The sequence below is a fragment of the Cornus florida genome, unplaced genomic scaffold, assembly GCF_030987335.1.
Source record: "Cornus florida cultivar Cherokee Brave unplaced genomic scaffold, ASM3098733v1 CherokeeBrave_3.0.0_Hap2_Chr01, whole genome shotgun sequence".
Taxonomy (NCBI): Eukaryota; Viridiplantae; Streptophyta; class Magnoliopsida; order Cornales; family Cornaceae; genus Cornus; species Cornus florida.
Genome location: NW_026775571.1, coordinates 96,019,316 through 96,161,909, shown reverse-complemented (window position 1 = coordinate 96,161,909; position 142,594 = coordinate 96,019,316). Strand labels below are relative to the sequence as shown.

Below are 142,594 nucleotides of genomic sequence, written 5' to 3'. Positions count from 1 at the left end.
ATGGAGTGATTTTGTCATTCACCTACCACGCCCAAGGAATCACTATTTTCTAGAAGTGTCATATAATGTAAAATATATTGTTTTGTGTTTTTACTATGTCCAAAAGGTTAAAGTTGTATAACCAAATAGCCAGTACAGAAGGTGACAATTGGACGTGTAAAAGCAAGGGAATCATAACACAGAGCAAGGGGATCATTTAAATAAATCCATTATCTAAAAATTAGACAGTGTTTGAATTTTTTTTTTCCCTCCTATTAATTACACCATGCCCCTTAAAAGACAATCTTGGCTCCACTCCTGACTTACACAAAAGTATTTCATATGGAACTTAATTTTTTTTTCTTTGATATATAATTTGATCGGGACCGATATTGATACCGTAAGCAAAACTTAACCTTTATTTCAATACAATTTGAAATTGTGTAATGATCTCTCTTGACAAGACTTTTCTTCGATGTTCCTTTGGTGGGTTCCATGACTTTTCCTCAGGTGCGGTTTGGTGGATTGAATAGCAGTTTAGTGGTTAAGTTCGTTGTATGGACATTAAGTTCACCCATTATGGCTTCTTCTATCTTCTTGGAAAGTCTTTATAAACCAACCACGTTCTCCACCGAAGATTTTTGTTTCGCTAACAACATGATGATAGATACCCAAGAGAAGTGATTGACAAGGGCATGAATGGTTTGGAAATATATGTATATATATATATAATGGTTTAGAAAGAATATATATATATAGTTATACTATTACAAAAGTGCAAACATTTTCTCTAATTCTGTATATTTTTTCACTTATTTTTAAAATGATAATATGATATTTAAAAAGTATTTAATTAGAATTAATATATTTTAAAGTTAAATTATCGTACATGTCTTTTTTCTTTTCTCAACTGATGCTATAAAAGTATATAAAAAAACAATATGAAAAGTTGAATTTTAAAAAGTGTAGTTAAAGAAAAAAAAAATTGTCTTTTTTTTCTTTTCTCAACCGATACTATAAAAGTATATACAAAACAACATTAAGAGTTGAATTTTAAAAAGTATATACAAAATAATACAAAACACTTTCATTGGCTTCCATCACCGTCGCCTACACCACTATCTTCTTCCATCACTACCAACACTCTTGCCACCGCTTTCAACCACTGCTGTCTTTCACCCACACCGCCACCTTCCACCATTGCCACTACCGCCGTCTTCCAACACTACCACCTACACCACTACCGCTTTCCATTTCCGCCACCATCCACCACCGCCACTATCACTATTTATGTTTAAAAAATTATAAAAGAATGTCATTTTGTTAATTTAATTTATTTTTTACTAACAATAATATTTTGGAGAACTCAATTTGAAATTTATTCCATTCTAAATTTAAAATTGGTCCAACCAAACACTAGAATGGTCATTATCATTTTATTCCTACACATTTTATATTTACAACCAAACAATAGAAAGAGAATGGCTATTCTATTCCATTCTATTCCCACTTGCATTTCATTCCGTTACTGCACACCAAACACAACATTAATGTAAATCTTTTAACAATAATATTTTTGTATATGTATACATTTAAAAAATATATATATCTATGCACTTATATATGGAAAAAGCCATATATACAAAAGAATATGAATGATCAAATTAAAAAAAGACAGAAAGTGTAATTAATGAAAAAAAAATGGAATTCCTTGGTTATTATTATTTTATTTATTTTACAACTCTACTTATAAACAAAGAGTTTTATTAAACACCAACTCTTCATTTTTTAAATTTTCTATTAACATATTATTTATGAAAAATGATGTTTACACGGATAAATTTGACAGATTATTCTGGCAGAATCTATATGACACTTTAGTTGTCAAAAAAAATTGCCATTTGTGTTAGTATTTCTATAAGCAAAGTAGGCATTAAAGGCACAAATATTTCTAGACGAAAGTACCTTTTCAAAATATGGGGACACTGGTGGGCAAAATTACTCTTCTTTCACCTCTTTGATCTTTCTATTTCATTATATATATATATATATACACACACACACACACATATATAAACGACTATCATCCTGCCCAATTCACTGACAACTTCTTGGTGTTTAAGCATATGTGAGGACAACAATGGAGGGGTCGATATTTTTTTTTTCTTCTTGGAGGGGTCGATATTGGCACAGTATGAATCGTATGGATCTCTACCTTTGAAACCTGCCATGAGCAACACATTGTTACCCAATCTGGAACCAACCTGCTTGAACGCGTCTGTATGTATACATATTCAATTCAATTATTTCAAGTGACTTTATTTATAAAAAAAAAAAATTCATATAAAGTACATAGTTATAGACGAGTATACTGCTTAAGACAAGCTATTCTATTAAAAAAGATGAATTACATAACCACTAGAGTAAAACAAGAAGCCACCGCCCCATAGGCTAAAAGTCCCCACTACCAGATTGAGTTCAGGGCTTGATTTGGTTGTTAAAGTCGTCGGCCGGAGCTTCTGGTGCTTCTTTTATGTAGGTTTTGGGAATAGGTAATGATGATACAATGCTGAAAATCTAAGGATAATTTTGTCTAAAAATTTGTGTATTCCCAAATGTCCTTTAAAGTATACCTTTAAAGTATACATTAATAGAGTCCACTTATTCACATTCTGTTAGGGAAATATGCCATTTGTTTCAGTCCAAGTATCATCCATAATCAATGTTGTGGACCTAATTGAAATTTTATAAATGCTTTGTATATATTTTAATTATTTTTATTTTAACTACTTGATACTTATTTTTTACAATTTTATATGATTTTTAATTACATGCATAAACATTATTATTATTATTATTATTATTATTATAGTTTTACATGATGTTTAATTATTATGATTATTATTATTTATATTTTTTAATAATTAATTCATTACGTGTATTGCACTGAATTTTATTAATATATATGCATGTATAAAACTATGTATGTATAAATTTTGTTTTTGGACTTTTTTTGGGTATTCCAGTAACTAGAAAAAGGAACGTCAAAATCAAAGATATTTTTTAATTTTGAACCATCACCAATAAAAATACAAGAGAATTGGAGTATGTGAATTTGTCAAGTCAATTTTTATATTGACTCGTAACTCTTTAAAGAAACCAAAAATCCTTTTCAATTCTAAAAGTTTCCTTTTAGATTCGATTTATCAGAAGCATGCATTCTTACTTTACACACAAGCACCTGACATCATCGCATTCATTGATGATTTGCAAAATCATTGATTATCTGGATTTAAAATAAAAAAAATAAAAAAAATAAAAAAAAAACCGACTCCCGCCAAAGTTAGAACTATTACCACGGTGAACGTCTATTATGAGTAGGAAAATATCTTTGATTTTGATAAAGAGACTCGTTACATAAGACTAATTCTTTTCATAATTATTTATCCTTAAGTCAAACAAACAATTATATATATATATATATATATATATAGATACACGCGGGCGTCAGTACGTATTATCAAAAGGATAATGCTTAATTACTCACCGGTGAGTAGTTTCACCCTACTCACCTTTTGTGTGTTCCAATAACAAAATAACACACCAGATTTAACAAAAAAATCAGCAAATAATAAAAAAAATCAGAAATAAATTGGATTGACCTGTTTTAATTGGGTAATCACCCTTTTTCTTTTCTCTCTCTTGCTCTCCTCTTTTCACTGTTCTTTTTCTTCTTCTTCACCATTTCTCTTTTATTTCTCTTTTTCATCGCTTCCCAAACCCACGCCCTCCTCTTTCTCCACTCTTCTTCTTCTTCTTCTCACCTCCATAGGACATCATCAATCAATGAGCGAGCATGTCTGAATCGTGTTTGGATTATTTTTCTTTTTCCTCTCGTGCTCCATTGAACATCATCACTCAACAAGCAAGCAAGAACTGTGAGTTCAACTAGGTCTTATAGTGGAGGTATGATTTAATTCTTTACTTTGCACATTTTGGGTTTAATTTTTAGAAAGGGGTCCCTTTTTTTTCTTTTCTGTTTTTATCTAAATGGAGGAAAGTTTTTTATAAAATGAAACAATAAGATATAGGGAGATCCGAGGGCATACCCTCACACGAAAACAACAAAAGGCAGAGGGAGAAACCAACATGATGGTTACCCTCACCAAAAGGCAACAAATAACTAAACCTTTAAAAACAAGAAGCAGAGCAATGAATCATGTCCACGGTCCTCAAAATCCACATACACACACAGAGAAGCAGAGTACAGAGAAGACCTAAAGCCACGGCCCTCACAAGCATGGCCCTCACAGGTCACACACAACAATATACAGAGAAGACAACATAATCCACAAAATTAAAATAGAGAAGCGGCAGCAGCTGAGCCTGTGATCATCCCATCCTTAAAAAATAAATCACTTCTTGAAGGCAGGATCCCAAGAAAAACATGACTTCCCAAAGAATTGAACCAACTCAAAAACCCATAGCCCTCACATAGCGCAAGCATACACAGAGAAACAGTTTACTCACAGGCATCATTTTTCAAAGAAGTGTACAACAAATCGATGAAAGAGAGAAGGGGTGGGTTTAGAAATCGATGAAAGAGAGAGAGAGAAAAGAAAAAATGGTGATTACCCAATTAAAATGGGTCGATCCGATTTCTTTTTTCTTCTTCTTCTTCTTTTTTATTTTATTTTATTGTTTTGCTAATTTTTTTATTATTATTAAAACTGATGTATTATTTTGTTATTGAAACATATGAGGGGTGAGTAGGGTGAAGCTACTCACCGGTGAGTAGCTAAGCATTGTCTTATCAAAATATTTGAATAGAGTATTAATACCACCCTACCATATAAGGTGTGTGTGTGTGTGTGTGTTTTTTTTTTTTATTTTTTTGGTTTTTTCGTATAATACCACCCTAATCATATACTGTAATTTTTTTTCAGTGGATTACTAGAATGATAAAGGGTATGATTTCGATGGCAGCGCAGAAATCATATCTCGGGTGTTGAAGATCTGAATGGGCATTAGGTGGAGGATGATTCACAAATTCAGGATACTTTCTTACATTATTTCCAAGGTTGTTCTAAACTCAACGTCCGATTGGTATTGAACAGTCCATCTATCATGTTTCTTCACGCATTTCTGACAAGATGAACCAGAGTTTGCTCCGACTGCCTACCGAAGAGGAAATCCGATGTGCTGTCTTTGCTATGCAACCCTGTAAAGCTCCTGGCCCTGATGGCATGACTCCCCTGTTCTACCAACAGTACTGGCATTTGGTTAAACATAAGGTAATTTCAGCGGTAAGTAGCTTTTTGCATTTAGGGTACTTTCTTATTAGTATGAATTATACTAATATTGTGTTAATTCCTAAGACTGATACCCCCACCCAAGTTTCACACTACCGGCTTATTTCTTTATGCAATGTCTCGTATAAGATTGTTGCTAAAGTGCTCACTAATCTCTTCAAGGGATTTATTCACTCTCTTGTTATCGAATCTTAGAGTGTTTTTGTTATAGGGCGTCACATTACTGATAATATTTTAATTTCACATGAAATTCTTCATTATTTAAAAAATAAGCACAAAGGAAAAAATGTTTTTCTTGCTTTGAAGCTGAATATGAGCAAGTCTTATGATAGGATTGAATGGTCATTTTTATTGACAATGCTTGCTAAATTGGGTTTTCACTCTCATTGGATTAAAATTATTAAAGCTTGTATTTCTACGGTTTCTTATTCTGTGATGATTAATGGTTGCTTTATGGGGTTATTTAGGCCTACCCGTGGCTTACGCCAAGGGGATCCTTTATCCTCATATTTATTTATTTTGTGTGCAAAAGCTCTTTCTCTCTCTTTGCAGAGGGCCCTCCACCACAAAGTCTTTTCCAGTATTCGAATTTGTCCGCACGCTCCAGCCGTTTCACATTTATTTTTTTACAGACGATTCTATTATTTTTTGCGGGGCTGATACTTCAGAAGTTACATTTCTTAAGACTCTTCTTCAAAAATATGAAAAAGCATCTGGGCAACAAATTAATTTTGCTAAATCCTCTATTTTTTTCTCCAAAAATACTCTGGAGGAGGTTAAGTCCAGGATAAGCCAGTTATTAGAGATTAAAGAGGAAAAACTTTGTGCTAAGTACCTGGGTATGCCGGAAATTATTGGTCGATCCAAATGGGATGTTTTCATTACATTGTTCAACGGGTTGCTGATAGATTAGCGTCTTGGAAATCCCTCTTACTAAATCTGTAATACCCCTAATTTTAAAAGGATAGTCCTGGTATTTATTTAATTGTTTAATTGAATTTTTAATTTATTTAATTGATTATTGGTTTGTTTGGTTGTTTGAATTCGTTGTGAGTTTTATTTAATTGTTATTAGTTGTGAGTTTATTTTTTGTTATTTAATTGGATTTTGTTTTACTTTAAGTGATTAATTAATTTACTTGTACATGAGAATTAATTGTGTTCAGTGTAGTTAACTATTTTATTGAATTTATTTAATTAAATTTAGTTAATTATTTAATTGAATTTGATGTTTCCTTCTTAACGTGGTTATATATATGATTGCACACGTATGGCTATAAATTAGGTTTACAATTCTTATATGTAGCCGACAATTATATATCATAGGTTAGTTTATGGGCCGGGTAAGTCAGTTAGGGTTTAATGGAACCTAAGACTAGTGGCCTATAAATATACGGGTAAAATTATGTCTAGGGTTTTAGAACCCTATTCATGGTGGTGGAGGCAGAGAGAGAAACCAGAGGAGCAAACAGATAGTCACCAGAGAATTTAGAACGACGTCGGAGTAAGGTAAGTTTTAATCCTAACTCTATTCCTTAGGCTTGTGTTCTTTGCATCTCTAACACAATTCTAGAAATCTATAAAGATTAAAAGTGGATTTGTTTGCATGCCTCTATTGTTTTGTTTAAACTGAACGTAGCATGGGTTGCACTGCTTGTTTATAATCTTTCGTATGTAACTCGTAAATTAATTCACATAACTAGATGTTTAATTCATGTAAACTGATATATCAAGAGTGAAATTAGTTTTTAACACTTAGAGAAGCATTAACATTACATCGGTTCACATGGTTGAGTTTTTCAGAACAGTGTGTGTTCTTGAAGGGAAAACTGCTCGTTCTAATTTCTTGTTGCATAAATCTTGTTCCGATTGTTGTCAAGGAGTGACTAAGGCCTTAAACTATTTCTGGATCACATTGGGATATAATTGTAACCAGTAGTAGCCTTAGAATTTAAGACGGATGCACCAAACGTTGCCGGAGAGGACACAATTGGAAAAGATGAGCAGATTGGGAGTAAAGGGCCAAAGAGACGGCTCCCCACAAAGGGGAGCCGGCTCCATCAATGGTGGAGGTGGCTCCACATGGTGTGGAGCATGCTCCACTTAAAGGGGAGGCTGCTCCCCTTGTGGGGAGATGTCTCATTCTTCCTCTGTTGTGTTTTTGACCCTCTGTGTTGATTCCAGACTGATTTATGATGCTACGGGTGTGTTTAGGAGCTGTAACTGGGAGTGTTGGTTGGGATCTAGGATCAAATTAAGTAGTCAGAGGGCTTGATAATGTATGATAAATCCAGTCTGTTTGCTGATAAAACAGTATATGATATTTAAGTAACTTAGCAGACTGTCTGTGGACTGAGGGTTTAAATTGCACAACCTTATGCATAGCAATTTGTAATACCCCTAATTTTCAAAAGGATAGTCTCGGTATTTTGTTTAATTGTTTTATGTTCATTAATTGTTTTTGGTTCATTCATTGTTTTGAATTATGTTTTAATTGACTTTTTAATTATTTGATTTACTTGACTTATTTGCGTTATTTGAATTAATTAGTTGGTTTATTTATTTTCTTTGGTTTAACTAATTATTTGACTTATTTACATTAATTGTGATTATTTAAGTTAATTGTTTTAATTATTTATTTGGCTTTAATTTTCTGTAAATTGTATGTTATTTTCTGTTTTACGTTAACTTGGAATTTTATTGTTTCTTTAATTGAATTAGTAATTACATGTTTTAATTTATGACTAGGTATAAAAGTGTGGTTGGGGTTTTAGTTCTGTTTAGGTTTAATTTAATGCGCCGACAGGGTTTATAAACTAGGTTGTGTTTATGGGCCGCGTTTCAGACTTTAGATGTAATTGGACTTAGGGTTTTGGTTGCCTATAAATATATAAGATAAGTCTGCTTAGGGGAAAAAATAATAAAACCAAAACACGTCTGTGGAATTAGAAACGAGGAACAGAGGAAGTTGTAGGAGGAATCGCCGGAGATCGTAGAAGACAACGGAGAGATTTTTCACAAAAATCTCAAAAGGCAAGTTCTAACCTTACTCTCTCCCTTATACTCGTGTTCTTTGCATACTCAATGGTTCCAGGATGAATTACATGTTTAAAAATAAAAACGTTATTTGTTTCATGTTTAGAGTGTAACTGAAACTGAATTTGGTTTAAAAATTGTAAACTGTTTAACTTTGAACTTTCTTGGTTAATTCTTGGTTTAATCCATATTAGTAGCATAACAAGGACTGAGTTAAGGATTGGAATCTTCTGGGATTAGGTTAAACTCTCTGAAAACCTATACTGTGAAGTGTCGGAGGCGTAAACGGCGACCGGAGAGGAGAACACGAAGAAGAGGAGGGAGAGAGCCGGCTCCTATTGGATTAGAGCCGGCTCTCCTTGGACTGGAGGCGGCTCCAATGGTCTAGGAGCCGGCTCCAGGGCCATTGGAGGCGGCTCCAATATTCTGGAGCCTGCTCCAGGTTGTTTATTCGTGGGTTTTTTGGTTCTGTTGGTTGTTTTTCCAATTTTCCGTGATTAGGCTTCCTAATGATTGTTTTAATGTGTTTTAGTGGAGAATAAATACTGTAATGGATGGTTTAGGAGTGGTCTAGAGTAAACATAAATATGCAAAGATTGGATTAACATAGAATTGGACACAAAGCATTAATTGTTAGGATTACATGGAGTTAATTACGAATGTCTTGCAGACTTGTGTGGGTTTGGAGTTTCTAACTTCCAGATTATAATGTAAAATTTCTTGTGAGAGTTTGGGCACTGCTAATTGCAAATTCTTAGAGTATACCTACATACAAGGAATCTGTATTTTTGCTAAAGATTAATTGATGATTAAACTTAACATTTAATTCGTCAATTTTGTTGAATATGAGCCTAACAGTATGATAAATTGTCTGGATTTATTATGCATGCCATGGAAATAAATATTATAACATTTGTTTAAGCTCTGTTAATTATGGATACCGGGAATAAACTTATATTTACAGACACAGTCCTGTGGGTGATCAGGTAATGGCTTATTGCTGGATTAATTAAGCATGTTTTCCTAATATATTTTAATGTGCTTAGTTTGGAACTGTGGGTTTTGACACTGATACTGTTAGTACTTAATCAGTGGTTGGATTTATTAAAGCATGATGGTTAATCTATTCTAACATGGTTGGGTTGGAATTGTTGGTTTTGGCATTTATAAATTATTTAAATGCGTGGAATAGAGTAATTAATATTGATATTTATGTTTCCAATGTTAATCAATTTGTTGGGACTATTCAAGAACGGTTGTTACTACATTCTGATATGCTTGATATGGACTCGTTGATATTGTTATGTACTTGTATATGCTTTATCAACTATCGGATGGATTGGATTGTATGTACCGGTATGGGACGGTGACATACTAGGTTTGGATTAGCTCAAATTGCTAAGTCCTACCTATTTTGGAGTAAGGGCACGGGTTATAAAATACAATCCTCCTTATATATATAAGTCGGTACGGTTGAATACGCCGAGTGACTTACTGGATTTCTTGTGGATGGTTAGAAACGGAGTTTAGATAGATTTTTATGTTACCGTGTCATGAGCTTGAGTCTCAGTGTCGACGGTTAGGGTGCGTATATGCAGTTGGATGTGTAGCTGACTGTGAAGGTTGAGGTATACCCTGTTTAGGTTTAGGTACTCATGCCCACTCAGGTGCGTATTGTGTGATGCCTTCTATCCAGGTTGAGACCCCCTTCATGGCCTAGCGAGAGTCCAGTAGTGTGGATATATTTATGTACGGATTATTAGTTATTGTTGAACTATTTAGTATGTACATGCGTATCGAGTCTCTGCTTGGATTGTAGTAGGATAGAACTTGTTCGTGGGCCTGACCCACTACTATTTTTCAGGTGTACGTCAGTTCCAGGCTTGAGCTTGTTCGTGCTGAGCAGAGACGATCTTCCATTCTACCGACGATGTAGGGTTTCTTTCCAGATCTTGGATTTGGATTTTATCTTTCATTTGCTTCCATTCAGTGTGAGATTTTTATTAGGGGTCCACTAGAGATGGATTCCTGAGTTGTTCAAATTATGGATATTTGGTTTATCAAATTTAAGTATTTAATTATTTAAGGATTATCTTTTAGTTCTCTTTTCAGCTTTAAACTTTCATTTCTTAATTCATTTTGTTTTCTGTGTTCGTTATAAAATATTAATTGTTTGATATTCCCTCGGGTTTGGGCCTGGGCCTGATCAACCAGTGTCTCGGATCCGAGGGGTATCACACAATTTGTCTGGGAATGGAGTTATGGGTTGTTCGTGTTTCTATAGTAAATTGTAAGCATGTTATATTACAAGACGATTGTATGCTTATAATGGATAAATAATGAAAACATACATTAGTTGTGTTATTAGTTCCTGAACAATTGTGTAGTATTATAAGGTGAGAATGTAAATCTGTATATTCTGTTATGCTTACTTGGATTTAATTAAAAGTTGCATATATGATGTGTATTTATTGTTGGTCCTTTATATTGTAGGTCGTAGTGACCACAAGCTTGGAGAAGCGTGCAATTTAGGCGAGGGCCAAGTTTTACATTTGTAAAAGCCACTACTACCTTTCACTATAAATATAGCTAGGGCGAGTAGGGATCGTCCCAAGGGATTAGAGTCGGAGTTGATTGTGGAATCGCTATTAGGGTTAGTAGGTTGAGTGATCAAACAATTGATTAGTTGGTTGATTAGATTAGAGAGTAACTAAATTAAACTAAGTAATTGAATGTAATGGAGAGTAAGTAAGAGAGAAAGATCTTGGGGTTTAGAGATCACCACCAAGCAATGCATTTCTATATCATTAACAAGTGACCAATGAGGGCAATTAGTGTGTTGCAATACTAATGTGTGTATGTTGGCTAATTCAAATAACAAAGGTGACTAATTAAGCATACATTGTCTAACCAACATCTGAAAAGCACAATATATCTAGCAATTAAGTATATATTGTCTAAATAGCATGTGAAAAGTACAACATATCTAGCAAATCATTAATCCTTTTCATTAGGCTCACAATCCAAATACAACACAAGATTAGAGACATATGCTACTTGCATTCAAAAGTATGGAGCATCAAACAACTAGCATGGATTGTCTTCCCATATAATATTATACAATCACTAAACTACAATTAAGCCATTGAAATTAAACTAATTTAGGGACACCCAAAGGAGGCACAATCCATCAAGATATGAGCATGAACCATCTAGAGGATCACAAGAATATTCCTTTAAGCACTATGTTTTGACAAATTCTAAATTTATGGCATCAATACACATAGACATGCATCAACAACACAAAATCTAGAAATAAGCACATGAATATCTATTCTAACATACATAGACATATGGATAGAATGAAATGATCAATTGGAAGCATTAAACCACATAAATCATTGATTAAACAAGATCTATATATATTAAAGTGTCAAAACATTAATTACAACACTAATCCCTCAATAATACACAAGATTAAGATATAGAAAGCATTCTTGGGGCTAACTCTAGCCCCAAGAGGATGTCTAGCGACTCATGGTGAGGATGCTCCAACCCTCAAGGGCTAACTCCATGGTTGAAATCTGCTCCTTGTTGATGAAGAGTCTCAAATGGTGTCTCTAGCCTCCTCCTCCTCTTAGCTTCCTCTCCAAGAGATGATATGACAATAATGTTGGCTCCCCTTTGAAAAAACAATCCTTATCCTTATATAGGTAGGTCAAAATGACACCCAAAATGAGTTGGGGTCATGCACACAATATTCCCTAATGATTGGATAAATGTCAACTTTCAATGAGATGGAATTTTAACTTTTTCGCACTTAAGGAAGTTCGATCGATCGAAAGTAAGTGAGATCGATTGAACTTAGGTTGGATCGATCCAACTGGCTGAGCTTTTTGGAAAAAGACAAATTTGAGATATTTATGGGAGATATTTATGGGAAAAGGACAAAAGTGGTTAGTGGGTGGTACAGCTGTGGATAGGATCAATCATTTGGATAAGGATAAAGGTGTTCGATCGATCGAAGAATGATATTGGATCGATCGAACTTTTGGACTTAAGTGCTTTGGGTCAAGGCTTGGATCTATCTTGAAATGCTGAGATCGATCAATGTTCGATCGATCGAACCTTGGACTTGGATCGATCGAACTTGCTGCTTTGCTTCATTTTGCTTCTTTCTTTCTCCACTTTGCTCCTTTCTTTGTTTAATCTCAGAATTGCTTCAATTAAGCTCTTATTTGGCTGAGTTAGCTTATTTTCGGGATAAGTGCCTAAAAATGGAAATAATACGAAATCAATCTAAAATGGTAAAGTAAGATAGATAAAGGTACTAGAATGCCTAAGCTTAAGGGGTTTAAATACGCACTTTTTAGTGCTCATCATTTATCAATCATGGAACTAGGTGGAGCAGTGTTAAATAGGCTTGTTAAATAACAAAGTGATAACATGCTTAATGTGAAGTAGTTGATGGTTACAATTAAATGATTGACTGTCGATTGTTGGATTTGTTATATAGTTGATAATTACACTTATAAATTGTTTTATCAACTACTGGTTATTGGATTACATGCACCGGTATGGGACGGTGACATGTCTAGGTTTGGATTAGTTTCAAAATACTACATACTACCTACACGGAATAAGGGAATGGATTTCAAAATAAATCCTACTTATGCTTAAGTCAAAGAAGATGCACAAGCTGAATGACTAACTGGATTACTTGTTATATATGTTAAGTCAAAGAAGCTGCACAAGCTGAATGACTAACTGGATTCTTGATGGATAGTTAGGATCAGACTTTAAATATACTTTTATGATACCGCGATATGAGCTTGAGTCTCAGAGTTATCGGTTATGGAGCGTATATGCAGTAGGATGCGTAGCTGGATATGAGAGGTTGAGGTGTACCTTGTTAGGTCTAGGTACTCATGCTTACCTATGGGTGCGTTTTTGCATGTTGCCTTCTATTCAGGTTGAGACCCTCTCCATAGTCCAGTGAGAGTCCTGTAATGTGAATATACATATGTACGGACTATTAGCTATTGTTGAGTTGGTTAGAATTTATATGCGTATCGAGTCTCTGCTTGGATAGTAGTATGATAGAACTTGTTTGTGGGCCTGACCCACTTCTATTTTTCAGGTGTTCGACCATTCCAGTCGTTGGCTTGATCGTGCTGAGCAGAGACCATCACTCACTCTTCCGACGACGTAGGCCTTCTCTCCATGGTTGACTATGGATGTTCTTTTAGTAGTTTTCTTTTCAATTTGGATTATTATTAGGGGTCCACTAGAGATGGATTCCCGAGTTGTATTCATGGAGGTTTCGGAAGTTGGATTTATTTAATTTTTATCAGTTGAGGATTTTATATTAGTATTCGTTTCAGCTTTATTATTTTACCTTCTTAAATCTATTTTGTAATCTGTGTTCGTTTTAAAATATTAATTGTTTGATATTCCCTCGGGTTTGGGCCTGGGCCTGATCAACCCGTGTCTCGGATCCGAGGGGTATCACAGTTGGTATCAGAGCACTCCAGGTTCAAGTTTCTCTAGGATTATATCGTGTAAGACTTCCGCGTAACGTACTCTATTGTTTAGAGCTTCAGTTTAGGATTCGTTGTATTATGTTATGGTCCGTTTAAAATCGTATTGATGTCTGTCTTCTGTGTTAACAGAATAGTTAACGCTAGAACTAGACGGAACCGTAGGCAGTGAAGGGAAACGGCACGTAGGAAGCAAGAACTCCTACCGGGTCAGCAAATGGGGAAAGAACAACTACTGCCTAGGTTTCAAGAGGAGGAGCAGGAGGAAGGTGGTCAGTTATATATCGAGCAGGAGGATGAACAACTAACTCGGGAGTCCCAGGACCAGGGTTACAATCAAGGCAGGAAACCAAAGTATACTCCTCAGTTAGTTTACACTATTGTTCAAGCTGTAGCAGCGGGGGTAGCAACTGCACTTTAGAATCAGCTACACGTTCAGCAGACACTAAAAACAGTACCAGTGGTGCAGAATGTGTTTAAAGGACATTGTTATGCCTGTGGCAATTATGGGCATACAGCCAGACAATGTCCTAGGTTCGCTCAGCGACAGCATAATGAGGGACCACAGGCAGGATGGGATCAGTCTGAGGCTAACCAACAGAGGAGACCGTTTGGTACTTTTTGGGGTATTTGCTATACTTGTGCAGAGATGGGTCACACTTTCAGGTAGTGTCCCAAATAAGGAGATACCGGGCAGTCCAGGTAGGAGGTACCGACTCACAGGGAGGATGGTTCTATTAGGAGTTTTTTTAGTTATTTATAGTAGTGGAGGTATTAGTAGAAGTGTGGTACAGATTTAATCAGGCACACTAGTAGCATGTTAAAGAATATTTTATTATTTTCTTTTGACAGGTTATGGTTTAAAGTATGTTGAGGTTTCTTTTATAAATGGTTTATGAAACTATTTTGTTTTTGTTTATTATTCTTGTTGCAATAATAAGGATTATCACAGTGGAGTGATTGGTTTTAGACAAACAAACAAATATTTGTTTATATGTATGTTGTGTTGAGGTAGGACGATTACCAAGGAGTTTATAAACGAACTTGTGTAAGTCGATATGGTAGTTTTGTTACCGAATGATGAAGTCCCAGGATAGTACAATAATCTAAAAGGGTGTAGCTTCGGAGTATTTTAGTTACCTTACGTGTTTTACTCTACGGAGTATTCAGCATTCTAGTTTGGATAGTTTAGTTGGTGACACTAGATGGTGCAGGCTTAGATTTTTAGCCAATCTAGTGGTTCTGGATATGCACACTCATGCTGTGCTACTTGGGATGGGCTGGTTATCCTATTACTATACCCAAGTTAATTATTATTATAGGTCTGCGATTTTTTTTTACCGTACCTGGTCAGGACATGTACGTAGTCACTAGGTCTCGATATAACGGGGTATCTAGCACTTTTCCGTTTTATGAGGAGGAGGAAACAGAAGAGGAGATTACTGTATCATTGGATAGCATATCAATTATGCAGGAATCTTCGATGTTTTTGGATTCTAGGATTTCTACCTCGTTAGGGAATTTACTTTGGGATTGACTTGGCTCCAGGTATTACGCCTATTGCTAGAGCACTGTACTGGATGGCACTAATGGAGATGCGAGAGCTGAGGGATCAGATTCAGCAGAGTTCCGAGGACAGCATTTCTCACTAGATGTGGATCTTATGAGTTTCGGGTGATGTCGTTCAGGTTAACTAATGCACTAGCGATTTTCATGGATTTAATGAACAGAGTCTTTAGGGCTTACTTGGATCAGTTTGTCATTGTCTTCATAGATGACATTTTGATTTACTCGGGGTCAGAGGACGATCATGCTAGACATCTTCGGATAGTCTTGCAGATGCTTTGTGAGCACCAGTTGTATGCCAAGTTCGAGAAATGTGAATTTTGGTAACGGGAGGTGAAATTTCTGGGTCACGTGGTGTCAGAAAGGGGAATAATGGTGGATCCGGCCATGGTTTCAACGGTAGTTGAGTGGGGATAGCCTACATCCCCTACAGAGATTCATAGTTTTCTTAGTTTGGCAGGATATTACAGAAGGTTCATCCAGGGGTTCTCCAAGATAGCGGGACCACTCACTTATTTGACTAAGAAGGGTGTACGTTTCGTGTGGGATGAACATTGTCAGAAAGCTTTTGAGGAGCTGAAGACTAAGTTGACTTCTGCACCAGTTTTGTCTACCCCACAGAGCGAGATAGAGTATCTGGTCTACACGGATGCTTCTTTGCAGGGTCTTGGATGTGTTTTAATACAGGAGGAGCTTCCAATCCTAGGCCAACAAATGGGTGAATCTCTACTCTCCATGTGTTACAAGATTATGCTTCCAAGTCTTTCCACCCCAATGCCAACAAGTGGCACCATGAGAATGTGACACTTGTACCATTTTTTGAAAAGTGCAAAAAGGCCCTTTTTGAAAATATCTTCCAAATTAAGTTACAAAATGATCCCTAAGACGAAAAATAATTACTTATAGTAATTACTCAAAAACCCTACAAGTTAAGAATATTACAAAAGGTTATGCATCCATACCCTTTACAAGAAAAGTAAACACTTAGCATACTTTTCTAAGAAAGTAAAAATACACACGCCATGGAATTTAAATATCGTGGATGCATGTAAAAACAGGGATCAAATCCGAATACGAAAAGTGAGGTTGTGCCAACAAAGTGACAACGGGAAAAAGACGAAATGTGAATAATGCCAAAAAAATGAAAATGAGGAAATGACTCGGTCTTCACAAGGAAGTTGTCAATCCAAAGGAAAGAGTCTCGGAAACCATTCCCGAGAACTCGAGACGACACTAAGTGACGGGAAACTGAACTCAGAAAAGAAAAGATCAACGGGAAAAAAAATATTCGTGAAAATCTGAGAAAAGGAAAGGAAGGAAAATGACCGGGTCATTACAGGGAGCTTTACCAACATATGTGATGTCGTGCTTTAAGTTCCCACGAAATCTATGTAATTCCATTCTGAAGCATGTTCGGCGATTCTGGTGGGGTAAACCGGATGGTTCTCCCAGTATTAATTGGGTTGCTTGGGAGTCTTTATGTGCGTCAAAAATGGAAGGGGAGCTGGGATTTCGTAGGTTTGAAGCATTTAATACGGTATTGTTGGCTAAACAAGATTGGAACTTTCAGGTTCATCAGCATGGATTGGCTTTTAAGTTATTTAAAGCTAAATATTTTCGCCATTATTCCTTTTTGGATGTTTGGTTGGGATCTAATCCTTCGTGGATCTAGCGGAGTATATGGTCTACTCAATCTCTCATTGCGGCCGGTTCTCGATGGATTGTGGCCGACTGGAGGTCTATTCATATATAGGAGGACTGTTTGGTTCCTGGTCTGTCTCATACGCTTCTGTTACCAGCTACTTCTGTGGCTCCCCAGTTTTTGGCTGAATTGTTGACTTTATTCTTCAATGCAGCTTTAGTTTATTCTCTAAAGAGGATGTGTTGGGTTGGAATTTCGAGACTAATGGTATGTTCTCTGTGACATCTGCGTATCATTTGGCTTATTGTTTGTTGTGTAGTGGAGGTAGGTTTCTAGAGATCTCCACTTCGGATCCTGTTGCTCAGTTGTTGCAGGATAGTCTTTGGTCTTGCAAAATTCAGCTTAAGATTAAGCATTTCCTATGGAGGTGTTGTAAGTTGGCTCTTCCAGTTCGAAAATGTCTCCTTGGCCATGGCCTTGTTGTTGAGGTTGCGTTCCCCCCGTTATGGCTTAGTTGAGAAATCTATTAAGCATTTGTTTTTTGTGTGCCCTAAGTCTGTTCAGGTTTGGAAGCTTTCCCCGCTTCGGTTTGATTTGGTTGTTGATTGCCCTTCTTCCTTTGCCAATTAATGGTTGGGTTTGGTTTGTCAGTAGGGGCAAAAGGAGGGGGGCGGATGTGTTGGGGTTTGTTGCTTGTTGCTGCTGGTTTATTTGGAAGGCTCCTAATAAGCTTGTTTTTAATGGTGAGGGTTGGACTACACAAAGTGTTGTTAATTTGGCATATTCCTATTTTTGGGAATTCAAGGATGCCTCAGGTTCCTTCCAATTGCGTTTGCCAAACAATTTGTGTGGTGACAAATCCAGGTCGCCCTCTTCCCTGTCACGCTGGTTTCTTCCTTCTTCAGGTATTATAAAATGTAATGTGGATGCTTCCTTTTCTTTTTCAGCCCATGTAGGGGGTGGTAGAGAGGTTTTTTGCGACTCTTCGAGTCAGATTTTGCAGGCGGTGGTTTTCAGTCCTTTCCTTGCATCTAGTGCGACATTAGCTGAGGCTTTCTGTCTCCGTAAAGCAGTTTTATGGGCTTTGTCTTCTTCTTTTGATCATGTTTGGTATGAATGCGACTTTCCTATTGTGGCCAAGGCTGTGTCTGGTGTTGATCCTGGGCTTATTGAAATTCACGCGATCTCTTTTGATGTTCAAGTGGCGCTTCAGAGCTTTTTTTCATCTTTTCTTAGCCATGTTTATAGGCATGACAATGAGGTTGCCCATACTCTTGCAGCGCTGTATCGAAGTCATATACCAAAGGATGTGGCTCTTATTCATATTTCTTTTGATATTTGTCGCTTAGGAGCTACGGATTGTATGTCTTGATGTGCTTTTGCTTCTCTTTGTGTTTGTCAGGTTAAATATATATATAAAGAAAGGGTATTATCACCTGAAAGATACGACATGAATTTGCCAAAACATCGGAGTAGTTTTTTTATTTTTAATTTATTATTATTTTTTTTTGGCAAAGACAAACAAGAAAGAAAGCAAAAACAACACAAAGCAACCAACACGCCACATCCGCCACAGCAAAAGGCACAATGAAAGGAGGAAGAGCAGGCAAAAACTGATCCGAGTGAAACCCAAAATATCGGAGTTAATTCATAACTAATACAGAAAGAAAGACATGTGATAATTACTTTCGTACACTGAATGACGCAATTAAGAGAAAGACACATTCTTATTTTACAATGTTCACACCTCTTAATTCTGTGAGCGGATAAGATAAAAAGTTTTGGCGAAATAATATTCACTCTCTCTTAATTATACGTATTCACGCACCATTCTGGGCTGCAACACAATTTCTAATATTTTCATTAAATATAAATATTTTACCACCATTCAAGAAAAAAAAAATAATAAATATTTTACTGATGAATATTGAGATTCTAACACAGCAAAATGTTTAAACTTTCATGTGTCTATATATATATATATTCACACACACTTTTCTTCCTAATTAACGATTAAGATGCATTATAATTAAATTACTATTTTTGATATTTGAATAGTCTTAAAACTGTTCAATTTTTAAAAAAATTCTATGCTGTACAAATCTTTATAAGTTCTTTAATATCATAGATTCTTTCATGTTGATGCTATCGAATTCTTTGTTTTTTGAAATTAGCTCTACATATGTGTCATTTTGACCCTTTTCAACACTCAAGGTGCAGCCTCCATGCAAATTAAGGGCGTGAAATTTTTTTTCGAGTAATGATATTTAGATTTATTTATTTTTTTACCATACGGGCTATGTCACGACTCCTCATGCACGCCGACTCTGCACTGCCTTTCCTTCTGCACACCCTCCTCCTCTTCTGAAATTGCATAATAATCTTTTGTTGACTCCATAAATGTCAAGATTACAAATGAAAATCTCACTCTATGTAAAGGAATCCTCCTCCTTAATGGATAATTAGGATACATTATAATTAATGATTATAATTTAGTCTTTAAACTAACTTTCACTTGTGATAAATCGGGATTCGAAAAGTCGCTGACATGAAAGCGCAATAAGTCATTGAAGGCACGACGCAGCTTGAGAGGAGGCCCTATGGCGAGCTGGTGGCAGAGGAGTGAGGGCCAGGTCAGGGAGTGGCGCCCACATAGTGTGACGTCTGGGTTGCCTCAGATACTGCCACGTATGCTTAGTGCCGACATGGACTCTGATGCAATTAAAATATGAATTAAAATCGTTTATTTTTGCAGTGTATTAAAAAGAATTAAAATTAATTCAACATTGAGCTTCGCATGTTAGGTGACTTGTATTTTGAGATATAGTAGAAAAAAAAAAAAAAATTGAATTAATTTTTTTTCCAAGTGAATCGGATAGTAAGCTACACGTGCTGAATTGAAATAGATTTTTGTTAAAAAGTTTCAATAATTGTAAGTTTTTCAAAAAATAAAGAAAAAACAATAATACTAATAAAGAAAAACTGGTCTATATTCATCCAGGTCTACCTCGACATGATTAAAACATTTTCATTGACACCCATTTCGTTTGGCTCTCATTCTTCCAAGTCTCTGCCTCCTTTATCTTTCTCTCTCCTCCTCCTCTCTGAGGCTAAAAAAGGAAGCAAATAAGGAAAGAAAAAAATCAATCACATATATATCTATGCCTTAAAGAAGCAAGATATGTACCTTCTTGTTTGTCCGATTGCATTGCGAGAGGCGTGTTCTTCTCTTAAGCATAAACTCTCCATCCTCCACTATCTTCACACTAAAAAAATATCTCTCCTCTCAAATCTTCTCTCACACCTCTCCCTCTTTCTCTCTCTCTCTCTCTCTCTCTCTCTCTCTCTCACACACACACACACACACACTCTCTCTCTCTCTCTCTCCATAGCAATATTCTTCTATATTTGTAAGTAGTCCATTTATAGACCTTCATTTTCTTTTAGTTGGTTCTTTTCTAAATTTGTATGTGTTGTTAGTTCTCTTTTTTTTGTTAGTTCTCTGTCTTTTTTTTTTTTTTTTTTTTCAAAATCATTAATTATAAATATGTCTTTCGTTTTCATTTCTGAAAGATTAATAAATCATTTTCTGTCACATGTTAATTTGTTCTCATTCACTTGTTTCTTTCTGCCATTGCTTTCAACAAGGTTGATAATGTGGCGTCTGGAAATTAAATATATTTCGGATTCTTTCCTACCGATTTGAAAATAAAATAAAATCAGATTCTTTCCTACCCGTTTGAAAAATACTAATAAAACATCAACAACACTGACCTCTCCGTGCATTGTCATGCAAGTAATTAACCTTAAATCTTAATAGTTATCTTTAATCTCCATGTGTTACTGATTTAAAGTGATGTGTGTGTCCAGTTGAGTCCATAAATGAGCAGAAAAATGCAGGATCAATATGTGCCCCTAAAGCTCCACTATTTGTGTTCATTGAAGGAAGCGATGTCACTCAAGTCTGATAAATTTTCGGCGCATCTAAACCAGGTAGGGGTAATTAAAATGTTTAATTCTGCTTCTAAGTTTTGTGTTATTTGTCAAGTGAATGCATCACATTTTGATGGACTAATTGTGGCTCTGCTCATTTTTGTCTCCTCTCTAATATATTATGTACTCTTTTCATTTTTAGTTGTCCCAAAATTATTGAAATCGTTTACTTATCAGAGTATCCTCGACTTTTTAAAGACTTACCACTAACAATTACTTTAAATAGATAATTTTATAATTTAAAAATCGATTAAAAATGTGGATTTTTTTTGGTTAAGGAGATCGATACGACAAATAGTCATAGGATTAATTTAGATATGCTTTTATTAAGAAAATCACAGTAGTTCAAAAGTATGTTTAATATATTTTGATCCCCAAAAACATGGTACTGGGATCCTCTGCAATACTGTTTTCGATTTCCCTGATCACTTTGAAGGGATCAAGATTGTCCATAGTACTGTTATCGATTGCCCTGATCACTTTGAAGGGATCAGGATTGTCCATATAACCTGTACATGGATCCAAGGCATACATATTTTCTTTAAATATGTATTTTTTTATTAAGAAGATTATCAAGTAACTTAGTAGTATTTTGTAGACATTAATTTAATGATACTTTTTCACTTTTTAAAATTAAAGAATGAGGTTTAAATTTCTGTAGTGAAACTTTAAGGATATCCTTGATTGGTTTTTTTTTTTTTTTTTTGAAAGTTTTTCAAACTACTTTTAGAAATTTGGGTTACAATAATTTTTAATTTTTATTTCATAGAATTGTCTTTTTAAAACTTTTCTCAGAGTTCCATTGTCCCAATGTTAGCTTAGGTTTTTTTTTATTTTATTTTTTATTTTTTTTAACCAGAAGCTTTAATCTGAGTCCTGCATGTGACCTGATTTTTGTCTTTATGTATGCAAAACTTTTGACCAATTTATTCCAAGTATTAAAGGCAGCTGGACAGTAAAGAAATTCCAGCTTCCAATAGAAACAGAGACATGACAACATATAATCTTAGGACTATCCTTTGTCAAAGTTTCAACAAGTTTAGAGGCATTTAAACTTGATCACAACTCAGCTGATGCGATGATTCTTCATCTCTTGTTATAGTGGAACATAAGTCCACATCACATAGAGTTGTTTTTTGGGAAGACACCTAGCCCTATTTTGATTTTAGAGTTGGGAACCTCCCTAATATTGCATCAAACGAATTTTATCACTTGAACACTTTTGTGAGTTTGTAATGCACTGTGTCTTATTCAATTTCGTCCGATTCATTGTTGTATTGCAAAAAATCCATATTCTTAATTTTTTGGACGAGTTTTATGGCTCTCATGATTTTGTAATATCTATATGCACTATGTCTCATCTAATTATGTCCGATCTAATATTGTACCGCAGAGAATTTTGACTTTTAGTTTTGACCACATGCCAATAATTAATTCATCTTTTGCATGTGTGTATGATAATAGTACCAGTGAAACAACCCATATAAGCCTATTCAAATTAAGCAAGTCTCGTCCTCAACTCAGATTTTATATTATCTATACGAACTCTGACTCATCCTCATTCCATTTTTATCTATTTGAGTATTTCAGTAACTTTCGAATTAGAATGTAAAAGTTACTACGGATTTAGAGGCATTCAGAGCTATAATTCATCTTTTGATTGTGTGTGATAATAGTACTAGTGAAACAACCCCATCTAAGCCTATTCAAATTAAGCAAGTCTCGACCTTAACTCAGATTTTATATTATCTATACGAACTCTGACTCATCCTCATTTCATTTTTATCTATTTGAATATTTCAATGACTTTCGAATTAGAATGTAAAAGTTATTACTGATTTAGAGGCATTCATAGCTATACTCTTAGTGTGTGACAATAGTACCAGTGGGGCTCCCATCCAAGCCTAAGCCAGTATCGTCAGCAACTTTGATTTTGTAATATCTATACACACTCTGTCTCATCTTCATTCCATTTTTATTCATTTGAGTATTTCAAGAACTTTCAAATCAGAGCTATCATTTATAAAAGTTACTACAAATTTAGATGCATTTGAACTTTGTCACAATTTAAATGATGCAATGACTCCCTGTGCCTCCTCCTCCTCCTCCTTTTTTTTTTGGGGGGGGGGGGGGGGGGGTAAGTCATGCCTTGTTATAATGGTACATAAGTCTCACATAGGTGGTTTCTTATGGGATGACACAATCAAACCTTTTTTTTTTTTTTTTTCTCAATTAAATGTTATATTTGGTGCTTTCAATTTTTACAATGTACATGCGAGTAATTAATTTTATTTTTGTGTGTGATAGTAGTAATAATACGACAACTATATTCAAGTCTAAGCAAATCTCATTCTCAACTCAAATTTTATAATATTTATATGTATATTCGAATATAAAAAAGTGTCATCCTTAACTCTGATTTTGTAATATTTACGTGCACTCTATCTCATCTTTTTATTTTTAATTTGTCAAAAATTTTAAAATAAAATAATGAAGAATAATTTAATAATTTTAAAACTATGGCGGTGCTAAATAGATAGACCTAAATTCTAGACCCCACCCAAACCAAAATCAGATTCTACTTGGATGTCACGTACAAGTCCTCTATATTTTGCTGTTCTTTACTCCTTTCTATGGCCGAGGAAAGAGTTGGATCACTCCAAAAAAAACCAAGTACATCACACCGCCTTCATATATTGGATATGTGGGCCGTGGGCCACCATTTAAATCCTAGAAAATATTCCTAAATTATTAACAAATTTGGACATTAATCATTTTCATTGTTCAACATTTGCAAATATGGTACAAAATTCTAGTCCCCCCCCTTTTTTTTTTTTAGATAAATTATTTTTTGATAATTACACGTTAAGTTTTTAAAAATTTCCTAACTTGATAATATATATATATATATATATATATATATATATATATATAAATCATCTTAATAATTCTAAAAAGGAACACTGCATTTATTGCATATATCCTTTAAAAAGTTTTTTATTATCATAATTTGTGTCTTAATCCCAAATAAATTTATGTAGTTTTATGGGATGAATCTAAAAGGACGATTTTAAAATTTATAAAAAGTGTCCCCACTTTAATCCATTATTATTATTGTAGGGCATATCTCTAAAATGACCTATTAATACCCTCACTCGTCACGCCTAAAGCCCAAGTCTGTCTCTGTTTCTCTCTCCACATCCGTTTATACCTCACCTCACCTCACCTGTCACGCCTACAACCCCAACCCTCTCTTTTTCTCAACCTCTACCTCCCCATAAAAGACATGCAATCGTCTTTATCTCCAAAGTAAAACACATGGACAAAAGGTGACACAATAACGTTTTCATCGACGACGAAAAAACAAGAACAAGAATCATAACAACCAACCTCAACTCTTTCGTTTCTTCTTCTTGCTATTAATATATTGTAAGTCTAACTAGTCATTTAATTTGTACCATGCAATTTATTATTTTCAATATATATAATGCTTCCCTTGCTAATTTTTTCAGTCTATAAATATGGGTTCTTCGGAGCCACCGTTGCTGGAGTTCTACGAGAGTCTCACCGGAGCAACCATACCGGAGGACTTCGTGGTGGTGGAAGAATGCGAACTGCCAATCATTGACCTGAGTAGATTGAAAGGTGGGGAGTTGGATGTGGAAGAGTGCAAGAGAGAAATAGTGAAGGCATCGGAAGAATGGGGTTTCTTTCAGGTAATGAACCACGGTATACCTGGGAAGATTCTAGAGAGAATGAGAAGAGAGCAGCTTAGGGTTTTCGAGAAGCCATTTAAAGTGAAGGAAAATGAAGAAGGTTTGCCTTTCAAGGCCGGTAGTTACCGTTGGGGAACCAAAACGGCTACTTTTCCCAGTCAGCTCAACTGGTCGGAGGCGTTTCATGTCCCAATGACCAGTATCGAGGAGTCCGGTGGTCACACCAATCTCAGGTACCTCTCTTCTATGTGTATATATATATGTATATGTCTGTATATGTGTGTTGTTTTCTATGTGTTGAATGAGATTATGATAAGAAGATACCTATATATGTGTTTTTAGTTAATCTAATGCTGTCTTTGGAGCCCTGAAATTAGAGTGGATGAAAAATTAGTCTAAAGTTTAAACTCATAAGTTTAGTCCAATTTTGCCATATGGGAAGACAGTTTAAGAACATATTTTACTAGAGATTATAAAAATGAACTTTCTTAAAACAAAATACTAATTTTTACTGGAAAACCTACGTTCATCTGATTAAGCTAGGCCAGTTTAATTTAGTTTTACCTAATTTAACATTTATTTATCTTTTTAATTGTGCTAAATAAATGAGAATTAATGCATGTGTGTAGCTAGGAGAAGGCCCTAATTCCTAATTAGGGCATATCAGGCCTTGTCTTATTTCTATATGCTCCTCTATGTATCGAAAACTTAGTTCGAGTGTGAAAGTACTCACTCATTTGAAAAACCACAACATTAGCTATGGTGTGTGGGCCACTTTACTGGCTTAGGGTACACAAAATTATCAACCAATTTGTACTTATAAATGGAGTGAAACTAGTAGTACTACCTCTAGAAATCAGACCAAAAGAAAACAGTGATTCAGTGAAGCATAAAACGTAGTAACTGTGAAAGCAATTCCAATGGAATACGATATATATCACTTACTGTCAAACTTTAATTTGCTGATTCACCTTTACCTACAATTTTTCAAAAGTAAAAAGTAATCCAAATACCCACTTGCTGATTTGATGTTTTCAGCATTTTAGGAGAGTGAAATGACTATGGTAATTAGCATTCTTGACGGATTATATTAAAAAATTGAACCGAAAGGGGTTAACATATCCAATATTACTACTCAATTGAGGGTTCAAAACCACTTGATTGTGACTGATAAACCACTTGAATCTAATGATTCTCCCCCAATATGGAATGAGTGATTACCATACAATATGTGAAATGAGTGATTAGCTAATAAAGTACAACACCGTTCAATTTAAGTATAGAATCTTTCTATGCACTAAGTAGATAATTAAAGTTGAATTAGAAGCAATGCCGACATTTACTGTGCTTAAATCATCATGTCTTTGTCAATTCAATTGTTGGAAAAGTCCGAGCTTTCAAGAAAGATCTTGAATCCCACTCAGCATGAGAATCCATCAAGACATGAATCTTGTGAAGAACACAGCATTTTGTGGTTTTTACATCACATAATGTTAGAGAAATAGTTTAGTGTTTCAAAAGTGATAACAATCTTGTGATATTGTATTTGATATATTTATTTCATTAATTTATGTGGGGGTTCATTTTCGTAATACATATAAAATACATATAAATGGTGATATCATACACAAATCTGAGTGATCCAGACAACATGATAGAATCCGAGGTGGACTGAGAGAGATGAAAGCCCAAACAAACTTGAGAGAGAGAGAGAAAGAAGATGGTAGTATACTAAACACCATTGACTCCCTTGGTAAATGTTTAAGGGTCGTGAAGACAATCTATAAGAGAGGCTCTCAATGTCTAGGAGGTGTTTTCCTCCCTGTTTGCTCTACCTCTCTTGGCCTTGGAATACTTCCTTATATAAGCCAGGTGAGAGGTTGGATGATATCATTAGATGACGTCACATAATAAGAGAAATATCTCAAATAATTATAAAGCTATATTAAAATGAGGTTGATAATCTCGGAGTCAAAATAGTATTTTTCTCTCTGCAAGTCAGGTCGAGGGTCAACTCGACGAGCCCTGGACTTCAGCCACCAAACCAAGTACTTCTCGGATCCCAGGCAATCCCGAATCATGCTCCCAATTCAGGTCTTTAAGTCTTTGCTCTTTTGTTCAGGTATAATAATAACGTGGTAAATGACACGTATCTTTGACCGTTGACCGTTTGATTTGTGGGCCATTGTTGCTGATGTGGCGTAGTCTGTTGATTATTTGACCCAACTATGTGGTCATTGTTGATGATGTGGCATAATTCTTTAACTATTTGACCAAGCTATGTGGGCTAACATATTTTGGACACCTACAATTTCTATGTGCCATTCTATGTAATTTCTACTGCAAGTCTTTTCAACTGCTGGCAGAGTAACATTACTGCTGTCTAAGTCGTGGTAGAATAGTAAAAAAGTGTTGCATTATCTGAACAAAGATGTGGGGTTTAAGGGTTAAATTCTTATCAGCTCAAAGTAAAAATATTAGTATGTACCTAAGATGTCAAAACAAACCTCTGTTGCTTGTTACATGCTGGATTAGATGGAAATCTGGCAATACAGCTTGACATAGGACTTGATGTGCCCACCAATGGGGTCCTGCCTCGCGATGATTGGTACCAATTCAAATGAAGTCGATTGACATTATGCTGTTATGGTCCCACTACACTAGGGCCCTGGGGAGGAAGGACTCGAGATAGACCTAATTTTTGGCATTTCATATATAAATAGGAGAATATAATTGGAATTGTTTTATTGATATTATCTAAGTCATAATTAATGTATGTCAGCAATATAATTCGAATTGTTTTATTGATATTATCTAAGTCATAATTAATGTATGTCAGCATAAACCGTTGTGTTAGAAGAGTCAAAGAGTAAGAGATTTCAATACAAGTTTAAGAAATTAAGTAATCATGTACTAACTTTTGTCTTGAATTATTTTTTCCTTACATTTATTCAGCTCAGCAATGCTACAATTTGCTACAACAGTCTCTGATCTTGCGCAAAAGTTGGCTGAAATTTTGGCAAAGAATATGGGTCACGAATCGACATTCTTTAAAGAAAAATGTTTACCAAGCACTTGCTATGTTCGGATGAACAGATACCCACCATGTCCGGTATCTCCTGAGGTGTTTGGTTTGGTTCCACACACTGATAGCGACTTCCTCACTATACTATATCAAGATCAGGTCGGAGGATTGCAGCTAGTGAAAGATGGGCAATTGGTAGCAGTTAAACCTAATCCAGACTCTCTGATTATCAACATCGGTGACTTATTTGAGGTACAATTATGAGTGTTACATATCTTTTTTTAAAATTAATTCCTCAACAAATAGTCTATTCATTTAACTTGTTTTTCTCATTGAATCTTTGTGATGCAGGCATGGAGCAATGGTGTTTATAAGAGTGTTGAACATAGGGTTGTCACCAACAAGCTAGTGCAGAGGTTCTCTACTGCGTACTTCTTCTGCCCATCCTATGAGACTGTGATACAGAGTTGCGTTGAGCCTTCCATGTATAGAAAATTTAGCTTTGGAGAATTCAGAGAGCAGGTTACTGCGGATGTCAAAAAATTGGGTAAAAAAATAGGGCTTCCTAGGTTTCTTGCATGTGGCTAATAGACTTTGAATATTACTATTTATCTACTAAGGTTAGGTTATATGAAAAAGAAAAAAAAGGTACATTAGCATATAGTTGGCATATATGGTGATTTGCATATATAGTTGGCATATATGGTGATTTGTGTAGTAAGACATTTTAAATAGGGCTTCCTAGGTTTCATTTTTATGCTTAGAAGTGGTGATTTGTGTAGTGTACGTATCATATAAAACAACCCTCATCAACCAAGAAAGTAAGATCTGCCAAGCATCAAAGACACCAAAAGCTGTAATTCATATATATCTTCAGGCGAATGCTATGACTCGTAGAGGGGGTGTGTAGTTTGAGAATGTAATTTATGCACTTTTAGGCTAGTGAATAGTGATATATATATATATATATATATATATATATTTCAATGTAGTTGTGCAAATAAGTATCAGAGTTGTGTAATTGTACTTCATGAATGCATATTTTGATAAGAACTGGTTTCAAGACTTTACTAGATGGTGTGATCTATCGAAGTAATTGAAAGATTTAACCAAAAGCAGAGTGTATGTATATATATACATATATATATATAGATATAGATATACACACTAATACCAAGCTCATGAACGAGAGAGGCTTTATCATGACCAGAAGTTGGGAGTGATTATATTCTAACAGATACAAAGATCAAATCTGCCCCATTTCTACGCCTGATTGATGCCCATTTTTAGTCTTCGATTCAAATAATTTGATATCTATATATGCAATCAAATCCATATAGGCCAGTTGATAGTTGATACACTTTCTCTATCTTTGCACTGCATATATATTATTTGACAACAAGATTTTGCAAGTTGTAAAAATTCTATATAGTTCTCAAAATGGAGTTGGGCTACTTAGTTCGTCTTCACTGCCACAAATGCTTCTGAGTTATGGAGCTCAGTGTTACGGTTTGGCCTTAAGAATTCTAAAATCTTTTAGATTCCAATACAAGCCAAGAGGGCTTGGTGAAGCCACTTGGCTTCACTTGACCTATTTCTAAGAGCCCACTTGCTCAGAGCATTGGGCTGTACCATTGCATATTTTTGGGCTGTTCCTGGACTGTGGATTATTGGGTTTTGTGTATGATCTCTTAGAATCAAACCACCACCACCACCCTCCTTGCTTAACTTGGTCTTGTAAAGGAGGGAAAATGTCAATGGCAACATGACTTTGATTTATAGCAGCAGGTTACAGTTGTGGAATTCTTAGTTATATAAACATAGATCTATCCATAATGTCTTGAGAAACGAGGGGGCCAAACAATTTATTTTTTATTTTTTTATTTTACTGATTAGGTAAATAGTCACACACACTCACAAATGCTTGTTATAAAACTCGAACCCTTCACCTCCCAGTGGCCGAGGGGGCCAAACAATCAGGGACGGACCACCTTGATTTTTTTTTTTTTTTTGTCAATATATACCCATAAAATATTGCTAGTGCTCCTCCTGAAATTATTACAAAATTTCAATCTTACGCCTTTTACCTAAAGTTCTAGGTCAGCCCATGCAAACATTATTTTTTATTTATTTTTCCGCTTAGGTAAATAGACACACGCACCCACACCCACAAATGCTTGGTATAAAAATCGAACCCCGCACCTCCGAAGGAGAAGTTATACTAATTGGCCTAATGGCCAGGGCTGAACCTTCTGGTTGAAAGATCCCAAACTCAAGGATCTGTTGCGTCATATTTGAAGAAATTGAGTCCACCTTGTTTTTCAATCTATTTTCATAAAACCGAATTTCATTCAGTGTTAGGAGTAGGGCACTCACGCAACAAATGCCTATGGATTCAGTTGTCTCACCACGTAGCGCGCGCACACAATGATTCCTACAAGACTGTGTGAATGATATATATTCATATGCGCACACACAATGCATGATTATATATTTTATATTTTTCCGTTAAGGTAAGATACTAGTTATCATCTGCAGATAAGGTATTAGGATTTAGGAACCCAAAACATACATAAAAATAGTCATCACATAATTTTACTAATATTCATGTTTTCAATTTATCAACTTTGATTTCATAAAGACATGCTTAGGGTGGATTTAAGGCCATAATTAGAAATTGTTTTTGAGAAACATACAAGTGTTTTGTCAACACATTCTTGATTTCTACCATGATGAAATACAACAAAAAATAATCATGAGAAATTCATTTTCTGATATTATAATCCCTTTTTTGTTTGTGGAACTTGTTAATCATATATACCAGCTAATAATTCCTCACACAAATTGAATAAGAATATTCAGAACTCTATTCTCTGTGTTGGCTTACATTATTATTGCAGCTATATAATTATTTATTTATTTATATATTTGTAATCCTATTGCTTGTTTCACTTCCACATACAAAATTAATGTCAGCTCTTTTTTATTTATTTATTTTTTTACAACAATTTAAAATGCCTAATCTCATTCAGTTGTAGAAAGCTTAGTGGAAGGGTAGAGGGGTAAATTTGTCCGTGCATCTTGCTTAAATAGAATAAAAATATACCTTTTAATTACCACATATATGAGAAGTAGCCTCATGAATTATTAGCTACAGACATGGTCTGCATGCCAGTGCATAAACATTGTATCTATAAGACTATAACCAAGTGACCTAACTATTCAATGAATTAGTAATGCTATGAAGTTGCTTTTTATATCTCACCTTACAAAAGCATTCTCTGTCTACCAAAGTATCCATAACCCCACATTAATTCAGAGAGATGAAGTGCTTTAAGTGACATAGACATTTATATCCCATTGCTGCATTTGTTTCTTTGCCTACTCACATGAAAGCCACATACAACAAAAGAGGACAGTTGGGCATTACCCAGTCGCTTAGTTGGTAGAGCGCCCAACTTTCCGAACAGGTGTGCCCGTATTCGAGTCCCCTCTCTCCCTAATTTGCCAGGATAAAAAGAAAAAGAAAAAAAGGGGCAGTTGGGGTTGGATTGCAGAGGGACTGAATATATGAAAAGAAAATAAATAACTAAAATTGTTCCTCCATTAGACTTGTGCAGAGATGCAAAAAAAGTAAGCACATCATGTGTTTTGATCTATACTATACATGTGTATATAAAAATCAAGATTCTCAACCATTGTCATAGTGCTCTCTGTCCTTGTTTCCACCTAGAAGATTTCATAGAAAAAAAAAAAAAACCAGTATAAAAAGTGAAAAGGTGCCAAGTTTGAAGCCATGGCCTTTTTCTGTTTTAACATTCCATGGTCTTTTTTTCCTTGCTTTTGTTCAATCATCTTGTCACAAGTCTGTCATTGCAAGAATTAGTTCAAGAACATGGCGTCGTCCCAGCATGATCAAGCGCGAACTATGATATAATCTTTGTTCTTTTTGTTTATGTTGCTGTTACCAATTGAGAGCGTCGCCATCCCCATTGAGCTTGCCCATGGAAAGTGTGAAATAAATCAGTAATATGGTTCCCATACTTGACCTGCGACAAAAAAAATAAATAAATTGAGGGCGAATCTTGGATCAGCGGTAAAGTTGCTTTATCGTGACCTTGAGGTCGGGAGTTTACCCCCTTTAACCTAATTGTGGTAGATAGTGAACTTACAATGTAGCAAAGAAGAAAAGTATCTTCCTGGGGTCAATGGCGCAAGAGGGCGAAGAGCGCCTGAAACTGAATCTCTTGCCTCCACATTTGCTTTCGGTGGTGGTGGTGGTGCTGCTGCTGCTGCTAATGTTGCCGCCGGTTATGATAGTGATCTGGTGGTGGACTTGTGGGCTGATAGGATGATCAGTGGCCCCCACTGTCACCACCATGGACTTTTCTGGCACGCTGGCTCCACCTAGAGCAGCTGCATTTTTTAGTCATAAAATTCAGCTGATAAATGAAAATGCAAATGCACATAACTCAAAGCATTGAATTGGTAGTAGTAATGGAATGAACATTCTGTAATATGTCTTATGTATTGTATATATGGATAATAAAGTTCAATAAATGTTCAAACCCTTTTTGTAGTCTAGGACCATTTTTCCACAGTCCCAAATTTTCGGACTACATTACGTCTACCAATATATATATATGATACCATGTTTTATATATATTGCATTGTATATATCTACTTCAGGTCCCTCTCCTACCTAATCTTCTATTAACTTATATAACCTACCAAGCTTTGCGTACAATAATAATAATGATAATGATGATGATGATGACAATACTATATCTAAAGTTCTAAACCACTACGTAAAGATAACCCCATTTAATTTCATTCTAAATTTGCTGTACTTTCTCAAAATTTTAATTGCATTAAGTCATATATCACTATGCTGGAAAAAAAAAAAATTAAAGGTCGGTGTTTCTGCACATAAACTAAGGGGTTTAATTAATTCACAAATGTTAATCACATCCATACAAACAACAAAAAAAAGAAAAAGAAGAAAAAAGTGAACTAACATATTGATTAGTATATTAATGATCATAGAGTCAGGTGTCATAACTAACAAATGAGTCACCAACCTTGAGGTGAAGTAGGTACAAGTGATAAGTAATGCAATATTGTATGATTTCATTAGGTATAACCAATCTAAACATATTGGTATTATTTGTAATGATGCATTGGATAAGATAATGCATCCAAGGAATAGAAATCCGTCAATTAGCATTTTTGGTTATTTAGCATTTTCGATTAGTGAAGCGTTCATATTGTCTGGGGAGATCACATCTCATACATGGGGTGATCTCCACTGTTCACCGAACAATAACGTATAATTTATATTATTAAAGGATAATGCACATCTATGAATATATAACCACTCAAAAATGTAGACAAAGCAAGTCTAATTCATAGAAGAATCGGATTCTTTCTTTTGTGGAAGCTAGGTTTGAAAGAGAGAAAGAAACAGAGACCCTTTGTCCCTTTGCCCTGTTCTTTCATGTGTGTCCAATATAATGAAATTAAAATACAAAGTTGACATGACATTACTTTTGTTTTTTAGTTCCAAATTCCGATTTTACCTCTTGGTGTAGAGGTACCAAGAAAAACGTCTCTCTCATTGCCAGAACTTTCCTTGATCTTCTTCTCCCCACCTCTCTGAGACCCTATTCTTGAAAGGCTCCTCTGCATCTTTTAATCAAAATAAAAACATATTCTATAAATATATAAACTCATACATATTTAATGTGTGTGTATAAAATATAAAGGCACAGCATGGACTGAAAATATAAAAATTTGAGGTTATAAAATGACAAGTATAAATATTATTGTTACAAGATTTTTAAAGGAAATTATTGGACAGACAGAAAAAAAGGAGATATGATTGAAAATGCTTGAAAAAGACACTCATTTTGTAGGGGCATCAATGTTCAATGAATGGTTGACAGCGTGATATGTTGGGAACGTTATTGTTCATTCTTTATATACGTAATTAATTAATAAATCAATTAAAAATCAAAAGACAATTGAAAATGATTTCTTTACCAAAAATAACATTAAATGAGGTTATTAAAATTAACTTTTAAATTTTAAATTTGATAATTGAAATGGCAATAGAAAAGATTGGAGGGAGAATTCTTGTGTCCACCCCTTCATATGAGCAAGATGAGGTTGAAAATAAATTATTTCGAAACTGGAAAACGAAAACGAAATTCCGAAACTTTGAAAGAAAACAGAGGAAGGGTGATAAAAAATCATCAAGACAATGATGATGAAAATGAATTATTTCAAAACTGGAAAAAAGAAAACGAAATTCCGAAACTTGGAAGGAAAACAGAGGAAGGGTGATAAAAAATCATCAAGACAGAGCATAGGGAGAAGATAAAGGGAATACTCACAGTTATTCTTGAATTTGCATTTAGGTCTTTATGAGTCTGCTGAGGGAAGCGTTCCATGTCAACTATGAAGCTATCATGTTTCATATTTGTGTATTGCAAGCTGTTTGTTTGATCGGAAACTGAAATTTTCTGGGAACCCGTTTCTTCTAATTCCCAAGATGAATTAAGAGTATCAGAATCCACATTTTCCTGGGACAAACATTTGGAGAAAGAGAGAGTTAATAGTTCAGTTGCAATACAATATGACATGGAAATCAAACGTGAAGATAACAGAAGAGAAACAAGACCCAAAAAATGATTCTCACCAACTCTGGATTTTCTGCCATTTTCTAGCACGTTCAAGCAGAGAGAGAAAATGATGGAAAGTGGAAGGAGGAGTAGGAGGAGGAGGAAGACAATTGGTTTGGGAGAGAGATAAGTCGTTTAAACAGAGCGTCTCCCGTTTGCGTACCGAATGGGACACTAACTATCACACTACCTGACTCATTGACATAAAAACAAGTAGACCCAATTAGTCAATTTTATCGACGAATAAACAATTATATATATATATATATCTCCATTTATTGTACATGAAATTCATGAATATAACAAACAAATATAGAAGACTTGAGTCTTCTTTTTTTCTACAATATATATATATATATATATCTCCATTTATTGTACATGAAATTCATGAATATAACAACCAAATATAGAAGACTTGAGTCTTTTTTTCTACAACTGTTCGGTTGAAAAGACTTATAAACCCCACCACACGGAATAATGTCTTCTTCAACAGCTGCTAACCATTCTCTTCTTTCACTACAAAATTGGATGATGCAAATAAATATACACACATATATATGTGTGTGTGTTTGTGTGTGTGTGTGTGTGTGTGTGTGAGAGAGAGAGAGAGAGAGAGAGAGAGGTAACGTATGAGTTGAGGACAATTACTAAGGCGTGGCTGGTTTTTCATGTTTTGATTTGTTACACTAATTAAATATAAATAACTCTTTACTTGAACTCAAATAAGAAAGGGAAAGAAAAATGAGGAGTGATAGGTGATTTTGATGTTTTGTAGGAAATTTGTTTATATTAATTTATAAGCTTAGCTTAATCTCCTGCCTTGCTTAACTTAATTAATCAATAGAGTTTAAAGTTTAGGCCACAAGTAGTGCTGCATATTGTGGCAGTGGACAACCGACCTTCTCTCAGAGTCCGTTGTGGACTTTCAGCAGCAACAGAAGATTATTAAGAAATTATTGGGTGCACCTTTCAAAAAAAAAAAAAATTATTGGGCGTCTAGGTATTATTATGTCTTGGTGCAAAATCGATGTCTTAAATTCGGAATCACAAGAAAATTTTAGGTTAAAGTTTAAACTTTTCTTTTTTATTCTAATTACTCTCAAACTAATTGTAAGTTTAAGTTATTACATTGTGCTATATGGTTCTGTCCGATCACAATTATACAAATAACTAAAAATCTAAATAAAAGTGACAAATTTATTTATGCATCAAGTTATGATTAGACAAGACTATGTAGTGTAAAAATTTATCCAAAGGGACTTTCAAGTGGATCATAATGACTTTTTTGTGATTGGAGTTGCCCTTTTGACACAATGTAAGAGTGATGGCGTCCACTATTAGAGTGACCAATAATTTCTCCAAGGCTATTATTGTTGGAGGTTATTAGAAATTCTCAATTTAATCGCATTTACATCTACATTTGACTAGTGTATCCAAAACAAATAAAGAAATTAGGCGTTTTTGGGATTGTGACATCATTTTTAAAGATAGAGAGGGGTTTAATTAGGAGTTTCGGTGAGGGGTAATTTGAACCCAAATATATAAATTCTTGTCAAAGGGGTAATTACTTGTGTATAAATTGTCCAATACATAATTACATTGTGTTAAGTGAATTTGTAAACTAATTTTTTTAGTATTTGTTGTATTTGTAATATTATTTTGAAAACTAAGTCAAAAATTAAAATTTTACAATTTTTTTTTTTGGTGAATAAAGTATTCTCTTCGTCTTTCCCCTAAGATGACAAATTAACATTATTAACTGACCCAAAATTAACATTATTAACTGACCCTGGAACCAAAAACAATGAGTCAACGCAGCTTTTAATCTCTGAAATTGAAATCCATCATGAGTAACCGCGTAGGCCAGCAACATAACACACATGAAATATGCGGGCTTGAGTCTAGTAATGGCCCATTAATGAATGGAGTTCAACCCTTCTTCCAAATTGACATTTTATCTTGATTCGAATCTATATAACGCCAATATATATATATATATAATAGAAATATATAAATGAATATATAAAAAAGTACAAAGATTATTGACGATCTTTTAAACATAATAATTGGCCCATTTTCAACTTGATGTGTGTGTGTGTGAAGGCCAGGTGCAATGCATGACATGGATGGAGCGACTTTCTTCCCCTTTAAGTCCGGAGATTGTGATCTCCCAATGTATTTATCATTAAAAAAAAATTAAATAATAATGCAAGAATTCGTTTTTCCTAATATATAAAAATAAGGTATGTCACATGTTTAATTACAACTTAATTGATAATCTTCACGTAAGGTTTTTGACCATCTTTTTAACACAATTTGTACCTGTGGATTGAGACTTGATTCTAAGTTGAGCTAAATAAAGGCTTGTGCTTTTATGTTAATTAGTTCTAAGATATGTCCGTACAAGAGAATTAAGTATTAGAACGATTTAATAAAATGTTATAATTTAATGATATTTTTTTATTTTTGTGAAAGATCAAAAGTTTATATCTTCATACAATTAAATAAGTGAATGTGTATATTATTTGCTGGTAAAAAAAAAAAAAAAAAATCATAACGATGAAAAAACAATGGTTTTGTCGTCAATTTCTAACAAAATGGATACCCTAAAATATCAGATTAAAAAAAAAATGGAAATGAAATTGACACCCTACAATTTGAGTTCCAGATATGACAAGATCTTGTAAAAGACAAAGAACAACTGATCAGAACATGACATTAATTATTACTGTTGGAATATTTTGATGTTGATGAATCAATTTTATTATATGGGTCACGCATGAAAATCATATCACTAATTAGTGACCATACAAATTGATTGGACATTTATCTTTTAATTGCAACTAAATTTCTAATTTCTAATTTAAATTTTTTTCTTCATTTTTGCTCTCTATCGGGTGAATTTTTTCCCGACTGTCACATACAACACATTGTTAAGATACTTGAAGGAATCATGCTACATCAACGTTTGGTGTGTAGAATTAAAATAAAATATTCAATCCAATCATTCTTTTGTTTGACGTGCATTTTAAAGTGTGAATGACCATTCTATTAGAATAAAAATTTATTTATGAAAATAAAAATTCATTTCACTACTAAATATATGGAATGACCATTTCAATTCTAAGTAATATATTTTAAAAAATCAAGTTCCTAAAAAACCCTCATACTTCAAGTCCAAAATCCACCACCACCATTGTTGCCACCTTTAACAAGCACAATGCCGCCACCTTCACTACTTTTAGCCACCGCCATCTCCATTGTTGCCTCCACCATTGTCGCCGCCTTCACCATCACTGCCACCTTCCACCACCGTCATTGCTATCGCCACCACCGTAGCTTCCTTCCACCACCATCACAACACCGCCACCTCTACCATTACCGCCACCAACTTCCATTACCACCATCACCGCCGCCGCCACCCTCACCACTACCGACACCTCCATCGCCATGCACCAACTTCCATCACCACCACCTTCCATATATGCACCACCGTCGCCGCCATCTCCACCTCCGCCTCCACCTCTGTTGACTTCCATCAGCACCACTACCTTCTGCCTTTGCCGACGCCACTTCTGTAACGACCCTAGCTGATGCCAAGAATTTTACAAAAATATTCGGCATAACCTCCCCTAAAAATAGGCCTATCACAACCTGTTTAATTGCATTTTTAACCTGTCACGGCTCAAATTCCGAATTCACGGCAATAGTAGATGATCATACACAATCAAATAACACCGATAATTACTTTAACTAAAATTATCCTTCCCATTCATCAACAAGGTTACATGCTATCAAATTCCCATCCGAAATACCATCAAATACCTTAGTTACATTACATGACAAAGTTTTGCAAAATATAGATATACACCTTTATACTTTTAGTGCTTTGCAAAAATAATGAGAAATATACAAAAGACACAAAAGTGAGCTTCTAGTATCGCTCAAGCTTGAGGTGGGTTGTCGTCCACCGATTCTTTTCCAAGACTTGAAAAAAAAATGTAAAAATAGTAGGGTGAGCTATATGCTCAGTAGGTGACACTTAAGACACAAATCTTGTGTCCTTGTGAATTCAAGCAAAACATAAGCCAATGGGAGATAGGGATCATACAACGTAGGGGATCAAATACAACATACAAGTCAATTCCAAGTATAAACAATGCAATGCAATGAAATGACATGCAATGCATGTCAATGACACTCCCCATTTTCATTCTCAAAATCATCACTTTCAAACGTTAATACAGCCCGCCCTTTGGTAACCCCGCCGCGACACGAAAGGAGGATTGGCTAGTGTCCCTGACCCTTGGTAACCCCGCGGCGTCATTATGGGGCCCACCTAGCTCAACCACGCTAGGGCGACTCCCTAGTCCCCTCTAGGCTATATTAACCTCCGGCCCGTTGGTAACCCCGCAGCGACCGGGTTTCGCATAAAACCATTTTATCAAAAACACTTCCCTGAAATTCCCCATATTAATTTCAAGAACAATTTCTCCCATTTCATGCAAACCCAGTGGTATGTGCATGTATATATGTTCCATACATTCAATGTCATGGCATTTAAAATTTTCCATCATAAAATTAAACATTCAACATGTTCAACATCTCCCAAGTAATTATTAACACATTAAGATACAACAGAATACATTTAAGCATGTGCATGTATAGATATATATGAGCTCAACATCATGAATTGGGAAATTTGGCGCAATTTAAATAAGCATACTCTCATACATCAATTTCAGCATGCTAGCACATAGTAAACATAGGAAATCAACAACTAAATATAATTTGCACATGAACCAACCATATTTAAGATCGTGAAAACCCTCTAGACATCATTAATATCATCATAAATATAATTAACTCTAAATTAAGCATATTTAATACAACATGGAGGTAAAATTCACAATAGAACAAGACTAGAGTGGATTAAGATGCCCCTACCTCAAAAATGAGCAAACCCTAGAAAATGGGTCCTAAATTTCGAAGTTCAAAGGGTGCACCAAATCTGGAATTGTTGGTATGTATGCGTAGAGCTCGACACAAGCTTTGTTTTACCTCAAACGGCACCTCAATCCGACAAAAGATGAAGGAGCAATCAATAATGGAAGCTTAAAGTGAAAAAAAAAAAAAAGAAAAAAAAAAAAGAAAAGAAGGAGAAACAGAGAGCGTCTGTCGGGAGAGAGAGAGAAAGGCAGAGACCAATTTTGGTCTCACAATTCACTTAAAAAGTGTTGTGGGTCCCACTTCTTTTATAATTTCTTTTTCTCATTTTCTTTTTCATTTAAATCACACACCACACAATTATATACAGACATCAACGCTGGATACTTGGAGCGAACCTCCTGTTCAAGCTCCCAAATAGCCTCCTCAACTCCGTGGTGTCTCCAAAGAACTTTCACCATTGGTATTGTCTTATTCCTCAACACCTTCTGCTGTGTGTCAAGAATCTGAACTGGTCCTTCCTCGTAGGAAACATCCTCATCAATGTCCACATCAACCCAACTCAAAAAGTGAGATGGATCTGGCTCGTACTTCCGTAATATCGATACATGGAAAACATTGTGGACCTAATCCAACTGTGGTGGCAAAGCAAGCCTGTAGGCAACCTCTCCTACTCGGTCCAAAATCTCAAACGGTCCAATAAATCGTGGCGACAACTTGCCACTTTTCCCGAATCTCATCAATCCCTTCCGTGGAGAAACCCGTAGAAAAACATGGTCTCCCACCTCAAAGGATAACGGTCGTCTCCGCTTATCCGCATAGCTCTTCTGTCGGCTCTGAGCTGTAAGTAACCTCTGTCTTATCAACTTAATCTTCTCAGTAGTCTCGAGTACAATGTCGGGTCCTAAGGCGGCTGTCTCACCTACCTCAATCCAACAAACAGGAGACCTATAAGGTCTACCATACAACGCCTCAAATGGAGCCATCTGGATGCTCGCCCGATAACTGTTGTTGTAGGCAAACTCAATAAGTGGAAGGTGATCCTCCCAACTACCTCCCAAATCAAGCACACATGCCCGAAGCATATCCTCCAAAATCTGGATAGTACGCTCCGACTGACCGTCTGTCTGTGGATGGAATGCCGTACTAAGATGCAACGCTAAACCAAACGCTGCTTGAAGTCTTTCCCAGAACTTCAAAGTGAACTTAGCATCCCTATCTGACACAATGGTTACAGGAACTCCATGCAACCTTACAATCTCCTTCACATAAAGAACACCAAGCTTCTCTGCATCATCTGTTGCCTTAATAGGCTAAAAGTGAGCCGTCTTGGTCAATCTGTCAATGATGACCCATACGGCCTCATTGCCCCTCCGTGACCTTGGAAAACCTGTCACAAAATCCATAGCAATATGCTCCCATTTCCATTGCGCTACAGGTAATAGTTGTAACAAACCAGCTGGCCTCTGATGCTCGGCCTTGACCTGCTGACAGGTAAAGTATCTAGCCACAAACTGTGCAACATCATTCTTCATCCCGCTCCACCAATATTAACGTCTCAAATTGTGATACATTTTAGTACCACCTGGATGAACTGCAAAACGCGAAGTGTGAAACTCCCGTAGGACATCCTCACGACAAACTGTGGGAACCACCAACAAACCCCTGAACCGTAGACCCCCATCTGCATGCAAGGCCCAATCTTTCACTGTCTCACCACTAGAGATCAAAGCGTGGATGGCATCTAAGTCCGGGTCCTGTCTCTGTGACTCAATCACTCGTACAACAAGAGTAGGCTGAGCCACAAGACTAAATAAGAATGCCGACTCACTGCGACCATCATCATCACAACACTGTAATCCTATCTCTGTCAGATCTTCAAGCATCTTCCACTTCCGAATAGCTAAACTGGCCAAAGTTCCACGAGATTTTCGGCTTAAGGCATCAGCTACAACATTTGCCTTGCCCGGATGATACTGCAAATCAAAGTTGTAATCTTCCAAGTACTCAACCCATCGTCTCTGTCTGTTGTTCAAGTCCTTTTGGGAGAAAAGGTACTTGAGACTTTTGTGATTTGAAAATACCTCGAATCTCTCACCATACAAGTAGTGTCTCTAACACTTCAAGGCAAACACAACTGCCGCTAACTGTCGAGATCATGAGTAGGGTAGTTAAGCTCGTGAGTCTTCAACTGTCGAGACCCATAAGCCACTACTCTACCGCCCTGCATCAACACACATCCCAACCCGTCACGTGAAGCATCACAATAGATCACATAACTCAAGCCACGCTCAGGTATCACCAACACTGGAGCTGTAGTCAATCTCGTCTTCAACTCCTGAAAAGATGAATCACAGGCCTCATTCCAGACAAACTTGACCCCTTTCCGGGTCAAACGGGTCATAGGAGCTGCCAAACGGGAGAAATCCTTCACAAATCTCCGATAGTAACCCGCTAAACCAAGAAAACTGCGAATCTCAAACACATTCTTGGGTCGCTCCCAAGTCAAAACTGCTTCAACCTTTGATGGATCAACTGATACTCCACCTTCTGAAACAACATGCCCCAAAAACTCCTGTAGCCAAAACTCACATTTCTCGTATTTGGCATACAATCGGTGTTCCCGCAAAATCTGTAAAACAATACTCAAATGGACCTCGTGATCTTCCCGAGTCCGTGAGTACACAAGAATGTCATCCACGAAAACTACCACAAACTGGTCCAAGTAATCGTGAAAGACGCGGTTCATCAAGTCCATGAATGCCGCTGGCGCATTAGTCATGCCAAAAGGCATAACAAGGAACTCATAGTGTCCATACCGTGTATGGAATGCTGTCTTCGGGATATCCTCATCCCTAACCCGCAACTGATAATAGCCAGACCTCAAGTCAATCTTCGAGAAACAACTGGCTCCCCTCAACTGATCAAATAAATCATCTATCCTTGGCAAAGGATACTTGTTCTTGATGGTGGCATGATTCAACTTCCGATAATCAATGCACAACCTCAACGAACCATCTTTCTTCTTAGCAAACAAGACCGGTGCGCCCCACGGTGACACACTCGGTCGGATGAAACCTTTCATCCTCAAATCATCAAGCTGCCTCTTCAATTCTTCCAGTTCAACTGGTGCCATACGATACAGTGCCATAGAAATCGGCGCGGTACCTGGCATTAACTCAATAGAGAACTCCACTTCTCAGTGTGGAGGCAACTCTGTCAAATCTTCTGGAAAAACATCCAAGAAGTCACAAACAATCGCCGGATAAACTTCTCCCACGACATCATCTTCTTCGGCTAGAAGACTAGCTAAGAAATAATCACTATGACTTCGTCCACGAACTCCATAAAACGATGAAATGTGGGAATCACTCCGATCTCCCACGAAAAAGAAACAGTCTTCCTCGGGAGTGCAAACTGTAACCCTTCCTCTGAAACAGTCAATCGTGGCATGGAAGAAAGCTAACCAATCCATCCCGAGGATGATATCAAAGCTAGTCATCTCCAGGAGGATAAGGTCAAACACGAAAGTCCGCCCGACTATCACAATGGAGCAATCCCGCACAACTCGGCTCAATGACACTGAAACCCTAACTGGCGTATCAACACATAACGCCCGATCCATGAAACTAACCTCTAACCCCGATGCAAGTGCAAATGATGATGAAATGAAAGAATGAGATGCACCAGAGTCAAACAAAACACGGGCCCAACAACCAAACACTGGAAATATACCTCAAAGAACTGACGGTCCAAAAGATGCATCGGTCTGTGCCAGTGCAAAAACACGTCCCTGTGGTACCTGTGCCTGAGGACTGCCAACCTGAACACCTGACTGTTGCACTGACATAGTAAGAGTATCCCTCCTAACTGATCGTGAACACTGTGAAGACATAGTAGGCTGTGGTGGTGGTGGTCTGAAACCTGACTGAACTGTAGCCGACTGAGACGACCTCTGCTGTGACCCTCTGCCACTAATGGTGCCTGCTCTCTGACTCGGACAATCACAAATCAAGTGACCCTGCTGGCCACACCCATAACAAGCCTTCGGAGCTGACGAAACTGAAGACGATCTCATCGGACAACTGGACTTGTAATGTCCGGGCTGCTGACACTGATAACAAACAACTGCACTCTTATTTGACCCAGCCGGCATAGGAGTGGTAGGAGCGGATCGTGCAGTCTGCTGCCCTTGAAACTGAGATGGACCGCCCCTATTCCTTTTCCAAGAATGTCCCTCTGAGGATGGCCCTGCACCCCTCTTTTGCTTCAATTGCTCTCTTCTTGCATCCTTCTCTCTATTATCAGCCTCCAGCATCAAAGCCCTTTCCACTGCTTCAGAGTAAACCTTAATAAACTGTGCCGTGATCAACGGCCTCATTCTATCATTAAGACCCGAGACAAACTTCCGAGTCTTGTTAGCTTCATCTCTCACTACTTCTGGAGCAAAACGGGAGAGTGAGGTGAACTTGTTCTCATACTCCGCCACTGACATGTTCCCTTGAATAAGATTATGAAACTGGTCTTGTAACTCCCATTTTTTGGAAAGCGGAAAGTACTTCTCATAAAATAGTTCCTTGAACCTGTCCCAACTCATTTCTTCAATCTTGTACTGGTTGGTGACTGACTTCCACCAAACCTTAGCATCCTTAGCAAACTTATACGTAGCTAGGATGATCTTTAGATGATCCTCTGTCACATCCATTGAAGTTAGTTGGGTTTCAACTTGATCCAGGTAGTCATCTGCTACCATTGGATCCGCACTGCCTTCAAACATTACCGGCATCAACTGAGAAAACCCCTTTATGATTTTGAGACGCTTTTGAGCTGGCGTCTCCTCAACTTGAACTGTAGGTTGTGGTGCCGACTGCGACTGAGCAGCAATCGTTGCCTTCATAACATTCTGCAACAAATGATTAAACTCCAGTGCCACAGAACATTCACCCACTTCTACGGGTACAGGTGTTTCAACATTCTCTCTTCTTGGGGGAACAACTCTTGGGGGAATCAAGTCCCTAAGAAGCATGTTCTCATCAACTGGCTCCGCCAAATTGGAGCTAGAGCTCTCACCAACATCGCCCCTTGTTGGCCTAGGGCCAACTTCTCTAGGTTCCTCACGCCGTGACATCGTGCTATAAAACGAGAAAACGATTTAGAAACATGACACTAAGGTCCACTGTGGACGACTCAACAAGAATTAATACCGTACAACACTTAGCATGCAAGACTATGCAAGAAACATTTTAACATAAACAAGTAAGCAAGTAAGCACATAGGCAGTTAAGCATGCTCATTTAAATAAGATACCACGTAGCAAGTAGTCAAGTAAGCAACACAAACAACATTCCATGCGACTCTATGTAGGCCTCTACCCGTTGTCTTAAAGGTTTTCGAACCTTTGCTCTGATTCCAAATTTTGTAACGACCCTAGCTGATGCCAAGAATTTTACAAAAATATTCGGCATAACCTCCCCTAAAAATAGGCCTATCACAACCTGTTTAATTGCATTTTTAACCTGTCACGGCTCAAATTCCGAATTCACGGCAATAGTAGATGATCATACACAATCAAATAACACCGATAATTACTTTAACTAAAATTATCCTTCCCATTCATCAACAAGGTTACATGCTATCAAATTCCCATCCAAAATACCATCAAATACCTTAGTTACATTACATGACAAAGTTTTGCAAAATATACATATACACCTTTATACTTTTAGTGCTTTTCAAAAATAATGAGAAATATACAAAAGACACAAAAGTGAGCTTCTAGTATCGCTCAAGCTTGAGGTGGGTTGTCGTCCATCGATTCTTTTCCAAGACCTGAAAAAAAAATGTAAAAATAGTAGGGTAAGCTATATGCTCAGTAGGTGACACTTAAGACACAAATCTTGTGTCCTTATGTATTCAAGCAAAGCATAGGCCAATGGGAGATAGGGATCATACAACGTAGGGGATCAAATACAACATACAAGTCAATTCCAAGTATAAACAATGCAATGCAATGAAATGACATGCAATGAATGTCAATGACACTCCCCATTTTCATTCTCAAAATCATCACTTTCAAACGTTAATACAGCCCGCCCTTTGGTAACCCCGCCGCGACACGAAAGGAGGATTGGCTAGTGTCCCTGACCCTTGGTAACCCCGCGGCGTCATTATGGGGCCCACCTAGCTCAACCACGCTAGGGCGACTCCTTAGTCCCCTCTAGGCTATATTAACCTCCGGCCCGTTGGTAACCCCGCAGCGACCGGGTTTCGCATAAAACCATTTTATCAAAAACACTTCCCTGAAATTCCCCATATTAATTTCAAGAACAATTTCTCCCATTTCATGCAAACCCAATGGTATGTGCATGTATATATGTTCCATACATTCAATGTCATGGCATTTAAAATTTTCCATCATAAAATTAAACATTCAACATGTTCAACATCTCCCAAGTAATTATTAACACATTAAGATACAACAGAATACATTTAAGCATGTGCATGTATATATATATATGAGCTCAACATCATGAATTGGGAAATTTGGCGCAATTTAAATAAGCATACTCTCATACATCAATTTCAGCATGCTAGCACATAGTAAACATAGGAAATCAACAACTAAATATAATTTGCACATGAACCAACCATATTCAAGATCGTGAAAACCCTCTAGACATCATTAATACCATCATAAATATAATTAACTTTAAATTAAGCATATTTAATACAACATGGAAGTAAAATTCACAATAGAACAAGACTAGAGTGGATTAAGATGCCCCTACCTCAAAAATGAGCAAATCCTAGAAAATGGGTCCTAAATTTCGAAGTTCAAACAAATCTGGAATTGTTGGTATGTATGCGTAGAGCTCGACACAAGCTTCGTTTTGCCTCAAACGGCACCTCAATCCGACAAAAGATGAAGGAGCAATCAACAATGGAAGCTTAAAGTGAAAAAAAAAAAAAAAAAAAAAAAAAAAAAAAAAAAAAAAAGAGCGTCAGTCGGGAGAGAGAGAGAAAGGCAGAGACCAATTTGGTCTCACAATTCACTTAAAAAGTGATGTGGGTCCCACTTCTTTTATAATTTCTTTTTCTCATTTTCTTTTTCATTTAAATCACACACCACACAATTATATACAGACATCACAACTTCCACATCCACCTCTACCACTAATGTCACATCTACTGCCATCGCCATTGACTTCCATCACCACCACTATCGCCACATCCACCTGTACTGCCATTGACTTCCATAACCACCACCAATACCACCTCCACCACCACCAACTTGCACCACCACCACCTTCCACCACCGTCATCGCCACCCACCTCTATCGCCATCAACCTCCACCACTGCCACATTGTCTTCCACCACCACCGGCACCTCCATTGCCTTCCACTACTACCACTAACGTCTTCCACCACCACTAACGTCTTCCACTACCACTGCCACCGTCGCTATCTTCTACCATGCACCATCACCTACACCACTGACGTCTTCCACCATTACCACCATCGCCACTGCCACTACCTTCTACCAATACCCTACTACTTTCCGCCGCCACCACCGCCTTCCAACACCACACCTACACCACTACCGCTTTCCGATCCACATCCACCACCATCAACCATTGTCACAATTTCTTAATATTATTTTGTCAATTAAAATTATTTGTCACTAGTAGGGGTATTTTGAAAATTCAATTTAAAATTCATTATTTTCTAAATTTTACATTATTTCATTCCTATAGATTTCATATTTGTAACCAAACAAAAGAATCCATTCCATTTTCATTCTCATTCCATTTTCATTCTCATTCCATTCTTACTTGTATTCTATTCCAGCACACCAAACGTAGCATTAGGGTTTAATTGTAAGAAAAAAAAATATAAGAAATGCCAACTTTTTTTATGAAAGAATAATATTGCACATAGTCAAATTATGTGGAAGAGAACTATGGGATTGATGCATATAAATATCAACTAGTTTAGCTTGTAAGACACAGTATTTAATCTTTAATCCTCTTTTCGGCTTGTCTATTAACTCCAATTATCACCCGATGGTCTTTTTGACTGTCTTTGAGTAAAATTGTAATTTAATTTTTATTTTTTATTTTTTGTCCAACACTATTCAAATTTGGGAAGTTAATTAGGTGGTTGTGGCTATATCCATAATATGAACCTTTTCCTGGTTTAGTCTGCTTTTCTTTTGGCAAACTTGCAGGTTTTTTAATATCTTTAGTCAATGAAGAACAGTTTGCAAGTTTTATACTATATATATATATATATATATATATATATATATATATGATATCGCTGTAGTTCTCTCTTGTCTAATTTAGTTACGTACATTTACTTTTGGGCAATAATTTTATACTCTCGACTTTAATTAAGACTAGTTAGTTTAGAGTGTGATAGGGTTATTTAAGTTTCAAGTCCTTATTGTCTAGGCAATAAATAGCTCGCAAGAGAGCCAAACCTGCTCTCTCTACGAAGTAAAAAAATTCTACAATCGTCTCTAAATATGTTTGGACGTTACTGGCTTGGGCATTCCAACACTAAAAATCTATTTGGATTGATTAATGGAATTAATTCCACGTATGGCAATGACACCATGTATTAATTGAATATCTAATTCTCATGTTTAAACTTGTTCATTCATTGTAATGAAAACGGTGTTAAAAGAAGTAACAAACACTGATATGTAATTGTTTTTTTAATCTCAGAATTCTGTTTTTAATTATAACATGGAATCATGGTAAAATCTGACTCTTTTTTTTTCTTTTCTTTTTTTTTTTTTCCTTTTTTTTTCACATTGTGCAAGGATTTAAATCCGTGCATTTTTTTTGTTTAACAAGAATGATGGTGAACGATAAATCCACAAGAGTGTTCAGTGTATAAGGAAATTCTTGAGACGAACTACAAATTCAGACATCTTGAGTTGAATTCTCACAAAATTTATAAAATACTACTAAACGTAATTTGCGAGTAATTAATTATACATATACGAAGTTTGAAATCATTCAAGGGTTCAACGTTGCTAAGAATAAGGATGGAATTGATAGTTGTGCGTATGTTAGCCAACTCAATCATTTAAATCGAGACCAATTTCTATGAATACTAGGCAAGCACGTTCGAAGACTGATCTCTATATATGGATATAATTTAATCCATGCAAAGTCACTATTTTGTAGTTTCAGTTCACGCGGTTTCTAACTAGTTCGCCTAACCACGTGAAATACAAACTACTTGGAATAAATTTGTGATCGACGGCCCCAAAATTCATATGCTTTGCACATTCCTCCACATAAATACAAACTACTTGGAATAAATTTGTGATCGTTCTCTCTTCGGTGCAAGAAAGCTGTAATTTGTCCTCCTCATAGTCTTTCTCACTTTTATTCTGTGTAAATGGAGTCCGCTACATGAAAATATTAAACTCTCAATTTATACATGCATGATATATATATATATATATATATATATATATATATATATATGTATATATATATATTACTAATACTACTTCTTGTAATATTTGCTACTATAAAGTCAACATGGAACATGGCGTGGATCACGGTCAGCAGGTGTTTAGAGAGAGGATTGAATGACAGTGCACAAAGACAGTTGGATCAAACTTAATTTGATGTGTGTGTGTGTGTGTGTGTGTGTGTATAATTATATATATGGTGTTAAACAAGATCATTTCTAGCTGTATTGTATGAAGCAGGGACTTCAATTCCTAGCATTAGCGTACAAGTATCTATCATAGTACTACAAACATAAATTCATTTGGTAGAAGAAATAAATTGGCTATTTGATGTTGCTTAATCTTCTTTTAAGTGTCAACAATATACAATCCTTTTATTGACAATTTGATGTTTAATCTTTGTCAAGTGTCTACAATGTCTAATCCATTTATTTAAATTGAGATTGAAACATAATTTTCAACATTTGTTGTCCAACATGCTTAACCTTAGAGCTCATCTTTTTCAAGTGTCAACTAAATTTTTTTTTTTTTTTTTAAAAAAAGAAAAAAAGAAGAAAAAAAGAAAAGAAAAGAAGAATAGCCGAGTGCACGAGGCAAGGTCTGCTCTCATTTTTTATAATCGGTTTATTTTCAAGGAGTACTGAAATAATATTTCCAACATTTGTTGTTGAATATGCATAATTTTGGAGCTGATAAAATGATGTTTCATCTTTTTTAAGTGTGTACCATGGATAATTCATTTATTTAAATTAAGGATGGCACAAAATAATTTCCACCATAAATATGCACAATCTTTGGGCTGATAAACCAAACAGTCCAGTTTACTTTCTCTAATTTCGTGTGAAAGATATTGAGCCCTGACTTGGATGGGTTCGCAGGTATACCCAACCTTTAAAATTGAAAAGTTTGTATCAAAAGACTCTGCACGAATAGCCCCCACTTGCTTTGGAAATCTAGGTTTGGACCGTTTGGTCACCAGGTTTACTTCAGCATGGGCCCAGTATAACTTCTTGGGCCCAGTATATAGTCTCACTAAAAAAGGCTTTTTAGTGCAACGTATTGGACCATAACTTCTTGGGACTAAAAAAGGTTTTAAATCTAACACATTGGGCCATAAAACTTATTGGCCCACATTAGGCGAATACTTCTTGGGCCTAGTATATACTATAGTTTTTTCATACTCTTTTTTGACTTTTAAGCGTAACACATTGGGGCCACTACTTCTTGGGCCCAGTATATAGTTTTGCCTCCACTTAAAAAGGGTTTAAAAGAGTTTTTTAAGTATAACTATTGGCCCCAGTATGTATTTTTTGCCTCCAATTAAAAAGGCTTTAAGCGTACCTCATTGGGGTATAACTTTTTTGGGCACATTATTTAGTTTTTCGTCCCAAGAAATAAAACATTGTTCCACAACCTTTTGGGTCCTGTATATAGTTTTACCTCCGCTAAAAAAAAGGCTTGAAGTGTTGTAACACATTGGGCCACTAGAGTTCACCTCCAGTCTCACTACATTCTTGAATAATCGTCATTTTCATATTTAATTAAATGACTATACATTTACCTCCTTTCATGATTTTAAAAATTTGTGCTAGTGTTATAACTTATACTATAAGAGTATGCAGTCCTTAATGAGAAAAATTGAAAAATAAAATAAAATTCTGTACCAAGAGAAAAAGGGGCATTCAATTTAACATTATTTTATTTTATTTTACAGAACCATTTCCACCATATTATTCGAAGGTATGATCCAGAGAAAGTCATCAATCTATTATTGTGCTAAATTTTGTGTGTTGCAATTGTAAAAACGTATGAGAGGTAATACTCACACCGAACACTTACAGTGAATTGCCTAACCGAATAATTTTTAATTAATTATTTATACCAAATACAATAAAGTAGAGGGCTTTACTTCCTTATTTGTTGCATAATTGGCCAATAAATCTAACAATTGACTACAACTATTCGATGCAAGAGTCATTTCCAAAAACTTATACAAGGAGCAATTACTTAGTGGTATTACCAAATCCACCCCTCCCAATACTCTTAATTAATAGAGATTATCTCGAGTTATGACAACTCAATATTGTTTACAATTTCACAATAATTATGAAAAAAAAAAAAAAAAAAAATTGCTGCTAAGAAATTGAAAAATAAATTCTGTTGATTACCATATGCATTTGCTACCTCCCTCCATACTTCACTGACTAGTTGGGTTGTTAACTCTTCTGCAATTTAGTCTAATTTCTCCTTCTTGACCTGTTAAAACACCCACATTACCCAACTTAATCATGGCCTCAGCAAATTTCCTCCTGAACATCTTTGGCCTGTTCACATAATCCGATGCAATCTTCCGAGTAATGTCGGTGAAGGCAAGGTCTTGATCCAACTGAAGCACAGCCTCCTCTTCCAGCAATCCGCTGTAGAAAGCAGTGTCTAGCTTAAATGGTGTACTTGTTTTTGCAGTCATGAACACCTTAGGATCGGCGCTTATATTAGTGTTCTGTTCAACTGGTTTTGGACAACTTTTCCTGAGAAAATCAAGAAAATTCGAGTCCATACTCGGATCAGATAAGCCAGAACCTCTGAAGTTGTATAGCCGCTGCACGAAAAAGCCACAGTGACAGAAGCCAATTGCATGAGCACCTACAAGAGTAAAACAAGAAACACCAACATCAAATTAGTCCTCGAATAACAAATAAGCTTGGTTCAGTTTTCTGAGAACAGTTTTCTAAAAACTCGGTTAAAAAAAGGTCTACAGAACTGTTTTCTGAATGACGAACCAAACAGGTCTAGGAAACCAAACAAAGTCTTTTAACTAGTTATGAAGTTTACCTAGCAAAGTAGTGAGGTCTGTTAAATCAAGATTGATGGTTTGGAAAGCTTTTGAAGCATCAGCAATGGAAAAAGAAGGGCCGGGAATGTGAACATCACTGAAAATGGAAATCGTCCCATCTCGCCGCCCTGTTGGCAGAGCATAAGCTGATCCTCCGGCAAAGGCAACACCGTCCCGGGTTGCCAATGCCAGTATGTCTGCACAAGAAACAATCCCTTTGCATTGCTTCTCCAACTCGGATTTAATCTCGTCGATAACCTCAAATCCTCTCAAAGTTAAATTAGGGGGAGCCTCTTTCTCTGCCACATTCTCATCTGTGCTGTCTATAAGAACAGAAGCATCACAACCCTGCAATGAGACCAATGCCCAAAAATTACGATCTCTAACAAACCGGAAGTTATGAACGTTCACAAATGATCCACAAAGTATAGGCAAAGAAAACTCTAAAAATATACCAAATGGACAATAGCCCAGCTGGTACAAAAGACAGAATTTTGCTGAAAAACAGTGCATTTCATCGGGAATGGGTATTTTTGGGTCAAAATATGCTCGTAGAAACTGCTCCGAAAAATTGTGTCAATCAGTATACCATTTTGGAATTTTGACTGTCCAAATGGACCATACAGGATTTGACAATTAGTTCTACATCAATAAAGGACTTCAAGTAAATTGACACGAGTTTCACATCTAAAATTCTAAACACAAGAACAGAAAGTGGTACTAGCTAAGGCAAGTAATTAAACTAAAAAATTAACACATTTTAACAGTTTCATACTAAAACATGATAGTTACTGTGTGTATGTGTGTGGAAATTATGGACTTACTCTAATGAAACAGTCGTGAAAATGCAATCGAAGAAAGCCAGCAGGTAGCGACGGATCGTTGCTAAAATGCTTCTGTGCTATTCTCTTCACCACCAGTTCTGCTTGAGGGCATGAATTTCTGTAAAAATGCAACTCTAGAGATAGAGCTTTGTTTACTTGCAAAGCCACCACGAGTACTACTAGACAAGCCAAGACCAAACCTGCCATTTGAGAAGCTTCTGCTCTCATCTCAATACAACTACATGATTCCTAGGGTTTTATATCACACATTGGATTCTTTAGAAAGTTGTTTATATGATTCCTAGGTTTTTTATATCTATGTTTATTTCTCCAACTTACACGATCCAGAATTTAGTATTCTACGTGCACATGGGTTGCATGGATCGATCGGCATGAATTGCGTTAAGGGATGTGTGACAATTACAAAACAGTCCTCAATATTTGATCTTTTGTTTCTAGTTTCAAGGTCTCTCATGAAATTTTTAAAATTAACTAAGGGTGGATTTGGAAATGGCTTAAGTCACTAATTCTGTATTAAATATCATAATACAGGTCAACCCACTAGAGCCCTACACCAGATTAAACAACTAAGCTCTGGTCTGAAGAGGCAGGAACTTAGGTCAGTGTAACCAGGAACCAACTTTTTAAAACCATAAAATTATGAAAACTACATGTCTATATATATAGCTGATTCAATTTGTCATTTTAATGTAGATTATTTTACTAATTAGGAACAATCTTGTGCTAATTTGTTGAATCACTAGACTTTGTAAAGCATTTTTTTATATATTTAATTTTAAAATACATATATGATAATATGCTTTAATATTATAAACGGGGCTAGTCCAGTGCATTAAGCTCCAGCTATCTTGTCATGTCGGAGAGAGTCAGATATACGTAATATGGTCTCATATCATAATATGACTAAAGAATCAATGAATCACCCATCCAATACATATATATATATACACGACTTGTGGAGAATTAAATTATTTTCGTTTGCTTATGATCTGCTTTTCCTTTAGATGCCAAAAAAGATTGGAGAACAGGGTTAAAAGGTATGAGTACATTTTTTATAAAGTTTACAGAACCATATATGCATACTTTCCACACACTGTAGGGAACCTATATACCTCTCGTGTACAAATAAAACTAGCATCATATATATTATTTTAAAATTTTCATTAATGTGACAGTTCACAATTTTATATCATACACTATATATCATCTTGATTTTTGAGGCATCAAACACCCATGTGATACACGATAATGTACTCATTTTTGGTGCACTTGCATTGTTTTATCATTAGGCATTAGATGACCTACTCATGAAACAACTACACATGACCTTATTCTTTTCTTTCCCATGCAAAAAACCTATAACTACTCCTACATGTATATATATATAACACCTCCAAAAGTCCCCTGTTTATTGTCAAAACTGTACCCTAAAACTTCTCTGAATTCTCGCCGGAGAATGTACTCCCAACACCAAAACCCGGTCCAATCCACCACCCCTCCCTTAAGGCGGCACCACTCGGCTCGCTACTACGTGCACCGGGTGCAAGAGAGTCTCACCACCAGGGTCGCCAAGCTAGTATGTGCCATCTTTTTAAGCCTTTTTTTAATTATAGGAGTGACCATATTCATATTGTCGCTCAGTTTACGCCCGCACCGACCCAGGTTCCATATCCGGGAGTTTTCGATCCCGGGTTTGGGTCAAGAAAACGGGTTTGAGAATGCCCAGGTTGTTTTTAACGTGACGGTCCGTAACTCGAACCAAAATATTGGGATTTACTACGATGCTACCCAGGCCACGGTTTATTATGAAGATCAGAGTATTGGTGGGACCACATTGCTGTTTCCATTCTATCAGGAGCCGAAGAATACTACAGTGCTCCATGATGTGTTGAGTGGGGCCGCCTTGACCGTGAATAGCGACCGTTGGATGCATTTCTTGGCTGATCGTGCGAAAGGAACGGTGAAGTTTCGTCTTGAGATAACGTCGACCATTCGATTTAAGGTGTCCACTTGGGATAGTAAGCACCATAAGATGCATGCTAATTGTGAAATTGGCGTGGGCCCAGACGGCTTGATCTTACCAATTTATAAAGATCAAAGATGCCCAACTTATTTCAACTGATGTAGCATATATACTAGAGATATCTCCTGTTTTATATATTTCAAATTTTTTATTTATTTTTTTTCGATTCCCATTTTTAATTTTCGATTCCCATTTATTTTATTTTGGATTAGCGGTTCAGTTTTATTGTAAGAATATGTAATTGTTCAAATATATCAATTAATTATGAGAACGTTCTCACTGTAATCTGTCTCCATGAATTATCAAAAGCCCGAAATGATTAGTTTTTATGTTTAGTCTCATTAATTTGGGTCTCCATGGATTTGTACAAAGTAGTGTTACACTGCAGTGTTAATTAAGTAAAGAAACTTGAAAATATGGCGTAAATAAAAAATAAATTACCAACTAGCATCTATGTCTAATGGTATACCATCTTAATCTTCCAAGAGGGAAGGGATTCGAGTCGGGAAATGGACCAAAAGTGTGTGAAGTGCGTGTGTGTTTCTAAATAAAAAAATAAAAAAAATCAAGAATAATGAATTAAAAAAAAAAAAAAAAAAAAACTTTAGCAAGTGTTCATTCCAAGTAAAGCAACGCACCAATCTTTTTCCCACATTAAGCTCCGAGGAAGCAAGTTTATCAAAGTTTTGAATAACTTTTTCATAATAAAGGAGCAAAAAAAAAAAAAAAAAAAAAGGAAGGAGTATGTTCATGCTAAGAAATTGAATTTTTAGATAATTGATACTTTCTAAGTGCCTGTTTAGTTGAACTTTTAGCTTTAAATTAAATCGTTTCCCTATAAAATTGGAAAAAAGAATGACAATGATTCGAAAATCAAATGGTGTTTAGGGATGCAATACCTAGAACACTTTCCGTATAAAAAAAAATACTTCCATAGATGGATATATTCTTTAATTTTTACTGAAGCAAACGCGTTTCAAAAAGTTCAAATGCAAAAGTCATATACAAGAGGCTTTCAACTGTTACTTTCCAGTTTCCACCAAAGACCCAATAGTGTTCCAGAATTTGTATAAATTTGGAAAGAATTCCAGCCGCAATATTTACTGTCAAAACCCGCCCCACGCACTGTATAGATATTGTCTGCTTTACATCGTCTCCATGTTTACGGTTTTCAAAAAGTGTCTACACAGGTAGAAGACGGTCTTCCTTATAAGTGTGAGCAATTTCTCACCCAAGTGATGTGGTACGTCACACTTACTATTGATGTAATTCATGCGTTCCTACTAAATTTTGTAAACCCTACTTGATCAGCCACCTCTCTCGATGTCACTGCTGAGACATCACCGGATCATGCGCACTCACCTCCACCAGTCATTATATTACAGCAAAGGCGCAAAGCATACACAGTAATATTCTCTCTCTATTAATTCTCTGTGTTTTTTTTCCCCTCCTAAAAGAAGCCTTTTAAGTATATTTAAACTAAAAATTACCTCATCATGTCAAATATTTATATGTACCTCCACTATGATCTTGCTTTTTTTCTATAAGTAGGAAGTTGCTTACTGACTGCTAAGGCACATCATATAAATAAAAAACAAGAGCATAATAAAAAACAAGAGCAGACAAAATAGTAGTACCCCAGAAGAAAAGCATAATAAGATTGATATGCTTTACAACTTCCTGCAAAAAGCATAATAAGATTGATATTTACAACTTCCTGCAAAAAGCATCACCTATGATGTTAACTTCCTTCAATCCAAAGATTCCAGCATTTCTCATAAATTCTAACTCGAGCGCAGATTGCCGAACCCTATTTTACTTCAGAAAGACCTATGTGTGCCTTTCAAAACCTCCTCTCCACTTATTCTCAAGAAAAACATGTGTGAATCCAAAAGCTTGACTCAATGGCTTCTCCAAGTTGTGGCTCTATTAGGCCTCATGGCCTTCTTTCTATGGCTTGGCTTGCATCCCAGATCCCCAACCTACACCATTGTGGGATTCTCCGTTCCGGTCTCCAACAATGGCAGTAACACTGCTACGGTTGGCAAAGGCAATGACCGGAATAGAACTCTCACATTCTACCTGGAGATTGAAAATCCCAACAAAGACTCTAGTGTCTACTACGATGACATATTGTTGAAATTTTATTATAATCGAGTTACTGTGGGGAAGAAAGCACTGCCTTCTTTTCGTCAGGGACAAGATAAGACCAGTCAATTTATAGACAGAGTGGATGCCAATGCAATCGTATGGAAAAAACTTCGCAATGCAATAGCAAATAAAACTGCAGAAGTGAAGGTGGATTTAGTAACCAAGTTTCGGTATAAAATGTGGGGTCGTATGAGTAAGCATCACGGGATGAACTTGCAGGGTCGTGTACCCATTGGATCAGACGGAAACATTTCTGGTAAGAAGAAGATTAAGCTAAAACGAGATTCCAAGAAATGAAGATTGAAGGTTACTTGATTATTAGGAACAGCTATAATGTAATTCATTTGTTCCTAATAAACTTTGTAAACCCTACTTGATCACCACATCATGCACACTCGCATCCACCAGTCACTATCTTACAGCATAGTATTATATCTCTGTATTCTTTCTCATTCAACCCCCCCTCTTCTTTTCTTAAAGGAGCGTTTTAAGTATTTTTAATCTTAAAATTACGTTACCATGTCCATTAAATATATTTAGATGCACCTCCACTATGATAATCTTGCTTTTTTTTTTCTCAGATACAAGGTTGCTTAATGCTACGGCAAATCATAAATCATATCGCGCATAACCACAAGGCCTTCAAGCTATGAAACAAAAAAAAAAAGGAAAAAATAAAAGAGAGAACATAGAATGTTAGCACCAAAGAAGAAAAGCATAAGAATGCTATGCTTTATGCTATGCTTTATAACTTCCTGCAAAAGGAATCACTTATCGTGTTAACTTCCTTCAATCCGAAGACTTCACCATTTCTCATACATTCTAACTCAAAACTCTGATTGCCAAAACATATTTTACTTCTACGAGAGCCTTTGGAAACCTCCTCTCCACCTATCCCCAAGAAAAAACATGTGTGAATCCAAAAGCTTCACTCTGTGGCTTCTCCAAGTTGTGGTCCTCCTTGGCCTCCTCGCCTTCTTTCTATGGTTAATGTTGCATCCCAAAGCCCCCACCTACACCATTGTGGGGTTCTCCGTTCCGGTCCCCAACAATGGCAGTAACACTACTACAGCTGGGCAAGGCTATGATCAGAATGGATCTCTCACATTCTACCTTGAGATTAAAAATCCCAACAAGGACTCTAGTGTCTACTATGATGACATATTGTTAACATTTTATTACAATCAAGATACTGTGGGGGAGAGAACATTGCCTTCTTTTCATCAGGATAAAGATAAGACCTCTCAATTTATAGACAAGGTGGATGCCAATGCAAGAGTGTGGAAAACACTTGGCAAAGCAATCGCAAATAAAACTGCAGAAGTGAAGGTGGATTTAGTAACCAAGTTTCGGTATAACATGTGGGGTCGTACAAGTAAGCATCATGGGATGAACTTGCAGGGTCGTGTACCCATTGGATCAGACGGAAAGATTTCTGGTAAGAAGAAGATTAAGCTAAGAAAAGGTTTCAAGAAATTAAGATTGAAGGTTACTTGATTATTAGGAACAGCTAATATATTTATTTTCCAGTGTTCAAATCTATACATAATTACTTTCAATATTCAAATTCTTGTGTCACTGAGAATGTGATAAAATGTAAATCTTTTAGGTTCTGTGTATCATGCTGTTACAGGATTTAAGTATGAATTGTTATATCTACAATTTCAAGTAGTGCACAATCCATGGAAAAAATTGCAAAGACGCTTATGATCAATTAAGAACCATCTAAAGCCCAACAACAAAATCTTTTCCTTCTCTTTTCACATTCCACTAATGAATGCTCAGAGAACAAATACCAAGATGCTTATTTCTACAATTTCATTTGTCATATTGTGTATCTTGGTGCTTGTACAGTTATTTCTTGTGGGCTTCAACTGCATAGATAGATCATATGAATTGAAAATTTTACTGTTTTTATATATATATATATATATCGAGAGACAGAGAGAGAGAGAGAGAGAGAGAGAGAGAGAGAGAGAGAGAGAGGACTAGTCCAGTGCAGGAGACTCCTGCCAAAGGCAGGGTCTTGGGAGGGTCAGATATATGCGACTTGCCTCTGCATACGGAGGTTGTTTCCCACTTCAAACGTGTGACCTCTATGTCACAATAAAACAATTTTACCATTGCACCAAACCCCATCCTCAATTTATGATTGATGCAACTGATTTATGCATAATGCATTAAAGAATACATATATGATATATGGGTATGAATAATGGGTATCATGAGCTTCATAAAAGTGATCCAGCCATTGATGTAGAGTTTTTCAAAATCTTTGTACGTGCTTGAACTAATGCTATTACTTAAGAGGATAGAATTGTAAACTGAATAGTTTTCAGACTCTCAAGTTATTTATTCTTTTTAAAGAGTTTTAATATATTTGGTATTCAAATTTTGGACAGGGTTTTAGATTTGCATATTCGGCACTTAAAACTTCACTATTACAATTTTCAAGACCTTGTTTTCAATTTTATCAAACAGCACCCAAGTATCATTAGACTGGAAGGGTGAAAAATGACACGACGAAAGTGAAGAGGAATTGAAGTAATAAAATGGTACGAAGGGCAGAGATAACATGAGAAAAAGGACACACAAGCACAAAGGTAGGACAAAAAACTAAGCTTAAAGGTCAAAAAACACAACAGAAAGAAAAGAATAGAGAAAAAATAGGTTTAAAAATCATAATTACCTGCCAACTCTACCTTATATCTGGATAATGCTTTACCATACTATATTGAAGATCCTGCAGTAAGCATGTAACAGATATCTCAGGGTCATAGGTTTGAAACTTGCATTTCAGTGCGACTAGTACATTTATGAAACCTGGAATACCTGCCAGATGCCATTCCCTTTGGAAAGGGGAAGAATTATATAACTCTAATGCCCTAAACAAAATATACCCCAACTAGAATTAGTAAGACTTCAGAGTTTAACTTACTAGAATGCATTTTGCTGATAAATAGGTGATGCTCTTGAAGCAGATAGTCTGCATATGCATTAAATTCAGTGAACCAAAAGGATGAAAAACGTCATAGTTGGCTCCTCAATAGATTGATTCCAACAAATTACAGGAGTGAACCACAACTTGAAAGGTATCTTGTTAATTTTACAGTTGAAAAATTTCATAGAACATATGTTACACTAAGATTGGCAAACAAAAAGTGCTTAGTAAGTAGACATATTGTGTAATCTCAATTGCGTCAGACAGATGGAAGAAAGAACCTGGTGTCGTCACTGAACCAGGGCACCAAATGCGGTTGTTTGAATTTCCTAAGCATGTTACTGTGTAATGTTCAACATACACATTAAAATTCCTTTGATAAACTTCTTGCCTACTTGGACCAAACCTAGAACCTCCTGTCTTCGTCAGTCTAAGACTCCAAGGAATTTCTTAGTTCAAACTTCGGCGGTGGGTAGCAACTTGTCTTCGCCATTCATGAATTGGAATCTGCAGAACAGCCCATGAAAAATTATATATGCATAAATTTGATATTAGCATAACACTCAATTAATTTTTGCAAGACAAAATATCATATGAACATTAAAGAACACAACCAAAAAAATCCTTACAGCAGGGAAACCGCCATAGTCCCCAGGCTCGTTGATGTTCTTGGTGACAGAGCTATTAGCTGCTAGGCGGACCTGCAGCCCCAATGTCGTCAACTATGATGGTTATCAAATGCAAACTTTGGCCGATAAAAGTGGTAAAAGATTTATTCACATCTACATCTGAGCTATTCCTATATGATCGTAAGTCCATATGCATTAAAATGAAATGAGATAGTCCAACACTTGGATACATTTAGAGTCAGTTGGTAAACGAAGGAAAATGTTTTATGACTCAATACATCCTATTGACCCTGGTAAGGAAAACATTTAGACTATTTTTTTTTTTTTTTGATAAGTAAAAACATTTAGACTATTTGAAAATTCACTGACCATTGTTTCTAGGTCGCTGAGTCAAAAATAATATAAAAAAATCAAATTGTGGCATAAACCCAGCCTACCAAGATGTTCTAACCAAACAAAAATTGACTGAGCAGGCATAACAGCTTCCAACATTTTCTGATTCAGAAAAAAATAAATAAATAAAATGGAAGGACATTATAATAACAAAACCACATAAACAGTTGCACAATTAAAAAGACCAATGACAATAACCATGGAGTTCTACGCCTAATGTCCGAAGGGTTTGGTTAATTCAATACAGACCAATCATTAATTTTGGAACTCCATGATAATAAATGGACCAAGAACTCTACAAACCTGGTCATGAGCTCATGAGTTTCAGTTGAACTGGAAAACTTAAAGAACCAAAGTCCATCTACAACATACATTTAACACATCGAGGACTTATTTCAGTCAAGTGATTATCAACATTCAACACCTATCTTAGTCCAACAAAAGATTTTTAAGACTGTGTTTGATTCCCAGATTTAGTCAGGGAAAGAAGGGAAAGGAAAAATGAAAATATAAGTAAAGGAAAAAAAGGAAGGAAAGAATAAACAATTTTCCTCAGATTAAAAGGTAAAATAAAATTAAAGGAAATAAGGAAAGACGAGTAACCTAATGTAAAATTAAATACTTTCTTTGTACTTCCTATTTTCCATGATAACTGAACACCCCACCATTAGATTCACAAAGCAAACAAAGGTACTGTTTGATAAAACTAAAAGCTCAATGAAAATTTTAATAGCTGAATTTTAAGCGTTGAAGTTTTAAGTAGTAATTACAAATTGCGCAATTTTTTTTTTTTTTTCTACCCCTTATTTTTTCTGTTTGGTTTTTACGACTGAAGTAACTGTCACTTTAAATAATACCTCATTTAAAGTTCCAGTTATTTTTTATGAGACATCAAAATGCTTAATGAAACACATTTTCTTGGATAAGCACTTAATCCATTCAGAATTAAGTGCTGAATTGTGTTATTAAACAACATCAAAGTGTTGGAACCTAAGTACATTCTTTAAGAATTATATGACAGTTCCAATTGCCATCTCAAACAAATTACGCAACAAAGATCCCTAAGAGATTCAAACTATTTTGTGAAATAACATTAAATAAATTTAAAAAGCTTCACAAAAAACACAAGTTAGGATAAAGCCACAAAGGCAGACATATTCAAGCAATTAAATACCTTTGATACAATGGAGACATGATCACGAACTGCCACCCTTCCACCTAAAGTTACATAGTCACCCATTCTAAAGAGAACAAAACCACGTTTTCAGTCTCAGGAAAATTGAAAGCTTACTAAATCCTAAAACTGGAAGTTAAATCAGATAAAGGTAAATTTGATGAGAAAAAAAGAAGGCATGATATCAACATACGTTACTGAACCTGCAATCCCAACTTGTCCACAAAGCATGCAACTCTTCCCAATCACTACATTGTGACCTATCTGTAAAGTGTGGCACACCGTTAGTCTTAAATCCAAGCACAAGTTAGCCAACAATGTGGTAAAGCCAAAACACACCTGAACTAGATTATCTATCTTCGAATGATCCCCTATTATAGTGTCTCTCCAGCTGCATAAGCAAGAATCTTGTATTGTTAATTTTCAGCAAAGAAACGTTCCAAGTGCTTGTTAATCCAGAAACCACTCATGACAACCATATGAAAAGTATTAAAAAACAATAAAATTAACACCTGCCCCTGTCAATGCATGTATTTGCACCTATCTCCACATGGTTTCCAATTTTTGCTTTCAGGATCTGGAGATGACAGAACAAGGAAAAAATAGGATACTTGAATTGAAATTCCAAAATGAACTACATATATGAAACAGCACCAGTTCTCTCTACTAAATAATTTAGCAACGTAAATATTCTAATAAATGATTAATTTTTGAGCACCAGCTTTGTTCCATGGTGGTAATTAATTATGCCATTACTAGGTTACTTTCAGTTTTTCGAGGAAACCTTTTGTTTTATTGATTATTAAAATTAAAATGTGCATAAAAATACAAAAAAAACTTGCATGGAAGATAGTGTGAATCACTAGAAGTTGAAATTATTATTAGTAGTATTAAAGTGGCCGGTTATATCAATATATATATTTCAGCCCCATGCAGTTGATAAGCTATGCAACAATTTGGATTTTTCAAGTTTATAAGATGAGCTGCTTCAAAGTAAATGTTAAAATCTTAACATGAAAAAGAATATGACGCAATAGAATTGCAATATAACAAAAGTGAGTTGGAAATAAAATTCATTCAAACATCACTAACTTGAGGCTTCTTCACCATGTCCCCACGCTCATCCACGAAGAAACCAAATCCTGTGAAGAAACACTGATTCCAATTTTAGAAGATAACAATGGAACACTTGTGGCAAAATATTTCAGACTCATCCACAAAAACCATCACATAAGTAAAAAATGAAGTTTTGTAGGCTCATTGTGAAATATATAATGTTAATAATAGTATCATCTACAGAGTCTAATTCTTTGTTTAACTCTTACCCACCGGGCCACCACCATGAGAAAAAAGGAAGAGGGGTGAAAAAAGAAGAAGATTTTTTTTGATGCAATCCAAACCTTACCATCTTGACCAATGCAGACTCCATTGTGGACAATGCATGATTCGCCAATTGTGCAATTACTAAGTGCAACATTATACCTGGAAAAAAATATAGCAGTTCAGTCAAAACCCAAAAAGAAAAACATGAAATGTCATTATACATTGTTTAAGTTATACAAACATTTATAATTTGAGCACTACAACCAAGACCGTCATACTTCTATATATATCAGTCCCAATGCAATTTGTATTAATCCACCATAGTTTCCATCTACTTCCAATCCAGGAAACTTGATATTCTATGACAGACAAGCATGTAAAGGCATAAGGAACAGCCTAGCCAAAGAACAACTTCATCCTCAGATCAATATGCGTCAATATTTGTTTTTCATGTGTGCCAGGCCATGTCAGTCTTTGAGTGTTTTACAGTCTACAGCTGTTAGAAAGGCATTAGCGAAGGAAAAAAAAAAAAAAAAAAGAGGAGAATAAGGATATACAGAAGGAAAAATATGGATACAACTCCTAGACCTGTTCCTGAGTGCTTTTAACAACAGATTCCTATTCACGTTTTAGGAATCACGTTCCAAGAATTAGAAAGAATGACCTTTTACTTACAAATGTACAAAGAGTGGTGGGTGAGTTCTTTTCCTTCTTTTATTTTTTGTGTGTGTGAAAGTGAGTGTGCGTGTGCTTGAGACTTGAGAGAGAGAGAGAGTCTCAATGATTTGATTTTAGAATTTAGGTAAATCTTTTATTGCACGAATCCTTAAAAAAAAGAAAAAAAAAATATCACTCATGGAAATCATAAATATTACATACATGGAAGCGCCGACTCTTTCCAAATAAACAAGTTTATACCCTATTTTTGTGGATGGACCAATAGTAACAGCAGGTCCAATAATAGCTCCAGATCCAATATGAACATTTGCACCCACAACAGACTTTGAATGAACTATGGCACCAATTCCTATGAGTGCCGTTGCATCAATACAAGCTGACTTGTGAAAAGTCCCACCTCCATTTTGCCACTGCAGAAAGTCTTTGTGATCCATTTCAGCATCATCCTCTAATCTTCAATCAAAGTATATCAAATACCAGTTAGTGCCAGATCAAAACTATAAAACTTCCTGCTGTAAGTTTTGCTTAAGAAGATGCAGAAACGGTTGAAATGCTGACAAATAAACCCTGAACTCTATATCAACACATTAAATCCAACTTACATGTAACAACACACAAAACAACTACAAAGCCCATGACAGAGAAAGCATTCAAACATTACAAAAACTTCCTAGATGAAACAGTAGTATTTATGTACCTCTTAATACAATAGTGATTTTCTATCAGTATTGATTGAATATAAATGCACAAGTTTTATATCTATTTTGGAATTAATGTTATGGTAGAAATATAAGATAGAAGAAAGAGAAGAGAAATATGTAGGCTTGAATGAGATCACTCATTCATTGCTTTAGTATTTATAGATAAAAAGAGCACATGCTCATATTACAAGAAAGGAAATTAAATCAAATCACAGCATATATATATATATATATATATATATATATATATATATTTTTAAACAGAAATCACAGTATATTCTATAGCATAATCAAATCTATGCTAATATTTTTAAGTCATTCCATAAATCGTGGCTATCATATCTGCTAACTCCCCCTCAAGTTGGTGCGTGGATATCTGGGACGCCCAACTTGGACAATGCATCTTCAAACACTGTCTTGCTAGCACCCTTCTTCAGAATCTACAAGTTGCAAGTACAAATCTGAATAGAGATGATTTTCTCTCAAATGAAGTGTTGATCAATAAATCAAAAATGTATCCTCAAACCATAAATAATCAACAATGTCTCCTCAAACCATAAACAACCAATCATGTCTCATCAGACTGTAAACAACCAACAATGTCTCCTCAGACCATTTCCCTTCATATACATGTTTAAAACATGTATATGGAAGAATCAACAATGTCTCGTCAGACCATTCTCCTTCATACATATGTTTAAACAATGTAAATGAAAGAATCAACAATGTCTCTTCAGACCATAAAAAAGAAACAACTATGTCTCTTCAGACCATTTCTGAATGGGTGGTGCCGAACTCACAACGCACTCATTCAGGTTGGACCACCTTGCATACCCGACACCTCCCAGATGGGAGATGTCACCTTAGACCATTTCCGAATGGGTGGTGCTGAACTCGCAATGCCCTCATTACAGTCGGACCACCGTGGCTCTGATACCAGGTAAAAATATAAGTAGAGGAAAGAGAGGAGAAATTTGTTGAAGGATCAATCACTCATTTATAACTTCAGTATTTATAGATAAAAAGAGCACATACTCATAATACAAGAAAGGAATTTAAATTAAATCTAAATCAAATCACAACATATTATAGAGCATAATCAAATCTCTACTAATATATTAAGTCATTCCATAAATCGTGGCTATCATATCTGCTAACAGTTATATTAAAATTATTTAAATAAAAAGTTAAAAGCAAAAAACTGTTGTATCACACATATAATTTCAGTTTTTAAAAGGCTATTATTATTAAACCTTCTTTTAGGAAATTTCTTATTTACTCATGTTTCTTCTCTCAAAGAAGAAAACTAAGCAAGGATCAGGAATTAAATTTTTGGATCACCATATTCAGCAATTTGGGAAAGAAGGACGATGTGATATATGTGTTCTGAAACACGGATCACTGGGGACTAGAATCTGCAGTAATTTTAAGCTACGCAAATATATAATTTTATGCAACTAGTAGCTAATTCTAGGAAAGGTATCAAACATAGTAACTATACAAGTGGATTCGAGCTAGCATAATTACACCACATACTTTTAGAGATGAAAAGGTCTCATGGCAATGGCCCCAAATGTATGGCTGATTGCTAACAAAGGATGGGCAATTGGACACCAAGACATATTAGATTAGGCTCTCAATGTTTGAGGTCAACTTCTCTGTGCTACTGCCAAGAAATTCGAAGAATAAGGATAATGACTTACCAATTGATTCATACAGGGAAGCATTTCGGATTTATGACAAAAATCAGTAGTTCCTTTTTCATTCTTTTTTTCTCCCTTTGTGTGTGTGTGCGAATTTGCATATAATGTAACTTTATAATTTAATGACATGGGTGGTGTTGACACCTTTTGATATAATTTACTCATGGACAACTGAAATTGTTTGTGATATGTGACGCAGATTCTAATCGCTCCATTACTTACTTGGATAGAATATCATATATTTGTCACTCAAAGATGATATTATAAAACCTCCTGTTAGACTCGAATTCTTTGTTTTTCTTCTTTTATTGCCATTGTAGTGAAAAGTAGACACTATGCTAGCCTTCATAGGCAATCTTCTATATCCATTGTTGATGTATCAGCACTTGTTGGTAAGAAAACTTTGTTATTAAGTTCTATCAACATATTCACTACATAATCTAACACTTAAGAAAGGAAAAGCATTACAACTGACAATCAATTCACTAGCAACACCACCTCTCATTATTCATGTATTGTTACTATTGTATAACAGGGCATATATGTCATACACTTCGCCTGACCACTTCTACGCCTGACCACTTCTAGAAACACCTACAACACTGTATAAACAGTTAAATGAAATGGGTTATGGTCATTGTCATCCTTTCTTTTTCTCCATTTTATTCTATTATATATCTCGTCTCCTCTAATATTGAATGCCTTAAAGTCATTTCAAACTACTCTTTCCTTTCTAATAGGCGCATAAATGGGTTTAATTTGTATGCGTCGATACCACCTTCATCTATTTTCTCTTACTTTGTCACTCATAGGTGCCATTCCTAGAAAATGGGTATGCATCATTATATTCATAAGATGTGTTAAATATTTTTAGAAAATAATAAGGGGCACTTATTTAAGAGGCATTTTAACAAACAATGGCAATGCATATTAAAATATAGTAGTCAAGCGCATGATTTGCAGAATCATAAAAGCTAGTGAGTAATGCAAAAGTTTTGGACTAACCAAAGCCATCCGAGCACGTCGAGAAATGGTAGCGGCCATAACTGTGCAAAGCTCGACATTGTTGTTTGTATGTCCTGTTAGAGATTAGGTTTAAAATAGGGGAGGTAGAGCCATTAGCGGCCAAGCGTCTAACAGGGAGTGCCATACAGTATGAAAAACTGCTGGATTTTGAAATGGGTCAATATGGATTTATGAGGGAAGCTTGAATAGAAAACCCTGGAGGGTTGAATGAGATGACCCCTCTAAACCGTGTAAGATGCATCCCAAATGCCTGCATTTAATATTTGGCTCGTTTAAGTAAATATGTTAGATCAAATCGTTATTTACTACTGTATTTGTTATATTACAATTTATATTTAAAAATACATGTTATTAAATGAATTGATTATAAAATAAACGCATAATAACCTTCAAATGTCAAATTAAAATTTTAGTGCCATAAATATTCACATAAAAATTAGGGTAAATTTGGACAAATCTCTATGGGTTTATTATTTTGACTTCTTATGAATATAAAATATCATTTATACCCTTAATAATATTTTAATAAAAAAATTCTGAGATGCAAAAAGACCACACTACCCCACTAATAACCCTACCCAAATTTATAAACAAAAAAACCCACATCCAAATTTCTGATACCCTATTCTCTTTCCTCCCTCTTTCTGCGTTCTCTCTCTCCTTCACTACTGCCGTGCCCGACCATTTCCTCTACTGCCACCATCTCTTGTCCTCGTACGCTGGAGTATGATCAGCGATGAAGGTGGTGAAGCAACATTAGAGATGTTTAGACATCAAGTCAATGTTGGGTAATTTAGTTAATTTAAGGTTTAAATTTATCAAATGGACCTATTTGCACCAATGTGATATCCTTCGATTCTAAAGTCACGGGTGATCAAATCCGAGCACAAATCCAAAGGATACTAAATAATCAATATGTAAACAAGCTGGAATAAAACTGAATTAAAAATAAAATAATAATGTGCTGAAAGAATTCTAAAACTTTAAATAATAAATTAATATTATCTAAATCTTTCAAATCCGTACAACTAGGGAATCCATCAAATAGACCCCTAATAATTCCAAATGAGCAATACATACGAATACCAAATCCAAAACTAAAATAAGAAAGGAAATCTTATGCAGTCGAAAAAGTGAGTGTCTGTATCTGCATCAACACGATCAGGTCTAAGTCTGGTACTGACGAACACCTGAAAAATAAGAGTGGGTTAGGCCCACATGCAAGTTCCAACCTACTACAATCCATACATAAACCCGATACGCAGATACATCCTAGATACCTCAGCAATATCTAAAAAGTCCGTAAATATAAATATATTCACACTACAGGACTTTCCCTGGACTACAGGCCTGTCTCAACCTGACTAGCAGACCTAGCAGGGCACACATCAAACCATCATAGCCAGTTATGCATCCCAATGCATATACGTTCCTTAACTATCGATCCTGAGACTCAAACTCATATCGTGGTAACATAAATATATATATAAATTCCATCCAAAACCAATAAAGTGCTGCTCAACTGTTCATTGCCATGACACGACATTTACTTAGGATTTAAATGTTTCAATTAAATCCTTATCCTTCCTACTGCAGAAAAATATAGAGCAAACATCTGTTATGTCGCTTAACTGTTTTAGTTGACAGGACATGCATCAATGTAGGATATAACTGTTTTAGTTAATCCATTCCTTACGTATGAAAGGGTAGGACTTAACTTTTTGATCTAATCCATCTCTGATATGCCACCGTCCCATACCGGTGCATATAATGCATATGATCCACAAATGATGCACACTCAAATGAACATCAAGTATATCTAGAAACCAACATAATAGAAATCATATATAGATAAGATCCTATCATGCATCCAGTATATAATTATAATAATAGATCCTCCTTTTAAATTATTAAAATAATAATAAACAATTTAAACCATCCATTTCCATATAATTGACATAACAGAAACTTTAACAGTTCAACAATTAATATTCATAGCATGATATAATGATTATCAGAGTTATAAACTGAGCAACATTATATTAGAATTCCTAACCAATTCTTCCATACTGGTTCATTCGCATTGATAAAACGAAGACTAGCATTTAAAATCTTCTCAATCATTGACGGCATGTAAATTAATCTTTAAATCCCATTTAAAATCTTCTCAATCATTGACGGCATGTAAATTAATCTTTAAATCCCATGACGTCCATTTAATCCCCAATTATAAAACCTGTGTAGGGTATAATGACACTCAGAATAAACTGCACATTATATGAAATCCCAATAATGTTTTAAACCTATCCAAATAAACTGGTTAAAACACAACCAGCGAGGGAAATTTCCTCAACTCCTGACATCACGCAATTTAATACCTAAAGTTCATGATGTCTATAACCACATCTTAAACCAACCTTTCTGGTATTCATTAAATTATATATATTATTTATATAACATCCCAGAAATAATTTAACACCAGTCCGTTTAAGTTGCTAAAACAAACTAGCGATTTACACCTTTCTCCTTCATTCCTTGACAATATGCCTATTATTTGTTTATGTTTCATATTTATACATGCTTTCATGAAATTAGTAGCTTGGTTGAGGTATTTGGTCGATGAGATGACGGACAAACTAAAAGAATAGAAAATGAATTCAACAGAATAGGGTATAAAAACAAAATCAAACTATATATTATGTACTGAAAAATTAAGTTGCTAGATGAAACGTCACAGCACGATCAATCTCCTAGTTCTGTATATATACAAATGTATATATAATTATGGGTAAAATGCAAAAAAAAACCCTCTGAATTATATTTTGTGCATAAATACTTCCTGAACTATCACATTTTGTTGCGAAATGTTCCAATGCCTAGAGTATATTTAATTAAATGACCATAATGCCATTTCTTATTGAATTATACTTAATTATTTTTCTTATTGAAATAAATTATGAAAAAAAAAAATCATACTAATATGATGACTCATTCTCCATTAAATTAGCATACAATTATCTTTAATTTTTGAAATTAATTGTTTAAATAAAAAAATCTTAAGTACAAATTTTTTAAAAAATTTAATTAATTTCTTAAATTTTAATGATTATATTACATGAAAATAAAGGTATTTTTATTTAAGTAATTTATTAATTTTTTATTAATATATTATAAGAAATTTAAGGTGCAAAGTATTTTTCTTCCGTAAAAAATTTTAAACTGACTATAATAAGTTATATTATAAATAATAAAATTTTAATAATAATTTAATTATTTAAAAAAATGGTAGTTATAAATTTATTTATTTATTTATTTTTATGGTAAATTGATATTAATAATAAAATTAAGATAAATAGTATAATTAATATTTAGATAAGATAAAAGATAATAAAAATAATTTAATAACAAATAACAAATAATAAATTAAATGAGAAAGAGTAAAATAGCCTTTTGTTATAAGTTTGTCCTTAATCGTAACAAATTAGTAGTTTAGAAAGATAATTTTTAGTTCAAGAAGTTATTTACAAAAGAACAATAGTTTAATTAGATTTTTTTACACTTTATCCTATAATTGTCTATTGAGTGAGTACTCCATACATGTGTATAGAGAGAGGAGTGATGATATCCATAAGAAATGGAATAGTTACAGAGAAGAAGGTCGTGTTGGAGAAGATAGGGGATAATGTCCGGAGGAAGCTTAGACACCCAAATAAAAAGTTGAATAAATATGAGATATTTGACCAATCCAGTGAATGAGATGGAGCGTATTCACTCACTGCGTGGTCCACTGATTATTGAGATGGTGATTGACTCGTCAAACTTTGATCCAGTCAGTCAATGCGTGGTCCACTGATTGCATTACTATTCCATGCAATAATTCATTTCACCAGAGGCAAGGGCTAAACATGTCAATCAGAACAACCTTCCCAGAAACTCCAATAGAACTGTGAACTTGGATTGCTATGCGATCTACAACACACACTCTCTGTGCTCTAAAACCGTGACCTCAAAAATCCTAAAATGTTGACTATAAAGTCTTCTTGGGTCACCTCTCAAGTCACAATACTCTTCTCTCTCTCTGTCTCTCTCTCTCTCTCTCACACACACACACACACACACACAATGAATAAACACCTACAGACCCTTCTCCTCCTGCATCTTCTTCACCTCATCCTCTGCTTCCAAACCACATTCTCCACCCATTTCGTCTTCAATGGCTTTGATCGCTCTGACATATCCTTATACGGCAACGCCACAGTTGATTCTGGCATTCTCACTCTCACCAATGCCTCAGCCTTCTCAATAGGCCGAGCTCTCTACCCATCAAAAATCCTCACAAAAGACCCAAACCAGCCAAACTACCCCACACAGGTAGTTCCCTTCAACACCTCTTTCGTCTTCTCCATAGCTCCTGATCTCAAAAGCTTCCTCCCCGGCCACGGATTCGTCTTCCTCTTCGTACCCTTCACCGGCATCCAAGGAGCAAGCCCGGACCATTTCCTGGGCTTCCTCAATGGCACCAACAATGGCGATCCCAACAACCATGTGTTCGGGATTGAATTTGATGTTTTCAAGAACCAAGAGTTCGGTGACATTAGTGACAACCATGTGGGCATCAATGTGAACTCACTCACATCCACAAGCGCACACCAGGCAGGTTATTGGCCTGACAATGACAAGTCTTTTAAGGAGTTGAAGCTCAACAATGGTAAAAAATATCAAGTTTGGATGGAGTATACTGGATTTAGCTTGAGGGTCACTATGGCTCCTGTGTCTATGAAGAGGCCTAAGAGACCACTTCTGCATGTTCCACTTCATTTACCTCATGTTTGTAAGGATGAAATGTATGTTGGGTTCACTGCATCCACAGGACACTTAGCTGAGAGTCACAAGATTTTTAGTTGGAGTTTTAGCACTTTTCGAATTTTTTCCAAGCTATAGCGTTGGTTGGTTTTAAGAGAAGAGAGAGTTCACAAAGAGTGTTTGTTGGACTCTATTTATCAGATTCCCCCATTGTAGCATTAATTTTTCTTGTATGTTTACACTCTACATGAGTGTATGTGCGTGTGTGAGAGAGTTGACAAAGAGTACGTACGTGTTTCTGGTATGTTTAGGCTTTGTGAATAAAAAATTGTCCATTCTTGATTCCATTGCTCTTTGTTTGGTGATTGAACCATGGATTTGTGGATGGATTTGGTCGGAGTTGAGGATATATCTGTGATTTTATATGCATATACTTGCCAAGAGTCTCATGTTTTGATTTTTTGAGTTAATATATTTCTTTCCATGATTAAATATGCATTGTATGCATTTTGTGAGATTCCTGTGAAATGGAAGAATTCAACTATGTATATAGCCATATAGGTGGTATTTTTATCATTGTTTAACTCACACATATGAGATAAACGGGTTAGTAGTTTAGCGGTATCGAACTCTTATTTTTTAAAAGGAGGTCGGTGTGTATGTGCGAATACCAATTAAAAAAAAAAAAATTGATACATATGCATTGTAATTTTTTTTTCAAAGGCAATCATGTGGTCCATGTCCTATGTCACCTTTCGATGTCAACCACTCGTTCGTTGACTGATAACAGAACTTTAAAATTAGTTGAGGGGAACATTAAGTGCCTCGATCTCTTTCTATTGAGAGTTTGAATATGATAATACATATCCTTGACGATGAACAACTACCTCAACACGAGTAAAAATTGAGAGAAAGATTGAAAAATTCAAAAGATTAATAAGAATTGTTCAACATGTTATCTAATTCAAATTCTTTCCGGTTAGATGAATGGTAAAGAGAGAAAATCAAATTTTCAGATGGAGAGAAAAAATTCAAAATAGTATAAAAAATATATAAAAGGTAAAAGTTGTTTATTATATTTCTAATAGTAGTATAGATATTTGAAAATGATATATCATATATTCTCAATCTCCACTGGAGATGCATGAGGTTCAAAAAAATTTTAAAAATTAATAAGAATTGTTCAACATGTTATTCTATTTAAATTCTTTCTGGTTAGATGAACGGTAAAGAAAGAGAAAATCAAATTTTCAAATGGAGAGAAAAAATTCAAAATAGTATAAAAAATATATAAAAAGTAAAAATTATTTATTATATTTTTAATAGTAGTATAGATATTTGAACATGATATATCATCATATATCCTCAAGCTCCACTGGAGATGGATTAAGTATATGAATAATAATTATTCGTGAGAGGCCTAATTAAATCAACACCTTTTGACGTAAAAATATTTTTTTTTTTTAGGAAGGTGACGTAAAAATATTTTGCAAAGATAATAAAGTTGGTCCAGTTATCTTTATGCTGACTTGAAATTAATTATTTTGTAATCAATGACCTAATCATTATTTATGATGTTTTTTAATTATTAAATGATGCTAAGACCCACCTAGCAATTTCTCAGTGGACCCCACCAAACTCTGGTCCCAGTGTGGTCCACGATTACTACCATTCCATGTCCATAGGTTCATTTCCCCATAGGTAAGGGCTAAACATGTCAATTCACAATCACCTTCCAAGAAACTGCAATAGAACCAACTTGTCTTAGGTCAGTGTCAAAAAGTCGTTATTTGTCTTTCATCACTAAAAATTTAAAAATCCATAGCCAGTTTATTCTTATATGTTCGATTCAACAAATTTTCTTTTGGCCTTTGGTCTAAAGCTAGCATTTCCAAGAAATAGCCTTAAAATGCATAGTTTTGGCAACAACCCTAAAGCTAATTGATGTTTGATTATCAGTTTTGCAAGTTATGTTTGTTTCTCATAGTCTTACAAAAACCATGAAATTGCTTTTGCTTTATTGTTTCTTTTCCATGCTTCATGATCTTGCTCACGGTGATCCTCCCTATAACCTATGTCCAAACACCACTACTTTTACACATAATAGTCCATTTCAATTGAATCTCAATAGTCTCTTTGTTGCTTTATCCTCAAATGCTTCTGTCAAGAACTACTACAATACCTCTATTGGGAATGATCCAAATGGTGTTTATGGTCTCTTTCTCTGCTATAAATATGTTTCGAGAAACGATTGTGAGAACTGCATAGCCACTGCATCACAAGACATCCAAAAGCTTTGTTCAAACACAGCTGATGCAGTTGTGTGGGAAGATGTGTGCCAATTGCGCTACTCTAACCAAAAGTTCTTTGGCCATTTGGATGTTTCAGGTAACATCCCTAAAGACAACACACAGAATGTTTCTGAACCTGACTGGTTCAGGTCTGTCGTGAATGACAGATTACATAAGCTCACTAAGATGGCAGCTTTTGATCCCTCAACCGGTATGTCTGTTACCGGATCAGTAAATTATACAGACGCGGACACCATATATGCACTTGTGCAGTGCACTACAGACTTGGCTCCAGATGACTGTAATACATGCCTTGAAACTGCGATAATAAATGTTTCAAGTTGCTGCTATTTTTCTCGAGGGGCAAGACTTCTTAGCCGGAGTTGCTATTTGAGGTATGAGTTCTATGCTTTTTATGAAGGCGCGACTGATAATCCTAATTCAACTCAAATTCAGGGTTCAGTGTCAAGTAAGTATTTATAAAATTTGTTTTTCCAGTTCAAGAAAGGGTTAATTGTATAGTAAGCTGCAAATTGAGTTATATATTTTTGAGCAGGTGGTGGAAGGGAGAAATGGATGATTGTGATCCTTGCAATTGGATCAGCAATTTTAGTGGTTGCACTTTTGGGGTTCTGTATCTACTGTCTTGCAGTGAGGAACAAAACTAAAAGAAGTAAAGGTGCCAACTTTTCCAAGTTAATTCTCTAATTTTAGTCTTTTTATTCTTTTATTCAAATTACTAATTTCAAGAAATTCAATTATGTGATACTGTTACACTCTATAAAATAGATTTGAACCACAAAAATTTGCAAGGAAGGGATGATTTCAACCCTCAGGAATCTCCATTCATTGAATTGAGAACTCTAGATGTTGCTACTGATGGTTTCTCTGATTCAAACAAGCTTGGACAAGGTGGTTTTGGCCCTGTTTACAAGGTATAGTATTTCTCCAACAAAAAAGGCCAAATGGGACTTTCTTGATGTCTAATCAATGGCTACATATTGTCAATTGGACTAGGGACATTTTAGAAAGTGTTATATCATTTTTGTTAGGGTATACTACCAGATGGGAAGGAAATAGCAGTGAAGAGGCTCTCGAGCAATTCTGAGCAAGGGTCAGATGAATTCACAAACGAAGTTCTACTAATACTGAAACTTCAACACAAAAATCTTGTCAGGCTTTTGGGATTTTGTGTAGACGGAGAGGAGAAGCTGCTCATTTATGAATACATGCCGAACAGCAGCTTGGATGTCTTCCTCTTTGGTTAGTGTTCTTCTGTTGACTTCTATCCCATTTTTTCAACTCAGCGAAACTCCATATGAAGTTTAAGTAATGAATTCATTTATACTCTGTATGGTTAGATTCCAGAAAACGCGCGCAACTTAACTGGAGTAGACGCCTAAATATTATTAATGGAATTGCCAGGGGAATGCTATATCTTCATGAGGATTCTCGACTTAGAATCATTCATAGAGACCTTAAAGCTAGCAACGTTTTACTAGATGTTGACATGAATCCAAAGATCTCAGACTTTGGAATGGCAAGGATCTTTGGAGGAAGTGATGGTGAAGCTAATACTGCTAAGATTGTTGGGACCTAGTAAGTGCATGCTCAAATATATGTATAAATTAATTTGTACCATTACCTTAAAACTTTTTTTCTTCTATGGACAGTGGATATATGGCTCCAGAGTTTGCCATGGAAGGACTATATTCCGTAAAGTCTGATGTCTTTAGCTTTGGGGTTCTCTTGCTAGAGATCATTACTGGAAGAAGGAATGCCGGATTCCATCTCTCCAAACGTGGCCCTAGCCTTCTAGCATATGTATATCTATTGTGCTCAAGTTTCAAAACCATTTTCAAATGATTTTTTTTTTTTTTTTTTTTTTGTTTGGTACAATTTTTGCTTAAATGATCTAATTCCAACATTTTGATGGTGCAGGCATGGCAATTATGGAATGAAGGAAGAGGGTTGGAATTGATCGATCCTTTACTGATGGATTCATACTGCCCTGATGAATTTTTGAGATGCATGCATATTGGACTATTGTGTGTTCAAGAATATGCATATGAAAGGCCTACCATGTCATCTGTTGTTGTCATGATTAAAAGTGAAACTGTAACTCTTGGCCCCCCTGAACGACCTGCCTTCTCTGTGGGGAGGTTCACTGATCACTACGAAGCAAATGATAACAATGTTTGTTCTTTTAACGGTTTAACAATTTCAAATATCACACCTAGGTGATGATGAAGCCCTTGACTGGGTGGAACTTCACCGTGCCTTAATGTCAGAGCTTGAGTGTTGGATATGTGTAATTTGTAACTGTTATTCTTGCCTGTGAGAAACTTATTTATAATTATCTTGGATTTCTATAAGTTAAAGTCATCTTCATCACTAAAGATGGTTCTAAACCTTTAATGGCGCGTTATGTAATAGAAATCAGAGCTTGTGACAAGAGTCTATGCCATATCAATGAGATTCATCAATTTTCCCTTCAATGCCATCCTATTAATTTCAAAGAGGTCCTATTACTTTTAACTTAGGAATTAGTTTGGAAAGACAAGCCTTTTCTTTTCAATATTAGATACAAGTTTTCTTTCATTTTCTTCTTTCTCCCATTGAAGATAAACCCTCTGATTAATCTTTGCAGTATATAAAATTAAATCATAAAAGCAGAAGATAAATTAGATAACATGGGGAATAATTAAGACAAATGGCTTGTTTGCATCATCAACCATATCAAACTCTAATACACTCATAATTACCAAGGAAGAGAATGTAATTGTATTTGTGAATTTAATGTTGTAAATGGAGTTTAGTCTTACACTAATATGAATCATATCAGAAAATGTTGGCCACATCAATATTAGAGGGTGCAGTTTATCGTACTACAACCCACTGTTTATGGAAATTTTATAACATTTAAAATGGAAGTTATATGAAAGCATATTTTGATTAGGCAATAAATGGTTTGAAGTAGGATAATCAATCTCTTAAGATAATCAACGGTTAGTTTAGTCAAGGAAGGTCAGGTATATTCTCAAGTCTTAATAAACTGCCTTTTACTTTTCTTTTCTATCCAACTAGATGCTACCAAGACACTGGAAATGCCATTTAAATAGCTAATTCGCATTCTTATTAGTTTTAATTAATATATACTTCAAATTTAATCACATACTCCACCAACTCTGTGTCACACAACACCTTTTATGACGCATTCTTTGTTATTGAAAGTCCGCTGCCATTACCAGGAATCTCTTGACTTCTCTCTTCAAGTAGAATAGTCATACACAATGGTTAGGTGATGCATGCAGTGGTTGGATAACTACCATCAAGTGTTTCTTTCAAACCCAAAAGCCAATCAATGAGCCTCTTCTTGTTTGGTGACTTTCCTTGAGAGGCAGAAGGAAGACTGCTTATTTTTTAAGTACAAAGCATACATAGTTTAAGAACTCTCAAACACAATATATGAGATAAACTTAAAAACATCATACTTAAACTATTCATGAATTTAAAAAACAATGTGATTAATGATTATTGACTCCATGCCATGGACCAATTGAGCATCCAGTGGAAAATCTTGCGCCGCCTGCCATGGCTTTTCAAAATTTCATAATAATAACAAAAATGTAACTATTCTTTCCAATCACTATCAATATATTGCATTCGTGGTTACTATTCTTTCCAATCACTATCACTATACAAGATTCATGGTCCCCCTAGCATTTTAGTCTTCTCCGACCAGTTCAAAGAACCAGTATGGAAGTTAAATTTCATAATAATAACAAAATGTAACTATTCTTTCCAATCACTATCAATATATTGCATTCGTTTTGTGGTTACCATTCTTTCCAATCACTATCACTATACAAGATTCATGGTCCCCCTAGCATTTTAGTCTTCTCCAACCAGTTCAAAGAACCAGTATGGAAGTTTCTGAGTAATTTTCTATTGATTTTACTGAACGAAAACTTGTTGGCAAACTTCAAATTGTGTGTCAAATTGAATCAAGACTACATCTCCTCCAGTTGTTGAAGCATTATTGCTTTTGGGGAAAAGTTGGGAACCAAAACCCTCAAACTAGGAATGTTGACAAAAATAGATACACTTGTAGCTCTGCTTTTCCTAATGCTACTCCTCTTGGCACTCTCTACCCCTGTTAGTGCAGAACCTCACTTTACATTCTGTCATGATACTATGACAAATTATTCTCTCAATAGCCCATTTGAAGACAACCTCAAGAACCTTCTTGATAACATATCTTATAGTACTCCTCACAATAAAGGCTTTTATAACACCTCAATTGGAAATGACACTAACCAAGTCTATGGGCAAGCGCTTTGTAGAGGGGATGTCACTCCCAGAGTTTGCCAGAACTGTGTTGAGAATGTAAGCCTAGAGATCATGGAGGAGTGCAAAAGTCAAGCTGCAGTTATATGGTATGAAAAATGTCAAATTCAATACTCGTACCGTATGTTCTTTAACACCCTGCAGCCTTACACCTTTAAGTTTCCAGACTGGAATAATCAGATGAGAAATGTGTCGGATCCAGTTCCTTTCAGTGCGGCTCTTACGAGTTTCATGAAAAACCTTTCAACTAAGGCTGAAATTGATCCTTCTAAGCTCATGTTTGCAACTGGAAACATCAAATTTTCAAGGATAGAAACGATATATGGGCTTGTGCAGTGTACGAGGGATATCTCTCCTACTGACTGCAGTGGTTGTTTGAATTCTGCCTTAACAGAACTTGAAGGATGCTGCAATTATCGTCAAGGTGAAACTATTTTTAGCAGGAATTGTAATGTGAGGTTTGAGCTGTACCGCTTTTTTGATGACTCAACCGGCAATGGTAAGAAAATCAAAACAACTTCCTTGTCAATCATATCTTGCTATACACTTCCAAGAGAAATAACAATATGTGAAAACTGATTCTGAGTAAACATACAGATGATTTCTTGCCTTTTCTAAGCATACATCTGCTTGAACTTTATATGTGATTTCTCTGTTTTGTTTTGGTTTTCTTTTTGTTTTTGTTTTCTTCTTTTGATTTGATATGCTTTGAATTAGGCTAAGATATTCTGAATGTGCTATTCTTTTTTTTGCTTATAGATTATGACACACATATGATCTGGCCTATTTATAGTTGGCCATATCGAATCAATGGACTAACTCTTGCAGGTGGCCTAGAACAGTTATATAAGGGCCAACCTCCCAATAAAAAGTTGGGAATATCCCATATGTCAAATAGTGAAACTGGCAAAACAACTAATTTGGTCCATCATAACCCTACTAAATTTTGAAGGATAGAAGAATTTCAGTTACAAAACATTGTTGCCACTCGTGACCAGCATCGCTCTCTCTCTCCCTTTTTTATTTTTTTTAAATAAAGCAGAATACATATGGTGAACTTGAATTGAAGGCAGAGCATTTTTGCCTTGAAAAACAAGGGACAAATGGAGGATTTGGGTTGCTGTAGCAGTAGGCTGCGTATCAACATTTGTGCTAGCAGTATTAATTTGGTACCATGCCATTCATCCCAGAAAGAGGAGGAAGAGAACACAGATAGGTATATTTACTATTTATCAAAATGAGCCTTTTCCAAACAATTCTATATCGATGGCAGAACTACCATAACTAAAATTCTAGTCTCTCCCAGATGAGGAAAAGAGCAAAAATGCATTTTTACATGACTTGGCAACTCCAACTGGTGTTACAATTACACAGGAGGGTGACTTGGTTCTCAGGAATTGCCATTCATGGAGTTGTCAACAATAGTGGCAGCTACAGATAACTTCTCTGATTCAAATAAGCTTGGACAAGGTGGTTTTGGCAGTGTTTACAAGGTATAAAACCTTCTTTTCTAGTTCAACGAGATTCAAGTATACTGTTTCATAGGCCTTGATTCTAATCTGGTTAGTAAATATTTAAGTGGTGTCTCTTCAGGGTGTGATATCATGTGGGAATGAAATAGCAGTTAAAAGACTGTCAAGGAAGTCATGGCAAGGATTAGAGGAGTTCAAGAATGAGGTCATATTGATTGCTAAACTTCAACACAAAAACCTCGTGAGACTCGTGGGATGTGGCATAGAGGGAGAAGAAAAGCTGCTTGTATATGAGTACATGCCCAACAAAAGTCTTGATATGTTCATATTTGGTTTGTTTGTTTGCTCCCCTAATCTATTGACTTACTTATGGTCCTCTGTAGATTAAAAGCAAAATAAAACCTTTAAGCATGACTTCTCCAATATCTCACATTGTATTGATTTTCAGATTCAGAAAAACGCTCACAGCTTGATTGGGAGATTTGTCATAACATTATCAATGGAATTGCCCGAGGACTACTTTATCTTCATGAGGAATCGAGGCTAAAAATCATTCATGGGGACCTAAAGCCTAGTAATGTTCTCTTGGACAGTGAAATGGTTGCAAAGATTTCAGATTTTGTAATGGCGAGGATTTTCTGTGAAAACCAAAATACAGCCAACACCAGAAGGGTTGTAGGAACATAGTAAGTCTGCTCTTTTTGTATCATCCACTATACTATGCAATTTAACAAAAAATAAGGCATAGTAATTAGTAAAGCTACTACTTAATTGATACAGTGGATATATGGCTCCGGAGTATGCAATGGAGGGACTATTCTCAGTCAAATCTGATGTGTTCAGTTTTGAAGTGATTTTGCTTGAGATCATAAGTGGGAAAAAGAATAGTGGTTTCTATTTAACCGGACAAGCTCAGACTCTTCTTGCATATGTATGTTTTTCAATCTGTTTGAATGGTAATATGTTTCATCTAAATCATCAAATCTTGGAAACTAATGATGTTTCTCAATGACAGGCTTGGCGACTATGGAATGAAGATAGAGAATTGGAACTTACAGATCCATTGTTGACTATATCATGCCCCATGGTGGAGGTTGTAAGATGCATTCATATTGCGCTTTTGTGTGTCCAGGAAGATCCAGCAGACAGGCCAACCATGTCATCTTTAGTTGTTCTGTTGGGAAGAGAATCATTAGCACTTCCAGAACCAAGACAACCTGCATTTTCTGTGGGGAGAGTTGTTCAAATTGACCAACCTTCATCTACAGATGCTTCTGTAAATCAGCTTACGATTTCTAGTATATCCCCGCGTTAAGTGCTGCCACATAAAATTATGAAATTGAACTAAACTCTAACTTAATGTGGCAAATTATATGGCAAGGTGCAATGACATTTTGCAGTTGTAACAATGTGTTTATCATAAGACATTCAATTTTACTCTCTCCCCTAAAAAGAATATAGCATAGTCAAAATAAGTTGCCACAAGAGCTCTACTTTCTACCCACATCAAGATGAAAAAATAAAAAATAAAAAATCCAAAATCCAGTTAATTTGTGGCCCACTGATTGGATTATTGTTCCATGTCTATAATTCATTTTGTCATAGGTAAGGGCCAAACATGTCAAGCACAACCACCTTCCAAGAAACTGCAATGGAACTAATTGTCTATGATCTTGTCTTTTACCAAAAAGTCGTTATTTGTCTCTTCTATTTTTAAAATTCCATAGCCAGTTTCTTCTTATCTTCTCTGTAAGTAAGGCTGACCAATAACATCCCATAATATGCTAATCAATGCAACAAAATAAAGATCAAGAACCTGCCAATTGAATTGATTAAAATTCCAAAGTTGAAAGAAGAAAAAAGAAAAGAAAACCATTAAATGTCAGAGTCACATATCATATTATTCTCGCAAAGTTGTTCATTTATCAAACTATTCAATAATTTTTCATTTGGCCCTGGTCTAAAGCTAGCCTTTCCAAGAAATATCCTTTCAACCCAAAATCAAATCTATCCAGTTAAGCTTTAAAATGCATAGTTTTGGCAGCAAACCTAAAGCTATGGTATTTGATTATCACTATTGCAATTAAGTTATGTTTCTTTCTCAGAGTGTTAGAAAAACCATGCAATTGCTTTTGCTTTATTTTTGTTTTTCTGTCCATCATCATCTTGCTTATGCCGACCCTCCCGAAAAACTATGTCCAAACACAACTAATATTGCACATAACAGTCCATTTCAATTGAACCTCAATAATCTACTTGGTTCTTTATCCTCAAATGCTTCTGTCAAGAACTACTACAATACCTCTATTGGGAATGACACAGATGGTGTTTATGGTCTCTTTCTCTGCTATAACTATGCTTCAAGAGACAAATGTGAGAATTGCATAGCCAATACTGCATCAGAAAACATCAAAAGGCTTTGTTCAAACACTTCTGAAGCAGTTGTGTGGGAAGAGGATTGCCAATTGCGTTACTCTAACCAAAGGTTCTTTGGCCATTTGGATGTCACAGGTAACATGCCTAGAGATAACAAACAAAATGTTTCAGAACCTGATCGGTTCAGGTCTGCAGTGAATGACACATTACAAAACCTTACCAAGCTGGCAGCTTTTGATCCCTCAACTGGTATGTATGTTACCGGAGCAGTGAATTTTACAGACACCAACACCATACATGCACTTGTTCAGTGCACTACAGACCTGTCTCCAGATGATTGTAATACTTGCCTTGAAACTGCGATAATAGACGTGTCAAGTTGCTGCTATTTTTCTCGAGGTGCAAGAGTTCTTAGCCGGAGTTGCTATTTGAGGTATGAGTTCTATGCTTTTTATGACGGGGAGACTGAATTTCCTAATTCAACTCAATTTGATCAGGGTGCAGTATCAAGTAAGTACTTTTAAATGTTAAAATATGGTCAATTATATAGTAAGTGCAAATTGAGTGTATATTTTGTTCCCAAAAGCAGGTGGCGGATGGGAGAGATGGATGACTCTGGTTCTTGCTATTGGATCAACAGTTTTAGTGGTTGCACTTCTTGTTTTATGTACCTACTGCTTTGCAGTGAGGAATGGAACTATAAAATGTAAAGATATATGCTAGCTTTTCGAATTAGTTTCTTATGTAATTTTATCTTTTGTTTGTTTTTTTTTTATTTTTTATTGTTTAAATAATCTGTTACTCATTTCAGTGAAAAGCAAGAATTCTGGTCAAGAAGTCCAATTATGTGACACTGGCCACCCACATAACACAGATTTGCGGCACCAAAAATTGCAAGGACATCAGGAATTTCCCTTTTTTGATTTGGCAACCATAAATGTGGCTACTGATGACTTCTCTGATTCAAATAAGCTTGGCCAAGGTGGTTTTGGCCCTGTTTACAAGGTATAGCATTTCTCATAACAAAAACTGTCAGATGGTCTTTTCTTGATTTCTAATGAGTAGCTAATTAAATATTCTAAACTGGATTAGGAAATGTTTTGAAAGTGGTTTATGGTTATTAATTTTAGGGTATACTACCAGATGGGAAGGAAATAGCAGTAAAGAGGCTATCAAGCAGTTCCGAGCAAGGTTCAGATGAATTCACAAATGAAGTTCTGTTAATACTGAAACTTCAACACAAGAATCTTGTGAAGCTGTTGGGTTTTTGCGTAGATGGAGAGGAAAAGCTGCTCATCTATGAATACATGCCTAACAGCAGCCTAGATGTCTTCATCTTTGGTTTGTCGTCTTCTTTCCATTTCTGTCTATATTTTTCAACTTGAGAATTGCAAAGTATAACATACATATTTGTTGAATTAAATATGAAGTTTATCCTATGATCTTCATTTATACTTTTGTGTGGTTAGATCCCAGAAAACGTGCACAACTCAATTGGAGTAGACGGCTAAATATTATTAATGGAATTGCCAAGGGAATGCTATATCTTCATGAGGATTCTCGACTTAGAATCATTCATAGAGACCTTAAAGCTAGCAACGTTTTACTAGATGTTGACATGAACCCGAAGATCTCAGACTTTGGAATGGCAAGGATCTTTGGAGGAAGTACTGATGGAGAAGCTAATACTGCTAGGATTGTTGGGACATAGTAAGTGCTCAGAATTCAAATACATGCGTATATTATATACTAGTGTTTTAATCTTTATTGCTACCTTAAATTCTATTTTTCTTCAATGGCCAGTGGATATATGGCTCCAGAATTTGCTATGGAAGGACTATATTCCATAAAATCTGATGTTTTTAGCTTTGGAGTTCTCTTGCTTGAGATCATTACTGGTAGGAGGAATGCAGGATTCCATCTCTCCAAACGCGGCCCTAGCCTTCTAGCATATGTATATCTATTGTTCTTATAAGTGTAATTCAAAATGATTTTTTAGTTTACAATTTTGCTTAAATTAATGATCTAATGCAAAATTTTTAATGGTGCAGGCATGGCAATTATGGAATGAAGGACGAGGGCTGGAATTGATGGATCCTTTATTGATGGATTCATGTTGCCCCGATGAATTTCTGAGATGCATGCATATTGGACTATTGTGTGTTCAAGAGGACTCATATGAAAGGCCTACCATGTCATATGTTGTTGTCATGCTCAAAAGTGAAACTGTCACTCTTGCGCCACCTGAAAGACCTGCCTTCTCGGTTGGGCGATTTTCTGACCACTATGAAGCAAATGATAACATCTGTTCTGTTAATTGTTTAACGATTTCAGATATCACACCTAGGTGACAAGAGTCCTTTAATGGGCGGAAAAAATTTCACAAAGCCTTAATGTCAGAGCCAGAGTGTCGGATTTTGTATATAATTTCAAATTGCTTCTGTAATGTGTAGTTTGTAACTGTTTTTCTTTTCTGTGAGGAACTTCTTCATGAACATCATGGTTTTTAATTCTGGATTTCTATAGGAGAAGTCATCTGCATCACTAAAGATGGTTACAAGTTATATAATAAATATCAAAAAACTTGTTCCTGTTCAAATATGCATGCTTGGATTTTGTATTTGTCACAAGAGTCTACTCCAACTCAATGAAATTTTTATTGATTGCAAAGATGCCTTATCAATTCTTACATAAGATTCAAGCCTTTTATTTTGATATCATACCATTTTTCTTTCATTTTCTTCTTTCTCATTTAAACAAGCATAAAAAACAGAAGAGATTAGGTAGAAGGAGAAATAATTTACTAGGGAAAAACAAAGAAACAATTAATAAAAATGGACTGTTTGTGTCACCAACCTTATAAAAGTCTAATAATGGGAATAACTATCAGAACTTGTTGGCAAAATCAATATTAGTTTCAGTTCTGTTCAGGGCACAGTTTATCCTACAGCAAGTGGCTCTTGGAAATACTAAAACATTGAAATAGTGGTTACATGGCAGCATACTTTTATTTTAATAATCTAGTCAACAGTCTAAATAAATGCCATTTAAATACCTAATTTGCTTTCTTATTAGTTTTAAGTACTTCAATTTTTAATCACACAGTCCAGAAATCTCTCTTGATTCTTTCTTCAAGTAGAAGAGTCATACACGAGGGTTAGTTTTTTCTTTTTAATTGACTAAGTTTAAATTACTTACAGAGACTACTAACTGATGCATTTGATTCTTAGTTTCCAGTAAATGACTCTGAAGTCGGGTAAGTAACATGGATGTTTCCTTATTAGCCAAAATTCAAATCAATTGAGCCATTTCTTGTTTGGTCACTTTCATTGAAAGGCAAAGAAGATTATGATTTACAACTACAAATTAAACATAGTCTTTTATTCAATTTTGTATAGAGATAAACTCAAAACGTCATACTTAAAACAGTTTTATTGTTGACTCCATGTCCATGGCATTGTCATCTAATGAAAAAATCTTATGGTGCCGGCGATGGATTTTCAAAATTTTATATATATATATATATATCTGAACATATTATATTTTCTTTCCAACCACCACCACCAGTTCCAAGCATCAATATGGAAATTTCTGAGTAATTTTCTACTGTTTACTGAATACAAATTTGTGGGCTAACTGCTTGTCAAATTGAATCAAGTCTAAATCTTCTCCTCCAGTTGTTCAAATATTATTGCTTTTGGTGTAAAGTTAGGAACCAATTTGCTCTCAAACTAGGAATGTTGACCAAGATAGATACACTTGTATCTATGCTTTTTCTAATGGTACTCCTCTTGGCAATCTCTACCCCTGTCAGTGCAGAACCTCAATCAACTGCTTGTCAAGATGATACGAATGTGATGAATTATACTCTCAATAGCCCATTTGAAAAAAACCTCAAGCACCTTCTTGATACCATATCTTCTAGTACTCCTCATAATGAAGGCTTTTATAACTCCTCAATTGGAAATGATAGTAACCAAGTTTACGCGCAAGCACTTTGTAGAGGGGATGTCACTCCCAGAGTTTGTCAGAAGTGTGTTGAGAATGCAAGCCAAGAGATCATGGAGGAGTGCACAAGTCAAGCTGCAATTATATGGTATGAAAAATGTCAAATTCAATACTCGTACCTGATGTTCTTTTCGACCCGGCAGGCTTTCACTGGAAAGTATCCAGATTGGAATAAAAAGATGAGAACTGTGTCAGACCCCATTCCTTTCAGTGCAGCTCTTAAAAGTTTCATGAAAAACCTTTCAACTAAGGCCGCATTTGATCCTTCTAAGCTCATGTTCGCAACTGGAAACATCAAGTTTTCAAGGACAGAAAAGATATATGGGCTTGTGCAGTGTACGAGGGACATCTCTCCAAGTGACTGCAGTATTTGTTTGGATTTTACCTTGGCAGATCTTGAAGGATGCTGCTATTCTCGTGAAGGTGGAACTGTTTTTAACAGAAATTGTAATGTGAGGTTCGAGCTGTACAAATTTTTTGATGACTCAACCGACAATGGTAAGAAAATCAAAACAACTTCCTTGTCAAGCATGTCTTGCTATACACTTCCAATAGAAATAACAATATGTGAAAACTGATTCGAGTATACATACAGATGATTTCTTGCCTTTTCTACCAAATTTTGGAATTTTTGCATACATCTGCTTGAACTTTATTTGTGATTTCTCTGTTTTGTTTGGGTTTTGTTTTTGTTTTTGTTTTTGTTTTCTCCTTTTGATTTGATATGTTTTGAATTAAGCTAAGATATTCTGAATTTGCTATTTTTTTATGCTTAATTTTTCCCACATTAAATACCTGAAGAACATTTGTTATAGATTATGACACAATCTTGATCTGGCCTAGTTATACTTGGCCATATCGAATCAATGGACCAACACTTGCAGGTGGTCTAGAACAGTTATATAAAGTCCTACTTCCCAACAAAAAGTTGGGAATATCCCATTTGTCGAATAGTAAAACTGGCAAAACAGCTAGTTTGGTCTATCAAAATCCTACTAAAATTTGAAGGACAGAAGAATTTCAGTTACAAAACAATGTTGCCACTCGTGACCAGCATCTCTCTCTCTCTCTCTCTCTCTTTCTTGCAATTAGGTTGTTGTTGTTTTTCTTTAAATAAAGCAGTATATAAAAGGTGAACTTGAATTGAAGGCAGAGCATTTTTTGCCTTGAAAAGCAGGGGGCAAATGGAGGATTTGGGTTGCTGTAGCAGTACTTTGCGTATCAACATTTGTGTTAGCAGTATTAATTTGGTACTGTGCCATTCATTGCAGAAAGAGGAGGAAGAGAACACAGAAAGGTATATTTAGTATTTATCAAAATGAGCATTTTCCCAACAATTCTATATCGATATCAGAGCTACCATAACTGAAATTCTATTGTCTCCCAGATGAGGAAAAGAGCGAAAATGCATTTTTACATGACTTGGCAACTCCAACTGGTGTTACAATTACACAGCAAGGTGACTTAGTTGGCTCTCAGGAATTGTCCTTCATGGAGTTGTCAACAATAGTGGCAGCTACCGACAACTTTGCTGATTCAAATAAACTTGGACAAGGTGGTTTTGGCAGTGTTTTCAAGGTAAAACCTTCTTTTCTAGTTCAACGAGATTCAAGTATATTGTTTCACAGGCCTTAATTCAAATTTAATTAATAAAATATTCTAGTGGAGTCTCTTTAGGGTGTGTTACCAAATGGGAAGGAAATAGCAGTGAAAAGACTGTCAAGGAAGTCATGGCAAGGATTAGAGGAGTTCAAGAACGAGGTCATATTGATTGCTAAACTTCAACACAGAAACCTCGTGAGACTCGTGGGATGTGGCATAGAGGGAGAAGAAAAGCTGCTCGTATATGAGTACATGCCCAACAAAAGCCTTGATATGTTCATATTTGGTTTGTGTTTTTGCTCCCTTAATCTATTGACTTACTCATGGTCCACTGTAGATTCAAAGCAAAATAAAACTTTTAAGCATGACTTCTTCAATATCTCACATTGTATTGATTTTCAGATTCAGAAAAACGCTCACAACTTGATTGGGAGATGTGTCATAACATTATCAATGGAATTGCCCGAGGACTACTCTATCTTCACGAGGACTCGAGGCTAAAAATCATACATAGGGACATGAAGCCTAGTAATGTGCTCTTGGACCATGAAATGGTTGCAAAGATTTCAGATTTTGGAATGGCGAGGATTTTCTGTGAAAACCAAAATACAGCCAACACCAGAAGGGTTGTAGGAACATAGTAAGTCTGCTCCTTTTGTATCATCCACTATACTACACAATTTAACAAAAAAATAAGGCATAGTAATTAGTAAAGCTACTATTTAATTGATACAGTGGATACATGGCTCCTGAGTATGCAATGGAGGGACTGTTTTCTGTTAAATCTGATGTCTTTAGTTTTGGAGTGATTTTGCTCGAGATCGTGAGTGGGAAAAAGAACAGTGGTTTTCATTTAACTGGACAAGCTCAGACTCTTCTTGCATATGTATGTTTTTCAATTTGCTTGAATGGTAATATGTTATCAGCTAAATCATCCAATCTAGGAAACTGATGATGTTTCCCAATGATAGGCTTGGCGACTATGGAATGAAGATAGAGAACTGGAAATTATAGATCCATTGTTGACTGAATCATGCCCCATGGTGGAGGTTGTAAGATGCATTCATATTGCGCTCTTGTGTGTCCAGGAAGATCCAGCAGACAGACCTACCATGTCATCTGTAGTTGTTCTGTTGGGAAGTGAATCATTAACACTTCCGGAACCAAGACAACCTGCATTTTCTGTGGGGAGAGTTGTTCAAATTGATCAACCTTCATCAACAGATGCTTCTGTAAATCAGCTTACGATTTCTAGTATATCTGCGCGGTAAGTGCTGCCACATCAAATTGTGGCACACCCCGGTTATAAAATTGAACTAAACTCCAACTCAATGTGGCATATTGTATAGTGCAATGCCATTTTGCACTTGTAACCATGTGTTGATCACTGTAAGACATTTAGGTTTATGCTCTCCCTCTTTTGTCACTACTTCTAAAAAGGAGACAGTATAGTCATAATCAGGTATCATAAGGGCTCTATTTTCTACCTGCAGCAAGATGAAAACAAAAATCCAAATTCCTAGGGGTGAAAATTTTACTGATCTATATTTGCATTGTTTGCGCAATAAAATGACATGCTGCCATATGTATCAATTGAGGCATGCCATTTGGAAAGAAGGAATTCTCAACCCTTCCAATAGGTAGAAATTTATCAGAAGTTAGATAAAGTATCTTTTTAAAATAGGATGGTTTGTATATGCTATCAGAAACAATTTTTTTCTAATTCAGTGTATTGGTGCATTTGTAATTAATAAGATTTCAATAAAAAAACAAGATCTTGTAAATCTCAATGTATAACTTCAATCTGTCATGTATTCTGATCTTTTATTTAGTTGTGTGAAGCTATCTCCATCACAAAGGATTTATGGTGGAAATAGGTAGTATATGAATGGTGGGGTTAGAGAAATTGTTACATTCATTGATGGTACCATGTCATGACATGTATCTCATGCAATTAGATAATGTCATTTGATGGTGATTGACTCACCAAACTCGCGTCTAGTCAATGAGTGGCTCACTGATTGGATTACTATTCCATTTCAATAATTCATTTCACCATAGGTAAGAGCTAAAAACGTCAAGCATAATCACCTTCCCAGAAACAGCAATGGAACTGCCTGTGATCTTTAGTCTTTCACCGTCTTTTACCAAAAACTCGTTCCTTGTCTCCGCTATTTTCATCACTACGAAAATCCCATAGAACTCCATGGTCATTTCCTTGTCAACTCTGCAAAAATATTATTGATCAAATCATCCAATAAATTTTCGTGTTGCCCTGGTCTAAAGCTAGCCTTTCCAAGAAATATCCTTTCAGCCCAATTCAAATCTATTCAATTAAGGTCTCATGACTGCACAATTTTCTTATATTCATAAGCCTAAGCCTTAAAATGCATAGTTTTGATGCCTAATCACTATATAATGCAATGTTCTCAAGAAGGCAAGACATGCTTCTTTACCAGGGTGTTCTGAAAACCATGCAATTTCTTTTGCATTTTTGTTTCTTTTCTATGCTTCTTGGTCTTGCTCATGCTGACCCTCCCTATAACCTATGTTTAAAGACAACTAATATTGCACAAGACAGTCCATTTCAATTGAACCTCAACAACCTCCTTGGTTCTTTCTCCTCAAATGCTTCTGTCCAGAACTACTACAATACCTCTATTGGGAATGACACGAATCGTGTTTATGGTCTGTTTCTCTGCTACAAATTTGTTTCAGGAGACGGATGTGAGAACTGCATAGCCACTGCATCACAGGACATCAAAAGGCTTTGTTCAAACACAAGTGATGCAGCTGTATGGGAAGAGGTGTGCCAATTGCGCTACTCTTACCAAAGGTTCTTTGGCGAATTGGATGTTACAGGTAACATCCCTAGAAATAACACGAAAAATGTCACAGAACCAGACCGGTTTAGGTCTGTCCTGAATGACACATTGCGTAACCTCACCAAGCTGGCAGCTTTCGATCCTTCTATGGGTATGTATGCTACTGGAGAAGTAAATTTTACAGACACCGACACCATATATGCTCTGGTGCAGTGCACTACAGAATTGTCTCAAGATAACTGTAGTACATGCCTTGAAACTGCGATAACGAACCTTTCAAGTTGCTGCCCTTTTGCTCGAGGAGCCAGACTTCTTAGCCGGAGTTGCTTTTTGAGGTATGAGTTCTATGCTTTCTATGAAGGCGCGACTGAATTTCCTAATTCAACTCGAATTCAGAGTACAGTGTCAAGTAAGTACTCCTAAATCTTAAAATAAGGTCAATTATATAGTAGGCTGCAAATTGAGTAATATATTTCATTCTGAAAGCAGGCGGTGGATGGAAGAAATGGATGACTGTGGTTCTTGCTATTGGATCAGCAATTTTAGTGGTTGCACTTTTGGGATTATGTATCTACTGCTTTAAAAAGAGGAATGGAACTAAAAAAGGTAAAAGGTGATAGTTTTTCAAGTTTTTTATATACTATCTCTATTTATTTTTTCTTTTCGTTAAAATAACCTTTTAATCATTTCAGTGAGAAACAAGAATTTTGTTCAAGAAGTTCAATTATGTGACGGTGGCCACCCCCATAACACTGAGCTGTGGCATCAAAATTTGCAAGCAAGGGACAATCTCAGATCTCAGGAATTTCCCTTTTTCAATTTGGCGACTATAAATGTTGCTACTGATGGCTTCTCTGATTCAAATAAGCTTGGGCAAGGTGGTTTTGGACCCGTTTACAAGGTATAGCATTTCTCACCACAGCCAAAATAATAATAATAATAATAAAAGTAAGAATGACTTTTCTTAATTTCTAATCAATGGGTAAATATTCTCAATTGGATTGGGAAATTAATGTTTGGAAACTGGTTTATCATTCTTTTAGGGTATACTACCAGATGGGAAGGAAGTAGCAGTAAAGAGACTCTCAAGCAATTCTGAGCAAGGTTCAGATGAATTCATAAATGAAGTTCTGTTAATACTGAAACTTCAGCACAATAGTCTTGTGAGACTCTTGGGTTTTTGCCTAGATGGACAGGAAATGCTGCTCATCTATGAATACATGCCCCAAGGCAGCCTAGATGTCTTGCTGTTTGGTCCGTCTTCTTCTTTCTTTTTCTGTCTCAATTTTCAACTTGAGAATTGCAATGTTTAACCATACATATTTGTTGAGCTAAATATGAAGTCCAAGCCACAAAATTCATTTGTACTTTTTATGGACAGATTCAAGAAAACGCGCACAACTCAACTGGAGCAAACGACTAAATATTATTAATGGAATTGCCAGGGGAATCCTTTATCTTCATGAGGATTCTCGACTTAGAATCATTCACAGGGACCTAAAAGCTAGCAATGTTTTACTAGACATTGACATGAATCCAAAGATCTCAGACTTTGGAATGGCAAGGATATTTGGAGGAAGTGATGGTGAAGCTAGTACTGCTAAGATTGTTGGAACATAGTAAGTCAAATTATACAATATATTTATATATTTTTTAAGGGGTGTTTTTATATTGTTGTCTTTTTAAATCTTATAATTTTTTTGTTCCATGGACAGTGGATATATGGCTCCTGAGTATGCTATGGAAGGACTATATTCCATAAAATCTGATGTTTTCAGCTTCGGAGTTCTCTTGCTTGAGATCATTACTGGCAGAAGGAATGCCGGATTCCATCTCTCCAAACGCGCCCCTAGCCTTCTAGCATATGTATATCTTTTATCATTGACTTTAATTCAAAATGATTTTTGGTTTACAATTTTTTGCTTAAATTAATGATCTAATGATACCAACAAGCCAGTGACGTAACTGTATCGAAGGAAAGTTAGGGATTTAAATCTCAGTGGAGACGTGTGTGTGAGTACCAACTAAGGGGAAAAAAAAATAATGATCTAATGAAAACTTTTTAATGGCGCAGGCATGGCAATTATGGAATGAAGGAAGAGGCCTAGAACTGATGGATCCTTTATTGATGGATTCATGTTGCCCACCTGATGAATTTCTGAGATGCATGCATGTTGGACTATTGTGTGTTCAAGAGGACTCGTACGAAAGGCCTACCATGTCATATGTTGTTGTCATGCTCAAAAGTGAAACTGTAATTCTTAGCCCACCTGAAAGACCTGCCTTCTCCGTGGGGCGATTTGCAGATCACTATGAAGCACTTGAGAACATTTGTTCTGTTAATCTTTTGACACTTTCAAATATCATACCTCGGTGAAGGAGCTCTTGAACTGGTTGAACTTGACTATGACTTGATGTGAGAGCTAGTGTTGGACCTTGTATTTAGTTTCAATTATTTGTTTCTTCAATATTGTGTATTCTTTCGTTTTATTCTAGTTATTTCAAAGATGTCTTCTTTCCTTTGAAATTCAATATCACTATTCTTTCATTTCTTCTTCTCCCAATGAAATTCAAACTCTGATTGATATTACATCAGAAAAGCAGAAGAAAAATGGCTTGTTTACATCACCAACCTTAGAAGAAAAAATATTATGATTGTTGCATCCATTTTCTTCAAATATATATATATATACATTCAAAAGGCTTCTGGCCAATTTGATGTCAGCCAAATTTTGTGGACTCTGGCTAGCGGATTAGGACCCTGTTATGTTCCCTCTTTTTGTCCCGTGTCATTCTTTGCCTTCTTGTTGACAAATGTAACAACTTTAAATCGATTATGCAATTATTACCTAATGATATTATAATTCTTAATTTAATAGCATTAAAGTGTTACACCACGATATAATATGTTGTATCAATATTACATTTTAATGTAAACTTGTTACATGGTATTATATTTTTGTTATACAAGTGTTGCATATATGATGTACTGTTGCATTACATGTGATGTAATGTGTTACACTCAATAGTGGCACGTGACACAGAATAGGTGAAGAGCAGGACAGGCTCTATCTGAATGCCTGACTATACATGCAAATAGGTCTCTATTAAGACAAATTGCTAACCTACAAAAATTGTCAATTGGCCTACTAGTTGAGTTATATATTATACATAAAGAGATAAAAACCCACGTGTTTTTATCAAAAACTATCTGTTTTATGCTAATTAACAAACCAAAAGGAGGTCATCTGGCCTGCAAGCTGAGACAATCTTTAATATAACATTGTACCAATGAAATGCATATCCCAATGTATGTATTATTTTTTTCATATTCACGATAGATTCCATAACTTGGATCACCATCTACACCCTCATTGAACCAACCGGGTAGCAATATAACTTGGAAGGTGATTCCCCGTTGCCTCACATTTTTCTAATCAAAACATTCATTTTCATAGAACGCGATCCCATGTTCAAATCCCATAGTTTTTCAAAACGCGTTTATATAAATAGAAGGCATGTCTCTTATATATATATATATATATATATATATATATATATATATATTTTTTCTAATTGGTACTCACACACACTTGTCTCTTTTGAGACTTGAACCCCTGACCTCTCTTTAGAAAGTAAGAGGTTGATACCGCTAGGCCGCTGGCCCGTTGCATAGACATACTTTGAGAACAATAAACGCTTGTGTAGTGGCAAAATGGACAATATTTGCACAGTATGAGGCTCCACAAGACTCGTGCAAGATGCCACTCACACAGATCGGGTAAAACTTGTACTATGTCTTTAGATTTGATATTAATGAGACATTAGTGCCCAAATCTTTTTCAATTGGGCCAATCTCTTGAGGTTGGTCCAAAGTCGTGGCACATAAGATTTGATATTCATGAGATACTAGTTTCGAAATAAACTAAGTCAATCTTTTGAGGTTTATATAATATAATTTTAAAAAATATTTGTTTAATTTTTTTTTCGATAATCGAGGTGTCCGGGATTATGCCTTAACTAATTTACGGGTCTCATGTAATACGAATAGGGTAAAATTCAGACCATATCCATGGTTATGGCCTCTAACAAATTGATCATACTCGGAATAATTAGAACCTAAAACTTAGTATTTCATGTCCCAAGATTTCATCACACAGCCAACTCCTTGAGGTTGTTACATAGTTAATTATACAACCCATTACTTATGGAAAAACTAAAACATTTACACAATAGTTACATGGCAGCATAGCTTTACTAGGAAATGAGTTGTCTGACGTAGGATAAACTAGCGTCAGTGGTTATTTTGATTAAGTCAAGAGTTTCAATAAACTGGCGTTTACTTTTGCTATTGAACCATATTGTTGCCAAATGAGTCATGAAAATGTCATTTAAATTTTAAATAGCTAATTTGCATTGTTATTCGTGTAATAACTACTTTAATTTTGATTTTTAATCACCAAGTCCACCCACATATGCGTCCCATAACACCTTAATTTCTTCGCACGCTGCATTATGTGTTATTCAAAGTAACGTGTCATACCATGAATCTTTTGACTTCTCTCTTCACGTAAAACACGATGATTTTATTTTATTTATTTTTACTTGCCCATGTTGAAATCAATGAGCCATTTCTTGTTTGGTCACTTTCCTTGAAAGGCATATATGGTTTTAAATTCCACTAAAACTTTACAGTCAAAATAAACTATACATAAATTTTGAAAACAATATTATAAAAGATTATTGACTCCATGCATGCAAGAGAATCTCGTGAAAAGTCTTATGACAATGGATTTTGAAAGATTTCATATATATATATTATTTTCTTTCTAATCACCATTCTTAAGAAAAATTATTAAGTAGTTTAAAATCATGTGGTTTCAATCAGACATATATTCAAATGTGTCAGTTTTATATATATATATTTATTTATTTTTTTTTGCTCATGTCCACCTCGTGACTGAAAAAATATCCATATAATAGGGGTCTTTACTATGTGATACCCGGTTAATGCACAATCATGATTTTTTTCTTGAAAATTTCATATTTCTTAATTATGTATCCAGACAACTTAAGAGTTTCGATGACCGTCTATTGACCGGATACCATGTATAAAGTATCCCGAAGTATTGGATACTTTCTCCATTCCCACTACCTAATCATACAGCAAACACAGTCCCCCCTTAAGTTTCAGTCTTTTCCAACCGGTTCCAAGCACCAATATGGAGGTTTCTGGGTAATTTTGTTTCGTTTTACTGAATCCAAACTTGGGGGAACTGCTAACGGTCCGTCAAGTTTCAAATATATATTGTTGCTTTTGGGGTGGTAAAGTTGGGAAAAATGTGCTCTCAAACTAGAAAGGTTGTCAAAGACGCACTTTTAGCTATGCTTCTCTTAATGCTACTCCTCTTGGTGCTGTCTACCCATGTTAGTGCAGAACCTCATTTTACATCTTGTCAATATGATACAATTTTTATGAATTATACACTCAATAGCCCATTTGAAACAAACCTCAAACGCCTTCTTGAGACCCTATCCTCCAACACTCATCTAAATGAGGGCTTTTATAACACCTCAATCGGAAATGACAATAACCAAGTCTACGGGCAAGCGCTTTGTAGAGGGGATGTCACTCCCAGGGTTTGTCAGGAGTGTGTTGCGAATGCAAGCCAAGAGATCATGAGGGAGTGCAGAAGTGTAGCTGCATTTATATGGTACGAATCATGCCAAATTCAGTACTCGTACCGCGAGTTCTTTTCCACCATGATTTACGCGGGAAAGTATCCAGATTCGAATGATCCGGAGAAGAATGTGTCGGAGCCAGTTCAGTTCAATGCAGCTGTGACGAGCCTGATGAAAAGCCTTTCGAATGAGGCTGCATTTGGTGGTCCTTCTAAGCTCATGTTTGCAACTGGAAACACCTTTTCAGGGACGAAAACAATATATGGGCTGGTACAGTGTACGAGGGACATCTCTCCCAGTGACTGCAGTATTTGTTTGGATTTTGCGTTGAAGGATCTTGATGCATGTTGCAATTCTCGTCAAGGTGGAACTGTTTTTAGCAGGAATTGTAATGTGAGGTTCGAGGTGTACCGCTTTTTTGATGAGTCGACCCGCAATGGTAACATCATCCAAACTGTTCCTTGTCATTCGTATCATACTGTACACTTTGTAGGCACCTAAGTAACCTACCACCCTAGAATCTAGGCATGACACGACAAATTATGAGATGGTCGAACAGCTTGTGGCCGGGTCCAATAAAAAAAGTTATCAATTAAAAAAAATGAATCTAAAAAATTATAATAGGATATTACAAGAAATTTGAATTTAATTATGGCTCATGCCCATTTACTAATTTTTTTCATGATCACGTGTCTGCTTTTGCTTGGCTTGCCAGCCATGAAAGCCACGATGTAAGCATCCATCATGATGAGCATTCATGTGCCTCTAAGACATTGCTACGGGCTCGAGGCCATCCATGACCAATATACAGTACTTATGCATGCGTATACATTCATCCACAATGTCTCTCTTATACTCTATCTATTTCATAATATTTGTCCAGTTTTCAAAGTAGACAAGTATTATGGGACATGAAGCGTATTTTTTAATCAGTATATAATCATTAAAGTGATCGGTTCATCCATACTGCCATTCCGTTTTGTTGTAGGCTTTCTTGTGCGATTTTTTCTAATTTGATCTCATTATCGATCCATTTTAGAAGCGTTCTCCTATTGAGACTTGGTGAGTTCTCGGAGACCTTAACTGATAGAGCATACAAGAGGCGAATGTTACTGCCTTTTCTTGCCTGAGAGTGACATCCCTTTTCTTTCCGGTTGAATTGCATAAGAATTTCAACCAAATTTTGGATGGGCATACACCTTCTTGACCTTTGCACTATGTATTTGACAACTCTGTTTTCTTTTGGTTTTCTTTTTGTTTTTGTTGTTTTGTTCTGATTTGATATGTTTTGAATTTGGATTAGATTTAGACACCTGGATGTCCATTTTTATTTATTTTTTTATTTTTTATTTTTTATTTTTTTATGCTTACTTTTTTTCACGTTGAATAGCAGCAGAATATCATGACATCATTATGCTTGTCTTTATCCCATGTGAATGAAATATTCCATTTATGTGAAATAATAAAGTCCCCAAAACACCGTTTATCACAATCCTACTAAAATTTGAAAAAAAAAAAAAAAATAAGAAAAAAAAAAGAAGAAGCATTTAATTTTATTTCAGTTACTAAAAATGTTGCCACTTGTGACCAGCATCATTAACTTCAAATTTTTTTTTTCTTTCCAGAAAGTATATAGTGAATTGGAATTGAAACCAAACGTTTTAAAATTGAAAAGCAGGGGATAAATGGAGGATTTGGGTTTCTGTAGCAGTACCTCTTGTATCAGCTATTGTGCTAGCAGTATTAATCAGCTATTCCGTGTCTCGTCGCAGACGGAGAAGGAAGACAACCCAAAAAGGTATATTTGTCAAAATGTGCATTTGCCTAACAATATCAATATCAGAGCTACCATAACTGAAACTCTAGTCTCTCACAGATGAGGAAAAAAGCGAAAATGCTTTGCTACATGATTTGGCAACCCGAAGAGGCGTTGCAATTACACATGAAGATGACTTAGTTGGCTCTCAGGGATTGCCCTTCATGGACTTGGCCACAATAATAGCAGCTGCAGACAACTTTTCCGATTCAAATAAGCTTGGACAAGGTGGTTTTGGCAGCGTTTACAAGGTAAAAACCTTTCGAGTTTAAAAAGATTCTAAGTACTGTTTGACAGGTCTTAATTCAAATTTGATTAAGAAATATTCAAGTGGAGTCTCTTCAGGGTGTGCTACCAAGTGGGAAAGAAATAGCAGTTAAGAGGCTGTCAAGGAAATCATGGCAAGGAATAAAGGAGTTCAAGAATGAGGTCATATTGATTGCTAAACTTCAACATAGAAACCTCGTGAGACTCGTGGGATGTGGCATTGAGGGAGAAGAAAAGCTGCTTGTGTATGAGTACATGCCCAACAAAAGTCTTGATATCTTCTTATTTGGTTTGCCCCTTTTCTCTTCTGTTCCATTAACTTACTCATGGTCCTATTCTCACTTTTTCTGAATTCCAAATATGGAATGCAAGACGGATGTTGTGGGTGTGGTCTACCATTTCACATCTCTCTCCCACGATTGAATTTGGAGTTTGTATCATTATTCAAAAGAAAATTAAATATTTTAAGCATGATTTTATTGATTTTTCATATTGTATGAATATTCAGATTCAACAAAACGCTCACAACTTGATTGGGAAACGCGTCATAATATTATTTGTGGAATTGCCCGAGGAATTCTTTATCTTCATGAGGACTCCAGGCTAAAAATTATACATAGGGACCTGAAGCCTAGCAATGTTCTGTTGGACCATGAAATGGTTGCAAAGATTTCGGATTTTGGAATGGCGAGGATTTTCTGTGAAAACGAAAATACAGCTAACACCAAAAGAATTGTAGGAACATAGTAAGTCTGCTCCTCCTTATATCAGTCCACTGTGTCATGCAATTTAAAAAAAAAACAACAACAACAACAACAAGACGGAGCCATAATTAAGCTACTTCTTTATGCAGTGGATACATGGCTCCAGAGTATGCAATGGAGGGACTATTTTCAGTGAAATCTGATGTCTTTAGTTTCGGAGTAATCTTGCTTGAGATCATAACTGGGAGAAAGAATAGTGGCTTTCAGAGAACCGGACATGCTCATACTCTTCTTGCATACGTATGTTTTTCAATCCGCTTACATAGTAAGTATATTAATTTCATCTAAATTATCAAATCTTGGAAATTGATGTTTTCCCAAACTGACAGGCTTGGAGACTCTGGAATGAAGAAAGAGAATTGGAACTTATAGATCCCTTGTTGACTGAATCATGCCCCACGGAGGAAGTTGTAAGATGCATTCATATCGCGCTCTTATGCGTTCAGGAAAATCCAGCAGACAGGCCTACTATGTCATCTGTAGTTGTTCTTTTGGGAAGTGAATCAATAACACTTCCGGAACCAACACAACCTGCATTTTCCGCAGGGAGAATTCAAATTGAGCAGCCTTCATCAACAGATCCTCCAGTAAATCAGCTTAGCCTTTTTAGTACATTGCCGCAGTAAGTGTTGACTCTTCAAATCGTGGCACAAGTGTGATTGTAAGATTGAACTAAAGTCTAACCGAATATGGCTCTTGCCGAAATTTTGAATCATTTTTAGTTCCATTTTGGCTAGACAGTCAACAATTTTTTTCTTCAATATTGTTGAAGATATCTCTGTTAGAGAGATAAATTTGTTTGTTTAAAAAGTAGGCGACAAAATGTCAACCAACCAAATTCCAGAGGGATGGTGGATTTCCACTTCAATTGCGACAAAAATCCATTTCTTTATCAATAGGGATGGTGGATTTCCACTCCAATTGTGACAAAAATCCATTTCTTTATCGAGAGGGAGGGTGGATTTCCACTCCAATTGTGACAAAAACCATTTTCATTGACTTGGGAGTTTGTTGAAAATTTGACAAGGAATTATTAACACGATATTCGCTTTTGTGGTGTTTTTGGTTATTAGAGATGTTTGTGCTTGTATGGCTGGTGAAAAGGGTGATGGAGTGTGAAGATGACGAAATAAGGTAAGAAGACAAGGGGTAATTTTGTCCTTTCAAAATGGTCATATTGATCACTTTAGATGATTTACATGGGTAAGTTTGTCATTTCATTATGCAGAACGGTATTTTGGTATTTAAAAAATATCTAACAGCAGGCTTATTGGCTTAACAGTTCCCTATTGGCTTGGGGGCTAGCAGTTAGTTTACCCTAACTGTAGTTTTGACTAAAGCTTAATTAGGGTGAAGTTTGAAACCTAATTAATTAATTAATTATTTTCATGATGTTGCATTTGGTAAAATTAATCCTAATTTATCAATAAATGTTTCTTTTCTCGCCTCACGAAAGCTTAACCCATCATAGTACATTTCATGTGCTGACACTAACTGTCAATTGTGGCCATAGAACTGAAAGCTGGAAAATTAATTGTATAACACTCGGGATAAAGCATGAGAAAACAAAAAATTATGGTAACCATTATTAATTCATGAAAATATTTAAACTATTCTCACCCACTAATTTCTTGATGCATTGATTGTGTGATCTAAGAAACACGGATATAGATACAGGTGCAAAATAGGATATATATATATAAAAAAAAAATAGGATTTGGATACACTGAAATATGACAAAAATTTATAATAATAAAAGTATTTTTTATATTTAAAAAAAAAAGTTATTAACTTCGTGTAATATTATGAATCAAAATACAATTATTAGTATAATATAATAGTTCATTCACAACACATAAACCAAATATCCCTATTAATTATTTAATTAATATTACATTTTTCATAATAATTATATTATGTTATTATTGTTAAAAAATTATTTAAAAAATATTGAATGTGTTAAATATTTAAAAAGTATCATGTTAAAAATTAAAAAATATATATATATTAAAATTATAAATACATTTGGATGCATATTCACGAATATCTGAAAAGTATGATATGATATTTGATGGTATCCAATATGAATACGTGATTCTCCTAAAAAGTACGTGTACTTCTAAAGTTGTGTGACCCACGTCATCCTGTTAACCTAGTGGGAATAATGGATCTACCTTTTGGCCAAACAAGGTTTTGCTTCTCCAGTACTCTATGTTCACATCATTTTCTACTGGCACAGCAAAAATTAAAGTGACGACTTTATTGACTGCCAGGAATGTCTTTTTCACCGTCCAGCTGATCTCTTCTAGAATCGGGCTACTCCCAAAGGTTATAATTCAAGGAGATTGCAAAAATGTTACAAGTGAAGGAGATTGCAAGCACGTGTAATTTGGTAGCTCATGAAATACGGTAACGAGTCCTCTAGTGTACTTAAAGTCATAACTGTTATGTTCTAAGTCACACAATTCTTTTTAATAAGTGTCGTTTTTACGTTCTGCGCATAATCTCATTTTCGTTTACGCTATATGTGACTTAAATTTTGCCGCTATAGCTCTCAAATTCGCTCTAATTTCCTTACTCGCTTTATGTGACTTAAATTATGCTCAGCTTGGTAACAAAGAAAATTAGATAGAAGGAAAAAGAATGAATGGATAAGACATTCTAAAAAAAGGATAAATGTCATTCTATCTTTTTATTTGGTTGGATGAAATTAAGAGAAGGAAAAAAGATAACACCTTACTTTGTTTGTTATGAGAAAAGGAAAGAGAAAATGCTAATATTGAGTTAATTAATAATTAAATAAAAGAAGAGATGATACCATATGAATTACGAGATGGGTGATGATTTTATTTTCCTTAGCTATATCTGAATTTAGTAAAATGATAATTTCTTTGACTTAAAATAAACCGTGCAGGATAAGGAAAGAAAAAGGTCTAAAAGATTATAATATCACGTTTACTTCACGAGTCGCATGAATGCGTGATAAACAACATATTTGAATGGTCATGTATGGTTGATATCTCATTTTCAACTATAAATTGAAGTGTAAGAGAGAATAGATATTTTTCTCTTCCGACCACAGATTCAAAATGGAAGAGAAAGTGATGGGCCTACCCGTATGCAGTGGTAGGTCTCACACCACTTTCCATTCAGTCTGAACCACATTCAAATCTGTACAATATGTTCACAACTCCTTAACAAGAAACAGCTTTGGAGTGATCACAAACTAATTGTAGTAATTAAGAATTTCATTTTCACCACAATGATTTCCTTCAATATCCTCAGAACACATCTCTTTCTTTGCATCCCTTGCTTGCTTGGCCTCTCCATTGAAAAAGTTAGCTCTAATATTCCTTATTATTACTGCTCAAACACAACCAATAACACTTCTCTTAACACCACCTATCAAGCCAATCTCAATCACCTCCTCTCTACACTCTCTAATGCCAGCACAGCCAACAGATTCTATAACTCTTCTGCTGGCCATGACCGTTCCAACAAAGCTTACGGCCTCTTCCTTTGTCGCGGGGATGCCACTCCCGAGTTGTGCCAGGATTGTGTGGTCAATGCAGAGAGAGAGATAGTACAGATGTGCCCAAATGGAGAAATGGCTCAAATTTGGAAAGACAGGTGCTTGTTACGTTACTCGAACCAATTCATCTTCTCAAGATCAGAACATGTGTGCAACACGCAGAATGTCACTGAAGCAGAGAGATTTAGGCAGGAGTTAGGAGACATATTGGAAGACTTGGCTACTCAGGCTGCAAATGATCAGTCTGGTATGAAGTTTGCTACTAAGATAACCAAATTCATGGCACAAGATCTGTACAGCCTTGCACAATGCACACCAGATCTATCCGTTGCTGATTGCTATAAGTGCCTTCGAGAAGTTACCTCGTATATGACAAGTCACTGTGAGGGAAGCAGAGGGGCAAGAGTTTTGTTTCCGAGCTGTAATATTTGGTACGAGTTTTATAGGTTCTATTGGATCACAGGCAGCCAAGTTCCTTCTCGAGGTATAAATCATCATCCAACTTGCACATCTTTTCTGCATACTTGCAAATCTTGTTATAAATAACCCCAAGATCTCACTCGAATTCTCTCTCTTTCTCTTCACGCTTTTCTTATCACACCATATTCTCTCAACCTCACTTCTATTTTCAATTATAATTTCTTGTCAAACAACAATTCCGCAACTTGTCTACCAACGAGTTACCAAAACAATCACCAACTCTAAAACTAGAAGCATCTTAGTGAGAAACAATTTCCTTCACAAGTCTAGGTCTTTTGGAAAGTCCCAAATGAGAAACAGAGATTTAAAAAAAAAATGTTTTTCAAACTATTGAGTTTGAATGTGAGTTTTATACTTTCACTTGAGCGGACGGAAATTTTATAGAGTAAATTTAGTTCAATAACTCTACTTCTTTTCACTATGAATAGAGAATCAATTATAAAGAAGCACTTTTGATTTGCATAGAATGAAGAAATTTTTGGTTGATGCAGGAAAAGATGGAATCAGTACAGCAGTAATAATTGTAGCCATTGTTGTTGCAATAATTGTCATGGCGGTGCTCTTTTCCACTGGCTTCTGGTGCAAAATGCGGAAAGCAAGGAAGAGGGACAGTTATATAAGAAAAAAGAATGGTTAGTAATCGCAACTACAAATATATGTGAACTATTTGTTTTGTAGTGGTCGCAACTACAAATATCAGTACATTTAACTTTATGGTTTACTTTATGGTTGTGTAGTTGCATATGAGATAGAAACTGTGCAGTCCATGCAATATGATTTGGGAACCATCAAAGCAGCAACAAAAGACTTCTCTGACGATAACAAAATTGGTGAAGGTGGATTTGGTGCTGTCTACAAAGTAAGAGCAAGTTAGTTCTGATACATGGGCTTCAAGAATGCAATATACAATTCCAAAATTTCAGATGTTTCTGAAATTTTGGAACTAAATGTTTTAGATTGAAATTTCATTCTTTATCTACATACTCAGGGTACACTTCCTTACAACGGACAAGAGATAGCTGTGAAGAGGCTATCTAGAAGCTCTGTGCAAGGTGCAATGGAGTTTAGGAATGAGGTTGCATTGGTAGCCAAATTACAACACAGAAATCTAGTGAGGCTGCTGGGATTTTGCTTGGAAGGAGAAGAAAAGATACTCGTGTATGAATTCGTTCCAAACAAAAGCCTTGACTACTTTCTATTTGGTATGGACTATCTCAACACATATAAGTACAATTTAGTGCACGAGGCGCTTGCCATTGTGAGGTCTTAGAAAGAGCATATATTACACTCTAAATTACTACTAAAATCATGTGCTTAGGGATAGTAACTTTATCTTTACAGTAGTATGTGCTCTGACTAGTCCCTATCAGAATGAATAGGATTGATTTCTAGTCGACGTAGGGATGAGTTTGTTGAGAAGATTACTGAAAAGCTGCTTTGTCCTTAACGATTCTCATTAGTAATACACAGCATCTGTCACAAACGTTTTTATTTCTGTTCTTTTATGATTTTTGAAAATTCCTATTACAAATTTGAGAATTTGATTTAGGTTGTGTTTGGTAACTTGAATGGATTTGAAATACCTAGATTTCCAGATTTGTTCTTTGTATATAATGAAGTGCTTTGGAGCATTTCGAGTTCTAAAACTTCAGACATTTGTCCTTAACAAAAACATAAATAATTAATCACATACATTTGTGTCTTTTGAATATGCCTGATTGATGGAATTGTACCGCATTATAATTCTGTGATATAAATAATAGTCCTTGATATAAATAATAGTCCTTGATGCTAGCTTGACTATCAATGTGTAGATCCGGAAACAGGAAAACAATTGGATTGGCCAACACGTTACAAGATTATAGGAGGCATGGCTAAAGGAATTCTTTATCTTCATGAAGATTCTCGACTAAGAATTATACATCGTGATCTAAAAGCTAGCAATATACTATTAGATTTGGAAATGAATCCAAAAATTTCAGATTTTGGAATGGCGAGAATCTTTGGCGTGGATCAAACTCAAGGGAAGACAACTAAAATTGCTGGAACATAGTAAGTTCTGAAGCCTTCCATTTACTGCATCTATTTTTCCCTAGCCTAAATGAATGAAATTATAATTGTCTGATCTCAATTGAAACTTTTAAGGAGGAAAAGGGAGGGAAGCATATAAAAATTTCACTCTTCAGAAACTTCATCAACTTGGACAAAACGAATTTTCTTGTTGTGTTCTTACTTTTGTTTCCATGATGGTGTTGGCTTGCAGTGGTTACATGTCTCCAGAGTACGCAATGCATGGAAAATTCTCCATAAAGTCAGATGTGTTTAGCTTCGGTGTCTCAATATTGGAGATTATAAGTGGCAAGAAAAACAGTAATTTCTTCCAATTAGACAGTAATGCTGAGGACCTTCTGAGCTATGTAAGTGCAAATTAAAAGTTGCGATTGGTAATTTTCTTAGTCAATGCCAATATATTCATCTCAAATTACCTATATTCTAAATGACTTGAGATATTAATTGTGTCACAGGCTTGGAAACAATGGAGAGAAGGGACACCCGTGGCATTGATGGATCAAACTCTTGCAGATTCTTATTCAAAGCATGAAGTCATTAGATGCATCCATATTGGGTTATTGTGTGTTCAAGAAGATGTGGATGCTAGGCCTTCTATGGCATCTATACTTTTCATGCTCAACAGTGACTCGGTTACTCTACCATTGCCTCAACAACCTCCATTCATTGTTCATAGCAAAACAGAGTTGGGCATTCCAAATGTGTTTGAGCCGTGGTCTTTGAATGTTACAAGCTCATGCAATCAGGGAAGGGTATTTTGAGAAATGAAAAAACAAATGTATTTTTACTGTAATGGTTTATACTCAATCTGATATTGCTGTATAGCGTACAACATTTGTTATAGTTACATGAAAGCTGACCTTAGATTTAAGTGCAAGAGAAGTAATCAATATGGCCAATTCTATATTTGATCCGTTTTGGCCTCCAAAATTAGTTGTGGTCTCCAAGCTTGAAGATTTGGTTGGGCATGTGTTTGACAAATGGACTAGGCAATGTTCAGACCAGACTCGTCATTGACTAGTCAAGCTCCGGCTCCGCTCGTGTTAAGCTCATTTATATATAAATATGTAACTATATGTATAAAACCACACATCATATGTATATATCTAGTATATACACAGAAAAATATATTGATACAGATTTGATAGATATTCAAATATATTTATATATACATATAGAGGATGAAAGATATCTTGCTCCGCGGTGCCGCGATCTCCATCAACCTTTGTTTTTTCAACCACCAACGATCGTCGTCTGTAATCTGTCTGGCGAAATATGGCATTTGCAGATCATTTTCAAAGTTGCGCAAAGATGAAAAGAAAAGAGAAAATATGAGCGATATAATAGATTTGAGCAATCACTCTGTAACGACCCGAAAAGATACTAAAATAATAATAAAATCTATAAAAATTTCGGCATGACTTCTACAAAAAATGTCCCTCTACAACCTATTAAAATACATAAATAGACGCAATAGCCTCATTAGGCTTAAAAATAACATATCATGTCCCAACGCACAGTATAAGTATTACATCACATTCCCAAAATAATTACATACATACCAAAAATTCCCTTCCACCACTTTATCTAAACAGAAACACATTTTAGTTATATCAAGTTACAGTCCATAAAATGTAGTTAGAATTTAAAAGTCCATAGCTTAAAACATAATATCCATTAAACTAGAGTTTCACCAAATAGTTAAGAGTACATTACAAAATATTAAGGTTCTAATACAAAAGATAGCAAAATAAAATGGGTCTTCAAGCTCATCTAAACCTGTGGTGGATCGTCGTCTACCACCTCTTTTCCATGTCCTGAAAAGTGTTAAAAATAAGAGGGTGAGCATAAACTTAGTAGGAAGTGTCTAAAACATACTTCTTATATCCCCGTGAATCCCACACAAAGAATGGATAAAAAAGGACGGAGTCATACCATGGGAAAAACATAATCTCAATCACAACAACAAGCATAGTATAAATAACATCCAACCACAAATTTCCCACATGTACCATGAAGTGCAATGTCATGCCTATGCCACTCCCCGTTTCTGAAACAATTCTGTTTCAACAACCAAACCGTTAGTGTAATCCGACCCAAAGTACCTCCAATGTGTCACGAAATGAAGGTTGGTTAACTATCCACGATCACAAGGCACCTCCAAGGCGTCGCATCCAGCCTAGTTAACTCAACTACATTCCCTTTTAGACTACACCAACATCACGGACCACTAGTCGCCTCCTAGGCGTTCGGTTTTCGCAACACTTTTAGAAAATATTTTCCCCAAAATAATTTCGTTTGTTCTAAAAATATTTTTCCCCCTTTCTCTTTCCCAATGAATGCATGAATGTGTGTGTTTCAATTTATCAATTCAACTATAGGCTTTCACACATTCTATTTACATCATCATCACAATTCAATAAGAATTTTTAAATATTCATTTTATTTTATTTATTTATTTATAACCATAGCATCAATTTTTTTCAAGGCAATAAATAAATAAATAAACAATCATGGAACATACAACATATCAAACACTAAGTATGCTCATTTACCTTAATGAAAATAGACATGTATATGAACTCAATTAATACATGGAATACATTTATCATTTTAATTACACATAACTATAGCAACAACAAGCTAGGTAATTCAAAATTTAGCATGCTTAGGATCAGATTTAAGAGAAAAAAATTCACAAAAGGCCAAGAAGTTATAGATTAGAACACCCCTACCTCAAATTGATGAAAACCCCCAATTTGAGCGCAAGAACCCTAAAATTTCGAACTCCCTAGAGTGCACCAAAACTGACATTGTTGGTACTCACACGTAAATCTCGCCGTGCTTTTCGATTTGCCACAAACGGCACCCAAAAATTCCAAGTATGGAAGGAGGAATCAAAGCTTGAAATTGGAAAAGAAAAAAAAAAAGAAAAGAAAATGGAAGCTTCTGGACGAGACGCAGAGAGAGAGAAACGGGTTTGTGTAATGGCCTTATGGCCTTTGTGATGTTTTTAATATATTGGTGGGACCCACTTGCTTTTTAAAAAAATCTTTATAACTTTAATATATATATATATATATAATCATACCCATTACATTCTCCCTAACTTTAAAAGATTTCGTTTTCGAAATCAAGCCATACATAAGGTAGAAAACAACTCTGGATACATGGAGCGAACCTCCTCTTCGAGTTCCCAAGTAGCCTCATCTACTCCGTGATGTCTCCAAAGAACCTTTACTAAAGGTATTGTCTTTTTCCTCAACACCTTCTGCTATGTGTCAAGGATCTGAATTGGTTTGTAACGACCCGGTTATTTGCCCACCTTTCCTTTTTCCTGAAATTTTACGAATGAATTTTTTTTGTTTAATTTTCTTTTCTGAGCTCTGTTTCGTGTCGCTTAGTGTCATTTCGAGTGCTCGGAATTGGTTTTTGAGACTCTTTTATGTGAATTGACAACTTCCTTTGAGGACCGAGTCATTTTCACATTTTCACATTTTCACTTTTCTAACACTATGCACTATTTCGTCCTTTTCCCTATTCTGTCTTTTCCCCATTTGTCACATTGTTGGCATAACCTCACTTCTCATACTCGGAGTTGGTTTTTGACTTCACGTGCCTTCATCTTGAGTGGTTTCCTCGAAATACGTATCTTTACTTTTACAAAAAGGTACTCTAGTTGCTCCCGGTACCCATAGGGACATGGATCAGAATCTTTTTCATTTCTTGGACTGTTTTTCGTAAATATCTTTTTAAGATATTATATTTCGGGGGTATCTAAGAAAATATCTTTTGGAAGATATTTTCATTCTGTGGCAGTTTCGCAATTAACCCTTTTTGTAGGGGTCATTGCAAAATACCTCGTCTAAAGCCTAGATCCTCGTACGGGATTCATTTTCACATTTCGTCGAGTCGTGGACTCTTAGAATTCCATTCTGGTCGTTTTTCTCCAGTTTTAGAGTTTCTGGACCCGGTTGCCGCCGAACTTGTTCGAGGTATAACTTTCTGCTCGGGACTCAGTTTTTGACGCCGTTTCTTCCTTTGTTCATATTTTCTTATTTTAAATCTTTTTCATTCATAGAGTTTTGCCATTTGAGCTAGTTTGCTCAAAATCCACTTTTCCGGACTCGGTGGGGCCCTTTCGGGGTACTTTTTGATATTTCTATAAATAGGTTGCCCTAATTTTTAAAATGAGATTTTCAAACCTTCTTCTTCCTCTTGGCCGGCAGCCATGGGAGCCCAAGGGGCTGCCTTCACTCTTTCTTCTCCTCCACTTGATTTCTTTGGTAGAAATCCTTCGGCCTTAGCATTTGTTGTTCCCCTTGTCGTGCTCTATCTTTCCCCCTTATTAGAATTCATTTCTGACCATTTCTTGAGTTTAGGCTTGAGGTCAAGTTGTGATTTTCATGAGGCTTCTTGGGTATTCATGTAGATCGTGTTGTCCCCGACAAAAACTTTCGATTTCGGCAGATTCGGAACACTTTTCTTCCGATGGGGATTTGAGATTTTTATCTCAAATTGAGGTAGGGGGTGTTATAATTTACTTTCTTGCTATATTACATGCTTGTAATGCTTATACAACTTGATTACATGCTTGAATAACAAAATCTAGAGATTTTATTATTTATTTTTCTTGTGAAGGATTTAATTTTTCCGGTTGTCTATAGCTTTGTTTAATCATGTGGCATGATAGAATATTACCCCTTGATATGTAGATTGACATATATTAAATCTAGATTATTTGGACAAGTAATGAAGATTTTATTTAATATTTATCTTGAATAAAATATTAAATCATGTGGCCTTATCTATCTTTAAATCAACATGTGATAGCATATTATATTAGGCTTTAGCATACTCTTCAACATAGATTAATTTGAGATTAATCGGAGAAGTTTTGAAATCTAATAATATTTAATTAATTAGATTAATAAAATTGCTCCAAGTGTATTATTCATCCCGTTGGATTTCCGACTTGAAATTCTTGATATGCATGTCATATAGTTTCACATATATTAAATCTAGAATATTTGATTAGATTTTGAAACCTTTCAATTATTATTTTTCTAGTATTAAAGTTTAATACTCTTGGTCGTATGTGATACCCCTCGGATCCGAGACACGGGTTGATCAGGCCCAGGCCCAAACCCGAGAGAATATCAAAAAATTAATATTTTATAATGAACACAGAATACAAAATAAATTAAGAAATAAAATTACAGCTGGAAGGAACTAAAAATAGAATCCGCAAAATATTATAATTATTAAAATCCATCAAACCCAAACTCCAAAACTCCATCAGTTTACAACTTGGGAATCCATCTCTAGTGGACCCCTATTAAACATCCAAACGGAAAATAGAACAACTGTAATAAACGTCCAGAAATAAAACTATAGAGAGAGCCCTACATCGTTGGAAGAGTGAATAGAGACCTCTGCTCAGCGCGAACACGTCTAAGCCTGGAATTGTCGTGTACCTGAAAAAATAGAAGTGGGTCAGGCCCACGCGCAAGTTCTATACTACTACAATCCAAACAGAGGCCCGATACGCATGTACATCCTAAACAATTCAACAATAGCTGATAATCCGTAAATATATATATAGTCACACTAAATGACTCTCACTAGACTATAGGCCGGTCTCAACCTGAATAGAGGTAATATACTAAAATGCACACGAAGTAGGCATATGTACCTATACCTAAACAGGGTACACCTCCAACCATCGTAGCCAGCTACACATCCCGATGCATATACGCTCCCTAGCCATCGGTCCTGAGGCTCAAGCTCATACTGAGGCACCATAACAGTACATATAAAAATCCATCCAAAATCCCTGGTATTGCCGCTCAACAAGTAGTTTCCATGACAATACAAATCCACGGAACTTAACTTTTAGTTAATCCCATCCTTATTCCAAATAGGTGGGTAATGGTATTGTTTTAAAAACCAAACCCATCCTTAGTATGCCACCGTCCCATACCGGTGCCTACTTTCCAATCCTCCAGTAGTCAATAATACCAATAAATCAAGTATATATCAACTAAATTCCAACATCCAACATTCAATGTTAGCAGTGATAAAATAAGCATTGATAAACAGGGTCACAACAACAACATATACATGCCCAATTTAAGTTGTTCCCTTTAGTCTGATATAAAGACAGAATTAATTAAAACTTCCATTTAACACCTTACAAATGACATACAGATATGTAGGGTATGTATCACAAAATCCTAACCTCCACAGTTGATACTAACTGTGATAATGTAAGCATCAAAACAATATTCACAGTATGTATGTAGACATGCTCAAATTATAGTGTTCCACAAAACCGATCTAGTGTTAAACTCAAATCCTCCTAGTATTTAAGTTCCAACAGTTGCTATTACAGAAGTTAAGATAGCTATCATCTAGACCCATCCTTCCAATAATTTATACTAGCAGTGGTAAGGAAAAACGTGAACCACAGAACCACAATGCATCCACAAACATGCTTAGTCTAGGTTGAACAAGCATACAACACTACTGTAACTACCAGTTTCATAGCAAAACAGATATCATTTTAGTTTGGTTTAATCTTCATTAATCCTGGAATCATTTAAGAGTGCAAAGAGTATGAAGCCTAAGGGAAAGAGTAAGGATAGAATCTTGCCTCAGAAACTTTTGTTCAAAGTTTCAACGTCGTCTTCTTAAAAAAATCCCGGCGAGTTCCAAAACCCGGTTACTGTTCACGGGTACAAAACACTATTCCCGAACTCAAAATCTGATCTCCACCATTCAGATTGTGCGACACTAAGTCATGAACCTATCCTCCAAATTTCAGCTCGATCGGACCATGGACGAAGTGCGATCGGATTTTTGATGAAATCTGGGCAGAATGGAAAAAAACCTGTGCGACCCAGTTACTGTTCATGAGTACGAATCACTGTTCCCGAAGTCAAACTCTGATCTCCACCGTTCAAATTGTGCATCACTGAGTCTTGAACCTCTCCTCTAAAATTCAGCTCGATCGGACCACGGACGAAGCAGGATCAGATGTTTGATGAAATCTGGGCAGAATGTGAAAAACTGCATTTTTCCTTCTCCACTTCCACAAAACGTGTGCTTTGTTTAAAAAAAACCCTACACAGACGTCTACCTTATACTTATAGAGTTTTCCTAAACCCTAGGTTCATTTAAGTCCAACTCACAATCCTAACCGGCCCATCCAATTAACGTAGAAACCTACGACGGCTATAATATAAAACCCTAATTTATACTGTAATTAAAACCCTAGTTAGATGTATTTACCTAATTACCCTATTCACCATTAAATACTTAACAAATAACCTAATTGAACAAAATAATAATTAGTAAACCCAATTAAACCAAATAAGACACACAAAAAATAAGACACACATAGAATAATTAAACCAATTACACATAAACCATTAATGCCAATTAAATAATTAAAATACTAACAAGTAATTCCAATCAAATAACTAAACCAATTACACTTAAACCATTAATGCCAATTAAATAATTAAAACACTAACAAGTAATTCCAATCAAATAACTAAACCAATTACACTTAAACCATTAATGCCAATTAAATAATTAAAACACTAACATGTAATTTCAATCAAATAACTAAAAATAAATATCATTTAAATAAATTAAATCACCACAAAAGAAAACAATTAAGCACCTAATAAAAAAAAATAATGACACATAATCAAATAAAATACACTTAAATAATAAATTAAATACCATTAAATACCAGGAATATCCTTTTTAAAATTAGAGGTATTACATTCTTCTCCCCTAACAAAAGGAATTCCGTCCTCGGAATTCACTCTTACCTTCTTCCAATATTTCAGGAAACCGTGAGCGAATGACATCCTCTCGTTCCCAAGTGGACTCAGACTCATTGTGATGACTCCATTGAACACGAACCAAAGGAATAACCTTATTACGAATAATCTGATCTCATCGGTCGACACTACGACACGGTGGCTCTAAATAAGTTGCATCCGGCTGCAACGCAATCTCCCCAACATCGATATGCTGATACCGATCCTCATCTCGAAGAAATTTCCGCAACATGGAAACATGAAACACGTTGTGGACGCGATCCAAAGTATCCGGAAGTGCCAACCGATAAGCAACAGCTCCAATGCGATCCGTAATCATGAATGGACCAACAAATCGCGGTGACAACTTCCCTTTCTTCCCAAAGCGCATAACACCCTTCATAGGAGACACTTTGAGTAGAACCTGATCCCCAACCTGAAACTCCAAAGCCCGAGTACGACGATCAGCATAGCTCTTCTGCCTACTTTGGGCAGTACACATGCGATCTTGAATAAGAGCAATCTTTTAAGAGGTATCCTTGATGAACTCAGGACCTAAGAATTGATTCTCTCCAACCTCCATCCAACAAACAGGTGACCGACACGGTCGACCGTACAATGCATCAAATGGTGCCATACCAAAAGTCTTCTGGAAACTATTGTTATAAACAAACTCCACAAGTGGCAAATATTCCTCCCAATGGCCCTTGAAATCCAGAACACATGACCGAAGCATATCTTCCATAATCTGATTCACCCTCTCAGTCTGTCCGTCAGTCTGAGGATGATAAGCAGTACTAAGGTGTAACTCCGTACCTAAAGCCTGCTGAAAACTCTTCTAAAATCCAGATACAAAGCTCGAATCCCTGTCCGATATAATAGACAATGGAATGCCATATAGCTTTACAATCTCTGAAATGTAAAGCCTCGCCAACTGCTCCGAAGTGTAGTCCTAGCAAATAGGCAAGAAATGAGCTAACTTGGTCAACCTATCCACAATGACCCATATGGAAGTATGCCCCTTGAAAGAATTTGGTAACCCTTCCACAAAATCCATAGATATGCTCTCCCATTTCCACTCCAAAATTGGTAGTAGCTGTAGAGCTCTTGGCGGCCTCTGATGATCAATCTTAACCATCTGACAAGTACTATATTGAGAAACAAAAAGAGCAATGTCCCTCTTCATACCTGCCCACCAAAACTGCCGCTTCATATCTTGATACATCTTATCGCTTCCTGGATGAACAGAGAACTCAGAGTGATGAGTCTCAGTCATCACATCCTTCCTCAAATAATCAGCATAAGGTACCACTAACCGTACCTTGTACCTTAAACCTCCATCAGCCCCAACATAGTAGAATGGAACCTCTCCGGAAGCTATCTCTGCAACCTTGTCGACACACTGCTGATCGGTGAGTTGTACTTGTAAAACCCTGCGAATGATGGAAGGTGTAACCACCATGCAAGCCATAAAAGCATTCGATAACTCATCCACACGCTTTAAAGCATTCCACTCAGTAGTGAATAGAGCAGAAAGACTACCAACAGGTCGGCGACTGAGTGCATCCGCCACTACATTCGCTTTCCCTGGATGGTACTGTATAGAAAAATGATAGTCTTTTACAAACTCCAACCACCTGCGCTGTCTCATATTTAGCTCCCGCTGAGTGAACGAGTACTGCAGACTCTTGTGATCACTGAATAATCTGAAGGACTCACCCAACAGATAATGCCTCCAAATACGCAAGGCAAAGACCATTGCTGCCAACTCCAAATCATGTGTTTGATAATTAAGCTCTTGAGGCTTAAGTTTCCGAGATCCAAAAGAAATCGGCCGCTCCTCCTGCATCAATACACATCCAAGACCCTGCAACGAAGCATCCGTGTAAACAAGATACTCTATCCCGCTCTGCGGAGTAGCCAGAACCGGTGCAGAAGTCAGTTTCCTTTTCAGCTCATCAAAAGCTCGCTGACAGTGTTCATCCCACACGAACTGTACACCCTTCTTGGTCAGATGAGTGAGTGGTCCTGCTATCTTGGAAAACCCCAGGATGAATCTCCTGTAATATCCTGCTAGACCGAGAAAACTCCGAATCTCAGTAGGTGATGTAGGCTGTCCCCACTCAACCACCGCTGAAACATTGGCCGGATCCACTGCTATCCCCTTTTCTGACACCACGTGACCTAGAAATTTCACCTCCCGCTGCCAAAATTCACACTTCTCGAACTTGGCATATAACTGGTGCTCATGAAGCGTCTGCAAGATTATGCGAAGATATCTAGTATGATCGTCCTCCGACCGCGAATAGATCAAGATGTTATCAATAAAAACAATAACAAACTGATCCAAATAAGCCCGGAAGACTCTATTCATTAAGTCCATGAATACTGCAGGTGCATTAGTCGTCCCAAACGGCATAACTCGAAACTCATAAGAACCATATCGCGTGAGAAATGCTGTTTTAGGAGCATCCTGCTCCCTGACCCTCAGCTGATGATACCCAGAACGCAGATCAATCTTGGAGAAATATGTGGCTCCCCTTAACTGATCAAACAAGTCATCAATCCTGGGCAAAGGATACTTGTTACGAATCGTACCTTATTCAACTCCCTGTAATCTATACACAGACGAAGCGAACCATCCTTCTTCTTTACAAACAGAACCGGTGCTCCCCAAGGTGATGTACTCCTACGAATAAAACCCTGGCTGAGTAACTGCTGAATCTGATCCCTCAGCTCTCTCATCTCTACCGGTGCCATCCTATAGGGTGCCCTAGCAATAGGCGCAGTGCCTGGAGCTAAGTCTATCACAAAATCGATCTCGCGACTAGGTGGCAACCCTGGAATCTCCTGAAATACATCCGAAAAATCCTGTACAATCGGTATGTTATCCAATGACACAGTATTCCCCTCCTCATTTTCCTCCTCTACATGGAACAAATAGGTGCTAGCGCCCCCTTTAGAACGTGGCATAGCTACTACATACATATCCTGACTAGGTATGGTAAAAATAATAGATCTATCAAAACAAACAACTTGGGCATGGTAGTGAGACAACCAATCCATCCCAAGTATCACATCATAAGTGTGCATGTCCAGTACAATAGATTGGATAGAAATCTGAGTCTGCCAATATCTAGTGTCACAGGCCCATCACTCTCATGTATAATAGCTGTATCACCCAATGGTCTAGAAATACCCTGAGATCTAGTGCATACCCTCGTCCTCATCCCAGACAAAGCAACAAAAGTCCTAGCTACAAATGAGTGTGTAGCACCCGTATCAAATAAAACACGTCCATGCAAACTATGAATAAGAAACTTAACCTTAATAGTCTTAGGTGCCTGAACATCCTGTGGCATGGGGTTATACACCCTGCCATAGTGCAACTGCTGTGGTGCCTGTCCCTGATTCTGCGGCGGTGCCGGTAAAGCCAGATGTTTCTGTCCCAGAATCTGTGGAACATGTGGAGCTGGTAGAGGCACTGGCGCCCTCTGTCCCTGCTGCACATACTGTTTCTGTCCCTGTCCTTGTCCTGCTTTAGGACACTGCCTGGTGGTATGACCATACTCTCCACAAGTGTAACAACTACCCTGGAAAGTAACAAATGGCCTCCTCTGTCGGTTAGCCTGTGGTTGACCCTGTCCTACCTGTGGTCCCCCATTCTGTTGCCTCTGAATAGGTGCCCCATTCCGGTGAACATCTGAACCACCTTTGTGCTTCTTCCAAGGCTGTTGTCCTTGGAACTTGCCTTTGTCATTCTGCCGGTGACCATTACCATTCCCCTTTTCAGCTGACTGACTAGTAGAGTCTTTATCTCCCCGCTTCTCACCACGAGCCTGTCTGATGTCCACAGTCAACTGATACTGTTGTAGAGCGGCGTCTACCACCTGAGCATAGGTAGTATAGGCTGGACTACCTGTAATAGCTCTCTTGATAGACCACATCAGTCCCTTGACAAAACTGTTGCGCTTCTTCTCCTCTGTATCCACCTCCTCTGGTGCAAAGAGAGATAAGTGTGTGAACTGCTGCTCATACTCCGCCACTGTCATGTTTCCCTGCTGCAGACTTACAAACTCGGTCTTCATAGCTGCCCTGACTGCATAGGGAAAATATTTCTCATCAAAGCGAACACTGAACTCATCATAAGACAATGTCATCCTCTCCCCTGAGGTGGTAACTGACTCCTACCACTGTAGTGCATCCCCAACTAGCTTGAAAGTAGCAAGCATCTGCTTCTGAACCTCCGTGCTCTGATACCAACTGTGATACCCCTCGGATCCGAGACACGGGTTGATCAAGCCCAGGCCCAAACCCAAGGGATTATCAAACAATTAATATTTTATAATGAACACGGAATACAAAATAAATTAAGAAATGAAATTACAGCTAGAAGGAACTAAAAATAGAATCCGCAAAATATTATAATTATTAAAATCCGTCAAACCCAAACTCCAAAACTCCATCAGTTTACAACTTGGGAATCCATCTCTAGTGGACCCCTATTAAACATCCAAACGGAAAATAGAACAACTGTGATAAACGTCCAGAAATAAAACTATAGAGAGAGCCCTACATCGTCGGAAGAGTGAATAGAGACCTCTGCTCAGTGCGAACACGTCTAAGCCTGGAACTGTCGTGTACCTGAAAAAATAGAAGTGGGTCAAGCCCACGCGCAAGTTCTATACTACTACAATCCAAACAGAGGCCCGATACGCATGTATATCCTAAACAATTCAACAATAGCTGATAATCCGTAAATATATATATAGTGACACTAAAGGACTCTCACTGGACTATAGGCCGGTCTCAACCTGAATAGAGGTAACATGCTAAAACGCACACGAAGTGGGCATATGTACCTATACCTAAACAGGGTACACCTCCAACCATCGTAGCCAGCTATACATCCCGATGCATATACGTTCCCTAGCCATCGGTCCTGAGGCTCAAGCTCATACCGAGGCACCATAACAGTACATTTATAAAATCCATCCAAAATCCCTGGTATTGCCGCTCAACAAGTAGTTGCCATGACAATACAAATCCACGGGACTTAACTTTTAGTTAATCCCATCCTTATTACAAGTAGGTGGGTAATGGTATTGTTTTAAAAACCAAACACATCCTTAGTATGCCACCGTCCCATACCGGTGCCTACTTTCCAATCCTCCAGTAGTCAATAATACCAATAAATCAAGTATATATCAACTAAATTCCAACATCCAACATTCAATGTTACCAGTGATAAAATAAGCATTGATAAATAGGGTCACAACAATAACATATATATGCCCAATTTAAGTTGTTCCCTTTAATCTGATGTAAAGACAGAATTAATTAAAACTTCCATTTAACACCTTACAAATGACATACAGATATGTAGGGTATGTATCACAAAATCCTAACCTCCAGAGTTGATACTAACTGTGATAATGTAAGCATCAAAACAATATTCACAATATGTATGTAGACATGCTCAAATTATAGTGTTCCACAAAACCGATCTAGTGTTAAACTCAAATCCTCCTAGTATTTAAGTTCCAACAGTTGCTATTACAGAAGTTAAGATAGCTATCATCTAGACCCATCCTTCCAATAATTTATACTAGCAGTGGTAAGGAAAAACGTGAACCACAGAACCACAATGCATCCACAAACATGCTTAGTCTAGGTTGAACAAGCATACAACACTACTGTAACTACCAGTTTCATAGCAAAACATATATCATTTTAGTTTGGTTTAATCTTCATTAATCCTGGAATCATTTAAGAGTGCAAATAGTATGAAGCCTAAGGGAAAGAGTAAGGATAGAATCTTGTCTCAGAAACTTTTGTTCAAAGTTTCAACGTCGTCTTCTTAAAAAAAATCCCGGCGAGTTCCAAAACCCGGTTACTGTTCACGGGTACAAAACACTATTCCTGAACTCAAAATCTGATCTCCACCGTTCAAATTGTGCGACACTGGGTCATAAACCTATCCTCCAAATTTCAGCTCGATCGGACCATGGACAAAGCGGAATTGGATGTTTGAAGCAATCTGGGCAAAATGGAAAAAAACCTGTGCTACCCAGTTACTGTTCACGAGTATGAATCACTGTTCCCGAAGTCAAACTCTGATCTCCACCGTTCAGATTGTGCGTCACTAAGTTGTGAACCTCTCCTCCAAAATTCAGCTCTATCGGACCACGGACGAAGCGGGATTGGATGTTTGATGAAATCTGGGCAGAATGGAAAAAACCTGTGCGACCCAGTTACTGTTTATGAGTACGAATCACTGTTCCTGAGGTCAAACTCTGATCTCCACCGTTCAGATGATGCGTCAATGAGTCATGAACCTCTCCTCCAAAATTCAGCTCGATCGGATCACGGACGAAGCAGGATCAGATGTTTGATGAAATCTGGGCAGAATGTGAAAAACTGCATTTTTCCTTCTCCACTTCCACAAAACGTGTGCTTTGTTTAAAAAAAACCCTACACAGACGTCTACCTTATACTTATAGAGTTTTCCTAAACCCTAGGTTCATTTAAGTCCAACTCACAATCCTAACCGGCCCATCCAATTAACGTAGAAACCTACGACGGCTATAATATAAAACCCTAATTTATACTGTAATTAAAACCCTAGTTAGATGTATTTACCTAATTACCCTATTCACCATTAAATACTTAACAGATAACCTAATTGAACAAAATAATAATTAGTAGACCCAATTAAACCAAATAAGACACACATAAAATAAGACACATATAGAAAAATTAAACCAATTACACTTAAACCATTAATGCCAATTAAATAATTAAAACACTAACAAGTAATTTCAATCAAATAACTAAACCAATTATACTTAAACCATTAATGCCAATTAAATAATTAAAATACTAACAAGTAATTTCAATCAAATAACTAAACCAATTACACTTAAACCATTAATGCCAATTAAATAATTAAAACACTAACAAGTAATTCCAATCAAATAACTAAAAATAAATATCATTTAAATAAATTAAATCACCATAAAAGAAAAAAATTAAGCACCTAATAAAAAAAATAATGACACATAATCAAATAAAATGCACTTAAATAGTAAATTAAATACCATTAAATACCAGGAATATCCTTTTTAAAATTGGGGGTATTACATTCTTCTCCCCTAACAAAAGGAATTCCGTCCTCGGAATTCACTCTTACCTTCTTCCAATATTTCAGGAAACCGTGAGCGAATGACATCCTCTCGTTCCCAAGTGGACTCAGACTCATTGTGATGACTCCACTGAACACGAACCAAAGGAATAACCTTATTACGAATAATCTGATCTCGTCGGTCGACACTAGGACATGGTGGCTCTAAATAAGTTGCATCCGGCTGCAACGCAATCTCCCCAACATCGATATGCTGATACCGATCCTCATCTCGAAGAAATTTCCGCAACATGGAAACATGAAACACGTTGTGGACGCGATCCAAAGTATCCAGAAGTGCCAACCGATAAGCAACAACTCCAATGCGATCCGTAATCATTAATGGACCAACAAATCGCGGTGACAACTTCCCTTTCTTCCCAAAGCGCATAACACCCTTCATAGGAGACACTTTGAGTAGAACCTGATCCCCAACCTGAAATTCCAAAGCCCGAGTACGACGATCAGCATAGCTCTTCTGCCTACTTTGGGCAGTACGCATGCGATCTCGAATAAGAACAATCTTTTCAGAGGTATCCTTGATGAACTCAGGACCTAAGAATCGATTCTCTCCAACCTCCATCCAACAAACAGGTGACCGACACGGTCGACCGTACAATGCCTCAAATGGTGCCATACCAATAGTCTTCTGGAAACTATTGTTATAAACAAACTCCACAAGTGACAAATATTCCTCCCAGTGGCCCTTGAAATCCAGAACACACGACCGAAGCATATCTTCCACAATCTGATTCACCCTCTCAGTCTGTCCGTCAGTCTAAGGATGATAAGCAGTACTAAGGTGTAACTCCGTACCTAAAGCCTGCTGAAAACTATTCCAAAATCCAAATACAAAGCTCGAATCCATGTCCGATATAATAGACAATGGAATGCCATGTAGCTTCACAATCTCTGAAATGTAAAGCCTCGCCAACTGCTCCGAAGTGTAGTCCTAGCAAATAGGCAAGAAATGAGCTGACTTGGTCAACCTATCCACAATGACCCATATGGAATTATGCCCCTTGAAAGAATTTGGCAACCCTTCCACAAAATCCATAGATATGTTCTCCCATTTCCACTCCAAAATTAGTAGTGGCTGTAGAGCTCCTGGCGGCCTCTGATGATCAATCTTAACCATCTGACAAGTACTACATTGAGAAACAAAAAGAGCAATATCCCTCTTCATACCTGCCCACCAAAACTGCCGCTTCATATCTTGATACATCTTATCGCCTCCTGGATGAACAGAGAACTCAGAGTGATGAGTCTCAGTCATCACATCCTTCCTCAAATTATCAGCAGAAGGTACCACTAACCGTCCCTTGTACCTTAAACCTCCATCAGCCCCAACATAGTAGAATGGAACCTCTCCAGAAGCAATCTCTGCGACCTTGTCGACACACTGCTGATCGGTGAGTTGTGCTTGTAAAACCCTGTGAATGATGGAAGGTGTAACCACCATGCAAGCCATAAAAGCATCCGATAACTCATCCACACGCTTTAAAGCATTCCACTCAGTAGTGAATAGAGCAGAAAGACTACCAACAGGTCGGCGACTGAGTGCATCCGCCACTACATTCGCTTTCCCTAGATGGTACTGTATAGAAAAATGATAGTCTTTTACAAACTCCAACCGCCTGCGCTGTCTCATATTTAGCTCCCGCTGAGTGAACGAGTACTGCAGACTCTTGTGATCACTGAATAATCTGAAGGACTCACCCAACAGATAATGCCTCCAAATACGCAAGGCAAAGACCAGTACTGCCAACTCCAATCATGTGTTGGATAATTAAGCTCATGAGGCTTAAGTTTCCGAGATCCATAAGAAATCGGCCGCTCCTCCTGCATCAATACACATCCAAGACCCTGCAACGAAGCATCCGTGTAAACAAGATACACTATCCCGCTCTGCAGAGTAGCCAGAACCGGTGCAGAAGTCAGCTTCCTTTTCAGCTCATCAAAAGCTCGCGATAGTGTTCATCCCACACGAACTGTACACCCTTCTTGGTCAGATGAGTGAGTGGTCCTGCTATCTTGGAGAACCCCTGGATGAATCTCCTGTAATATCCTGCTAGACCGAGAAAACTCCGAATCTCAGTAGGTAATGGAGGCTGTCCCCACTCAACCACCGCTGAAACCTTGGCCGGATCCACTGCTATCCCCTTTTCTGACACCACGTGACCCAGAAATTTCACCTCCCGCTGCCAAAATTCACACTTCTCGAACTTGGCATATAACTGGTGCTCATGAAGCGTCTGCAAGATTATGCGAAGATATCTAGCATGATCGTCCTCCGATCGAGAATAGATCAAGATGTCATCAATAAAAACAATAACAAACTGATCCAAATAAGCCCGGAAGACTCTATTCATTAAGTCCATGAATACTGCAGATGCATTAGTCGTCCCAAATGGCACAACTCGAAACTCAGAAGAACCATATCGCGTGAGAAATGCTGTCTTAGGAACATCCTGCTCCCTGACCCTCAGCTGATGATACCCAGAACGCAAATCAATTTTGGAGAAATATGTGGCTCCCCTTAACTGATCAAACAAGTCATCAATCCTGGGCAAAGGATACTTGTTACGAATCGTAACCTTGTTCAACTCCCTGTAATCTATACACAGACGAAGCGAACCATCCTTCTTCTTTACAAACAGAACCGGTGCTCACCAAGGTGATGTACTCCTACGAATAAAACCCTGGCTGAGTAACTGCTGAATCTGATCCCTCAGCTCTCTCATCTCTACCGGTGCCATCCTATAGGGTGCCCTAGCAATAGGCGCAGTGCCTGGAGCTAAGTCTATCACAAAATCGATCTCGCGACTAGGTGGCAACCCTGGAATCTCCTGAAATACATCCGGAAAATCCTGTACAATCGGTATGTTATCCAATGACACAGTAATCCCCTCCTCATTTTCCTCCTCTACATGGAACAAATAGGTGCTACCGCCCCCTTTAGAACGTGGCATAGCTACTACATACATATCCTGACTAGGTATGGTAAAAATAATAGATCTATCAAAACAAACAACTTGGGCATGGTAGTGAGACAACCAATCCATCCCAAGTATCATATCATAAGTGTGCATGTCCAGTACAATAGATTGGCTAGAAATCTGAGTCTGCCAATATCTAGTGTCACAGGCCCATCACTCTCATGTATAATAGCTGTATCACCCAATGGTGTAGAAATACCCTGAGGTCTAGTGCATACCCTCGTCCTCATCCCAGACAAAGTAACAAAAGTTCTAGCTACAAATGAGTGTGTAGCACCCGTATCAAATAAAACACGTCCATGCAAACCATGAATAAGAAACTTACCCTTAAAAGTCTGAGGTGCCTGAACATCCTGTGGCATGGGGTTATACACCCTGCCATAGTGCAACTGCTGTGGTGTCTGTCCCTGAGTCTGCGGCGGTGCCGGTAAAGCCAGATGTGTCTGTCCCTGAATCCGTGGAACATGTGGAGCTGGTAGAGGCACTGGCGCCCTCTGTCCCTGCTGCACATACTGTCTCTGTCCGTGTCCTTGTCCTGCTTTAGGACACTGCCTGGTGGTATGACTATACTCTCCACAAGTGTAACAACTACCCTGGAAAGTACCAAATGGCCTCCTCTGTCGGTTAGCCCGTGGCTGACCCTGTCCTGCCTGTGGTCCCCCATTCTGTTGCCTCTGAATAGGTGCCCCATTCCGGTGAACATCTGAACCACCTTTGTGCTTCTTCCAAGGCTGTTGTCCTTGGAACTTGCCTTTGTCATTTTGCCGGTGACCATTGCCATTCCCCTTTTCAGCTGACTGACTAGTAGAGTCTTTATCTCCCCGCTTTTCACCACGAGCCTGTCTGATGTCCACAGTCAACAGATACTGTTGTAGAGCGGCGTCTTCCACCTGAGCATAGGTAGTATAGACTGGACTACCTGTAATAGCTTTCTTGATAGACCACATCAGTCCCTTGACAAAATTGTTGCGCTTCTTCTCCTCTGTATCCACCTCCTCCGGTGCAAAGAGAGACAAGCGTGTGAACTGCTGCTCATACTCCGCCACTGTCATGTTTCCCTGCTACAGAGTTAGAAACTCGGTCTTCATAGCTGCCCTGACTGCATAGGGAAAATATTTCTCATCAAAGCGAACACTGAACTCATCATAAGACAATGTCATCCTCTCCTCTGAGGTGGTAACTGACTCCCACCACGGTGGTGTATCCCCAACTAGCTTGAAAGTAGCAAGCATGTGCTTCTGAACCTCCGTTCTCTGATACCAACTGTGATACCCCTCGGATCCGAGACACGGGTTGATCAGGCCCAAGCCCAAACCCTAGGGAATATCAAACAATTAATATTTTATAATGAACACGGAATACAAAATAAATTAAGAAATGAAATTACAGCTGGAAGGAACTAAAAATAGAATCTGCAAAATATTATAATTATTAAAATCCATCAAACCCAAACTCCAAAACTCCATCAGTTTACAACTTGGAAATCCATCTCTAGTGGACCCCTATTAAACATCCAAACGGAAGATAGAACAACTGTGATAAACGTCCAGAAATAAAACTATAGAGAGAGCCCTACATCGTCGGAAGAGTGAATAGAGACCTCTGCTAAGCGCGAACACGTCTAAGCCTGGAACTGTCGTGTATCTGAAAAAATAGAAGTGGGTCAGGCCCACGTGCAAGTTCTATACTACTACAATCCAAACAGAGGCCCGATACGAATGTACATCCTAAACAATTCAACAATAGCTGATAATCCGGAAATATATATATAGTCACACTAAAGGACTCTCACTGGACTATAGGCCGGTCTCAACCTGAATAGATGTAACATGCTAAAACGCACACGAAGTGGGCATATGTACCTATACCTAAACAGGGTACACCTCCAACCATCGTAGCCAGCTATACATCCCGATGCATATACGTTCCCTAGCCATCGGTCCTGAGGCTCAAGCTCATACCGAGGCACCATAACAGTACATATATAAAATCCATCCAAAATCCCTGGTATTGCCGCTCAACAAGTAGTTGCCATGACAATACAAATCCACGGGACTTAACTTTTAGTTAATCCCATCCTTATTCCAAGTAGGTGGGTAATGGTATTGTTTTAAAAACCAAACCCATCCTTAGTATGCCACCGTCCCATACCGGTGCCTACTTTCCAATCCTCCAGTAGTCAATAATACCAATAAATCAAGTATATATCAACTAAATTCCAACATCCAACATTCAATGTTAGCAGTGATAAAATAAGCATTGATAAACAGGATCACAACAACAACATATACATGCCCAATTTAAGTTGTTCCCTTTAGTCTGATATAAAGACAGAATTAATTAAAACTTCCATTTAACACCTTACAAATGACATACAGATATGTAGGGTATGTATCACAAAATCCTAACCTCCAGAGTTGATACTAATTGTGATAATGTAAGCTTTAAAACAATATTCATAGTATGTATGTAGACATGCTCAAATTACAGTGTTCCATAAAATCGATCTAGTGTTAAACTCAAATCCTCCTAGTATTTAAGTTCCAACAGTTGCTATTACAGAAGTTAAGATAGCTATCATCTAGACCCATCCTTCCAATAATTTATACTAGCAGTGGTAAGGAAAAACGTGAACCACAGAACCACAATGCATCCACAAACATGCTTAGTCTAGGTTGAACAAGCATACAACACTACTGTAACTACCAGTTTCATAGCAAAACATATATCATTTTAGTTTGGTTTAATCTTCATTAATCCTGGAATCATTTAAGAGTGCAAAGAGTATGAAGCCTAAGGGAAAGAGTAAGGATAGAATCTTGCCTCAGAAACTATTGTTCAAAGTTTCAACGTCGTCTTCTTAAAAAAATCCCGGCGAGTTCCAAAACCCGGTTACTGTTCACGGGTACAAAACACTATTCCCGAACTCAAAATCTGATCTTCACCGTTCAGATTGTGAGACATTGAGTCATGAACGTATCCTCCAAATTTCAGCGTGATCGGATCACGGACGAAGCAGGATCGGTTGTTTGATGAAATCTGGGCAGAATGAAAAAAAACCTGTGCGACCCAGTTACTGTTCACGAGTACGAATCACTGTTCCCGAGGTCAAACTTTGATCTCCACCATTCTGATTGTGCGTCACTGAGTCGTGAACCTCTTTTCCAAAATTCAGCTCAATCGGACCACGGACGAAGCGGGATCGGATGTTTGATGAAATCTGGGCAGAATGGAAAAAACCTGTGCGACCCAGTTACTGTTCACGAGTACGAATTACTGTTCTCGAGGTCAAACTCTGATCTCCACCGTTCAGATTGTGCGTCACTGAGTCGTGAACCTCTCCTCCAAAATTCAGCTCGATCGGACCACGGACGAAGCGGGATCGGATGCTTGATGAAATCTGGGCAGAATGTGAAAAACTGCGTTTTTCCTTCTCCACTTCCACAAAACGTGTACTTTGTTTAAAAAAACCCTACACAGACGTGTACCTTATACTTATAGAGTTTTCCTAAACCCTAGGTTCATTTAAGTCCAACTCACAATCCTAACCGGCCCATCCAATTAACGTAGAAACCTACGACGACTATAATATAAAACCCTAATTTATATTGTAATTAAAACTCTAGTTAGATGTATTTACCTAATTACCCTATTCACCATTAAATACTTAACAAATAACCTAATTGAACAAAATAATAATTAGTAAACCCAATTAAACCAAATAAAACACACATAAAATAAGACACACAGAGAATAATTAAACTAATTACACTTAAACCATTAATGCCAATTAAATAATTAAAACACTAACAAGTAATTCCAATCAAATAACTAAACCAATTACACTTAAACCATTAATGCCAATTAAATAATTAAAACACTAACAAGTAATTCCAATCAAATAACTAAAAATAAATATCATTTAAATAAATTAAATCAGCACAAAAGAAAACAATTAAGCACCTAATAAAAAAAAATAATGACACATAATCAAATAAAATGCACTTAAATAATAAATTAAATAGCATTAAATACCAGGAATATCCTTTTTAAAATTAGAGGTATTACATCGTACCTTGCATGAAATGTGCTTGTACTGTGTTCTTAAATCAAGTTGTGATATGTTGTATAATATATATTAAATTGAGGTCATTTGGATGACTTTCAAAATCTAGAGATTTTAATTAAATGAAATAATTAAAATCCATTTAATGGTTCTATGCACTTGATTAAGTTTCTAACCTTGAATTCATGATTTACTTGATAAGTTTCTTCACGTGTATTACTTTGAGCATAATCGGATAAGTTTTGAAACTTACATATATTTATTTTCCTTGTATGGAACTTGACTCACATGGTTGTGTCGTGTATGAAATGAACTTGAAACTTGACATTGAACTTGGCCTTGACATGATTTATTGACATAACCCGTTCGTGGAACATTTGGACTTATCATGTAACCTTGATAATTTAATCCCTTAAGTAGATTAAATTTCATTTTATGTCTCCATCGAGTTAATTATGCCTTGATATCATGTATCTAGACTTCTTGTATCTTGGTTTCATTAAGTGCTTAATGAACATGCTCATTTGTTTCGGAATGGTTTATTCACACATGTGTTGTTTAGTATACAATTGATTTATATATCTTATACTTATGATATATTTGCTTCGATGGATTTCATGTGCTATTTATCTTAGTTGTGGTCTATATAAATGCACACATTGATTTTTTTAACATTTCACATGCCATCATAGTTAAGAACTTAGGGCATGACTTGTGTTCCAAAATCTTGGTTGTGCATGATATGTGGTTAATGCATTTCTTGTATTTTGATACAATCTTAACTTGCACAACTTGTTGATTTTGGGACTTGGGATATCAATCAAAAATTGACATGACTAGGACTCGGTTCTAGTACGAGGGAATGTCCCTCTACACTATAGTGCGCACTAGGGGAAAGGTACCTATGGGTTAGTAGTCTTAAAGTGATCTCAAGAGTACGGTTTTAATCCGGGCGATTTCCAAGTTCTACATTGGTTGATTTCACTCTTTAAATTTCAAGTTGCTATTCCTTGAAGATTTAAACTTGTCGTGTATGTGAAATGCACCAATCTTGTCTCATTGCATTGATTTTATGCTTCATTCGTGATTTAACTCCTTAAATTTCAAGTGTTGTATTCCTTGAAGATTTAAGACTCTTTTCGTGTTATGTAGTAAATTCTACCCATGTTTAAATGCATAGATATTATGCCTTGCTCTTGACTCCATGTATCTTCCTTTTCGTGTTTTATGGAATATCCCATCTTTGTTTAATTGTGTAGATATTATGCATTATCCTTGATGTTATGTGTAACTATTTTCGTGTTATGTGAATTGTTCCAACTTTCTCTAATAACATAGATATTATGCCATATTCTTGATTTTGTGTATTAACCCTATCGTGTTAATTGGAATGCTCCAATCATGTTAATTGTATTGATAATGCAATTCATATTAATCTATGTTCAAGTATCCTTCTTATCGTGTTCTTGGATTGTTCCAACCTTGATTTGTTTCATATATGTATATATATCATGATTCTTGTTTCTTATACTCCATGATAGCTTAGGATGATTCCTGAGTCTAATCTTTGACATAGACGTTAGGTAGCATGATCCCTTTTGAAATATATCATATTAGTCCTAAAAATTTCTAAAGAAATCGAGTCGATGCATGCTCATTCTCTACGAGTAAACTAGTTTACTCACCCCGAAGTTACTGGGGGTTTTGATCAGGTATGAAGACCTGGATCGTGATGCTTGCTGTTCGTTGGGATGGTTTCTAGCTTTTCAGTTTCTATTTCATGCAAATGTTAGCATGGAATATCATTTTATAGCATTTTGTATAAAACTTGTATTATGTGCTTAAGCACACTTTTTGATATTCATTCTATGTATATAATTTGTGGCCAATGGCCAAACTTTATTTGAAATCCATGAATATTCATGAATGTTGAATTTTGCCTTTAATGAGAAAAATATGAAAATTATGGTTTTGATATGTCATTTTTGCACCGGTGTGTGCATTGTGTATGTAATTCATCCTTTAACATTCATTTGCCATATGTGAGGTATGACCAAGGGCCAAACACCATTTAATTTTCATTTTCGCACTTTAGTTCATATATTGCATTTTTGGTCTAAAATAGTAGAAACCGAGCCTTTAAGGGTTCATTTTCAAATCGGGTGGTGTAAAGTGTGTTCCGGTACCACCATTAGGTCTTATTTATCTTGTATGAAGTGTGGCCAAGGACCAAACGGTTATTTGAAACCATTTCCTAATTTTAGTTTTCAAATTTCCCAATTTTAGTTCATTTTTGCCTTTTTGGCCGTTGGGGGGTCAAATTTTGCGTCGGTGGTATTTTTAAGCCGTGGATTATTGTAGCACGTCTTAATAGGTAAGTTATGTTTACTTGCATGGTCGTTTCCGGGCAAACCTTCTCCTTTAGTGAAATGAGCCTCCTATGGATTCATTTTGCACTTTTATTGCATAATATGATTTTAGGGCATTCTGGGGTTTTCCTACGGGAAATAAATTCCGCTCTTTACATGGTCGCTTAGAAAACGTGATTTTAGGGGGGTTTTTTTTTTGTGTTTTTCCAGAAAATGTCGTCTTGGTGCCGGAAATCGATCGCAAAGTTCAGCTTTTTGTTTTTTTTTAGCAGCTTTTTAGACCTCCATGACTAGATTTCATAGAGGGGCATTTCGGCATTCTACATTGCGTTTTTTTTTTTAATTCTCTCGCAAGTCATGTAGAAAACTCAATTTTGAGGGGGGTTTCTTCTTTGTGTTTTTCCAGAAAAATTCATCTTCTAGCCCGTTTTTGCTCTCAGTTACAGACAGTCATTGTAGCAACTTTTAACCCTCTAGTCAGTTCTGATCTAAGGGCATTTCGGGAATTTCCTTTGAAAAATAAATTTCATTCTTGACATGGTCACGTAGAAAACATGATTTTAGGGGGGATTTTTCACAATATTTTTCCAGAAAATGTCATCTCGAACCCGAAAACCCCGCGCCAAAATCTAATTTCCTGTGCGCATTTGTATTATTTGAATAAGTCTGTTGTAGAGGCATTTTGGGGATTCTACGTCAAAAATAAACTTTTCTTTTGACATGGTCAGCTTGGAAAAATTATTTTAAGGGGGGTTTCTTCTTCGTGTTTTTCCAGAAAACATCGTTTAGTACCTCAAAACGGCACACGACATTCAGCATTTTCCCCAGGTTACTATTCACGGCCGCGGTGACGTTAAAACTTTGTTTTGACTTTTCTCTTCCATCCGGACTCCGAATCAAGTGATTCTTGAGTCTAACTTGATTAATTTTTCCCTGTATTCCCAACGGTGTGCTCGGTAGTACCCGATTTTATATTTTTTCAGAAATAACCATTTTGCCCTTGAGGCTATTTTTGTCCGATTTTCGTGTAATTCGTTTCCGCTACTTTCTTTTGAGTTCCGTGACTTCACAGGAAGTCATGGATGTGTCTCGAGAATAATTTACACTCTAGGGACATCATTTCTATGTAAATGACTATTTAGCCCCTGGGAGCTTATTTGTCATATTTTCGACCTTTTGTTTTCGCATCAGTTCTAATTGAGTTCCACGACCTCATAGAAGATCACTTTGACTTCTTAGAGTCTTATTTTTTATTTTTGCTTCCGCGTATCGGATCCGTTATCGGGTCAATCTTCGGTTCATCACATAACACGCTGGCCGAAAAACCAGGGTCGTCACATGGTCCCTCCTCGTAGAAAACATCATCATCAATGTCCACATCAACCCAACTTAAAATGTGAGATGGATCTGGCTCGTACTTCTGTAGCATCGATACATGAAAGATATTATGGACCCTATCTGCGGTGGCAATACTATTCTGTAAGCAACCTTTCTTACACGGGCCAAGATCTCAAAAGGTCCAATGAATCGTGGCGACAACTTGCCACTTTTCCCGAACCTTATCAACCCTTTCTGTGGAGAAACCCGAAGAAAAACGTGGTCTCCCACCTCAAAGGATAGCGGTCGTCTCCGTCTATCTGCATAACTCTTCTGTCGGCTCTGAGTTGTAAGCTGTGACGTTTCCGATTTTCACCATTTTTATTTTTTCTCAAATTTTTGTCACCCCAAGGGTATTTTCGTCTTTTCACGTTATATGCACGAGATTATGGTTGGGTCCATTTGTATTGTGTACATTTTAAATTATGTGGATTAAGTAGTATTTGCATGTGGTGCACTTGTGTGTGTATGTAGTGTAAAAATTAAAGCAAAAAGAAAATGAGATAGTGGCGGGACCCACCACTAACCCATTCCTTGTCTTGAGACCACATTTTTGGTCTCTCAACTCTCATTCTCTCGTAACTCTCTTCCTCTCTTCCATATCCATTTCATTTTCCTTTTGTTTTGGCTCCAATCTTTGAAGCTTGATAACTTCTTCAACACTTGGTATTTTGGAGTGCCGTTTGCGGCAAAACGGAGAGCACGGCGAGCTCTACACATGGGTACCAACAATTTCAGTCTTTGTGCAGCCTAGGGAGTCTGAATATCATGACCTATTTTGAGGGTTTTCACATTTTAAGAGGTAGGGGCTTCCTAATTCACATTATTCATGCACCTTTGTGAGTTAATCTACATGAATTGTGTTATAGCATGCTTAATTGTATTAATTATAGCCTAAATTGTCTTGGTTTGTATATATGTGAATATGTGAAGACTTGTCTTGATTGTGCTATATGAGAAGCATGTTTATATAATGAGTTTTATGCCTATTGTATTGTTCACGTGCTGTAAATGCTGTATGAATGCATGCCCTATTGTATTTTGTGATAATTCATTATTGTTTAAGTATTAAAAATATGTTTAAATATTAAAAGTATGAGAACATGCTTACTTGTGTGGTGTCAAATTCCTCATTTTCATAGTATTAAGATCATGAAACATACATATACACCATTGGGTTGCATGAAGGGAAGAAATTGTTTTTGAAATGAAAATGGGGAGTTTTGGGAAATAATGTATTGATGAAAGTGTTTGGATAAAACCCAGTCGTTGCGGAGTCACCAACGGGCCGGTAGGTTAATGTAACCTAGAGGGAACTAGGGAGATTGCCCTAGCGTGGTTGAGCTACCTGGGCCCCATAATGACGCTGCGGAGTCACCAAAGGTCAAGGACAGTAGCCAATCCTTCTCTCGGCATTGCGTAGTCACCAAAGGGGGTTACATTAACAGTTTGAAAGCGATGATTCTGATTGTGAAAAGGGGGAGTGACATCGGCATGCATTGCATCTCCTTTGCATCTTATTATTTGTGTTGAGAATGATAACCATGTTGTATTCTCACCTATGTTGTATGACCCCAACTCCTATTGGCCTATTATTTGTTTTGGATTCACGGGGTCTCATGAGGTGTGTCTTAGGCGCCACCTACTGAGCAATTCACTCACCCCACTATATATATTATATTTTTCAGGTCATAGCAAGGAATTGACGGATGATAATCCACCACAGCGCTAAGGGAACTTAAAGGCATTTTTGAATGTATTTTATGGGACTTGAACTATTCTTGTAGAGTGCATGACACAAAATGTATTATTTTGCAATATGTGAATTATTTGGATTTATTTTCGTCACTTTTTTTCAATTGCACTCGAATGATTAAGGAACATCAGGACATTAAATGTCCGTTCTCATGAACGGGTTTAGAAAGAGACATGTATATAACTGTCTAATGGAGTATCACCAGTTAGAAAGATAACCGGCGATCATTGGACTTCGCATTAGTTCTACATTGCACTGATAATGGAGGTATAGCTGTGCTTTATATCTCTCAACGGAGGAATGGATCGAGAATGTACATTTGATTATGGGGGAGATATTTGGGATAGATATCCTAGGTTTTTATGGGAAGTTGGAAGTGTTTACTTCATTTCTCATCTTGATGGCACCAGGAGGTTTGCGTAGGAAGCAAGGTGTGTTGTGGGGGAAGATCGATTGTTAGGTATTAAATTTTTTTTTCATACATAGTGTTACTCAAACACTGGGATGGATGCATAGACGTTTTGCAAGTCTATGCTATAGAATTTGGAGGAATGTGGATCGTTATCCTTTATAATGAATTTTAATGTAAACAATTCAGGGTTTCGTGAATTCCGAGGACGGAATTCCATTTGTTAGGGGAGGAGAATGTAACTGTTTTAATAAATTAAGTGTGTGATTATCATCTAGGGTTTTGTTTTAATTCGTTTGAGATTTATGTTGGGCCGACTAGGGTTAATTGGAATTAGGTTTTGAGTAAAGTCTATAAATATATATCATATGTCTCCCTAGGGTTTGATAACCCTATTCACGGCACAGTGAAAATACAGAGAGTTTTGAGAGAAACTGAGAGACACAGTTAGGAGTTTTTGGCCAAGGATTGTAGGCTGAACCAAGGAGGAAGGCTAAGGGATGTTAGTGGGCTAAACCAAGGGTGGCAGAGGAGGTTCAATAGGACTAATGTCGGCGGAGAAACCTAGGAAGAAGATGGTGAAAGGTTTCAGATCAAAACCTTTAAAGAGGCAAGTTTCTTTCCTTTCTCATTCTCTTTGGCTTGTGTTCTGTGCACCTAGAGAGTCTCTAGGGTTTAAGTAATTATGAATTGGAACGTACATGCTTAATATATGTTTTATTGATGGTCTTTACGTGTCAAAAATCAATTCTGTTTAATGCTTGCAAGTTTTGTTTCAGTTTTCTGTTTAAGCATGTTATGTTGTTAGCAATTTTTAGTTTCTGTAATTGTTTTTAACCTCTGTAAATAATTCATGGGGATGATTATGGGGTGTTATAGGACTCTTAAGATCAGTAGTGAAGAGTAACAGAGGGGTTGGAATAGAACTGTTATTGCAAAATAGTTTCAGTGTTGTCTCTAAAGCATGTCTAGTTCGGTGGCAAATTTGATATATGTAATTGATTCAAATGGTTGTAATCAAACCTTTGGAATGCTAGTGGATATTAATAAGACCCTTAGGATCAGTTTTAGAAACCAACTGAAGGGTAGAAATAAGCCGGAGAAGAAGCAGAAAGACGGAACTGAATCAGAAACGGACCGAAGCTCTCACAGGAGGAGAGAGCCGGCTCCATGGAGGGAGGAGCCAGCTCCCCCATGAGTAGAGCCGGCTCTAGGAGGGTAGAGCCAGCTCTACCCCAGCAAGAGGCGGCTCTAAGTCCCTTTAGAGCCGGCTCTAGGTTATTTTGGAGCCTGCTCTTCCATTTTAGGAGCAGGCTCTTCCACGGGTGTATTTTCAGAAGTTTTTGGGCGTTGTTTGGATGGTTTTATGTGTTTCTAAACTATACTGGGAGTATATTGGGGTTCTTAACTTAATGATTAAGTGTTAAATAGATCACTTGTGGCATGGTTTATGGCTCGGTGCTAAAACAATAAAATAGTTCTCAAGTAAGCAACTTAACATGCCATTGACAGATAAAAGGAATTGTTTTGCTATGATTAATTTTTAGCAATTTTCTTGGATAATATTATGATTGTAAAACTTATTTTAAATGCATGGTGAAGTCAATGATTTATCATAATTGATCTTTACATACGCTGGATGTTAGTTGTTGGATTATTAAATCGGTTCTCGCAACTATGTGGTTATAAGCTTGGATTTGAATTGCTGAATGTTAAACACAGTTCTGCAATTATTTGAATATTGGTTTGGACTGCAATTATTTGAATATTGGTTTGGACTGTGAATTGCTAAACTTTAATTTATATGTTGTAATTACATGGTTTTGGATGTTAATTGTGAAATCGTATATATTATTCTACAATTAACTGGATGATGGTTTTGAATTGAAATTGCTGAAGTATTATATGAACTATTCTGCAATTACCTGGCTTTTGGTTTTGGATATTAAATTGTTGTACTATTTATCATAGTCTGTAATTTTTACATGGTTTTGGATTCTAATTGCTGAATTAATATATATTCTGTCAATTACATGGATATGGAGGATTGTATGCACCGGTATGGGACGGTGTCATACTAGGGATGGTTTAGCTCAAAACGCATAAACCTAACCTATTGGATTAAAGGAAAGGACTGTAAAATATTGAATCCTAATTTTGTTTAAGTCAGATCAACTGAGTAAGTTGTGAGACTATCTGGATTAATCGATGTTTGTGGTTGAGGTTAGATCACCTGAGTGGGTTGAGTGACCATTTGGTTTTACTGTTGTTTGGAGTTAACTCATATCAACTGAATAAGTTGAGTGGTTAACTGATTATACGTTTATGTCAGATCAACAAAGAATTGAAAGACATACTCTGGTTTGGACGGATTTTAAATATATGATTATGATACCACGAGATGAGCTTGAGTCTTAGACTCGTTGGTTAGGGTGCGTATATGCAGTGGATGCGTAGCTGGTTATAGTAGGTTGAGGTGTACCCTGTTAGGTCTAGGTACTCATGCCTACCTTTGGGTGCGTTTTTGCATGTTGCCTTCTATTCAGGTTGAGACCCCCTACATAGTCCAGTGAATGTCCCTTAGTATGGATATTTATATATGTATGGACTAGATAGCTATTGCTGAGATATCTAGGGTGTATTTGCGTATCGGGTCACTGTATAGATTACAGTTAGGATAGAACTTGCATGTGGGCCTGACCCACTCTTATTTTTACAGGTGTTCGTCAGTTCTAGGATTAGAGCTTGATCGTGCTGAGCAGATACAGTTATTCACTCCACCGACGACGTAGGAGTATTTCTTCTCGTTATGAGCATTGGATTTCTTTGCAATTGTTCATGTTCAGTATTGGAATTTTTAGTAGGGGTCCACGAGATAGATTCCCGAGTTGTATTAGATGTAAAGGAAAAATGGGTATATTCAAACTAGTTCTTGTATATAAAGTTTATTCGGAGGTTTTTTTTTCTATTAAAGGATTTTCATTTTAGTTCTTTTCAGCAAAATTTTATTCATTCCTGTTTTCTATATTGTATTTTGTGTTCGTTAAATTGCTAATTGATTTGACATCCTCGGGTTATCGGGCGTGGGCCTGGCCAACCCGCATCCGAAAATTCGGGGGTATCACATTGTACACGTTCCAAACCAGTCGACGTGTAGCTTCCCATACATCGACCGGTATCTCGGCAGTGGGTATCACCTCTGTTTATAACCCAAACCAGTCGACGTATGATGCATATACATCAACCGGTTTACATCACATATGTAATTACTATTTAAGTTCTTAAATTACACTTTGGCACCAAGTGAAATTACACGTAATTATTTTCTTTGACCCACTAAAATGCCATAATTATATTTTAACCCCCGAAAGGACTATATTGCCCCGAATCTTATTTTATTTACTATGTGATACAAGTTAATGACCGTTGTACCCTTGAGTCTCAATTTATTGAATTGTAACAAATTACCATTTTGCCCTTTTAGACCTTGTTATTTAAATTTAATGTGAAAAGACCGTTTTACCCTTGGATGATTTTGGGTCGAGTAAGGACTCGTTTAATGATCTGGATCCATGAGGATTTGGGTCGTTACATAAGCAATCTCTGTCTGATTAGCTTAATCTTCTCGGTAATCTCGAGTACAATGTCGGGTCCTAAGGCGGCTGTCTCACCTACCTCAGTCCAACAGACAGGGGACTTACAAGGTCTACCATACAACGCCTCAAATGGAGCCATCTGAATACTGATAACTGTTGTTGTAGGCAAACTCAATAAGTGGAAGGTGATCCTCCCAAGTACCACCCAAGTCAAGTACACAGGCCCGAAGCATATCCTCTAAGATCTGGATGGTACGCTCTGATTAGCCGTCCGTCTGTGGATGAAATGCCGTACTATGGTGCAACGCTGAGCCAAACGCTGTTTGAAGTACTTCCCAGAACTTCGAGGTGAACTTGGTATCCCTATCCGACACAATAACCACTGGAACTTCATGCAATCTCACTATCTCTTTCACATAAAGTACACCGAGTGCCTCTGCGTCATCTGTTGCCTTAATAGGCAAGAAGTGAGCCGTTTTGGTCAATCTATCGATAATGACCCATACGGCTTCATTTCCCCTCCGTGACTTAGGAAGACCCGTCACAAAATCCATTGCAATCTATTCCCATTTCCACTGCGCTACTGGTGATGGCTGCAATAAACCAACTGGTCTCTGGTGCTCGGCCTTCACCTACTGACAGGTAAGGCACTTAGCCACAAACAGTTCAATGTCCTTTTTCATTCCATTCCACCAATACTGACGTCTCAGATTGTGATACATTTTGGTACCACCCGGATGAACTGCAAAGCGGGAAATATGAAACTCCCGTAAAACGTCCTCACGAAAAACTGTGGGAATAACCAACAAACCCCTGAACCGTAGACCTCCATTTGCATGTAAGGTCCAATCCGTCACGGTCTCGCCATTGGAGATCAGAGTATAAATGGCATCCAAATCCGAATCCTGTCTCTGTGACTCAATCACCCGTCTAACAAGAGTGGGTTGAGCCATGAGACTAAACAAGAATGCTGACTCACTGCCATCATCATCATCATCAAAGCAATACAATTTTATTTCAACTAAATCTTCAAGCATCTTCTATTTCCGAATGGCTAAACTAGCCAAAGTCCCACGAGATTTCCAGCTTAAAGCATCAGCTACCACATTTGCCTTGTCAGGATGATACTGCAAATCAAAGTTATAGTCTTCTAAGAATTCCACCCATCGCCTCTGTCTATTGTTCAAGTCCTTTTGGAAGAAAAGGTACTTGAGACTCTTGTGATTCGAGAACACCTCAAATCTCTCACCATACAAACAGTGTCTCTAACACTTCAAAGCAAACACAACTGCCGCTAACTTTAAGTCATGAGTAGGGTAGTTAAGCTCGTGAGTCTTCAACTGTCGAGACCCATAAACCACTACTCTATCATCTTGCATCAATATACAACTCAAACCATCACGTGAGGCATCACAATAGATCACATAACCCAAGCCACGCTCAGGTATCATTAACATCGGAGCCGTAGTCAACATTGTTTTCAACTCTTGAAAGGAAGACTCATAGGCCTCATTTCATGCAAACTTGATCCCTTTCCGGGTTAATCTGGTCATATGAGCTGCCAAACGGGAAAAATCCTTCGCAAATCTCCGATAATAACCCGCTAGGCCAAGGAAACTCCGGATCTCAAAGACATTCTTGGGTTACTCCCAATTCAAAACTGCCTCTATCTTTAAAAGATCAATTGAAACCCCACATTCTGAGACAACATGTCCCAAAAATTTCAACTTTTGTAGCCAAAACTCACACTTTTCATATTTGGCGTACAAACGGTGCTCCCATAGAGTCTGCAACACTATACTCAAATGGACCTCATACTCCTCCCAAGTCCGTGAATACACAAGAATATCATCTACGAAAACTACCACAAACTGATCCAAGTAATCATGGAAGGCACGGTTCATTAAATCCATAAATGTCGCCGGCGCATTAGTTAAACCAAAAGGCATAACAAGAAACTCATAATGTCTATACTGCATACGGAAAGTAGTTTTTGGAATATCTTCCTCTTTAACCCGCAACTGATAATAACCTGATCTCAAGTCAATCTTCGAAAAATAACTAGCTCTCCTCAACTGATCAAACAAATCATCTATCCTTGGCAAAGGAAATTTGTTCTTGATAGTGGCATAATTCTACTTCTGTAATCAATGTATAACCTCAAAGAACGATATTTCTTTTTAGCGAACAAGACTAGTGCACCCCACAGTGACACACTTTGCCGGATGAAGCCTTTCGTCCTTAATTCATCAAGCTGTTTCTTTAATTCTTCCAATTCAATTGGTGCCATACGATACGGTGCCATAGAGATTGGCGCGGTATCAGGCATTAAATCAACAGCAAGTTTCACCTCTCGGTGTGGAGGTAACTCAGTCAAGTCCTCCGTAAACACATCCAAAAAATTACGTACAACCGCTGGATAATCAACACCATAAAACTCAACGTCATCATCGGCGAAAAGGTTAGCCAAGAAAAACGTTTGCCGATCCCGACCCCTAACACCATAGAATGAATGAGTGAGAGGATCACACCGATCTCCCACAAAACATAAACAATCCCCATCTGGGGTGCACACTGAAAGTCAGCCCCTGAAACAATCAATGACAGCTCTGAAGGACGACAACCAGTCCATCCCAAGAATGACGTCAAATCCCGTTATCTCGAGAAGGATGATATCGAACTCAAGAACACGTCCGACAATTGTGATAGAACAACTCCTACAAACTCTACTGAGAACAACTGAACCCCCGATAGGCGTGTCAACACAAAGCGGTCTGTCTAACTGACTGACCTCCAAACCCAATGCCCGTGCAAATGATGAAACAATGAATGAATAAGAAGCACCAGAATCAAACAATACACGAGCCCAAGAACGGGACACAAGAAACATACCCCTAACAACTGAATGACTGAATGGTGGCTCGGCTGGAGTAAATGTAAACACGTGACCCTGGGTCCTTTACCCCTGAGAACCGCCTGCCTGATAACCAGACTGCTGAGTGGGTGCACTCGAGGAAGCTCCCCTACCAGGTCGAGAACTCTGGGCTGACATAGCTGGCTGAGACGGCTGAGGTGGTGGTGGTGGTCGAAACCCTGACTGAACTGTGGCAGACTGCATCTGCCTCTGTTGTGAACCTCTACCTCTGCCCAAACCACTACCCCGCTGTGGACAATCTTTCACCCTATGGCCCTGCTGGCCACACCCGAAACATCCACCAGACGCCACCTGAATCTGAGTACACTGGGACTTGTGATGCCCCTTTTGCCTACACTTGAAACAAATCACTTGAGTTACCTGAGCCTGAGTGCATTGGGACTTGTAATGTCCCGGCTGTCCACATCTGAAACAAGTAACATTCGGTCTAGGAGACCCCATAGACACTGAAGCTATGGGTGTGGATCTGAATGACTGTTGTCCCCTGAACCTTGACTGCTTATGCTTCTACTTCTTACTTGATTGACCCTCGGAGAAAGCACTCATACCCCTGTTATGCTTGTAGGACTCCCTGATAGCCTTGCTATCTTTGCTCTCAGCCTTAACCACTAAGGCCTTTCGCACTGCTTTTGCATACTCTGTCGGTTCTGAAGCAGTTACAATTGGCCTAATAGTAAGATCAAGGCCATCAATAAATTTCTCTATCTTCCTTTCCTCATCATTAGCAATCCCCGGTGCAAACTTCAAAAGCGATGTAAACTTGTTTTCATATTTCGTAACTGTTATGTTTCCTTACTTCAACCCAGCAAACTCCTTCTTTAGTTCACTCCGCTTAGGCGCTGGAAAGTATTTCTCATAGTACAATTTCTTGAATGTATCATAAGTCATTGTGTCTAGATTATGGGTGTGAGAAACGGTCTTCCACCATATCTCAGCATCACCAATAAAATTGTAAGTCGCCAATGTGATTTTCAACTTGTCCGTTGCCAAATTCATAGCATTAATATGCTTCTCCACCCTATCCATAAAACCATCTACAACAAGCGGATCTGAACTGCCCTCAAACAAGGTCGGCATCAACTTCACAAACTTAGCAATGTGATAAAAAGTATCATCTAACTCATTTGTTTTTAGAGGTGGTGGTGGTGGTGGTGCAGGTGGTGGCACAAACTGTGACGATGACGCACTGCCGATCAAAATGCTTTGAAAAGAGTTGTCTCAATAGCCAACTGCAATTGTTCCTCATTTATTTGAAAAGGTGGATTAACAGTCCCCCTCGCTTGTCCCCCTCTTGGTGGGACCAAATCACGCAACAAGATATCTTCCTCAACTTGCTCCTGATCCCTTTCCACGGCATTGGAGCTAGAACTTTCCCCAGAATCCCTTCGTATTGGCATAAAGCTATAAGAAAAAGGAAACGGATTAATAACGGTGACACTAAAATATGCACGAGAACGGAGTTCTCACACGAGTGACTTGACAAGAATGGAAACACATAAGCACCTTCTATACTCCCAAAATACTTAACTAATGATAAACATGATTATGCTAATAATATACAGCAACATTAAGCATTTAGCACGTAATCATATAAGCAATTAAACAATTAAACATGCCTTTAAAAAAATTAAGCACCTTAACACATAGGTATATAAGTATGCAATCACGTAAGCAATTAAGCAAGTAAACAGATAACTCAACTCCCCATGCAATCCTAGGTAGGTCTTTACCGTCGTCCTAATGGTATTCAAACCATTGCTCTGATACCAAATTTGTAACGACCCGAAAAGATACCAAAATAATAATAAAATCTATACAAATTTTGACATGACCTTCGCAGAAAATGCTCCTCTACAACCTGTTGAAATACATAAATAGATACAATAGCCTCACTGGGCCTTAAAAATAACTTATCATGTCCCAATGCACAATACAAGTATTACATCACATTCCCAATATAATTACATACATATCAAAAATCCCCTTCCACTACTTCATCTAAACAGAAACACATCTTAGTTACATCAAGTTACAGTCCATAATATGTAGCTAGAATTTAAAAGTCCATAACTTACAACGTTGTACCCATTAAACTAGAGTTTCACAAATAGTTAAGAGTACATTACAAAATATTAAGGTTCTAATACAAAAGATAGCAAAATAAAATGGGTTTTTAAGCTCGTCTAAACCTGTGGTGGATCGTCGTCCACCACCTCTCTTCCATGTCCTAAAAAATGTTAAAAATAATGGGGTGAGCATAAGCTCAGTAGGAAATGTGTAAGGCACACTTCTTACATCCTCGTGAATCCCACACAAAGAATGGATAAAAAGGGACGGGGTCATACCATGGGAAAAACATAAACTCAATCACAACAACAAG

General features: G+C 36.6%; 16 protein-coding genes across 26 annotated transcripts; 13 read left to right on the top strand and 3 right to left on the bottom strand.

Moving 5' to 3' along the window:
* The first annotated feature begins 20,258 nt into the window (after positions 1-20,258).
* Positions 20,259-28,866, top strand: LOC132307778 (gibberellin 2-beta-dioxygenase 8-like). The gene is made up of 5 exons (XM_059805644.1): positions 20,259-20,484; positions 20,945-21,067; positions 24,580-25,016; positions 27,739-28,060; positions 28,160-28,866. Exons 2-5 carry the CDS (start codon positions 20,957-20,959, stop codon positions 28,394-28,396), a joined length of 1,107 nt encoding a protein of 368 aa, XP_059661627.1. The 5' UTR covers positions 20,259-20,484; positions 20,945-20,956; the 3' UTR covers positions 28,397-28,866.
* A 2,511-nt stretch (positions 28,867-31,377) lies between these two features.
* Positions 31,378-35,032, bottom strand: LOC132307838 (uncharacterized). 3 transcript variants are annotated; one of them, XM_059805710.1, is made up of 6 exons: positions 34,958-35,032; positions 34,509-34,681; positions 34,204-34,392; positions 33,388-33,496; positions 31,981-32,224; positions 31,378-31,857 (listed from the first exon to the last, which is right to left on the bottom strand). In XM_059805710.1, the coding sequence occupies exons 2-6, from the start codon at positions 34,527-34,529 to the stop codon at positions 31,773-31,775; spliced, it is 648 nt and encodes a 215-aa protein (XP_059661693.1). In that variant the 5' UTR covers positions 34,530-34,681; positions 34,958-35,032; the 3' UTR covers positions 31,378-31,772. The 3 variants fall into 3 exon arrangements, with proteins under 3 accessions (XP_059661693.1, XP_059661699.1, XP_059661707.1); XM_059805716.1 differs by lacking the exon at positions 34,958-35,032 and having other exon boundaries at positions 33,388-33,490; positions 34,509-34,822; XM_059805724.1 differs by lacking the exon at positions 34,958-35,032 and having other exon boundaries at positions 31,981-32,215; positions 34,509-34,820.
* Positions 35,033-50,859: 15,827 nt separating this feature from the next.
* On the bottom strand, positions 50,860-52,816 carry LOC132278217 (peroxidase 57-like). The gene is made up of 3 exons (XM_059780029.1): positions 52,589-52,816; positions 51,764-52,112; positions 50,860-51,574 (listed from the first exon to the last, which is right to left on the bottom strand). The coding sequence occupies exons 1-3, from the start codon at positions 52,814-52,816 to the stop codon at positions 51,129-51,131; spliced, it is 1,023 nt and encodes a 340-aa protein (XP_059636012.1). The 3' UTR covers positions 50,860-51,128.
* A 1,108-nt stretch (positions 52,817-53,924) lies between these two features.
* On the top strand, positions 53,925-54,938 carry LOC132307828 (NDR1/HIN1-like protein 10). Its single transcript, XM_059805704.1, has one exon. The coding sequence runs from the start codon at positions 53,955-53,957 to the stop codon at positions 54,729-54,731; it is 777 nt and encodes a 258-aa protein (XP_059661687.1). The 5' UTR covers positions 53,925-53,954; the 3' UTR covers positions 54,732-54,938.
* A 1,572-nt stretch (positions 54,939-56,510) lies between these two features.
* LOC132278209 (protein NDR1-like) lies at positions 56,511-57,080 on the top strand. The gene has a single exon (XM_059780019.1). It carries the CDS (start codon positions 56,511-56,513, stop codon positions 57,078-57,080), a length of 570 nt encoding a protein of 189 aa, XP_059636002.1.
* A 470-nt stretch (positions 57,081-57,550) lies between these two features.
* On the top strand, positions 57,551-58,461 carry LOC132307858 (protein NDR1-like). Its single transcript, XM_059805737.1, has one exon. The coding sequence runs from the start codon at positions 57,693-57,695 to the stop codon at positions 58,278-58,280; it is 588 nt and encodes a 195-aa protein (XP_059661720.1). The 5' UTR covers positions 57,551-57,692; the 3' UTR covers positions 58,281-58,461.
* Positions 58,462-59,803: 1,342 nt separating this feature from the next.
* On the bottom strand, positions 59,804-67,631 carry LOC132307796 (probable UDP-3-O-acylglucosamine N-acyltransferase 2, mitochondrial). Of its 3 annotated transcripts, none has more exons than XM_059805664.1 (10): positions 67,331-67,631; positions 64,123-64,369; positions 63,326-63,402; positions 63,013-63,062; positions 62,433-62,497; positions 62,260-62,311; positions 62,114-62,184; positions 61,921-61,987; positions 60,354-60,425; positions 59,804-60,231 (listed from the first exon to the last, which is right to left on the bottom strand). In XM_059805664.1, exons 1-10 carry the CDS (start codon positions 67,473-67,475, stop codon positions 60,175-60,177), a joined length of 903 nt encoding a protein of 300 aa, XP_059661647.1. In that variant the 5' UTR covers positions 67,476-67,631; the 3' UTR covers positions 59,804-60,174. The 3 variants fall into 3 exon arrangements, with proteins under 3 accessions (XP_059661647.1, XP_059661656.1, XP_059661664.1); XM_059805673.1 differs by having other exon boundaries at positions 64,162-64,369; positions 67,331-67,629; XM_059805681.1 differs by having other exon boundaries at positions 64,123-64,374; positions 67,331-67,458.
* Positions 67,632-71,325: 3,694 nt separating this feature from the next.
* Positions 71,326-72,501, top strand: LOC132307786 (L-type lectin-domain containing receptor kinase VII.1-like). The gene has a single exon (XM_059805654.1). It carries the CDS (start codon positions 71,372-71,374, stop codon positions 72,290-72,292), a length of 921 nt encoding a protein of 306 aa, XP_059661637.1. The 5' UTR covers positions 71,326-71,371; the 3' UTR covers positions 72,293-72,501.
* A 1,477-nt stretch (positions 72,502-73,978) lies between these two features.
* Positions 73,979-81,591, top strand: LOC132278199 (cysteine-rich receptor-like protein kinase 8). Its single transcript, XM_059780009.1, has 15 exons — positions 73,979-74,914; positions 75,002-75,124; positions 75,235-75,380; positions 75,498-75,708; positions 75,807-76,044; positions 76,119-76,269; positions 76,387-76,685; positions 78,666-79,294; positions 79,555-79,636; positions 79,865-80,011; positions 80,177-80,288; positions 80,389-80,599; positions 80,716-80,953; positions 81,048-81,198; positions 81,283-81,591. The coding sequence occupies exons 1-15, from the start codon at positions 74,125-74,127 to the stop codon at positions 81,580-81,582; spliced, it is 3,828 nt and encodes a 1,275-aa protein (XP_059635992.1). The 5' UTR covers positions 73,979-74,124; the 3' UTR covers positions 81,583-81,591.
* On the top strand, positions 78,370-80,180 carry LOC132307817 (cysteine-rich repeat secretory protein 38-like). The gene is made up of 2 exons (XM_059805693.1): positions 78,370-79,294; positions 79,838-80,180. Exons 1-2 carry the CDS (start codon positions 78,532-78,534, stop codon positions 79,849-79,851), a joined length of 777 nt encoding a protein of 258 aa, XP_059661676.1. The 5' UTR covers positions 78,370-78,531; the 3' UTR covers positions 79,852-80,180.
* Positions 81,592-82,357: 766 nt separating the features above from the next.
* On the top strand, positions 82,358-85,281 carry LOC132307698 (cysteine-rich receptor-like protein kinase 10). Of its 3 annotated transcripts, none has more exons than XM_059805538.1 (7): positions 82,358-83,153; positions 83,233-83,349; positions 83,455-83,648; positions 83,774-83,984; positions 84,113-84,353; positions 84,447-84,597; positions 84,695-85,281. In XM_059805538.1, exons 1-7 carry the CDS (start codon positions 82,358-82,360, stop codon positions 84,992-84,994), a joined length of 2,010 nt encoding a protein of 669 aa, XP_059661521.1. In that variant the 3' UTR covers positions 84,995-85,281. The 3 variants fall into 3 exon arrangements, with proteins under 3 accessions (XP_059661521.1, XP_059661514.1, XP_059661528.1); XM_059805531.1 differs by having other exon boundaries at positions 83,230-83,349; XM_059805545.1 differs by having other exon boundaries at positions 82,966-83,076.
* Positions 85,282-85,777: 496 nt separating this feature from the next.
* LOC132307719 (cysteine-rich receptor-like protein kinase 6) lies at positions 85,778-90,049 on the top strand. Of its 5 annotated transcripts, none has more exons than XM_059805580.1 (8): positions 85,778-85,899; positions 86,463-87,149; positions 87,826-87,948; positions 88,039-88,229; positions 88,329-88,539; positions 88,656-88,893; positions 88,989-89,139; positions 89,225-90,048. In XM_059805580.1, exons 1-8 carry the CDS (start codon positions 85,884-85,886, stop codon positions 89,522-89,524), a joined length of 1,917 nt encoding a protein of 638 aa, XP_059661563.1. In that variant the 5' UTR covers positions 85,778-85,883; the 3' UTR covers positions 89,525-90,048. The 5 variants fall into 5 exon arrangements, with proteins under 5 accessions (XP_059661563.1, XP_059661571.1, XP_059661555.1 ...); XM_059805588.1 differs by having other exon boundaries at positions 86,458-87,149; XM_059805572.1 differs by lacking the exon at positions 85,778-85,899 and having other exon boundaries at positions 85,907-87,149; positions 88,662-88,893; positions 89,225-90,049.
* A 243-nt stretch (positions 90,050-90,292) lies between these two features.
* LOC132278191 (cysteine-rich repeat secretory protein 38-like) lies at positions 90,293-91,501 on the top strand. The gene has a single exon (XM_059780001.1). It carries the CDS (start codon positions 90,677-90,679, stop codon positions 91,499-91,501), a length of 825 nt encoding a protein of 274 aa, XP_059635984.1. The 5' UTR covers positions 90,293-90,676.
* An 86-nt stretch (positions 91,502-91,587) lies between these two features.
* Positions 91,588-93,507, top strand: LOC132278184 (cysteine-rich receptor-like protein kinase 10). Its single transcript, XM_059779992.1, has 6 exons — positions 91,588-91,684; positions 91,771-91,979; positions 92,122-92,332; positions 92,460-92,697; positions 92,794-92,944; positions 93,153-93,507. The coding sequence occupies exons 1-6, from the start codon at positions 91,588-91,590 to the stop codon at positions 93,453-93,455; spliced, it is 1,209 nt and encodes a 402-aa protein (XP_059635975.1). The 3' UTR covers positions 93,456-93,507.
* Positions 93,508-96,463: 2,956 nt separating this feature from the next.
* LOC132278176 (cysteine-rich receptor-like protein kinase 10) lies at positions 96,464-100,233 on the top strand. Its single transcript, XM_059779986.1, has 7 exons — positions 96,464-97,199; positions 98,439-98,558; positions 98,637-98,827; positions 98,922-99,132; positions 99,352-99,589; positions 99,697-99,847; positions 99,937-100,233. Exons 1-7 carry the CDS (start codon positions 96,464-96,466, stop codon positions 100,231-100,233), a joined length of 1,944 nt encoding a protein of 647 aa, XP_059635969.1.
* Positions 100,234-102,775: 2,542 nt separating this feature from the next.
* Positions 102,776-106,571, top strand: LOC132307760 (cysteine-rich receptor-like protein kinase 25). Its single transcript, XM_059805614.1, has 7 exons — positions 102,776-103,623; positions 104,111-104,251; positions 104,357-104,478; positions 104,608-104,821; positions 105,434-105,671; positions 105,883-106,036; positions 106,145-106,571. The coding sequence occupies exons 1-7, from the start codon at positions 102,870-102,872 to the stop codon at positions 106,448-106,450; spliced, it is 1,929 nt and encodes a 642-aa protein (XP_059661597.1). The 5' UTR covers positions 102,776-102,869; the 3' UTR covers positions 106,451-106,571.
* Positions 106,572-142,594: the final 36,023 nt, after the last annotated feature.

Excerpts from the sequence above, each read along its gene's own strand:
- LOC132307778 (XM_059805644.1), top strand. The coding sequence starts at position 20,957 with ATGAGCAGAAAAATGCAGGATCAATATGTGCCCCTAAAGCTCCACTAT. Across the intron at positions 21,068-24,579 it reads TTTCGGCGCATCTAAACCAG|TCTATAAATATGGGTTCTTC; the intron begins GTAGGGGTAATT and ends TAATTTTTTCAG. Across the intron at positions 28,061-28,159 it reads ACATCGGTGACTTATTTGAG|GCATGGAGCAATGGTGTTTA; the intron begins GTACAATTATGA and ends TTTGTGATGCAG.
- LOC132307838 (XM_059805710.1), bottom strand. The coding sequence starts at position 34,529 with ATGGCAGAAAATCCAGAGTTG. Across the intron at positions 33,497-34,203 it reads ATGCAAATTCAAGAATAACT|ATGCAGAGGAGCCTTTCAAG; the intron begins GTGAGTATTCCC and ends TTTGATTAAAAG. Across the intron at positions 31,858-31,980 it reads CTTTTCTTCTTTGCTACATT|GTCAAGTATGGGAACCATAT; the intron begins GTAAGTTCACTA and ends TTTTTGTCGCAG.
- LOC132278217 (XM_059780029.1), bottom strand. The coding sequence starts at position 52,816 with ATGAGAGCAGAAGCTTCTCAAATGGCAGGTTTGGTCTTGGCTTGTCTA. Across the intron at positions 52,113-52,588 it reads TTCACGACTGTTTCATTAGA|GGTTGTGATGCTTCTGTTCT; the intron begins GTAAGTCCATAA and ends GTCTCATTGCAG. Across the intron at positions 51,575-51,763 it reads AGACCTCACTACTTTGCTAG|GTGCTCATGCAATTGGCTTC; the intron begins GTAAACTTCATA and ends TTACTCTTGTAG.
- LOC132307828 (XM_059805704.1), top strand. The coding sequence starts at position 53,955 with ATGCAAAAAACCTATAACTACTCCTACATGTATATATATATAACACCT.
- LOC132278209 (XM_059780019.1), top strand. The coding sequence starts at position 56,511 with ATGTGTGAATCCAAAAGCTTGACTCAATGGCTTCTCCAAGTTGTGGCT.
- LOC132307858 (XM_059805737.1), top strand. The coding sequence starts at position 57,693 with ATGTGTGAATCCAAAAGCTTCACTCTGTGGCTTCTCCAAGTTGTGGTC.
- LOC132307796 (XM_059805664.1), bottom strand. The coding sequence starts at position 67,475 with ATGGCACTCCCTGTTAGACGCTTGGCCGCTAATGGCTCTACCTCCCCT. Across the intron at positions 63,063-63,325 it reads AGTCTGCATTGGTCAAGATG|GATTTGGTTTCTTCGTGGAT; the intron begins GTAAGGTTTGGA and ends GTTTCTTCACAG. Across the intron at positions 60,232-60,353 it reads ACTATGGCGGTTTCCCTGCT|ATTCCAATTCATGAATGGCG; the intron begins GTAAGGATTTTT and ends GCTGTTCTGCAG.
- LOC132307786 (XM_059805654.1), top strand. The coding sequence starts at position 71,372 with ATGTTGACTATAAAGTCTTCTTGGGTCACCTCTCAAGTCACAATACTC.
- LOC132278199 (XM_059780009.1), top strand. The coding sequence starts at position 74,125 with ATGTTTGTTTCTCATAGTCTTACAAAAACCATGAAATTGCTTTTGCTT. Across the intron at positions 79,637-79,864 it reads CTTGCAGGTGGCCTAGAACA|GCAGAGCATTTTTGCCTTGA; the intron begins GTTATATAAGGG and ends CTTGAATTGAAG. Across the intron at positions 80,600-80,715 it reads TCTTGATATGTTCATATTTG|ATTCAGAAAAACGCTCACAG; the intron begins GTTTGTTTGTTT and ends ATTGATTTTCAG.
- LOC132307817 (XM_059805693.1), top strand. The coding sequence starts at position 78,532 with ATGTTGACAAAAATAGATACACTTGTAGCTCTGCTTTTCCTAATGCTA.
- LOC132307698 (XM_059805531.1), top strand. The coding sequence starts at position 82,358 with ATGTTTCTTTCTCAGAGTGTTAGAAAAACCATGCAATTGCTTTTGCTT. Across the intron at positions 83,350-83,454 it reads GAGGAATGGAACTATAAAAT|TGAAAAGCAAGAATTCTGGT; the intron begins GTAAAGATATAT and ends TACTCATTTCAG. Across the intron at positions 83,985-84,112 it reads CCTAGATGTCTTCATCTTTG|ATCCCAGAAAACGTGCACAA; the intron begins GTTTGTCGTCTT and ends TTGTGTGGTTAG.
- LOC132307719 (XM_059805557.1), top strand. The coding sequence starts at position 86,381 with ATGTTGACCAAGATAGATACACTTGTATCTATGCTTTTTCTAATGGTA. Across the intron at positions 87,949-88,038 it reads GAGGAAGAGAACACAGAAAG|ATGAGGAAAAGAGCGAAAAT; the intron begins GTATATTTAGTA and ends ATTGTCTCCCAG. Across the intron at positions 88,230-88,328 it reads GTTTTGGCAGTGTTTTCAAG|GGTGTGTTACCAAATGGGAA; the intron begins GTAAAACCTTCT and ends GAGTCTCTTTAG.
- LOC132278191 (XM_059780001.1), top strand. The coding sequence starts at position 90,677 with ATGTTCTCAAGAAGGCAAGACATGCTTCTTTACCAGGGTGTTCTGAAA.
- LOC132278184 (XM_059779992.1), top strand. The coding sequence starts at position 91,588 with ATGACTGTGGTTCTTGCTATTGGATCAGCAATTTTAGTGGTTGCACTT. Across the intron at positions 92,698-92,793 it reads GCTAAGATTGTTGGAACATA|TGGATATATGGCTCCTGAGT; the intron begins GTAAGTCAAATT and ends TTCCATGGACAG. Across the intron at positions 92,945-93,152 it reads CCCCTAGCCTTCTAGCATAT|GCATGGCAATTATGGAATGA; the intron begins GTATATCTTTTA and ends TTAATGGCGCAG.
- LOC132278176 (XM_059779986.1), top strand. The coding sequence starts at position 96,464 with ATGCTTCTCTTAATGCTACTCCTCTTGGTGCTGTCTACCCATGTTAGT. Across the intron at positions 98,559-98,636 it reads AAGGAAGACAACCCAAAAAG|ATGAGGAAAAAAGCGAAAAT; the intron begins GTATATTTGTCA and ends AGTCTCTCACAG. Across the intron at positions 99,590-99,696 it reads AAAAGAATTGTAGGAACATA|TGGATACATGGCTCCAGAGT; the intron begins GTAAGTCTGCTC and ends TTCTTTATGCAG.
- LOC132307760 (XM_059805614.1), top strand. The coding sequence starts at position 102,870 with ATGATTTCCTTCAATATCCTCAGAACACATCTCTTTCTTTGCATCCCT. Across the intron at positions 104,252-104,356 it reads TTATATAAGAAAAAAGAATG|TTGCATATGAGATAGAAACT; the intron begins GTTAGTAATCGC and ends ATGGTTGTGTAG. Across the intron at positions 104,822-105,433 it reads CCTTGACTACTTTCTATTTG|ATCCGGAAACAGGAAAACAA; the intron begins GTATGGACTATC and ends ATCAATGTGTAG.